Here is a 143818-nt window from a genome sequence, read left to right on the forward strand (position 1 = left end):
GGTGTGGTAGAATATTAGTTAAAGATGGGTTACAATTGTTTATGCTGTGGAACATTTGTTTAATGATGCAAAGATGTGTCACATTCTTTTATGTTGCATTTGTTTAACTCTGTGAAGCTGTGTTACTTTGCCTGTCTAAAACACCTGATTGGTTTAATAAAGAGCTGAAAGGATAGGCGGGGCTGGCAGGCAGAGAGAATAATAGAAGGAGAAAACGAGGGATGAGGAAGCACGAGATCAAGGAGCAAGCAAGAAAAGAAGGGGCAGCCACCCAGCCGTCATGGAGTAAGAGTGAAAGTAAGATTACAGAAGTAAGAAAAGGAAAAGGCCCAGAGGCAAAATGTAGATGAGTTAATTTTAGAAAACCTGGCTAGAAATAAGCCAAGATAAGGCCAGGCATTCATAAGAAAGAATAAGCCTCCATATATTTATTTGGGTGATGGATGTAGAGTCCCCAAAAGAGGTAAGAGCCAAGAGTAAATAATAGCAACTACAAAAGGGAAAGGCACTATTAGGAGGTGTGTGACTTTACGGAGTGGGTGTGGCCTTGTTGGAGGAAGTGTGTCACTATGGAGGTGGGCTTTGAGGTCTCATTTATGCTCAAGCCACACCAAGTGAGACAATCCACTTCCTGTTTCTCGAATATGTAGGACTCTCAGCTTCTTCTCCAGCACCATGTCTGCCTGTACGCTGCCAAGTCCCATCATGATGACAATGGACTGAACTTCTAAAGCAAGCCACCCCAATTAAATGTCTTCCTTTATTAGATTGCCATGGTCACAGTGTATCTTCAGAGCAATAGAAACCCTAAAACAGTATCTATCCCATCTGCTGCTTGGCAGGCAGGATGGATTCTGGGCCCAAATTTGAACCCCCTTCATTGTGAATTACATACAGTCTCTACTCATAATTGGTACTGTGAAGGACATTGTGTTCCTGAATGACTTTCCAAGTGAGCCCCAGTGTGAATTCTGTAAGGGATGATTGTACCAGGCAACCAGCCCAACACTCTTAAGTAAGAGCCCAACTACTCCAAGAACACGGTCTGCCTGGATGGCCCCTATGACACTTGTGTTCCTGAGAGAACCAGTGCAGCCCAGTGTCTGCCAGGTCTGAGGCTTGTTCAGCTGGAGCCTGGCTTCTCCTCAGCTGCACAGGGGAAATGAAAAGCACATCCTACAGCCTGCCAAATCCTCTGTCAGCCATGGGCCAACCGTAGAGGAGGTCCTGATGTTGTCTCCCAGGTAGCTTTGCTTCTAGTTGTTTCCATGTTCAGAGAAGGGCAGATGTGAGCTACCCCACCTACCCCACCATAGTCCCTGGAGAATGTGTTCCACAGCAAAGGGCTCTTGGGTTGCACAGAAGCAGCCCAGATAAGTGGGAACCAATTGTTTCTTTAACATTTCTGGCTCCCCAAGAGCAGGAAGCTAGGTGCAGGCTCCCATAACATAGGACAAGACCTGGCAGTCTGTTCCCTATAGATATCTTGCCTGCCTCAGGAATCCCAGAGAGGACCTGAATTGGTCTGTTCCAATCAGAATCTTTATCAGAAAGTTGGTTGAACTGAAGAGGTATAGCATGTAACCAGGGCATTTAATTTGGTCAGCACTGTCAGCTGCTTGAATTAATAGGGACACAGCCCATCATGGGCCTGGATGTACTGCATCATTATTGATGTTTTTGTGTATTGTTTTTTTAACACAGGGTTTCTCTAAAGCCCCGACTGTCCTGGAATTCACTTTGTAGGCCAGGCTGGCCTTGAATTCAGAGATCTGCCTGCTTCTGCCTCATGAGTGCTGGGATTAAAAGCTTGCGCCATCACCACCCAGCTCACTTCTTAATTATTAAAAGGCAGAGTGGAGTAGTGGATGAGACCATCATCTCAGCTCAAAAGTCATATAATCATCCCCTATGATAACTCCACCATCCACCCAGGGCCTCAATTCCAGGGCAAGGGGCCTTCCTCACATGTAGTACAACCTCTGAGGCTGTATGTATGGTAGCTACCACTCCCTCTGCCCTTTAGAAACTCTAATAAACTCTATTGGTTCCAGGATCTCTAGTCCCAGTAAAGGTACCTCCTGCCCAGAGGCAGTGGCAACCACAAAGCCTTGTACAAAAGGTGGCCCAGCAGTCTCCACAAGAGAGCTCTCTTAATTTTATATGTATGGGGGAAGGGAGTGTTTGAGTTTCGGGGAGGGGGTTGCACACATTTGTGTTCATGTGTGTACAGAGGCCAGAGGGTGATCCTACTCCAACACCTCCCTCTGAGATGGGGTTTCTCCCTGAACCTGGAATTAGGCTGGAAACCAATGAACCCCAGTGATTCCTGTCTCTGTCTACTGCCCCCCCCAGCACTGGGGTTGCAGGTGGTGCTTTTGACCACATTCAACTTTTTTTTTGAGATTATAATTTAGTTACAGCATCCCTCCCTTCCCAAGCCCTCCCATGCATGCACCCCTCCCCATTCTCCTTCAAACTCATGCCTTCCATGTATATCCCTAAATACGACCTGTGTGTCCATAGTGTCACTTCCATATAGTGTTCCTTGTACTATACTTTTAGGGCTGACCATTGGGCACTAGATGACCAATTGTTGTGCTCTTCCCTAGGGAGGACCACCTCTCTCCATCTCAGCTGTCCTCAGTGGCCTTTAGTTCTTTGTGTAGGGTTGAGTCTCATGGGCTTTTCCCCATCCAGCTTGGCACATCCATTGGTGTCACACTTGTTCAGCTCACCTTTGAGCAGTCAAGTTGGTGAGACTTTATGAGTACAGCTTCTGATGTCACTAGGAGATAATCTCACAGAAGACTCCCTGATCCTCTGGCTCTTTCACAACCCTTCTTCCACAGTGTTCCCTGAGTCTTAGCTGCAGGAGTGTTTGTAGATGTATCCACTGCTGACTGGGCACCTCAACTCTGCAGTTTGATTGGCTGTGGTTTTCTGTAGTGGTCTCTGTCTGCTGCAAAGAGAAGCCTCCTTGATGATGAGAAAGATGCTTATCTAAGGGTATAAAGGCAAGTATTTATGGACTGTTGTTAGGGCGTATGCTGGTTAGTAATCAGTTGTCAAAGATTCTCCTCCAATGTCCATGACTTCACTAGTGCTGAGTAGCTAGCTAGGTTTCCAGTACCAGGCACAGTTTCCCCTATGTTGAGTGCGTCCTAAGTCCAATTAGGGAGTTGCTGGTTATGACCAATGTTGCGACCCACTTTTTACATGGATGCTGAGGGTTCAAATTTAGTTCCTCATGCTTATGCAGCAAGTGCTCTTTCCAGCTGAACTGAGTCATCTGCCTAGCCCCAGGTTTTGTTATATGAGATAGACTTTTACTCTGTATCCTCACTATATGGATTAAAATGGTCTTGAACTTGCAGTACTCTCCTGCCTCACCCTCCTGATTGTGCCACCATGTCACTACTCTACAATGCTAGACAGGTTTGTTACCATGTTAGTTCTTATACTTGTAATGCCACACAGGAAACAACTATTGGGATCAGGAGGGCAAGCAGAAAGCTGAAGGGGCCTCAGTCTCAAGGACATCTTTGCCAGGCCTGGGTGGACCACATGCAGATCTCTTTCCTCCTACAGACTCCTTCCTGATGAGAAATAACTTGATCTTAAAGCGACCATCACCAGGTGTTTGTTACAACCAGTCCTAAGGGATGTATGCTGCTCTCACAATTGATGCCAATGTCCTTCTGACCCTTGGTTTTGCCTCTTTCTGAGCCTCACACTGCAACACCAGTCTCTTGATGACCATGTTCTCAATGAGCTGTAATTTCATCCCATCCTTCTAAATCATTGTGTGCTATGTAACCACAGTTCCATCAACAATAGAAGCACAAACATGGCAGAATATAACATTACAATAGAAATGAAAAATTCTTCTCATCTAGTGACATCAAAGCTGTTGTACTATAACACAACTCATTATGTGTCTGCAGCAATACTGGTGCCAGCAAAACCATTGCACTGTCAGCTGTATAAAAATATAGCACACCTAAGTATGTCCTGTACATAATATATGATGAGGACAATTAAGAACCATGCTGAAGTGTACAGCAAACAGGATGACGTCACACCAGCAGCCACCTCCTGTTCCTCACTTGCCATGGCATTTGACTATATCAAGAAGCCACAGTAAGCTAAGCATGGTGACACAAGCCTTTAATGCCAGACTTCGGGAGATAGAGGCAGGCAGATCACTGAATTAGAGGTCAACCTGGGCTACCTAGGGAGTTCCAGGACAGCCAGGACCACATAATGAGCCCTTGGTTGTCAACTATATCAAGAGGCCACTGCAGGTGGTTGACATGCACTAAGCTCTTTGGAGGGATGGCTGGCAGTTAAGATCACTTGCTGTTCTTCCAGGGGACCCAGGAAGAAAACCACCCAACAATAGAGTCATCTAACACCACACATGTCCAAACATGTCCCCTTGTCTGTGCCTGCACTTTGAGCCATTGCACTGGTTGTTTCTTAGATCTGGTTTGCTCTTGCCTTTCCCCTTCCTCTTTCCAACACCCTCCTGACCTAAGCTCAGTTGCCCTGGAGTCTGTCAATAAAAGTGAAGCTGCAGTCCTCCCGGCTACTATTACTCTTTTTGCCAATATATGTTCTTTGGTATTTTCCCCCTTTGAGACAGAGAATCATGAGCCCAGGCTAGTCTCAAATTTCTATGTAACCAAGGATGACTCAGAACTTCTGATCTTCCTTCCTCTACCTCCTGGGTTCTGAGATTATAGGCAGCACCATCATGTTGGCTTCCAGAGTTTGTTGTGAAGGTGAGCCAGGGTGAAGCACATTGAGACACCTGTTCAGACTTTAGGATGGGAAAGTCATTGGACATCTACTTTAAAAAAATATTTTTATTACATTGGGGGCTGGAAAGATGTCTCAGCAATTCAGAGTGCTCGCTACTCTTCCAGAGGAAGCAAACTCAGTTCCCAGTACCCCAGTGAGGTAGCTCACAAGAGCATGTAACTCCAGTTCCAAGGAAGTGTGATACCTTCTCCTAGCATCCAAGGTTACTACACACACACACACACACACACACACACACACACACACACACACACACACCGTACATGCATGCATGTACAAATACAAATAGTAAAATCTTTGACGATTTATATAACATTTATATTTATATTACATTTATTATGTGTGGAAGTGAAACAAGGGACCTTGCTGTGGTTATGTGGAAATCTCCTTGCAGCTTGTAGCCATTGCTTTTGCTTAAAAATAAACTCAGTGGTCAATTCTGTAAAATTGGAAACCCACCACTAGTTGAAACACAGCCACGCCCAGTCCCAGAAATCCCCACCTCGACCAGCAGTGTTCAGAGTACACTGAATACAAGCTGACAGAAGTGTTTCCTCCGTGCTCTGGCAGAAGACAGCCTCCCTTTGCTGATGCTACACTACTGCTCTGCCAACAATCTGAGTCCACCCTCTGCAGCTGTAGGTACAGAGGCAGCATCATATGAGGAAAAGAAGAAACTGTGCCCAGGAGAAACTGCACGGAATTGAGAAAACACTGTGCAAAGAATAAGCAGAAGCTTGTGAAACGTTGCTCAGCAAGATGAGCAGTGGAATCCTGTCTCGGGGCTTATTTACTGATGCACACTCACCAGAAGTTCTTCATTCCATACAGAACCTCCTAGAGCCTGACAGTTTTTCCCATTTGAGGGGCATGAGTAGCACGAATCTGGAACAAATGTTGGCCTGTGCTAGGTTATGTGAAAGACTGAAAGAGCTGCTATAGTTATGTGTGTCTATAGTCCCAGTGACTGGAGAGGCTGGGATGGAAGAACTGCTGAGAACAGGAGCTGGGTCCAAGCTGGGAAACACAGCAAGACCCACACACATGTTCTCAACAAAACAAAGACCAACACAAGAAAAGCAGGAATCCTAAGATTTCATGAGACAAAAATGTTTTATTGGGTCTCTAGCATGCATTCATTCCCACCTGGCTCTGCCTTCAGGCAGGACAAACAAGATGACTCCCCTGTCTATGAGAAATGGGTGAGGTTCTGCTGGCTTCCCCCGGAGTACTGGTTCCTCCTCACCTCAGCAGTGGAGAAACAGCCTTACCCGGTCTCAGAAATCACCACCTTGCCCAGCAGTGTTCAGAGTACAGTGAATACAAGCTGACAGGAATGTTTCCTTAGTGCTCTGGCAGGAGACTGCCTCCCTTTGCTGACGCTATACTACTAGTGGGTGACTAATGGACTTGGGTGTAGCAGCCAGCCTTGGAGCTGTGCTTTATCAATGGCTGATAAAGCATTCCCTAAGTATGCAAAAGGTCAGACAGTCCCTAAGTGTTACCTAGTGGTCATTGTGACTAAAGACTTCTGGTTGGACCAACAGGCCAGTCTCAAGATGCCACAGTGAAAGTCAAGATCTCCTACTTGACTTCTAGACTTGACCTTCAGAGGAAGTTAGGCAACCAAATACCTCTTTGAAGGAACCCCTTATGCTTACAGCCAGATACATACTGTGAAAGTTCCTTCCAACCTCCTTCACCTCCAACCTCCGTGTTACATCTGTTATCTGTAGGGCTAGGGGATCAAGTTTCCCTGGATGCCTTAATCCGGGATATAATACATGTGTGTGAGTGTGTGAGTGTGTGAGTGTGTGTGTGTGTGTGTGTGTGTGTGTGTGTGTGTGTGTGTGTGTGTCAGAGGTAAGTAATATAGGACTTGGAAATGCAAGCAGCACACACTTAATCCTTGAGAAGATTCTGGTGGTACATGGGTCTGTTGAGAGCAGAACACTTGTGTTTTTTTTAGTTCCGTTGTTCTATGGGTCAAACTCCTGGCTATTAAGGTCCACTTTTTGACTGATCAATCTAGAATGCTGACAGCTCTGGGCTGGGCCTAAAGCAAGCAAAAGCTCTCCAGCTGGGAAAGCTAATGATGTAGCTGGTTCTGCCACCAGGCTGCCGGATCCAACAGCACTTGAGGTGCCTATCTGTGGCACATGGGGAATTATATGGAGCTTGTGATGGAAGTACTAGAGAGCTCATGGCTAAGCCCTAACAGGAAAAATATGGTCCAGAATTTGAAACCAAATGATGTTCTAGTCAACAAGTATTACTATTCTGAGACCAGCTCTTTGGCTCCCTGCTAGGTCCTGAAGGGAGATACTCATCCTCAAAGACACAGTAACTCAACACTAAGCCAAGGCAGCCACTGGCCATTCAGGGTCCTTATACCCATGAGCACTCTGTGAAAAGAGGTTATGGATACAGCTAGCAGGAACTCTCTAGAAGAAAACTTGCTGCTACAAAACAAAGGGCAAGACCAGAGACAAGATTCCTGGAGTACTTCTGGCATGGCATGGCCAGCAGAAGGGCCTGTCACACAGGCAAGACTTCTATGGGATAAGACTTGAGAACTGAGCCTAAGAGGCTAAAATCCAGGAGGGTCTAAAATTTTGGTTCAATTTGGTTAATCTTGCTGGTTCACAGAATGCAGAATTTCAAAGTGGGATTATGATTAAACTGAAGAGCCGTAGCTAGTGGCACTTGACTTTGACAAATGGCAGACCCCTCATTAGACTTAGTAGTTGGGTATTGAGTATGTCCCTCTCTAAACAGAGAGCTGGGTTTTGGCTGAATGTGGGAGTGGTAATAGAACTCATGGGAAGAAGTCTCTGTATCTGGGCCAGGGTGTATCTCTCAGCATTGCCCACCAACTCCTTTCTGTCCTTCCATTCTCCATTCTTCTTAGCGTGGGTGCAGCACACCTGAAATTCCAGGGTTCGGGGCCAGCCTCTCACCTATTATATAGTGAGTTTGAAGCCAACCTGGGCTACCTGAGATGCTGTTTCAAAAATAATCCCCAACTTGGGGAACACTTTTTGAAATACTGCCTCTCTCCTACCCTGTACGTCCCTGAGCCCCAGGCCAGATTGTCTTGGCTAGAATTTGAATTTTGGTGGAGGAGCCTACTGGGGATAAAGGCAGCAGCTACTGGGAGCTGCCTGGGTTCCTGCCTTCCCCAAGTCTAACCATTCAACTATTCTTTTCGTTCTGTGGGTGAGCTAGTCCAATATCCTTCCCATAGCCATTTTCTCCATTGAGTTGGTCCAAGTTATTATTTCTGCTGCTTAAATTCACATTCTAAAAGATACACATCTCTCCAAAACTGATGCATGTTGCCTTTCAAAAGCTGCCAGACTGGGTCTGCTGAATGAATTAATGCATGATCAATGGCCCAGATCTCGCTGGATATGCAGGCTGGTAGAACTGGGGGCACACCGGGGCAGGAAGAAAAAGCGAGGAGTCACCTGAGCAGGGAAGAGGTAGAGAAAGAAGTTACAAGCATCCCTGTGCAAGGGGAGGGGATGTTAGTCAAGAGAAGGCCCTGGTCGGGGCAGAGCGTGAGCACTTGCTGAGAAGGATGAGAGGACCAGCAAGTGGGTGAAAGGCAGATGCTCTGCTGCTGGGCTCCTCTTGTTGGAAGTGGCAGAGATGAAGTTTCTGCTGGGCCCCTAGCTCTGCCCTTCTCGGATACCTTCCTTCTAGTTCCTCTCCCAGATGAAGGCTCAATACAGAAGGGATTACGTTCCCAGACCCCTGCTGCAGGGCAGGAGTCATCAGCTCCTGTGCACTGTTTGTAGCATGCACTGTCCAGCAGCCACAGGTGGCTCAGGCCAAACCAGGCCAGAAACCAAATCAGATCCATTCTGCCACAGGCCCAGGAACTACAGGGAGCCTGCTTGACCATTCTTAATCAATAGTCACACCAGATGAGGGTAACAAACAGGACACACAGTTGCTGCCTTTATTGCATAACAAGGGGAGCAAGCTAGCTCCAGACCTACCCCATCCTGGGTCTCGAGGAGGGGTGTCTAGCACAGAAATTCCCTGGGAAACCGTACATGAGCATCTGGAGTTGAGCCCCAGGATCAAGAGCAATGGTTGGAGGTAGGTACAGAGAAGTCCTTCTCAACCCCAGCATACAAATGATTGCAGCCCTCCCGGGACACCCCCTCTCTCGTGAGGAAGAGTCCCAGTCATCTATTCCTTTAGGACAGAGATGTGACATTGACTGCAACCTCACTGTTTTCAGAACAGAGCACAAGGTGCCCCAAAGTCAAGGCCCTCCCTCTGCCCCCAGCGGTCTGCATGCCCTCATGCTACCTTCCTCCTCCTGAGCAGAGAAGCAGGGGTAACCAGGGCAGAGTGCACTGGGGTGGAGTGAAGCCAGAGAGACTGTTCCTTACCCAGCCATTGGTGGGGAAGGTGCAAGGTCAGAATGGAAGGGGCCTGTGGACAAAGGGACAAGCAAAAGCTGGGGAGGGCAGGCAGCAGATGGCTCTCGGTTCAAAGCCTGGGATGGGAGTGTGTGCAAGGAAGTATGGGAAACAAGTGCCAGAGTGACAAGAACATGTATCATCAAAAACAAAACAAAACAAAACAAAGCTCTGCACAAAGACAGGATGGGCTCCAGAAGGGCCCTGGGTCTCATCTGGACTCGGGACAGGTTAGTTGCGGGATAAGCTGTGATGAATGAGGCAAAGAAGCTGAGAGGAGAGGAAACCCTGAGAGTCACAGGCTAGACCCCACAGGAAGTCTGGTGCCCTGAGGACAGCGAGAGGGCCAGGATAAGCATGGGTGAAAAGGTAAATGCCGGCCCGCCACCCCAGAGTGCAACATTTGCTCGTGTGGCAGCTGGGGCTAGGGGCAAGAGTGCAGAACTCATGCAGAGGACTCAAGGAGCCTCCAGCAGTGGCAAGTGTAAACTTAAATGAGGGCTGAGGCCACCAGGCACTTGGAGGTGGGCCCCACTTAGAGGCCTGGGAGCCTTGGGCAATAATGGCACTAGAAGAGGCCAACAGGTCATGTGCCATGCCCAAAGCCTTTCACTGAGGTGAAACTACTCAGAGAAGTCCCCAAGAGGTACCTGCTTTGGGTACCTTCTCTGCTTAGTCCTGAATTGAAAACATCTCCATATGGTTCAAGCTGCTTCCTGTTGGTCTGCTGTTTGGTAGAGGCCCCCAGCCTCCTGTTGGGGCTACCGCATGCCCTGGGCCTTAGAGCTCCCCTCTTGGGCAGGGGCCTGTCCCAGTAACTGAACAGTGACAGCCTCAGAGGCCTGGGGTGTGGCCTTGAAGCTTGGAGCATTCTTCCGGGAGCCCTGTGGACTGGGAACACCTTTCTTCTGAGGCTGGGGGCTCAGCTGGGAGCCTTTCCTGCCAGCAGATGGACTCTTGGAGCCTTTGGCCTTGGCTTGGGGGTGGGCAGCCTCAGAGACCTTGAGGGGTTTCAGCCTCAGCATCTCACAGTAGGTATTGCACTGGTGGGAAGAGGCAAACTGGTCCAGCAGGGCAGGGAAACAGCTCTCCTTGAGGCCTTGGTATCTGCAGCCAAACACAAGAGCTGAGTGTCTTGTCTCATGGGAGCTGGCTGACATAAGAGTGCTATGTTGTACCAGAGTGCTACCTCAGGTGCTTCCCTCCCAAACTCAAACTCAGATTTAAAATGGGTCCTCATACCCTGACACATAGAATTCATCATACGGGCCATTTTTTCAAATGTAGATTGCTATAGTCTGGTGGCCTGGCAGTCTAGTTGGTCTAGCTGTAGGACCTTTGCTCACCTGTATGCTGTAGCTTTCTCAAAGATGAAGAAAGTGGAAGAGGGCCCAGAATTGTAGGAAGCTTTTTGTGTGGGCATTGTGGGTTAGGGGTATGGGATGGGAGGATCAGTGTCCCCAGGGTGTTACCAGTTACTACATGGCCAAGGTTCACGTGACTGGGATTATGCAGCCCCAGGCTCAGCACGTCAAGGATGGAAAGTCATGATGAGTCAGGGTAACTGACACCCTGAGAAGACTCCAAGACATTCTGTCTTCAAGAAGCACTCACCCTCGAAGTTTGGTAGCGATCTGTACATCTGTCATCTTCCAGTCAACCCCTGTGGGAAGAAAGTAGAGGGTTGATGGCAACCTGGCCAGCTGTTGGGACCCTATGTCTCCAGCAAGGTGTCACCTTAGAAAGAATCTTCTAAGTTGACTGGAGCCGACTCTGCAAGCCGGTGAAGCTGATAGGTCAGGCCAATCCACACAGTGGATCATCCTTGGCCTCTGAACCAAAACCTTCTCCCTCCTCCTAACAGGGTAGCTGTCCAGTCAGAGAAGAGAAGGTAGGAGTGAGACCAGCAGAAACACAACACTGGCTAAGATAGGGTTTGCATTCTCACGAAGGCAGCAGGAGCTCTAAGAAACCAGGGAGTCAGCTAAGTAAAGGAGAACACAGCCAGGCACAATGGGGATGGGGAAAACATCCCTCACGAAGGTTAGTCCCTACGTGTCTCAGCATTCAGATTCGGGCCTATGTCCCCCTTTACAAGCAGCCCAGCATCTCTCTAGGAAGTCGCCTTTCCCTCACAGCCTGGAGTCATCATGTGACAGGGTGGTGGAACAAATGTGGCTGTGGAACCAGAAAGATCTAGATTTAGATCTCAATTACTTCTGAGCTGAATGAACTTAGTAAGTCGATTCATTTATAGCATTCCATTTTGTGTTATACTAATGACACTTGCATGGAATTGTAGCTTGCAAAAGGCCTTCCCAAAGGCAGGGTCTCAATGCTGATCACAAGTCTGAGGGGTATGAAGATACCATGCCAGAGGATGAAAGGCAACTACAGCCCAGAGAGATCAATGGCTTGACCTGCCTGAGCCTTGATTCCCTTCTCATTGCTTTGGTGTTTTTTATTTTATTTGTGACTTAATAAGAGTGTCTTGCTAATTTCCTGACTCAGTTTCCGTAGTGCTGAGATGATAGGTGTGCACTGTGAATTAATATATTGAATGATGATGACTTGGTATATCACCTAGCTACACCACACACACACACACACACACACACACACACACACACACACAATTACTTCTCTGGTAGCCCAGGCTATCTTTAAACTCACTATGTAGCCAAGGATGACCACAAACTCCTGATCTTTCTGTCTCTACTTCCGGAGTGCTGGGATGACAGTTTGTATGTGTTTGAGATGGAGTCTCATTTGTTGGTCAGGCTGGCTGCAAACTCAGAATTCTTCTGCTTTAGCTTTATATTTCCAGGATTACAGGTATGCAGCACCAGGGTTGGCAATGAAGTTTTTTGTGCTATGGTAGTAGAGTGTTTGGGAGGTTTGAGAAGTGAGAGAGTCAAGGGCAAGGCGTCAGGGAAAGGCAGTATCGGAAAGCTGATTGTGGGTTTTGAATTAGATCTCATGGAATGTTGTAGAAAATAAGCAAGTGGGCCTGAACTACACCCCTTTAAATGCAACTGGCAACAGGATGTCACTGGGTACATCTGCAACCCTGGTACTTGGGAGACAGGAGGCCAGTCTACTCTACACATCAAGTTCCAGGCCAGCCAGGGCTATATAGCAAGACCTGTCTCAAAAACAAAAACTAAAACAAAACCCCAACTATCGTACATAAGTTTGCATAATAAAAAATTGAAATCTAAAACAAATCTTTCACTTTTAGGTGGGTCTGGACTTCACTCCTCTAAATGTAACTACATTACAAACTGGCCACATGAGGCCCTGGTATAGCTAGGGATTGCATGCACAATGGTCTCTGCCCGATCTTAGTTATAAAGTCATTGTTACAGAAGGAGGCTAAGTGCTTTGTGAACTAGCAAGCCTGCGCTGTGCTCTGCCTTCTCCACATGCTTCCACCCGATGCCCCTGTGCATCCTCCACCCACATACCTGCCAAATCTGTGACAAGGAAGCTGCCGTTCGTCCACTGATACAGCCAGTGCTGGAAGGTCTGACACTTCTGCATGGCCTCCGAGCTGCTAGATGCTGCTGGGGTCCCAGCACAGCCCCATTGCCGGGAGCAGTAAGACTGCAGGGGCTTGCCCAGATCTTCCTCCAGGGTAGCGTATGGTATATTGTTTGCAGGCCGGTAGATCAAATAGAGTGGGATGATCCTAAAGATAGTTGCACCCTGCAGTAAGTTGGGAGATTGGCCACAGAGAGCACCTTCTCCTGTCCCGTTCATTCTTTTTTTAATGGTTTTTCAAGACAGGGTTTATCTGTGTAGCCTTGGCTGCCCTGGAACTCACTCTGTAGACCAGGCTGGCCTCAAATTCACAGAGATCCGCCTGCCTCTGCCTCCTGAGTGCTGGGATTAAAGGTGTGCACCACCGGGCTGGAGAGATGGCTCAGAGATTAAGAGCATTGACTGCTCTTCCAGAGGTCCTGAGTTCAATTCCCAGCAACCACATGGTGGCTCACAACCATGAGATCTGGTGCCCTCTTCTGGTGTGCAGATATACATGGAAGCAGAATGTTGTATACATAATAAATAAATAAATAAATAAATAAATAAATAAATAAATAAAAAAGGTATGCACCACCACCTCCCAGCCTATCCTGTTCATTCTTTACCTATAAGAAGGGACCAAGGAGTTCTCAGCCCTGGGTATAAAGGACAGAAGGAGGCATGGGAAATGACCACTGACTTCAGAGTTGGGCCCATTCTCTGTGGTCAGTAGGACTAAAATTAAACCCTGCTGTGGTCCCAGGCATCCTGTGTTTGGGTGAGGGCTGAGGAAAGTATGTGCAAATAGAAAGGACACCTGCAGGAAGGATTTAAGGGATGTCAGCACGACTTGATGGCTTGATGCCAGCAGGAGACCAGATGCAGAGAGAGAGGTTTTTACAGCTCATGCCAAGAGTCCACACTGACCCCACCCTGCCCACCTGCCACATTAGAATCCTACCCAGATGCCTAGCTTACTCACCCCTTCCCCTGTCTCTAGAGCCTCAGAGCCTGTGCAACAAGGAAAATCTTGGCTAAAGGAGAAGGGAAGGAATCCTGGGGCAGGGGGCGGGAGGGGGGGTTGTCAAAACTTTCCTAAAGTGGATAGTGAATCTCAATGCCATAACTTCCAATGTAGACTCCCTGAGCTGGGTGTGGGGTGACTGTAAGATCATCTGTACCTGGCTGGAACTCAGGAGGGCCCTGGGAGGTTATGAAATCACTGTCTTTACACAAGCCCAAGGCATGTGCTATGCAGCCCCTCTTTCGTCTACTTACTCCGGCACTTCCCCAAAGCCAGGTGCTGCCCGGGCTTCAGCTGCAAAGATTTTGCAGTACTCCCGACTCATGTTCTGGATCTTGCACCCCTATGGATTAGAAAAAAGCAAATCTCACCAGCAAGGAAGCTCCACAGCTGTCTGGTATGCCTGTCTGAGTGAATGGGCTGCCTGCCCGGGGAATGAAGGGAGAATTCCAGGCCAGGGGACCTCAAGGAGAATTCCCGACCTGTGGAAAGCAGGGCTCACTGCTTCAGGCTTTTTTTCTCTGTGCCCAATTTTCTTTTCTGAATAACAATGGTCTGTGGACTTTTTGTCAATTTTAGGTTTTCAAAGTGGTTTCTGACCTGGGTTTACTGGAGCCCTAATGCCAGGGAATGGTGCCCTGGGACCCCTCTGCAGAACTTGGGGCAGACTGTCCTCTCCGCCCACATTACTCCCCTTTATTTCACATAATAAGACTTTAATGAGATTGGATTTGAAGCAGGAGAAAGGCTTCTGAAAAAAAAAAAAAAAAAAAAAAAAAAAAAAAAAAAAAAAAAGCTGGAGAAAGATCTGTGTTCTTCCACAGGACCTAGGTTTGATTCCCAGACTCACTCGGCAACCTCTCCTCAGTGTCAAAAACACATAGGCAAAACACTCATACACACACACACACACACACACACACACACACACAATTTTTTTTTTCAAGACAGGGTTTCTCTGTGCAGTCCTGGCTGTCCTGGAACTTACTCTGTAGACCAGGCTGGTCTCGAACTCACAGAGATCCTCCTGCCTCTGCCTCCCTAGTGCTGGGATTAAAGGTGTGTACCACCAAGGTGTGGCACCCCAGAAATTTTTTAATTGAGTATGATAGCACACACCTTTAATCTCAGCATTCAGGAAGCAGAGGCAGATGGATCTCTGTGAGTTTCAAACCAGCCTGGTCTTCATAGTAAGTTCCGGCCAGAGTTACATAGAAAAACCCTGACTCAAAAGACAACTCTCTCTCTCTCTCTCTCTCTCTCTCTCTCTCTCTCTCTCTCTCTCTCTCTCTCTCTCTGTCTCTCTCTCTCTCTCTCCCTCTCTCTGTCTGACAATCATGAAGGCCTGTGTTCAAATCCCAAGGACCCATGTAAAAAGTCAGCCTTGGCTATGTGCAGTCCTGTGTCTGGGCTGCCAGGGCTTACTGGCTGCCAGCCTAGCTGCGGGTTCAGTAAGAGACCCTGTTTCAAGTGAATAAAGCAGAGAGTGATAGTGCAGGATGCACAACACTCTCCTTTGTCTTCTGCTGGGGCACATGTGTGTGGAAGCAACACACAGATAATTTGAAAAGTAGATTCTAAATTATCTGAGACTCTAATGTTCTCTGAGGCCAAGGGTCTGGATTCACAGCTGCAGCTCAGCCAGTCCTTGAAGGCCACACTAGAAACCTCGTGAGCTTGAAATGAAGGTGGCGTCTATCTCTATGGGGGGCTTCTAAAAGAACCCAGACTGGGGAAGGGGAAGAAGAAATAGAGTAGAGGGAGGGGGCGTGAGGTGGGAGGAGGGTAGGACAGACAATACCTGGATAGTGACGTCATAGTTTCTGCCCAGAAGAGAAGTCTCGCTCTCTGGTCCAAACACAAGCAGGCTGGATACCTTGATGACACACGTGCGGCCGGATTCGAAGATGGGTTCTAGCCCATAGATGACCTTGGCCTGGGAAGCCTTCTGAAGACCACATCCATGTCCACCCCCTCGGAGTTCCTCGCTCACCAGTCTCCCAAAGAGCTTGTCCCCCCAGCAGCCAGAGTCAGCCAGACCCTTAGCAAACACCATGGGGGTCATCTCAATCTCTTCTCCAACTGAAGGGGAACAGGAGAGACATGGGAACTCATATCTCCTGCCTGAGCGATGCAGGGTCCACAGGAAGGAAAGGGATTGGGATGCAAAACTGTCACACAGTAGGGCATTTGGTGCAGAAGCTATCTGACTGGACTCCCACCACTTAACATTGACGGCGCCCATCAGACAGTGAATGCCCCCCAAGAGCCTGCAGAGGGCCAGGTCTTCTACAGCATTTGCAGCCAACAGATCACCAGAATGGCCTCGTAAAGTGTTCTGAGCAAAGAAATCAATGACTTTACTTCAAACAATGTGTCTGACGAAAGTTTACTGGGTTGATCCAATAGCAGTGAGAGGAAGCAGAACTCCCTGAAGAAGCAATTGCCTCTAAGTCTCAACAGAAGTATATGGTATGGATCTAAACCACTGAACACCACCAGAAAACAAGGACATGACCATGAACTACTGGGAAGCCTGGCCTCAGGTTACAGGTCTTTCATCCTTGCTACTTTTGAGGCTGAGGCTGAAGGAACACAGGGTCAAGGCCTGCCTGGGCTGCTGTGGGTGAACTTCAGGTCAGCACAAGCGACTTACTGAGACTCTATCTCAAGATAAAAGGTAAGAAAGGCAGGTGGAGATAAGCTCGATAGGAGAGCATTTGCTTAGCATATGCCAGGCCCTGGGTTCAATCCCCACTACTGTAAAAACAAAACAACAATGAAAACTACTGGAGATTTATCAAAAGAGCATAAGAGCCAACCAAAGGTGCTCCATTTGGTCCAAAGTGAAGCAATTTTAGCAACAAAGAGAATAATTAGTGTAAAGCACTGTGCATATCAAATATGTCAAAAGCCCACTAGTTCATAACTGTAATTGATGAAACCTCCCAGTCCCCCTGGAAAAAGAAACAAGCCTCGCTGGTCACCTCAGAGCCTTCCCAGAGATATACTCATTATTCTGAAACTGGTAGGTACAGGGGGGAAGCAAGCACTCAGCCGTCACCCTCTCTTGGAAAGCTTGTATCAAGGTAGCCGTGGTCATTTCTTCTCAACTAATGAATGATGATGAAATGGTGGGATTGCATGCCTCCATGTTGTAACCCCCAAAGAGATAATGGACTTGGGCAATAATCAGTGACTACTAGGTCAGCCCATATGATGAAGTGGGGTGGAGAACGGTATTTTTTTAACTTTATAAGCAGTTGCTGAATCCAGTGAATATTACTATAAGGAAAGGATGTAACATTACCTGTTTCTGGGTAGGATGAAAAGGGAATAAACAGTACTCCTGTGAGTTACTGCTTCTGTGTTTTTTTACTTTTGGAACAATGACTCACTATACAGCCCAGGCAAACCTTGAACTCATAAGCCTCCTGCTTCAGCCTCCCAAGGGCTGGGGTTCTAGACGTGTAGTACTAAATCCAGTCTGTGGACTTTTGTTGCCAAGAAAACAAACAAAAACAACAAACATGCATGCTACACCTGAACTTGAATGTGACCCAACTTCCTAATTCGGAGATGGATTCTAACCCATAGATGACCTTAGCCTGGGAAGCCTTCTAAAGGTCACATTCATGGCCACCCTCTCAGAGTTCCTCACTCACCAATCACCCAAAGAGCTGTCCCCCCAGCAGCCAGAGTCAGCCAGACCCTTAGCTATCAGTTTAGAAGACACACATAGATGGATGGATTTGGTACACAAAGATATGGTGAACAAAATCTAGACTGTGAGAACTTCTACAGGGGTTGGACAGATGGCTCAGTTTGTTGAATGTTTGTGACTAGAGAATGAGGACCTGAGTTCAATCCCCAGTCAGGGATCACTATCATGAATCCTGACCTGGGAGAGACAGAGACGGGAAGATCCCCAGGGTTCAATGGCCAGCCAAATAGAAGAGACCCAGGTCTCAGTGAGACAGCTTGTCTCAAAAAGAGCAATTCTGAGGAGCAACACTCCAAGCAACACTCCAAATATCACTAGTGTCTATACACACATGTTCGAGTATCTACTTACACATAAACACACAAAAAAGAAATCCTATGCTTCAAGTGACTTCAACACATGAATGGCAACAGAGAAAACAGATGGGGGATGGGGGCATGGTAACATTAGACCAGCCTAATAAATTAGTGGTTCCTGCTCAAACCAACACATGGACACAACTGACAATATTAAAGTTCTTGATATGGTTGAGCTCTTGGTTTCTTTCATTTTGTTGTTCAGACAGGGTCTCATTCTGTAGTCCAGGGTAAGTTGGAGCTTACTATGCAGATCAGGCTGGCCTGAAATTTATGATAATTCACCAGGCTCTGGCTCAAAGTGCTGGGATTCCAGGCATGCACCACCATGCTTAGCCCAGATATTGGCCTATATGTTACAGAGATTAAATATTATTTGACAATAGAACAAAGGGACTTTTTAAAAAGTTATTTATTTTCACTTAATTTTAATTGGTTTTTGCCTGCATGCCTGTTTGAAGACCCAGAACTGGAGTTACAATCAGGTGTGAGCTGCCATGTGGGTGCTGGGAATTGAACCCAGGTCCTCTAGAAGAGCAGTCAGTGCTCCTAACCACTGAGCCATCTCTCCAGCCCCTGAACAAAGAGACTATCAAACCCTTAAAGTGCTTGTCAGCTGTCAGGAATAGCTATGCCTGATGGCATACACATTTAATTTCAGCACTCAAGAGACAGGCAGGTGGATCTCTGTGAGTTTGAGACTAACCTGGTCTACAGAGTAAGTTCCAGAACAGCTGAGATGCTATCTCAAAACAAACACAGTGAGATGCTATCTCAAAACAGACAAACTACTTAGGAGTACATCTCACTATCACCAAAGAGCTGCGAAAATGCACGTTTCCCAGGTCTTCCCTAGACATTCGGGATGCTTGAACAAGGAGGCAGAGAAGCTGTGTTCATAGCAGACTACAGGGACTCTGAAGCCAAAGTCCACAGAGCACCGTGAGAAACTCAGGGTGCCCTGGTGGCAGTCCTGCCCTTCAAGGACTCTGAAGGGGTCAGAGGACTGCATTAACTCCTGCCAAGTGCTCCCCCCACCCCCAGCCCATCTTCCTCCACAATCTGTAGAAGCATCAGTTCTCTATCACCCCCCCAAGCCATATCTTAAACTGGGGGGCAGAGGGGAGCAGCATGCAGACTTAGAAAAGATTGTAAACACTAAGGAAGGAAACCCTGCAAAGGGCGGAGCTGGGGATGAAGGCCCACCCTCCTACCCAGAGGGCCACATACCTTCACCTTCCTCTCTGGAGATGAAGCCGGACAGCACTATGTGGAGAAAAAGAGGATACCGCTGCCTTCAGGCTGTCTGTCCCGGTAGAGCACCACCCCTGCGAGGCACAGTGCTGCCACCCACAAGGCCAGGCCAGCAAAGATCCTAGAAGCAGGACACTCACCCTCAGGACTGAGGCAGAAGTCGGTGGAAGCTGAGCCATGCTCATTATGGATGGTACAGCGATACGTGCCACAGTCCACGGGAGATGCCTGCACGATGGCCAAGGCCGCCGGCCCCTCGTCCCCTGCACTGCAGAGAAGGGAGACCTCTCTTGTGAGGGTCATCACCATGACACAGGGCCTTCAGCCCAACTCTCACAGGCTGCTGGGGACCCAGCAGCCTGGGAAGGTGGAGAAGTTCCATGGTTGGGGACAGGTCCCCAGTCACACAGGTGACACTCGCTGTGTGATTTAAGACCTCTGGGCTTCAACTTTCTGATCTCCACATGAAACAACAGACTCACTCTCTGGGGCAACTGTGAGGATGAAATGAGGGCATGGACTGGAAACATTAGTACAATGTCCAACATGACGGTACCTGGGGAGCCTGGTCAGGAGGTGGTGGTACCCAGGTGGCTTACCTCCTGCTCACCTCGCCCACTGGGTGCTGATCCTTTGCCCAAGTCAAGACTGAGTCACTAACAATGTTGAAAAATTGGCACCAGAGCTTCAGACTGCCAGAAGAGTCTGGAAACTGCTCCACCCGGATTTTCCGGATCACCTGTGGGGCTGCGGACAGGAGCTCCGTTATATCCCCAGTACCCTGTGCCCTCTGGCCACGCCCTTGCATCCCTGGTTTCCCTGGGAAACAGACTGAGAGAAAGCAGCAAACATAAACTCAGCACTTGATAGCCCTGGCTGCCTCCCACCTACATCTTAGGCTTCTACCCTGACCCCACCTGCAGCACTCACCTCTTAATCAGGAAAATAAAAATCACCCCAACCCCAGGCCCGGGAGGGACTCATAGCAAAACACACCAACAGTGACAAGCAGTAAAGTAAGGTTCCCATCTCGACAGACCTTCGAGTCTTATCTTGACCATGGGGTAACCATGGAACATGTCTAGTAAGGGGGTGATGGTGATGGTGCATTTAGAATGCCACTGAAGCCACGCCCTGCACTAAGTGGTGCCTTTTTGTTTGCTTGCTTTGTCTTTGTTGTTTGGTTTGGTTTTTCAGACAGGGTCTCCCAACATAGCCCAGGCTGATCTTGAACTTTCTCAGTTCTTCTGCCTTAGTCTCTGGAGTGCTGGGATCATAGATGTCTACCACAGTACCTCACCTAGAATTTGATTTCTCCCACGCCTTTACCCCTCACTGCACCACGGCTACTGCCGCTGTCCCCTCATTTTGTGAGGAAGGCGAGCATGACAAGTGTCAGGCCTTTATGATCGCTCATTAAGTACTTTTCCCAAGGGAACCCATTAATCCCTAGCAGGGAGGTGCCCCTCCCCCACCACGGGGCGGTGCTGGACATAGGAGTACTATGCTCAACTAGGCTACAACTTCCTGGCAGCCCTCCCCTCCCCATACTCACCCTTTAGCAGGTCTTTGGCTTTCCTTGGCTTGGCTAGAGCTTCCTGCTTGCTTTCCTCCAGGGCTGGCTCTGAGTCCAGGCCACTGGCTTTGGGTCTGGAGGCTAGGTCTCCTGTTGCAGGCTCTTCTTCTGTCCCAGGTACCTCTAACATGCTGGTCTTTCGGGCCTGGGTAGGGGACCGTCTCTCCCGCCCTGGAGTCCCTAGGGATCCAGGTGTCAGGCCCTTCCTGAGTCCCCTAGGGGAAACTGTAGGGCTCTCCCTTTCTTCAGCCTTGTTTGCATCTCCATCTGAGGTGGCTCTGACCTTAGGGAGGAACCTCTTCCTCCGGGCCCCTAGAGCCAATTCCTCAGGTGTAGCTGCAGGGAGACCTGTCAAAGCCTCCCCTGGGGTCGCTTCTTCTTGGCAGGTTTCCTGGGTTCTGCTCTCTACTGTTGGCTCACTCACTTCCCCTAGTAGTCCATTCTTGTCACTTTCCTGGGAGGTCTCCTCCCTGGAATCCCCTCCCTCACCAGCAACAGATGCTTCGTCACCCACCACAATGGCAGGGATGGTGAGGGGGCTGGGACATGGGCCCCTGGAGCACTGGGCAGCAGCCAGGGCCTGCTGGCCAGCCTGTACCTCACGGTCCAGGAGGCCAGTAAGGCGGCGGGAGGTGCAGGGGCTCAGCAACAGGGTCTGTGCACTCTGCACCAAGTGATTGTTCTCCACGCGTTCCAGGATACGCCTCGATGTCCTGGGACTCAGCCCAGCCACTTCCACGGTGGGGACCAGAGTAGAGGAGGAATCTAGGCCGCCAGTGGCAGCCTCTCCCTGGGACTGTGCTCTGGCTTCACCTATCTCTGGACTGGAGAGCTTCAGCAGCAGAAGCAAGTAGTTCTTCAGGGAGTCTATAAGCCCAGGGTCACAGCTCCGGGTCCCCGAGGACCTCCCCTCCACATTTGGCTCCTTGGCACAGGCTCCTCCACTGCTGGTAGCCATGACTTCTGGTGGGTGATTCTGGGTGGGGGACCCTGGCCCCAGTTGCAGAGTGGAAGCAGAACTGAGCAGGTCCTGGTCTGTGGAGGGGAGGAAGTCGTCCCCGCTCATGCGCTGAGAAGCTGTGGGGCTAGGTAGCTCCTCCTGCAGTCTATTGGTCAGGCCAGGTCCAGAAGAAGAGGGTGTGGTGAGCACCTCCTGACTCGAGCTGGCTGAATGCCCACCAGGGAGATCCACATACAGTGTTTTCCCAGGCTGCTCCTCCTTGGGACACTGAAACAGGCTGTCTTCTTGCTTGGCCTTAACCAGACCTAACCACTCTGGCTTTTGATGGGTTTCTCCTCCCAACTGCTTTGAGTCCCCCTCAGGAGGTAGTTGTGCTGGGCACATACGATTTCCTGGCAGGGGACCTAGTAGAGAGTCCTCATCACTTCTGAAGGCTGTTACTGCTGCCTCTTCAGAACTAAGCATGAAACCAGATTTTTCTTGGACATGAGATACTTCCGGGCACGTCTCAAAACATTCCATAACCTGATCACCTCCAGGGCATTCTGATGGTGAGAGTTTGAGGGCTCTGGGTGGTGAGCTGAGGCCAGCCATAGATGGCTGCTCTGATTGGGTTTTGAAAGCTGTGGAGATGCTGGCCACTAACTGTGTCTCCTTTTCTTCCTGAATCCTTGTGTCTCTCGGGTCTCGCTGCAATGTCTCACGTGCCTGTGTCTGTCCTACCTGCGTATCCACCCTTCTCTGTGTCACGGAATCCTTCTGTGAGCTCCCGACTGACTGTAACCTCTCACTTCCTTGTGTTACAACGTCCTTCTCATCCAACTGTGTCCCCTGGGAGGCTTGTGCTCCATCTCCCTGAGTCCTTCCATACACGTGCAGCTTTCCATCTGTCTGTGTTTCCTTACTGCCTCTGTTTCTCCCATCAGCTTGTGTCCTCCTGTCCTTTTGAATGTCTGTATCCATGGACTCCATGACACCTTGATTTCCAGGGGTGCTATGATCAACAGAGATGGTATCGGGGCTGCCGCTGGAAGACATGGCAGGAACCATGGCTGCTTGGGACTCCAGAGCCTGAGAACACATGACCAAAAGCAAAGTCTTAGCTACACACATTGGGATCTCTGCAGTACTACACCCCAGCTTTCTCCGACCTCATTCAGAACTGCTCTGAAGGGAATCTTGCCACTTGGTTCCTCAGGTGTGCTGAAGGTCGGGCAGAGACACATGACAGAACCCCGAAGTCTCATGTTCTGATCCCAGAAACTAGGTTAAGGTTGAATAGAATCCAGGCCTATCTGGCCTTCTGACTTCTCCCTGAATAAATCCTGCCATCTTGAAAGACTCAGCCCATGGCTGACCCTGCCTTCACCTCTGTCATTTGGAGGATATTGTCCTTGTTCCAGGGCTCCCAGACGTCCATTTGCCTTTGTTTGTTTGTTTTTTCTCTCTCTCTCTCCTTCCCTTCTCCCATTCCTATCTCCCTCTCCCATGTCTGTCTGTCTATCTTTTGGAAGGTAGAGAGAAGAGGTCTCAAACAAGGTCATATGCAGCACAGTCTAGCCTCAAATTCATTCTGTAGCTGAGACAGGCCTTGAACTACTGATCCTCCTGCCTCGACTTCCTAAATGCTGGGATTACAGACACAAACTACCATCCTGGCCAGTCCTTCTCTTATGTAATAATTGACCTGTATAGAATGATAGGTAAACTGAGAGAATTTCAAAATATGTACTGACAATGGCCTCAATGCCAACATCTACCAGTAATCCTAGGCATGTTGGGATACCATGATGTCATCCAAACAGATTCAAAGAACTCTGAATGGCACCTATGCCAAGAAATCAATGCATTGTCAGTGTTCTCTTTTCAGCTGCTACCGGAAAGCTCTGTGCTGGGTTCCCACACACTAGGTAGACTGCCTCTGCCACTTCCTGCTACAATGTGGTCTTAAAAGACCACAGTGCTGGGGCAGGATAGCTGCGAGGGTAAGAGCACGTGTGGTGAAACTCTGATGGCCTGAGTCTGATCCCTGATGCTTCTGTAATCCCCCAGCAAGACAGGAGGCAGAGACAGGACAGCCTAAGCTCATGGGCCAGCAAGCCTGGAATATACAGTGGTGCTGAAAATGAGAACAATCCTGGCTTAACAAGGTAGATAACAAGAACCAACTACCAAGAGATGTCCTCTGACCTACACATATACACACACACACACACACCACATGAGGGGACAGGAACAATAATAATAAGGTAAAATAAAATGTAAAGCCAGGTATAATGGTGCACGCCTTTAATCCTAGCATTCAGGAGGCAGAGGCTGGTGAATCTCTGTGAGTTCGAGGCCAGCCTGGTCTACAGAGAGAGTTCCAGGACAGCTAGAGCTCCACAGAGAAATCCTGTCTAAAAAAAAAAAGAGAGAGAGAGAGAAGGAAAGAAATAGAGGGGGGAGAGGGAGAGAGGGAAAGTAGAAAGGAAGGAAACTAAGAAGGAAGGAAGGAAGAAAAAAGGAAGGAAGGAACGAACGAACGAACGAACGAATGAAAGGCTGTCAGGCTAAGAAACTTATTTTGAACACACGGGACATAAGTATCATTCCTCTGGTCGTGACTTGAGGAAGCACCTAAAGAACAAAATTCAGTCAACCAAAAGATGATTCAGAAAGCCACAAAGGTCAGGCTGTGATGGCGTCAGGCAGTGATGGCTTGCACCTTTAATCCCAGTACTCAGGAGGCAGCAGCAGGAAGATCTCTGTGAGTTCCAGGCCAGCCTGGTCTCCAGAGCAAGTGCCAGGATAGGCTCCAAAGCTACAGAGAGAAACCCTGTATCCAGGAGGGAAAAAAAAAAAAAAAACAGAAGCAGGAAGATGGCAGGTGGAGTCACTAATAAAAACAAACCAGGAGCCAGGATGGAGCCATAGCTAAAGTGGTGAAGTGCTCACCTAGCATGCCCAAGGCCCTGGGTCCCATCCCCAGCACTGTATAATTCCAGCCCACAGGAGTTGGAGGCAAAAGGATCAGAAGTTCAAGTTATCCTCAGTCACAAGCCTAGTTTAAGGCCAACCTGGGATACTTGAGACCCTGATTCAAAACCAAACAGCCAGGCATGGTGGCCCAACCTTTAGTCCTAGACAGAAGCAGAGGCAGACAGGTCTCTACATAGTAAGTTCCAGGTCACCTAGACACACTAGGAAAGTGTGTGGTGTGTGTGTGTGTGTGTGTGTGTGTGTGAGAGAGAGAGAGAGAGAGAGAGAGAGAGAGAGAGAGAGACTTAACTATACAAAGATTATCATTTAGAAATAAAGCTTGTGGATACTATAAGATAGTAGAGAGACAGAAAACAGGTAGAGAAGGAGAGTACTGTCATTGCTCACCATAAAGAAACAAAACACAAACAGTATTCTTCCCTTGCAGACCCTTCTACTCTTGGGAGTTCTGTCTCACTTTTTCTTAGTAATAAGTCTATGTTGCAGCCGGGTAGTGGTGGTGGCACAGGCCTTTGATCCCAGCACTCGGGAGGCAGAGGCAGGTGGATCTATATGAGCTCAAGGCCAGCCTGGTCTATGAAACTACACAGACAAACCTTGTCTCGAGAAAAAAAAGTCCATGTTGCTCTGTTTTAAAAGAAAAACATTAAGGACTGGAGATGTGATTCAGTGGTTAAGAGCATTTGTTGCTCTTGTAGAGGACCAAAGTTTGGCTCCCAGCACCTACGTCAGATGACTCACAACAGTTCCAGGGAATCCAATGCCTCTGGCCTCCTGGGACACCTGTGTTCAATACTCAAGTACGCACACACACACACACACACACACACACACACACACACACACACCTAAAAATAATTTTATAATATTTTTAAACAAACAAAACATGAAACCAGGTGTAGTGGCAAATGCCTTTATTCCTCAAACTCTTGAGACAGAGACAGTTGGATCTCTGCAGCTATGCTAGCCTTGTCTATAGAGAGTCCCATGCCAACTAGGGCTACATAATGAGACCCTGTCTCAAAATAATAATAAAAAGATTTAATTATATATCCAAAATATTGTAAAATTTAGTTTTTTCACTAAATGTAGGATTTTGAATGGTGTTATAAATGTGAGAAATATTCATATTTTGTGAATATAGGGAGTCTGACTGAAGGATTTTAACTAACATGTTTTTTAGCTTCTCTCTGACAATCAAGATGTATGTCTATGAATGATGTGCATGTGTGAGTGCAGCACCCAAGATGTCCAGAAGAGGGCATCAGAGTTACAGGTGGCTGTGAGATGCCCGATGTGTGTACTGGGATCTGAACTCCAGTCCTCTGTAAGAGTAGTACTGAGTCAGTCTCCCCTGAGCCATCTCTCCAGCCCTCTTAAGTAAGTTTTCATTTCATACCATGTGTATATGACACATATTCAACAAAAATTTAATTAAAATGAAAATAAAAAATAAAACCTTCAACTGGGCATGGTGCCACATATCTTTAATCCCAGCACTTGGGAGGGAGGCAGAGTCAGGAGGATCGCAGTCAGTTCAAGGCCAGACTGGTCTGCTGAGTGTGTTCCAGGCCAGCCAGGGCTACACACTGAGACCCTGTCTCAAAAATAAATAAATACATAAAAATAAACTCTTATGTGATAAATGAAGTCTTTCCTTCAGCAAGAGTCCCAATATCTCCAGGTTCATCTTTTTGGTCCCTCCACCTAATACTAACTTACCGTAATAACTGTAACTACTTTGTTTTTCCTCTGTCAAACATACTGACCCCGCTCTTTGCCTACCTGGAAAACTGCCCTCATCCTTGAAGATCTTAGTCAAGGTTCCTCTCACCTCTGAAGACTTCATAATTTCTCTCAACCCTCTAAAACATGAGTGGCTTCATCCCTATGCACACAGCAAACAGACTTAACTTCATCATCACACCATCATTCTTCATGGCAATTATTTATCCTGTGCATGTATCCATCTGCTAATCTGTGAACCCCTTCTCTCTGACAAGGGTCCAGTACAAGCCTAGGTTAGAGTTAGAGACCAGTAAATATATAGTAGATGTATGAATACTTCTCTACATGTCTACAAGGGCTGAGCCCTCCAAACAACAGAAGGTGTTTAGGTTTAGGTGTGTGCATAAACAGCATATTTTTGTGTATGGTGTGCATATGGTGTGTACATGTGTCGGGGGGGGGGGGCGGTGCACAGGCCAGAAGTCAGCTTTGGGTATGGTCCTTCAGGAGCTTTCACCTTGATTTTTGAGACAGGATCTTTTACTTGGACCTGGGACTCGCCATTTCATCTAGGTTGACTGACCAGTGTACCCCAGGGATCTGCCTGTCTCTGCTTCCCCAGTGTGCCGAGATTACAGTATATGTCACTATTTCCAGCTTTTAAAGATTGAACTCAGGTACTCATATTTGTGCATCAAGCAATTTAGCAACTGAGCTAGTTCCCTAGTCCCAACAACATATCTCTTTAGACAAATATGCAAGCTGGGGCTGGAGAGACGGTTCAGTGGTAAAGAGTACTTGTTCTTCTTGCAGAGGACCTGGATTCTGTTCCCAGGAGCCACATGGTGATCCACAGGTGTAACTCCAGTTACAGGGGCTCTCATGCCCTCTTCTGACTCTGTGGTTGCCAGGCACACAGGTGGTGCAATACGTACGTGTAAGCAAAACACATACATAAAATAAATTTATTTTTTATTATACAGAGGGAACCTAGGTGGTATCATATAAGTTTTTCTATTACAAATAGCACTAGCTGTTTTAACTTCCATCCTCTCTCACCCACTTCCTAAATCCTCAGAGGATACAGGCCCAGTGATCATCTCTTCAGGCCCCTCTGCTGCAATCTCATCTTCTTTGTGAGTCTTTGTCTTTTTCATTATTTCCCATGGTTTCTTCATCTTCAGCAAGTCCATCTCCCTGGTATTTGTCATGAGTCCACTTTGGAGTGCTATCTGGTTTGTTTGTTTGCTTGTTTGTTTTTAATTCAAGCACCTTCTACTGAGATGAACAATGCCATGACTTTATCGTCTCTGGCCTGATTACACACACCATCATCTTTGTCATCACACAAGAGGAATTCCTTGCTCCCTGGAGTGTATTTTAGATACTACTCCTTTCAGTCTTTTTTGGGGGTGGGGGAGAAAAACTGTTGGAATTGTTTGCACTAGTATTTTTCCCAGCAAAAAGTCCTCTTTCTCTAATTAAAAAAGAAAGAAAAAGAGAAGTCCCTGATAGCCGCCAACTTCTTGCAAAGCTGTGTATCCTTAGAGGTCATTGTGAGCCTTAAGCTATTTTCTTCTTACTTCTCTTTTCCCCTCAACAACTGGAAGATGGTGATGCTGAAGAGGGTGATGGTAGATGATCTTGCTCTCTATTTGCTTGCTTTTTCTTTTTAAATGGTAGTCTCATGTAACCCAAGATGTCCTTGAACTCACTGTGTAGACCAGGCTAGCCTCAAGCTCACAGGAATCTACCTGTCTCTACCTAGAGCTGAGATTAAAGCTAGTGCACCACCATGTCCAGCCAAGGTTTAGTTTATTTTTACTCGGTATGTATGTCTGTATGTGCATGTGGGTCTGTGCATATATGACTACAGATGCCTACGGAGTCTGGAAGAGGGTGTTGAATGCCCTGGAGCTGGGGTTACAGGAGACTGTGAGCTTGCCTGATATGGGTGCTGGGAACCAAACTCCAGTCCTCTGCAAAATCAGTGTGCACTCTTAATCACAGAGCCATCTTTGCAGTCCCTGTGAATTCCTTTCCAGAGGAACCTCTTCTTTGGGCTAATCACTTTTGGGGGGAGGGGAAGGTGTTTTTCTTGGAACTCCTCTTTTAGAGACAGATTCGCTGTATGGAAAGGAAGGAAGGAAGGGATGACCTTGGAGATCTGGAGGATCTATATGGCTGGTCTGATATGTCTTAGCATCCTGAAATGACTCTTGGTTTTGGACTCCTAGAATGTGAATGTCCTTGCCCAACCCCTAGAATACCTCTGTTCCATCCAGACAGGGCCATAACCACCTCAATGGGATCTAGTTCTTCCTTGGTTACCATCAATCCTTTCTCTGCATCTCATGTCATCTTGTGCCTCTGTCACCTTTGTAATCATGATGATAATCTCTATAATAGGTTCAGTATTTACTAGAAGATCTCCACCAGGTACTGGATGAAGCCTGGGAACTGTAGCTCTTCTCTCCAGGGCTTGAGTTTGATGGAGCGGACTGTGATCTTAAAGAGTGCATACAGAGTTGGGGCACAGTCTACTGAGATCACTACTTTACTATTCTCAGCAATGTGTAGTGATCTTAGCCCCGCATAGGTTCCTCTGTCTTCTCTCCTTTATGTTGCATCTCATATACTTAATGTACATTAGAAACTCCACCAGACAATAGCATTTTTTTTCGAGACAGGGGCATATTTTTTTGCTTTCTAGTTTCAAACATATTGTTTAAAGAATGTAAGATTGGGCATGGTAGCTTATGCTTATGAATCCAGGACTCTGAAATCTAAGGCAGGAGGATTGTCATGAGTTTGAAGCCCTCCTGGGTTACACAGTGAGTTCCAGGCCAGCCTGGGCTACAAAATGAGCCCCGTCTCAAAAATAAAAGTCAGAAATAAAAATAATTTTTAACTTTTGAAATTATTATTATATCAGTTTTAGAAAATTAAAAAGAACAAACCCCAAAACATTCACTCTGTCCTTTTCTGGTTTATTTTGGTTTTGTTTTTGAAACAAGGTCTCACTCCACAGCCCACCGTGGCCTGGAACTCAGTTATAACTGAGGAACCCTGAACTCCTGATCCTTGGCTCCTTGGGGTGCTGCATGACAGGTGCACATCACCTCAGGTAGGAAGTGCTGGGGATGAACCCGGGGGTTAGTGCATGCGAGGCGAGGCACTCTACCAGGTGAGCTACACCCCAGATCCACCACTCATCCTTGAAATTGCAAATTGCGTTGTAGCATTGGTCTCCTCTGAAGAATTTACTGAGCAATTCTTCTAGAACAGATACACTGGCCAAACATTTGTAGTTTGCCTTTAATACTCAAAAGTAATTTATTTAATGTATAATTTGATTCTGAAGTATCTTCTTTTGTCAGTTAAAAATAATTCCACTTTCTTTTAGCCTTCATTTTCTGGAATGAAAATATCTGTGGTCACTCAAACAAATGTTCCCCTATAAGCAATGGATTATTTTCCTCTATTTTAAAGATTTTTTCATTTTCCTTACTTTTCAACAATTGGATTATATTTTTACAGTGCATTTATCCTGTTTGTGGTTTGCGTGTAGTGAGTGCCCTTGCAGGCCAAAAGAGGACACCCTGTCCCCTGGAACTGGAGTTACAGGTTGTAAACTACCCTGTGGGTGCTGGGAATTGAACTCAGATCCTCTCTGAAAGAGCAAGCAATCAGTACTCTTAATCACTGAGTCATCTCTCCAGCCCCGCTATTTTTGACTTGTTGAACTGGAGTTTTTGTGTGTTTTGTATATTTATTACACTTAGTGTGTGTATGTATGTGTACATGTACCATAGCGTATGAGGAGGTCAGGGGATGTAGGGGTCAAAGGACATGGAAGTTACAGGACAACTTGCAAGACTCAGCTATCTTTCTCCAAAATGTGGGTATCAAATCAGGTTGCCAGGCTTAGCATCCAATGCCTTTACCTCCTGAACCATCTTGCCAGCCCTTTTGTTGTTAGGCTTATTTTCACACTAAACTATGTGTATATGTGGGGTGTGCGCGTATGTGCATGTGAGTTCAGGCATCTGAGGAGTCCAGAAGCGAGCACTGGATCCATGGAGCTGGGGTTACCAGCAGTTGAAAGCCATTCAATGTGGATATAGGAAACAAAACCTGGTCCTCTTCAAGAACAGCAAGTGCTATGTTAGGAAGTTATTTAGTCAAGTGTAGTGGTGAAAACTCTGGAGGCAGAGACAGGCAGATTTCTGTGAGTTTGAGCAGGCCAGCCTGGTCTACAAAGTGAATTCCAGGACATCCAGAGCTACATAATGAGAATTTGTCTCAAAAAACCAAAAATTAAAATTAAAAAATTTAAAAAAGAGCTAAGTATTGGATTCATCTGACTTAGAAGCAGTTAAATATGACAAAAAAAAAAAGTGTGAACACACATGGCTAGGAGCAGGGAACGTTTCCAGAAGCTGGAGATGTGATAGGTATGACCCTGGATACCCTGGAGCTGGAGTTACAGGCAGTTGTGAGCTGGGTGCTGCAAACCAACCTTGGGTCCACTGGAAGAGCAGTAAGAACTCTTAACTGCTGAGCCTCCCTCTGGCCCCAAAATGTTTACTTAGGAGGTAATCTTGATTGTGTTCAAGCTGTAAGTTCCATTCAAGCATCTGAGGTTGTGGTTTTCGTGTTGGCCCATTTTCAAATCCTTTCTTGTGGTATTTGGATCTGTCCTTTGTGTGTGCCACCCAGTGGCCAGCTTGATACTTGAATGACGGTCTCAGCTACAAGCACTCTCAAACTCAGGAACAAGTTTAGAAATGTGTAGCATTTATTTTATTGTATTTGGTTTTTCAAGTCAGGATTTACCTATGTAGCCCTGGCTGTCCTGGAACTAGCTCTGTAGACCAGGCTGGTCTCGAACTCACAGAGATCCACCTGTGTGTGCCTCCTGAGTGCTGGGAATAAAGGTGTGCACCACTATCATCAGGCTATGTGTAGCATTTATAAAGTCAGTTATTCTTCAGTCTCCGTGGTCATTTTCCCAAGCCTCTCCCTCTTCATGATATCCTCAGAATCTACATTCTAGATCCCAATGTCTCTGGAACTTCCCAGCCCTGCGGTATAACTTTCACCTGTGAGCCTTGCTTTGGACAAAGATGAGAATCCAGAGGAAAACAAACAAAAGTCCTCATCAGGGCTCCGTCCCATGGTCTTAGACCCACTGCCCTGTGAATGCAGAGAAAATCCTCCTCCCTCAAACTTCTAGACAACTGGCTTCTGCCACCATGTCTCCATGGACACAAGGAGACCTAGCCTCAAGCCTGACCTAGAGGGCTTCCTAAAACTCTCTGTCCATGTTAATGTCTGAGTCCTCGGCTGCCATCCACATCTAACCAGTAAGAGCCAAAGGAGTGGACGAAGGCAGATCAGAGGCTTGCACGCTTGACACAGGCACTCAGCCATGTGCTCACCCTCCCCCCCCCCAGCAGCATGACCCAGAGGTCCCAGAGCTAAGCTGATAGTCAGCGTGAACAGCCAGGGCCCATCCTGGGACCTGGATTCAGTCTGGTCATCACCTCTCCTCAACATCAGGCCCCACTGAGAGGATTCCGGGCTGGAGAGGGAGGCAGAGCTCAGGAGACAACTGGGTTTCAGACCTGCCTGACATTTTCCCTTTAGAGATGTCTTAGACCCCATCTCACAGCAGAGGAAAGTCCCCGTGGTGCCTTTTGCATTCATACTACTAAGTTCCATTCAGACCTCTGAGGTTGTAGTTTCCATTTTCACCCCATTTTCAAGGCCTTTCTTGGGGTATTTGGACTTTTCTCCCCTCTTTTTACAGATAGTATTTTAGCTGGCCTAAAATTTTCTATGAAGTCAAAGGTGGCCTTGAACTTCTGACCCCCCTGCCTCTACTTCCAGAGTGCTGGAATTGCAGACATTAATAATCACCTCACCCAGTTTATGCGGTGCTAAGGATCCAACTCCGGCCTTCCTGCATGCTAGGCAAGGCAAGGACTCTCTCTACCAATAAAGTCACACCCCAGTCACTTGTCATGGTAACTAGTTCTTTGTTGAGATTTTAACCTCACCTTTCCACCTTCTTGAACTCAGAAAGTAGAATTTTAGTTTTACAAATCATGGCTGGGGTTGTCAAGGAGGCTCAGTGGGAAAAACACTTGCCGCCGGGTCTGAAGACCTAAGTTTGATGTGTGGACCCACATGGTGAAGGAGAGAACCAACTCCTGCAAGTTGTCCCCTGACCTCTGTGCACGCGCACACATGAGCAAGTACACACTCACACTAAATAAATAAATATAATTTAAAAATTAGATCATGTCTATAACCCCCAAAGGCAGAGCTCTATGGTCAGCAGGCTTTTGTTGGTTAGTTTTTTTGTTGGTTTGGTTAGGGTTTTGTTGTTGTTGTTGTTGTTGTTTTGTTTTGTTTTGGCGGGGGGGGGGGGGGAGTCTCTAGGTAATCTTGGCTGGCCTGGTACTCGTTATATAGACCAAGCTGGCTTTTAACTCACTGAGATTCACCTGGCTCTGATTCTGGGATTAAAGGCCTTCCCCACCACACCACACCTGGCTCATGTGGCTTTGCTGATTCTTTAACATGTTTCTCCCTCCACCCCATCTCCAGTATTTATCTTAAGTTGCTAAATATTATATATGAAATAATTTATAGAAATAACTTTAAAAGAAAACCCAGGCATGGTAAGCACCCACATCCAATCCCACCAGCATTTGGGAGTCTGAGCCAAGAGGATTGCAGCAAGTTTGAGTCACCAAGTCTCTGGGAATCCCATCTCCACCTCCTGAATACTAGGATTAAAGGCATCCCAGTAAGCCTGCCCAGCATTACATGGGTTCTGGGAATCCAAACTCTGGTCCTCACTTGTACAGCTCTTTATCTGCTGAGCTGTCTCTCAAGCCCATGGGCTCACTAGTGTTTTACATTATATGTAACTTATTCATTTTATTTTATGTGTGTTGGTGTTTTGCCTGCATGTATGTCTGTATGAGGGTGTCAGATTCCCCTGGACCTGGAGTTGCAGAAAATTGTGAGCTGCCATGTGGGTGGTGGGAATTGAACCTGAGTCCTTTGGAAGAACAGCCAGTGTTCTTAACCACTGAGCCATCTCTCCAGTCCCCACTATTCTTGATTTCAAGATCCTCCCAGAACATAACACACTAGCTTTCCACTTTGTTAGCTCTGCAATATTTTCAAGAAGAAACTTCTCATATTTTGCTGATTTCCTAGCTTCCCTCAATAGTAGAGTTGGTCTGAGTTACCTAACTACTGCTAATGGAGGCTAGTATTCAATATTAGTTCTTTCTTCCTTTCTGCCTCATCCAAACCTTAGTGTTGCAGGGGGCAGGGCGGGAGGAACAGAAGACACAACATGGAAGGGAAGTAAGTGTGGAGAAGGTTCTGGAACTCTGAGGCGCTGTGAGTACTGTGAGTGGGACCAGGGGGCTTTGCAGCCCTTGTCCAGCCTACCACTTCACCTTGTCACCCTGACTTCACTCTGTTTGTTCTTCCTAGAACTGAATCCTTCCTTTCTTTCGTCTGATTTTTTTGTATCTGAAGAAATGGGCATTCTTTTACATTTCAATTTATTCCATTTAATATTTTCTTCTAATATTATATCAGGAGTTATAAATCCATGATGTCAAACTAGTCAGGCCTCTTCTGAGATGCCCCCCCCCCATTGAAACTTGAGACCCCACCCCTCCCCCTCTGCCTCAAAGCCAGAGTAGCTACCATTCATCACATCTTCTTTGTACTTATCACTGGTGTCAACCTAGATCCCTTGATTCAGTAGATAGTCTCCCCACCTCCACCACCCCTCAGAAAATGCTCTCACGCATACCCCAGAAGCCACAGCCCCTACTGTGAGATAGGAATTCTCACCCCTTGCAATGACCGTTTTTCAGAACCTACAGGGTTTATCAGAAGACGTGTTCAGGGGCTGGAGAGCTACTCAGCAGTTAAGAGCACCGGCTGCTCTTAGAGGAACAAGGTTCAGTTCCCAGCACACACATGGTGACTCATAACCACTGCAAACCCAGTTCCAGGGGACCCTTGGGCCAAACAGTCATACATATAATTTTTTTAAAAGAGAGGGTAGAGAGGCATGTCCAGGTCTCAAAACATGGGCTGAGGTCTCTCATTCCTGTGCTGTGTCCTGTGGAGGTCTAGGCACATAGAAGAAGTGGTTAAAATGTTCTTGCTATGGCACTAAAGATCTGATCATGTGGAATTTTTTAAAAGATTTATTTATTTATTTATTTATTTATTTATTTATTTATTTATTTCTTGTATGTGAGTGCTCTATCTGCATGTACTACTTTACGCCAGAAGAGGGCATCAGATCCAATTAGAGATGGTTGTGAGACACCATGTGGTTGCTGGGAATTGAACTCAGGACCTCTGGAAAAGCAGCCAGTGCTATTAACCACTGAACCATCTCTCCAGCCCTAATCATGTGGAATTTTTTAAAACCATAGACAAATTCTCAAGAAATAATGAGAAGCTTTAAAAAGGGGGGGGGCATTATAGAAAACTAAATTAGGGGCAGAGCCAATAAAAAGGCCTGTGGTGCAAGTTTGGTGACCTGAGTTCAATCCCTGGTTCCCACAGCAGAAGGAGAGAACTAGCGCCTGAAGTTGCTCCCTGTCCTCCCCACACACGGAGGTGTCTTCACAGTATCCTACACACAGATCCACACACACATTAATAATAATAATAATAATAATAATAATAACAAGCAGAAATAGAAATAAGGAACTGGCGAGATGGATCAGCAATTAAAAATATTGCTTGTGTTTTTTGAGACAGGGTTTATGGCTGGCCTCTCACTCACAGAGATCTACCTGCCTCTACCTCCCACATACTGGGATCAATGGTGTGAGACACCACACCTAGCAAACCTGCTGCCTGCTCTTGCAGAAGACGTGGGTTTGAGTCCCAGAATCCACATGGTGGCTCACAACTGTCCATAACTCTAGTTCCAGGGGATCCAATGCTCCATCTCTGGGACCTACACCGTGGAAGAATAGAACCAATCCCTGCAAGGTGCCCTCTCCCCTCCACATACACTCAGACCCATACACACACACACACACACACACACTCACACGGACACACGATTATACTCACACAAAATAAATAAAATGCATATATATCTACATGTTAAATGCATCTTTCACGTGAATGTTTAAAATTTTAAAATTTTACCAAAAATATATACATAAAATAAAAAACCAGACAGGTTCTGGCAGAAGTAGAACCAATATAGACAACCCCTGAGGTGCCTGCTCTGTCTGTACCATCCCTACCCAAGGGAGGGGTGAGCTGGCACTTCTTTCCCTCCTGCCAGGAGGATACAGCCACCTGGTTGTGGGGCTCCCACCCCTGTAGGCAGAAGCCAGGTTCACACACATACTTGGCAGCTAGCCTGACCACTTCCTAAACTAGCTCCCTCGGGGCCTCTAAGGGCTATTTCTCTGGAAGGCTGTTGTGCAGTCTGGGGCTGTCAGAGACACAGCCCTACCAAACTTGCCTGGAGCCACTGAGGGACTGACATCACCAGGAACTCTGAACAAGATAGACAAAAGTGATGGACAGATGCAGAACATGGTCTTTGAGATTTGTCCCACTCCAAAGCCCTCTCTCTGATCTACTCTTCCCACAGCCTAACCTTAGCACCCACTGAAATAAGACCACATCCCAGTCACAGCTCAGCCCCTCTGCCCTTATTCCCTTGTGAATGCTCTTTCCCCATGGGGAAGCCCACTCTCCTTGCCCTAAGTTGCTGAATCAATTGTCCTTCATGTGTTTCCCTTCACTGTTCCAAAAAAACCATCTGTCCTTCCCACACAAAGCCTCAGCTCATGGGAACCAGGACTCTGGTTTCCTCTACCCTGAGGAACAGTCTCAGCGTAGTTCCTGCCCAAATCAGAAGCCGTCTCCACTTACATTAAATCAAGAGAAATACGGAGCACAATAAAATTGGAATTTCTGATAAACAGTAATACATGGTTAATATAAACGTGTCCCATTTATTTTATCCCACACACACACACATAAAAATACTGTCCTCCCGTTTGTGCCCAGAGGGGAAACACTTTAGTCCTAGGGAAGGAACTCTTCCGTCCCTCTGCCTCCAGATCACGAAATCCTGGCCACCTCTCTTCCACTCCACCCTGCTCCTCCAGCTCCATATCGCCGAATCCCATCTGTCTACCTGTGGCCAGTGGATAGCCCTGCCCCTCCTCCACACAAAACTCCTCTCGGCTACTTGTTCCCTAGAAATGACTAACTCCTGTTGCCAGCTTTCCCCCATCTCCCACAATATATGTTGTGCCATCACACTTGGTTTACGTACACCATGCCTCCTAAGCACCCATTTCTTGCAATGGCTATGAATTATTATTTTGACTATTACTTGCCCAAGATCACACCTTGCCTAGGGTTGCCAGCCATATCCCAAAACTTAAGTAAAACCAGAATGAACCAACCAGTACTTCTTAGACACTCAGTTTGGGGGGAGCTGGGAATGACTCTGTTTTGTTTTGAAACAAGGTCTTGCTGTGCATCCCAGGCTAGCCTTGGCTCACAATCTTCCTGCCTAAGCCTCCCAAGTGCTTGGATCATAACATTCTTTTTAAGTCTTCTGGCGAGCATCACGGGTACTGCTCCACACCATGGAACACTCCCATCGTCCCCATATAGCATTGTAGCTTCATCATGGCTACAAAACATTCTCCACCGATCCCTCTTCCTCCCCCCAGAGAACAGTTATCTTTCTCCTCTTTCCTCATCCAGGAGCTTCCATTCTCTCTCAGACAAGGAGAGATATAGTCTGGTTATGCTGCCGGCATGCTCCTATCTGGAGTATGGTCAAGCAAGGGCCATGACTGTGCCCCCTTGCTCCTGGCTGGCACTCCAGCCCTTCCCCACCCCCTTCTATAAATAGCCCACCACCCACTGGCTGCCAAGCCATTACAGCAAGAGTTTCCATGAGGTCAGTTTCCAGAGCAACCTCCACACTCAGTAGCCACACTTACCTCTCCTGGAGTCTTGTAGCTTGTTCGTCCTTGCAAGGGGCTATCTCGGGTGCTGTGTCTCCGTCGGGCGGGGGGTGTTGGGACCTGGGCAGAGGCTGGAGGTAGGGTCTTCCCTAAGCTCTGGGCCACAGCTTCTGGAGCTTGACTTGAGGAAGAAGTGGTAGTGGACTCCACTTTGGGTTTAGGAGGAGCAAATCTCTTCCTATTCAAAGGCTTAATGGGTGGGGGGACCATGGAAGTCGTGGGCTGGCCAGAGGCCATAGGGACCTTCTCACTTCTAGCCTTGACAGGTACCTTACCCGAGGGATTTTCTCCAGGTACCCTGGTTCTTGGGGGTGGAAGCCTCTCCTCTCCTTGGGACTTGCCTGCCTGGGTGTTCTCCATGTACATGTCCTTCAGGGAGAAATATATCTGATCTGAGCTGAGGCTTGGGGTAGGGGCTGGGGCTGGGATGGAGGCTGGAGCCGGGGCCGGGGCTGGGGCTGGGACGGAGACTGGGACTGGTGCAGGAGCTGGGACAGAGGCCAGGGCTGGGGCAGAAGCATCCTGGACCTTGTCTTGAGCGCCCACAGAGGCTGACTTCCTGGTGCTTTCTATTCCAGAAGGCCCAGTTCCCCGTGCTACCCTGCCTCTGGGCTGGGACTGAGCTGGCTGTGTATCCGTGAGTTTCTCTCTTCTACTGGAATTGGGTTTGTCTGTACTGGGGATGCCATTTTCTGAAGAGCACTGGCTTCCATCAGCCTCTTCTAACTCTGGCTTCTGTGCTCCCGGTTTAGACTCATCTTTCCTTTTCTTCTTAGCCCCAGACTCCTTTGGAAGGGTGTTCTGAGGCCCCAGCTCCATGACCTCACAGATATAGGTCAGCAAACCATGCTCTCCATCTTCCCCATTCTCTGGGGCAGGTTCCCCATTGGTGGGTGCCTCTCCAGGAGCAAAACTGTTGATCAAACCCAAACCTGGGTGCTGTGTGGACTCAGTCTCTCCTTCCGGCCAAGCTGCCGAGGACCCTTCCTCCATTTCCCTGACAGGGGCTGAGGGGACTGCCACCTCGGCCCCACTCAGTCGGCGCTTTCTTTGGAAGCGGTCAGGGCTGATCTTGCGAAGGGTGTCGGTCTCCCCGGAAGCCTCCTTCCCATGCTTCCAGCTCTGCTCTATCTCCCGCATCTTGGCTGCAGCCTTGCGCTTTAACTTGGCGAACCAGCGCTGATGAATCTTGTACTCGGTCATAGTGCCCACCTCTAGGACCCCTGAGCAGGACACGATGCCCTTGGTGTTGCGGGCAGAGGCCTGGTAGATGGCAGCATCTTCTTCCCGGCACCTAGAGGCAGGAGCATGAGGCGCCATCTCTCCCTCCTGGGAGGCGAGAGCCCTCCTCCCCACAGCCAGAGCCTCTGGCATTGACCACGTGCTCCCTCCCAATCCAAGTCCTGCCCTACCTTAGGCATCATGAATTTCCTCAGTTACAATGGAGGAAACTGAGGCCACAAGAGGGTGGCAGCTGACCATGGTCATGCTGTCCCAGGAGGGATTAGACTTGGGGCCCAGAAGAGCTCCATTCAGAAGCAGGTGACCAACACAGCCCCCGAGAGCAGTAATGATGACACTGTTGCTTTTTCTGGCTGCTGACCTCATGGAAAAGGTTTCTGCGGGTCAGGACCTCCTCTGTATGCACTGACTCGTGGCTGTAAGAAGCACGCCTACCCTGGCCTTGAGAGATCCCAGACACTGGCAGACAGCGCAGTTCACCAGGTAGATCAACTCAGCCGCAGAACCCTGCCCTCTAACTGCAGAGAGTGCCTGGGCATTCCACCCGGCTGACTCCATGTCTGGTGGCAGGATCCGGCAGAGGGCCCTCAGGAGGGCAGAGAGCCATGCAGGCCCCTCTCCCTCACCTGTATAGCTGCAGGGTGTGACGGTTGCCTTGGTGAGTGATCTCGTATTTTGGCAAGCCACAGTAACGGTCCAGTTCTATGTCATCCTTGTACCAGGTCACCTCTGGCTCTGGGTATCCTGAACAAGGAAGGAAGAAAGAGATTGAATATTGCTATGATGAGATCCAAAATAGAGGGAGAATACATAGCGGTGAGGGCTTCCTGCACAGTACCAGTGCTCCAGACCCTCTGGAAGCACCACCCCAGTTGCTCAGCTCACTTTCAGAATGTAGGATGTGTCAAAGTGGAAAGCATCTCCCCTCCGGGTGGAAGGAAGAAGACCGGGGAACTTTCTAGTAGGAAGGGGTGAGGGGTTTCTAGGGACTGGTAACTGGGAATAAGATGCTTCTTTTCTATAATGGCCCATACAATATCCTCACGTACAGAAAGGACTCTACCTCATGGGCCTCCTTCCAAACCTCATCACTGCTGTGACCCCTCCTTTCACTCCAAGCTCCTAAGCTGCATCCTTTGACAACAAACTAAAACACTCACCCATCCATCCACTCACTTTTGATCCACCTATCTACACACACACACACAGAGAGAGAGAGAGAGAGAGAGAGAGAGAGAGAGAGAGAGAGAGAGAGAGAGAATCACTGTAATGAGGGTAACTAAAGAACCTACCAGTCGCCAGGCGGTGGTGGTGCACGCCTTTCCTTCCAGCACTCTGGAGGCAGAGGCAGGCGGATCTCTGTGAGATCCAGGCCATCCTGGTCTACAAAATGAGTTCTAGAGCAGCCAGAGTTGTTACACAGAGAAACCCTATCTCAAAAAACCCAGGGGAGGGGGGAAAACATACCAGTCCTTCCTAGGGACTCCCAGGATATCCATGTGGCAGATGCCTAACTACACAGTCACATGCCTCTTGCTTCCCTGGAGGCCACTAATTTAATCCAATCACTGTGTCTAGAAGTGTAATTTTTATTTTTAATTGTCGTGTCTGTGTGCATGCATGTGTGTGGGATGTGTGTGCACGCATGTGAAGGTCAGAGGTCAGCATTGTTTCTTCCTCTGTTGCTTTTCACTTGCACACAGACATCCAAACCGTCCCAGCTTATTTTTTAGGAGCTTCTCTGAGGTCCTGCTGTCTCTGCCTCCCTGCTGCTGAGGCCTTAGGTGTATGCCAGTACCTCCAGGCTTTCACATGGGTGCTGGGAAGCAGACTCAGGTCTTCATGCTGGAGGGCAAGCGTTTCCCTCCCTGGGCCGTTCCCCAGTCCCTGGACATATAACTGAGGGCATGTGAGATGGCTCTGTTCTGAAAAAGTGGATGATGCTTGGTTACAGTGAAAGATAGGGAACTACACTAATGGGAACTGGAGGGAAGTCAACATACTTCCAAATCCTGCTTCTAAACCTAGCATGGTGGTTCACACCCTATAATTTCAGGTTAGCCTTGGCTACAGAATGAGAGGCTACCCTGTCTCAAGAGAAAAAGAACAAAGAAGAGAGATCTTCTATTTATTCTCTTATTTATTTTTTTTTATTTTGTTGTTGTCGGCTTTGGGGGGTTTTTTGTTTGTTTTGTTTTGAGACTTTCTCTGTAGGGTCTTTCTCTGTAGCCCTTGCTGTCCTGGCTAGCCTTGAACTCATAGAGATCTGCCTGCCTCTGCCTCTGAGTGCTGGGATAAAGTGTGCACCACCACACACAAGCCTGTAGAAATCTTTTTTTTTTTTTTTTTTGGTTTTTCAAGACAGGGTTTCCCTGTGGCTTTGGAGGCTGTCCTGGAACTAGCTCTTGTAGACCGGGCTGGTCCCGAACTCACAGAGATTCGCCTGCCTCAGCCTCCCTAGTGCTGGGATTAAAGGTGTGCACCGCCACCACCCGGCTGTAGAAATCTTTTATACAGTTCTTTCTCCCCATCTTCCAGCCCTGCTCCTGTTCCCTTTACTACACCAGAACTATCCATCAAGGTCCCCTGTGACTTACACATTGTTCACTTCCTAGACTGCCTCCAGCTGGCCAAGGAGCAGCAAGGACCCCAGGGGCTCCTGTCTTCCACAGGCCCACACAGCCTACACTCTATTCTGCACTGCCCTTATCTCGTCTTCTCTCCCCTTTGCGTCCTGCTGGCTCATTCTCACAGCCCAGAACTGAGGCTGTACCTCAGTTCCTGTGGAGATCTGCCTCCCAGTTAACTCCTCACAGAGGCCTTCCCAACACCCCTGCAAGCCTGCACTCAGCACTTCCTTTTTATGATCGTTTCTTCCCAGAGCATGCTGCCACATGACACATCGAGCTTGTTAGCTGGTGTGTGCCCATCACGGAATGTCAGCTTCAGACAGTGGGGACTTATCAGTGAGCTTCGGTTCCTAGAATAGCGCCTGGCATGCAATCTGCAGTGAGTAAATATTTATAGATCATACATCAACAGTGTATGAAGAGCCTAGGGTCCAGAGAAGGAAACAAGCTCCTTGGCTGAGGATTTGGTAGAGAGTCTTGGAGTGAGTGACACTTGATCTAGACTCAAAGACTAAGCAGAATTTCAGAAGACTCCAATGCATACTTCCTCTTCCTCCCGCGCTAGTCATGGTGCTGTAAGAGCCTAGCTCCTTGGCCATCTCTCCCCCTAGACTCTAGACCCAAGTGGTCAGGAATGATGACCACTTGTTCACTGTGGCATCTCCTCCACCTGAGTCAGTGCCTGCATAGTAGTTACTTAGTAACCGTCTGTTAGATGAGCAAGTACAGGAGTAAGAGAACAGAAACAAAAGCTGGGTGGGCAGGGCATGCCTGACAGAGGAACTGCACCTGGCATGTGAGGAAAGGCAAAGGGCAAGCTAGGGAACAGCACACAGCATCAGGGAGCAAGGGAGGCAAGGCTACAGCTGGCTTGGCCAGAACAAACTAGGCCGCGCTGGCTGTAAACTGAGCCCTGTGTTTCCACTGTGCACTAAAGCCCCTGGTCACAACATCACTGCACATGTGGTCAGGGCCAGCGCAGGTGCTCTCACCATCCTGTGAGATGATCTCACCCACCAGGGCCTTAGAGTCTTCTGCCTCATGACCTGCCCAGGACATCCTCAGCCTCCAGTCCAGAGAGGCTGGAGGAGGGCAAAGGCATGGGGCAGAGAGGAGACCAGTGAATTGCCTTCACAGCTGCGGCCTCACCCCCACGTGAACTTCTTGTGATTCTACCCACAGTGAGAATCAAGCTGACAATTTAGGGCTTCCTAGCAGGAATGGCTTTGAAAACAAATTTATGTGGGGAACATACTGGTTATCCCCTGGATAATGTGCACTATATTATATAAATACACAAAAGCCAGAAGGGGCTAGGTCCTTCACTCAGCTGCACACATACTTCCTGGGCAGGTATGCATGTGTACTCACGGAGAGACAGACCTCTGGCCAGGAGAACGCAAAATAGAACCTGAACCAGCGGCCTTCCCCTGGCTCTTCACAGCCTGTGATCTGTTTCACAGCTAGCCTGCTTGCTAGGAACCCAACTTGGACACCTACAGCTTCATCCCAACCACTCCAGTTTGGAAAAACTCAGATTTGGAGAAATGGGAGTTTAGAGTTTTAAGAGAACTCAGATACGGAATTTCAGTTGGCTCCCCTGAGCAAAAGTTGTTCACATTTATTGAAGAAGACTTACTGTGTGCCAGAAGATGAACCGAAAGAAACACTTTTCATGTATATCTCATCTAACCCTTATATTGGTCCTAAGGAGAATGCAATTACCAATCCTCAACATTAAAAAAAAAAAAAAAAAAAATGAGGGCCCGAAGGATGACCCAATGGTTTAGAGCACTTGCTACTCTTACAGAGGACTGAAGTTCAGAACCCACAAAGCAGCTCACAACCACCTGTCACTCCAGTTCCAGGGGATCTGATGCATTGTCTTCTCTGCCAGAAGAACCCAGTTCAATTCCTAGTTCCAACATGGCAGCTCAAAACTCTCTGTAACTCCAGGTACAGGGCTTCTAACACCCTCACACAGACATACATGAAGGTAAAACACCAATGGCCATAAGATAAAAATAAATTATTTAAAAAGAAAGAAAGAAATGTGGTTCTTACTACAGATTAGGTCCCTTGGTCCAACCTTCCTACCTCTGAAGCTTCCTTCTTCCACGTCAACATGTGACAATGTGCATATGTGTACATATACACCCCAACACAGTGTGCCCAGAGCTGAAGACAGTAGGGGAGGGAGGCCAGCATGCTGGGCAGAAATGAGCAGTCTGAGACAACAGCATTCCAGCCTAAAGGGGCCTACAGGATCCAGGAAACAAATTGCCCAGCCATAGATCCACTGTCTCCTATTCTCCCACTGTGAGTGAAAAGAACCCTAGAAGTCTTGTGTTCCTTCTCAAGGTCTGCAGAGGTGCCCTCTTGGAACAGCCAGTTAGCTCTCTGCTCCCCTGGTACAGGCAAGTCTTCCTCAACAGGACAAGGGTCCAAACACAGGGAAGCATCATTTGTACCCGGTGAGGCCTTGGAGTCAGGCCCTGACCCATCTACCCTTGCTCAGGGATGATGCTTCTAGCAGGAGGAGGAGAAACTGATATGGACCTCCTGAATCCACTAAGAGTAGCCAGGGACAGCAGCAGCCTCACTCAGAGGCCAGTCTCAGCCACTGGTCAGCCAGGAACACCTCCAAACTGAGCAGGCCTGATGTCTAATCTGGTCTCCCTATTTCTTGGCACCCTCTCCTTTTCCCCCTCCCCCATTTCCTACAACCTACATGTTCTCCTTGTTTGTTTCTGGTATACAGTGATACCAAGGCAACCACTTTCTAATCTGCTACAGAAAACTGAGTGAGCTGAGATTCGGGGTGTGTGGAGGGATGAGGAGGGGAAAGTACAACAGTGAATGAAAATATGAATATTATAGTTGCCCAGGGCCCTGAAAACTGTACCAACTCAAGTGGTAGGTGCTCCTCAGCAAAGGCCGAGGCCTGGGCTGCTCATAGTGAGATACAGGGATTAAAAAAAAAAAAAAAAAAAAGCCCATGAGACAGATTTGTCAATAAAGGTGCTTCCTATCCTGTCTGACACCCAGAGTCCCATCCCTGGGACCCACAAGGCGGAAAGACAGAACCGACTCCCACAAGTTGTCCTCTGACTTCCACACACAAGCACTATTGTGTGCACACACATTAAAATAAGATGTTTTTTTTGGGGGGCTTGGGTTTGTTTTTTTTGTTTTTGTTTTTGTTTTCTCCGAGACAGGGTTTCTCTGTGGCTTTGGAGGCTGTCCTGGAATTAGCTCTTGTAGACCAGGCTGGTATCGAATTCACAGAGATCCTCCTGCCTCTGCCTCCTGAGTGCTGGGACTAAAGGCGTGCGCCACCACCTGCTGGCATGATGTATTTTTTAATTATTCCTTTGGGCTCAGTGTTTTTAAAACACTTGCTATGTTAGCCTGATGACCTGAGCTCAATCCCTGGAGTCCAGGGTGGAAGGAGAGAATTGACTCCCGAAAGCTGTCCTCTGACCTCCACACATGTGCTTTGATATGTATGCTCAAACACATACCCCCCCACACACAGAGAGAGAGAGAGAGAGAGAGAGAGAGAGAGAGAGAGAGAGAGAGAGACAGGCAAGAAGAGAAATGGAAGCCAAAATCTTTGTAAGCAGGATGAAGACAGGCAGGTAGAAAACGACAGCACACCCAACAAAGCCAAGCCCTGATTTTAGAAGTGGTAGAAAAGGAGAACTAGCCAGAAATCCCCCACAGAACACAGGAACTGTGACTAGAGACAGAGGGGAAAGAGCAAAGGTTAAAATGTCTTTAAAATCAGAATGCTGGGCCTTGTGGTGTGTGCACACCTATAACCCCAGCACTCAGGAGGCTGAGGCAAGATCTCAGTTTGAGTCCAGCCTGGACTACACAGTAAGACCCTGTCCTAAAACAAAGCCAAACAAACAAAAAACTGCTAGGTGTGGTGGCACATGCCTTTTATCCCAGCACTTGGGAGGCAGAGGCAGACATATCTCTGTGAGTTCGAGGTCAGGCTGGTCTATATAGAGAGTTCTGGGCCACCTGGAGAAACATCATGAGACCTTGTCTTAAAAAGCAGCATCACCACCACCAACAAACAGGCATAGTAGCTCACACCTACAACCCCAGGTTCTGGGAAGATAAACTGGTGGAAGGGATAAATGGCTATATTTTGATAAACATCTTTTAGTATAATTTGAAACCTTGAACTATGGACATGTATTAATTTAGTAAAATAAAATTTAATTTTCTTTAAGACAGTTTTGATGCATGCCAAACTGGCTCCGTAACAGAGGGTGACCTTGCACTCATGATCCTCCCGCCACCACCTGCAGAGTGCTGGGATCATAGGACAGCCCCGCCACAGGTTTATACAGCGCTGCATGACACCACCACAGCCCCAGCAACCAAGCAAGCCTTCTATCAACTGAACTGCATCCCCAGCTCCTGATTTTTTTTCAAAGAGAATTAAAAGCATTCTACATAAAGCAGCATATGAGAAAGTGTGGAGTGAGGTTATTTTCTAGTGCTGCAATGCCAGAGACTCAGCCAGGGGCAAAAGCAACCAGCTCCTCATGACTTGGGTGGTTCACCTAGCCTCTTCTAGCTGGGCTAACAATAGCACTTACTTCACAGGGTTTGGAAAAATTCAGTTGCAACACACCACGTCATACAAAGATAAAGGATACAGGGAGTCGGTGTCCCTCTAGCAGATGTACTGAACAGTCCTGGTAATTGGGACTACTACCACGGAAAAACCAATCCCAAAGAAGCTGGTTACCTGGCTGGGCTAAATAAGTCCACCCAGAATCGGGGAATGTGACAACTGGAAACTACCCATGCCCTTGACAAACTGAAGAAAAAAAAAAAGTGTGTGGGGTGGGGGTCTTGGAGGTATATGAGTCTGGGCCCTTTGAAATAGTGAGCACAGCTGACTGTAAATATCCTGTAGGCCTTGAGGCTGGTCAGGTTGCTGCAGAGAGAAGCCATACTGGAAGCTGTGGGAAAGAACAATGCCTGGGACCTGTGTCCCAGCACTCCTAATCACGGTTTCTAAGGTGCACCGCTGGGCGTCTTACTGAAAACCCAACAGGGGACTCAGTGGAAAGTGAAGAGAGTGAACACTTGTGTGTACCGTGTGCCAGGTGCTATTCCAATGACTAAGTAGGTATTAAGTCACTCAGGCTCATAATATATGATGCTCAAAGAAACCTGCTTAGCACTCTATACTGGGAAGGAGATTGACTCAGGATTCCAAGCCAGGCAGTTTGCCTCCAGGGTCTATGGTTGGAAGAACGATGATTTACTGTCTCTCAGGCTAGATGGCTCAACTATTAGGTAGGAGAATGTTCAATAGATAACTTCAAAGAGCACTCATCAATCCTGTAGTATACTTGAAGGGGAAGGAACTTTGCTGAGCACAGTTAGGGGGTTTTGTTGTTTGTTTTTTTTTTTTTTAAAAACTTTATGTGTACAACACATTTCTTTGTTTCCTTTTTTTTAAGATTTTATTTATTTTGTATACCATGTTCTTCCTGCATGTCTGCCTGCAGGTGGGAAGAGAGCACCAGATCTCACTATCGATGGTTGTGAGCCACCATGTGGTTGCTGGGAATTGAACTCAGGACCTCTGGAAGAGCAGTCAATGCTCTTAACCTCTGAGCTATCTGTCCAGCCCCCCAGTTAGGGGTTTATTGTCTTCATTTTCTATCTTTTGACACAGGGTCTCATGTAGCCTACCCTGGCCTGAAACTCATTATGTAGTTGAGAATGACCTAAACTTCTGATCTTCTTGTCCTCCCAAGTGTTGGTATTACAGAAATAAACTACTGTGCCAGATTCATGTGGTCCTGAGGATAAACCCCTGAGCCTCATGTGTGCTAGTGAATACTCTACTAACTGACCAACTGAGCCACATTCTCAGACACATCCGCAACCCACCTGCACGCACGTGTGCACGCAAACACACACACACACACACACACAGGGACAGGGACCAACCCACACTCAGAGTTTAAACTGAGGGCACAGGGGCGGGGCTGGGGGGGTCAGCTAAAGTCAACTCACTCAGTTTGGTACACATAACCTACCACCCCACCACACCCATTCCATCCTCCTGGGACCCTGCTCTGTGCAGAAACCCTGGTAGGGGCTGTATCAATAGCTTCATTACCTGTGACAATGCAGGTGAACCTGACGTCACTGTCTTCGGACACAGCCCGGGACTTGAGTGTGGTCTCAAACAGTGGCTGGGTCTCTTCTGTGAGCTGAGCAATGATGGAGCAGAAGGTGCTCCTAGAAAAAGCAAAAGGCCACTTAAAGGACCCCTTCCTACAAAATATACTCTGGCCTTGCCTTGCCCAAGTGTAAACCTCAGTCATCCTGTGGCCAGAGTTCCTAGACATAACTGAGCAAGTCTTTATTCAACAGTACCTGGGCTTCCTGGCCAGGTCGGGGGTGGGTACTAAGGGGTTGAAAGCAACCTTGACCCAGGGCCATTACAATAGGCAAGGGGCTCCTATTACAATAGGTCAAGCTCCTGAGCACACCACACTGCCATCCTACACATCCCATCAGATCTTCACTGAGGGATGGTGGGGAGCTGGCTTCACCCTCCATTTTCATCTCCAGGGAAGCTGGTATGCGGGAGAGACACACATGTAGACAGGTCAAGTATCACAGATGGAGCCCTAGCACAGCACAGCCATGCCAAAGAGGGGAAAACCAGGCAACCCTCAAGGATTCAGAGGTCCCGGAGGCATGGAACTGTATCCTAGAGCTCGGGTTCAGGAGAAACACACAGCATTTGTGTGAGCAGGTCACAGTAGATGAAGAATAAGCTGCCAATGCTGGGGACCTTGGCTCTTAAGGGGACTCTACTCTATGGACTATCAAATGAATTTTGATGTCACATAGAGCTATGGGAAGCACTAGCAAGCCAGCTATGGCTCCTCTGCTCCTTCTATGGACACCATGTGCTGAAGTGAAAACAAGGCTGGCAGCTGTATAGGACTGCCGAGCCCCAAACAGACTGACTCCTGAAAAACCAGAACTCTTGGTTCCCTTTTGATAGAGTCCCTCTTAGCCATATCTGTGGGCTTATTATGTCTACCCCAAACTCACCAATAATCCTCAGGACTTACAGTCCACTCCTTCCTGGGCGCAGGAAGCAAACCTCGGTGCCAAACCCTTTCATGGACCAGCAAAGACAGTGCGTTCCCAGGCGTGAAGCTCAACCATATAGCCAGGTTGTGTGGTGCACAAGCTGTGCCCAGCCCTCCTCCCCTCCCTGGGCACACACCCTTTGTGAGCAGCAGTGGGGGACCGTGAAAGGGAAAGTCAACAGAAGCAGAAGGAACCGTGGGGAAAGGCAGTCATTCCAAGTTGCCTTTCTCTGAACTTCAAGGAGTCAGCCCAAGAGCCATATCCACCTGCCGGTGACTCTCTAGCAGGTGCAGAGTATGCGGGAATGCAGACAGAGGGACACATTCTACAGGGAAAAGGCTCTATGCTCCATGTATCATCTCTTCTGTAAGCATTATTCTTCCCTACACACTGCAGGGAGAAAGCTCCATGTTCCACATATCTCTTCTGTAATCATTATTCTGCACTTGAGTTCCACGAGAAAGTTTGAATCCAGGAAGTGTTTTGAATCAAGTAAGACTTCTGGACTGAAGGTGCCTAGGAATGCTGGCATCCAGGTATTTGAGTCCTCCTTCTAAGCTCCACCCAAGATGGGGACCTCCCCTCTCATCTACCTGAACACTGAACCAGGCCTACATGGTGCTTTTGACAGCATCTGGCAGCATCCTCTCACAGAGAAATCAATTGTCAGATAGCATAAACACCTTTCTTTCCCCTTTTAGTCATTCAGAAACAGATAACCTTTGGGATCTAGGCTATCAACTCCCTGAACACTTAGAATATAACATCTGGAAATTTCTCTTTTCCTTTTTTTAGACAGCGTGTTGCTATGTCGTCTAGAACCCATGGACTACCTGTTTCAATCTTTCAAGTAGCTGTGATTTACAACTCTGAAAATGTTTCAAATGATTTTCTTTTTTTTTTTCTTTGCTCTTCTCCTCTTCTTTCTTCTTCCTCTTCCTCTTCTTCCTTTTTAAGACAGGATCTCTCCATGTGGTCCTAGCTGTCCTGGACTCCATCTGTAGACCAAGCTGGCCTCAAACTCACAGAGATCTACCTGCCTCTGCCTCCCAAATGTTGGAATTAAAGACGTGTTCCACTCCACCCTATTTAAAAATGTTTCTTGTTCCTATCACGTAATAGCAATTTCTGACTTGAACTTTTTAGAAAGTTCTAAGCCAAATATAGCCCAACTGCTGTTAATCCTTGTTACATTGCATAACTTGCTTTTTTTGTTTGTTTGTTTTTGCTTGTTTGAAGCAGACTTTGGGGTTTATTTTATTAAATTTGTGTGTTTCGTGTGTGAGAGTGTGGGGAGAGTATGAGGAGACGGGACAACACACCAGAGCAGACACATGGGCCACTTGCAGTTCTCTTCCTTCCCCTTTTACGTGGGTTCTAGAGATTGAACTCAAGTCACCGGACTTGAACGACAGGAAGTGCCCTGGCCTGCTAAGGCATCTTTCTACCTTGTCCTATTCTCTGGGGACTTTTTTTGGTTGTTGATACAATGTCTCATTGCAAAACTCTGGCTGGCCTGGAACTTTTTATGCAGACCAGGCTGGGACAGGGAAAGTCATTTTGTCATGTTCTATTGACCATCAAACAGCTTGAGGTTGCCACTGCTTTCTGCCCCTGTCCTCCACTCTGCTGTGGGCTAGACTCCAGGTACAGCCTATCCAGGCACCCAAGAAACCAGGAAATCCACACACATCTGGTAATGGTCTTCCTAACCTCGACAGTTCCAAGTACATTCAATTCCATGATTCTTTAATGGTATCATTGGCTAATATTTATTTTGAAAGAACCCCAGGATCATGGGTTTCCATGAAGTTCAAAGGAGCCTAGCCCTTGGGTGTGTTCATCCCTCCCTCTGAATCCCCCTGGTCTTTTCTCTTGGCACTTTCACGAATCACTCTGAATCAGCTGGGCTATTCATCATGTGTTCATCCCCATCAAGAACCAAGCACACCCTAAAAACTAACTAATCATACCCAAAGACATAATGAACTATTCAGAAACCAGTTGGCTAGTCAGAAATCTTCCTCTGTGTGAGAAGCAAAAACTGTGGATAACTCTCCCCAAACCTCCCAGACTGGGATGGGGCCCAAGAGGTGAGAAGTAGCCAGGAAACAGTCAGTTCAGCCAGGGTGAGAGCTGTTCCCAGCCTGGCAGGTGAAAGGGCAGCCTTTCAGCCACAAGCCTTGACCACAGACTTGCTCAGGCGCTGAGCTGGCTCCTCGGTCAGAGGAGACACGGGACAGTAAGATGGTCTTCTTTGTTCTCACAGAGTTCTGAGTCTCTGAGTATGGGGCGGAATCCATGACAAGGAAAACTCAGAGGAAGGTAAGGTAGCAGGTGAAATTACAGGACAGCAGGGAAAAAAGGTAAACGGCAGGGCCACTATTACAGGAAGACGGGTAAGGCATCAAAGCTAGACATGTGGCTCCTGTGGCTGGTGTCTGCCCACCGTGCCCCCCGTGGTGCCCGTTCCAAAGGCAGAGAGCTATCATGGCAGGCATCTCAGCAACTCTTCCCTACATCTTTGTCCCTGAGTCCCAGGCCCATGCAAGCGTCAACTCTGGTCACTCCTATGAGACCACGCCCATGTGAGTACCCTTCACACTCTCCCCATCACCCCATGCAGCCTGGTTAGTGTACAAGCAGTCACCCAGTGGCCTCTCAAGGCCTCTCAAAAGCAGTCGGAGAATGTAATGCAATGTGCGTTTACCTTCCAGAGCTGGGGTGAGACAACCGGTTGCTTGATAAGCTAAGCAAAAACAGTAAATGGAATCATTAGGCCCAAAAGCAAGGAGAGGAGGCAAAATCAACAACAGTCACAAAGTATTAATCGGCCACCATCTGAGGCCCAGAGGCCTGTCTATTAAAAGGAACCAGCTGTCTTAGTTGGCCGCTCCTGTTAGCAGCAAGAGGCCTCACCACTGGACGCCAATATATCTAAAACCGAGAGCTCATTAAACACAGCAGAATTCAGGAAATCGGTTAGGTGGGATGGAGGTCGCTGTATTTTGAGAGAAAGGTGTACATCAGGCATAAGTGTCTTTCCCCAGAGGGAGGCCTGTGCCTGCCTGTTCCCGCCCACAGCACACCAGCCTGTGGGTAGCTGCTGCTTCAATTCTTGCCTTTGATGGAGAGCAGCCTCTTTCCTGGAAATCCCCGCACAGGCTTGGAGAAGACAGGTGGCTTGGAGAACACCCACCATTAATATGTTAAAGTATGGTTAAAGAGCAAGACAAACCAGCTGAGAGAGTGAGGAGGAGGAAAACAAAGCAGTTAATTCAGCAGGAGCTAGAGACACCCAGCTCCCCCAGTCCAGCCTCACATCCTGCTTAGAGACTGGAGCAGAGAAGAGGGCTTCAACCTTTGGGGAGTGAGAGAGACCACACTTAAGTAGTGCACCAGTCATGGGTGTTGAGCCAGCTTTGACCCCTGCCTCCAGCAGACCTCAAGTCTTTGGGGGATGGCAAGGCCCACCCCACCCATACACAGGCCTTCACTTTGCCCTTCTTTATGGTGCCTTCAGCCTGCTCAGTGGCACTCTGGGAAGATGCATTTTGCCCCTTCTCTTCCCTTGCACCTGGGTTATTTGGATGCCACCAGTATCCTTCCAAAATTCTATGCTCAAAACTTTCCATCTTGAACTCTTCCTTCTCCTCTTTCCGACAAATCCAACGAACACTTCTTTCTCCTTCTCTAACACTCTATCCATGTCATGCTCCGATCTATATCCTGTTCCACACTTAACACCCCGCCCCCTTTTTATCCCGTGACCCTCTCACAGTTGTTTAGGTTTGGTTTTGTTACCCTGTTTGGTTGATTTTGGGGGGACAAGGTCTGATGTAACCTAGGCTTCAAACTTACTGTGTAGCCAAAAATGGTTTTGAATTCATAGTGATCCTCCTGCCTCAGCCTCCCAAGAGCTAGGATTACAGGCATATACCATCATACTTGACTTCACACAGTACTGTGTAGAAAATGCTGCAGGACACCTACCGCTTGTTTGTCCAGACTCAACTATTGTCAACAGTTAAGGCCCTGTCTGGTCTTCTTACAGTCCCTTCCAACACTCAGGTTGTACGGCAGCCAAGCCTATCCAAGCATGGCCACATCTGAGGCTATCACTTCTCTCCTTCCTTCTGCTCAGCTAAACCCCACCCACACAGCCTTTAAATCTACGTCTTTTTATAGCTTCTATGAGTCTTCTGGTAGTGCTAGGCATACAATGTGTAATCCTGACTGTTTAATGAAAAGGAGGTGGAGGAGAAGAAAAGAGTAAGGGTCGCGTTCCCCACCCCCACCCCACCCAGGCTGCTGCTCCAGAAGAGTCAGGAAAAAGGCACACACACTGCAGGGGCCTTTGTTTGGAGTTTTAAAAATCTCTGGAGGCTGTGTGGGCAGAACCTCCCTTAGTTTCAGGGTACTGGCAACACTATCCTTTCCTGACCAAGAACAGTCATTGTCTGTCTCCTTGGAATTGAGAGATTTCCCCTTGAGTCTGGACCTCCTCCCTGGGAGGGGAGGCATTGGGCCAGCTTTCTAATTTACAACGGAAAATGACAGGTTCCACCTCCACGTGGGCAAGAGACTGAGCTGAGACACTGTGTCCTCTCCATCTCTCTTGGGCTGTTTGTGAGGTTTTGTTTCCTGGCCCCATTGTCCTTCAACCTCACCTTCCATGTTTGTTGGTTAAGGTGTTTTGTTTTAAGATTTTATTTCTATTATTTTAAAATTATTTGCACATGTGTATGTATGTGAGCGTAAGGTGCCCCGTGATGACAGAGGCATCAGATCCCCTGGAGCTAGAGTTACAGGTGGCTGTGAGCCACCCAGTGTGGATGCTGGGAACCAACTCTGGCTGTCCTGGAACTTGCTTTGTAGACCAGGCTGGCCTCGAACTCACAGAGATCCACCTGCCTCTACCTTTCCAGTGCTGGAATTACAGGCATGCGCCAGCAGCTCCCGGCTCAGCACACACTCTTAACTGCTGAGCCATCTCTCCAGCCCCTTACTTTACAAGTTAATCAGGCCAGAAGCATCTGAGGCCTGCAAAGGCTCCTGGTCCTCCAAAAGCAGAAGATCTGTTGGGGCCTAGCTGACTGACTGACATCCTAGCAGAGGAGCTTCTGGGTGTGTGGAGTGGGGGTGGAGCGGGGAGGGTCAGAGACATCTAATGTTGGAGCTGAAGGGCTTTAGAGCTCTTATCACCATCCCATTGCAGAATAGGAACTTAGGGTCCAGAAAGCAAAGTTCTCCTCAGAAAGGAGCAAATAGACCTGGAAGAACCAGGGCAGGCATGGAAGTTGGGGTCCTCCCATCACTCTGCTTTTCATCCACCCTGGGACCTAAAAGGCCTCTAGAAAGTTCTGGTCCAATGCTTTAGTTTCCCGAACACCCTAGACAACCTGCCTGAGCCAAGGGGAGGTTGTTTCAAAGTGATCTGGAGCAATGTCACAGCCCTTCTGCTCCTAAGAGGCCACCAGAGTCAGCGCCTTCCTGAAACAAGGGTCACAAAAGCTAGTCAGTCATTGTTTGCTCTCAACTTCGACTCTCTAAAGCACTGTAGCCTATGCACATACTACCTTCCTCACAGCCCCTGGATGAGCAGAGAGACTGTCTGTCAGGACAGCCAAGTGGGGCTTTCTTCCTCTGAACTCAGTGAGTGGTGAACTGACACAAGACTAGAAATCCCTCCAAGGACCATGGGGTGGGCATAAAGTGTGGGACACATAGATGCTGGAGTCCCGGCCATGTGGCTAGCTTTGTCTATAGCTCCCTGGGAAAGTTCAGCCTCAGCGCCATTGGGAAGGATGCCTTAAGAGCCCCACAGCAAGTCAGGCAGTAGTGCTTGCCTCTACTCCCAGCATTCAGGAGGCAGAGGCAGGAGGATCTCTGTGAGTTTGAGGCCAACCTGGTCTACAGAGTGAGTTCCAGTACAGCCAGGACTGTTACACAGAGAAACCCTGTCTCAAAAAAACAAACACACACACAAACAAACAAAAGCTCTGAAACAGAAAGGCAGACCCAGAATATTTTGGACCCACATTGAGTGAGGGCAGAACTCGCCTCTCTGCTAGAACCCGAGGTTAGTCAGGGCTCAGTTGGGCTGGAGCTGAACACAGCTAGCAAAGTCCTCAATCGACCCCTCTTCTCTTTGTTTCTTGGTCTCCCTCCATGCCCACAGGCAGGCACTGGAGCAGCAGAGTGTGCAGTTCCTCCTCCAACACAAGTCAGACCTTCCCACAGTACTGGGAACTGTCCCTCCACCCACCCCAGATTCGTCCACTTCACACTCTTTTTTTTTTTTTTGCCATGGGCTCTTCCAGAAGCCAAACAAATCTGGCTGCTCTTGTGGGGAACCCATGGGGGAGGGGGGGCGGTCTGTAGCCAGTTGGCAGGAGGTGAAAAAGTACAGGGGCAAAACTGTCCCAAGTCCAAGACTAGAAAAAAATGCTCTCTCCCACTGTTCCTGTCCGGAGCCTTCAAATACCCAACAAGAACAGCCTTCTAACAGCGTCCCCATTAAGGTCCAAGGACTCAAGCCAGACAAGCTTTTCTTACTTCCAGCCCTCCGCCTGGCATATATAAAAATGTCTAAAACAAACTCAGCCGGGAAGCAGTCCCGTGCCCAAGTTCCAGCCCTGTTCCTAAGAGCCCGATCCTGAACCGGCTCCTCTCTTCCTGGCTTCCAAACCATTCTTTTTTTCCCCTTCCTCCACCGCTAGAAAAACCCTGCTTCCTCTTTTCCTTGTTTCACTAGTATTGACAACGCCAGATACAGAGAGAAGCAATGCCCAGATAAGCCACAGCAACAAGTGAGATAAATGACGGGCTCTCACTAGGGAGTCCGCTTCACTGAAGTCTACAATAAATGTCCACATTTCATTGCAGTGTTTCCCAGAGCCAATAACAGGAAAGGGTGCCCCAGCACAACCCCCAGCAGCCCAGGAGCCTGGTTGAGTCCGACTCAGTAGCTAACACCAGTCCTCAGCCCTGCCCCAAACATGTGACACCATTTGCGGAGTTTTATGCAGAAACAGGTTCCGGTTACATTTGAACTTTTCCAACTCCAAGGTCAATAGGACTCAGCGCATCCAGGAGGAAGTGCCCAGGGCTTTTCCTGAATGTCATTGGTGCCTCTTTTTTTTTTTTTTTTTTTTTTGTGTGTGTGTGTGTGTGTGTGTGTGTGTGTGTGTGTGTGTGCTCTTGAGAGCAGAAGTCTGCAGACCGTTTCTCAGAGAAGCAACTTCTGCACGATACACAAACCAAACTCTGTGCTAAGAAGTAACGCCTATCCCAAGAGCCACCACTGTAACATTCCCATTTGGAAAACCGACTGAAGAGTAGAGGGCTGGAAGTTTGCCTGCCCGGCAATGCACTTGTTCTTGAGTGTCTACGTCTTTGAGTGTCTTTCCAGAAACTTGCTTACTGTCGGTGTATCCTTTTATATAGGAATAACACAGCTCCTAAAACAAAGTCTTCAAACTTTTTTCACTCCAAGAAGGCCAATGAGGAGTTCATCACCTCTCCTGTGGCATCTCAGCCCCTACTGGTCTTGAAACTGGGCAGGGCAATTAACTCCCTCAAAGCTTCAAGCCATAGATCCTTCCCTAGTTTCCCAGACGGGGCCACCGTCATCTCCTGGCACCCCTTCCTCTCAGCTAGACACAACACAGTGCTGGAAGGCCCTGGGCCCAGAGGAGGAACTTGAGTTATCCCACTGATCTGTCTCTCACTCTAAGCTAAATAGCCTCCCTGGCTCCCCACACCCACCCACCAGCAGCTTGCTCCCCTTTGAAGCGTAGGAATTTCAGCCAGTCTGGATCTCCTTATCACTAACTGTGGAATCCAGCTCTGGGAGTAGCCCAGTGTAGGGTGAGGGAGATAAGAAAAACCTTCAGGCCCCTGTAAAAATCACCTCAAAAGTGCCTTTCTCCTCTCTTGGGATGCACATTTGAGGCACACGGGGTCCCAAGGGGTCAAAAGAGTACCATGGGGTACCAGGTACTTCTGGCCTGCTTCTGTCCCCAGACCTCAGGGCCTTAGGGTTGAAAAAGCCCGAGGTACGAGGCACGAGGCACGGGCCTCACCCCAGGTCTCCATAGCTTCAGGGAGCTTCCGAGAGCTAGGCCACACCCGCCCACCACCCAAGGGACAGAGCAGCCGGGACGACCCAGGGCCCAGGGCTACTCACCTAGTCTCCGGACGCACGCTGAGCAGATAGCTGCGACTAGTGGGGCCGGGCGTCCACACTGGCCCGTCGTCCTCGCCATCGCCACCCGCCCCTGCCCGTCCACCCAGGCCCCAGCCCCGGCCCACGACCCTCCGCGACCCCATGGCACCGCCACCCCTGCCTCCTGCCTCCAGCCCCGGCTCCTGCCCTACACTGACGCGCGCCCCTATTTATAGCCCTAGGCTGCTGTCACCTGCTGCTGTCCCTCCCCCGGACCAGCGAGCGCACTGGACCAGCTTGACTGGACAGCCAGGGAGGCCTGCAGAGAAACGCTGTGAATGCCGCCCTGAAACACAAAGAGAGGGTGACTAGAACCCTGGCCTCCCCACAACCTTCTTTTGGCTCCCTTCCAGTTTTCAGAGAAGCTTTTAGAAAGAAAAAGGGTAGCTAAGAGGCCCAAGGAAAGGGGAGCTTGGCATAGATCCTGAAAGGGGCCCCACTGAGCTCCAACTGGTCAGTGGTCTTTAAACCAACACTTAAACTCTGTCACCTCTATCAGTGACCCCATCTGTCCAAAGGAGCCCAAGATTCCTGGGCACACATTGTCTGTCTCCCCAGAACCCTTACCAGTATCTAATGTTGTATTAGCCGGCTCAACAAAGGCTTCTAGAACCTCTTCCACCCCTACAGGCTTCATTTCCTAAGGTCAGAAGAGGGAAATGGGCTAAGTCCTAATGCCCAGGAAAATGATATCTGCCAACACTTCCAGAGAAAGCTGCACTAAGCACTACCTAAACCTTTGGGGGTGAGCACAGTGGGTTTATCTGCCCCTTCCACATCCCTGCACCTAGAAAATGCCTGCAGCTGGAGCCCAAAGGAACAGAAAGCATGTGTGATAGAGTGCAGTCCCTCTGCTCTCCTATTGTACTCCTATCCCCACTGTGTGGCAACTGTCTTGTTCCTCTTCTGGCCTCAGCCCACTGGAGTCTGACTCGACATGGTCATGGTCATCTCCTGACCACAGACCCAACCTGTGCCAATTAAAAGTCTTCACCAAAATACTCTTTTATTCCCTCTTAGCCCTGGCTTCAAGGCAAGTGCTGGGACTATAGATGTGTGCCATCATTCCTGATTTGCCAAAACACTCTTTAAAAAAAAGTATTACAGGTTTTTTAATGTGTGAATGTGCGTGTATACACACTTGTTCACCAAGGTGTACAGAGGACACACAGATAAAATCACATAAAGGTCAGAAGTGGAGAGATGGCTCAGTGTTTAAGGGTACGTATTACTCTTGCAGAGGACCTGAGTTCAATTCCCAGTACCCACATCAGGTTACTCAGAGCTCCTGGATAACTCTGGCCTCCAGTGCACGCGCACGCGCGCGCGCGCGCACACACACACACACACACACAGAGAGAGAGAGAGAGGGAGAGAGAGAGAGAGAGAGAGAGAGAAGAGGAGGAGGAGCAGGAGGATGAAGAAAAGACCTATCCCTCCTAGGTCCCAATGACAAACCAAAATACATTTCTACCAAAGTACACTCTGGGGAGCCATGGTCAGGAGTGTGGGTGGCCTTGAAGACGCCACAGTTGGATCTGCACCCAGCATGGGTGAATGGGTGATGAAACCCCTGTGGCCGTGTAGATGGAGTCCCCTCCTTTAGTCCTTCCCTGCCCATATGTTCTAGCCCCTCCTTGCAGCCACATGCAATTAGAGCACAATGGTATTCAACTGGTTGGGGGGCGGGGGTGACTGAATACTTGAGTGGGGGGTCCCATGACCCTGCCCACCCCTTCTTCTCTGAAGGAACATCAATAATCAACAAGCCCGGCTCAGACAGTCTTTTGCAAGCAGATATGGCTGATCTGATAAAGATGATGGCAGTTTGTCTTGGAATATAGTCCTGTACAACAGGACAACTGATGGGAGTTTCTCCTGTCTTTCCACCATAAAGGACCTGGGGACCAACTCGGGTCATCTGACCTGCTTGGCAGCAGGAACATTCTTTTTTTTTTTAATTAACATAATCTCCATACATTTTCTTTTCTTTCCTTACTCCAAACTCTCCCTCATAATCTCTCTTGCTCTATTTCAAATTCCTGGCCTTGCCCACGGGTAGTGGAGGTGCAAGCCTTTAATCCCGGCACTTGGGAGGCAGAGATTTCTGTGAGTTCAAGGCCAGTCTGGTCTGGAGAGCTAGTTCTAGGACAGCCAAGGCTACACAAAGAAACCCTTCTTGGGGAAAAAAACCCAAAAAACAAAACTAAAACCAAAAGTAAAGTTCCTTTACTCAAGTTCTGATCTCTCTTTTCTTTAATTTTTTTCTTTTTTAATTGCTGCATATACAGGTGTATATATGCATTCCTAAAAATATAAATACAACCTGCTAAATCTGTATAATTTTATTTATATGTATATGTTTTCAGTGATGACCATCTCGTTGTAATTTAAAAAGTGGTGTGAAAGAGAAAGAGGCCAGGCAACAGAGGGTTTTTTTATTGGGGGAAGGGAACGGAAAAGGGGAGAGGGTAGGGAGGTGACCGACCTCTGAGGACAGGAGTGGCAGAAGAGTAAGACAGAGGAGAGAGAGAGAGAGACAGAGAGAGAGAGAGAGAGAGAGAGAGAGAGAGAGAATAGACAGCGGGAGAGAGAAAGAGATGGGAAGTGGGCAAGACCCACCTTTTAAAAGGGAACACAGTGAATGTGCACAGGTGGTGCTCTTAGTGGTGCTCTTCGCTGAGGATGTATCCTGTCAGGACACCACGAGCAGGCCTGTGCAGATGCCTGAATACTTACACATCTGGTATTGGATAATCAGTAGGTGTGCTCTTTTCTGGGGAAGACTGTGTCTCCTGCTCCCAGCGCTCCTGAGTTGCCTGTAGCTCTTTGTCTGTGGCTGAGGCCCTGTGAGCTTTCCCCTTCCATGTTTACTTGTATCATCCTTGTTCAGGTCATCTGTTAGGCAGCCATGTTGTTGAGACTTCATGCGTATAGCTTCTGACGTTTCCAAGAGACACAATCTTACAGCAAACTTCTTGTTCCTCTGGCCTTACAATCTTTCCATCCCTTCTTCAACAATGATCCCCAGCCTCAGGTACTGGGGTTATGTTGTGGTCACATGCTCCCACTCATCTTTGTTCTTGGGTCTCTAGAGATGTACCTGTTAAATTTCTTCCAGCTACAGTGCCAGCCTAAAAATATTTGCAATTTTGGTTCATGTGTTTGGATCTTGTGAACACTCATTTGTCAGGCTAGGACTGGGGTCTCATGACCTAATAAGAGAGCCTAACACACACAACAGTGCAAAGGGCAACACACAATTACGGAACTAGAGAGAGGGGCATGAAAGTGTAAAGAAGCAGAGTGATTAGCTCTGTCTGGGGCGTTGGTTAGGAAGGAAATAAAACTTGAACATAATTTTAAAAATAGCTGCTCATCAAGTAGACTGTGGGGAAAACCAGAATATTCCAGATAGAGGAAGCAGTATGCATAAACATGGAAGATATACATGTCACATAAGTGTAAAAGAGATGGGTAAGCAGAGAGGCAGTTGATAGACAGGGCCAGATCCTGAAGGTCTAATCCAGCACACTGAAACTAGATTTGCCTTCAAGACCACTTCTCTCATGACAATAGATGCTATAGCACCCTGGTGACCTGTAGCATGAATTCTGATTGGTCTTAATAATAAAAACTCAGAATCAGTTATCAGGGGGTGAAAGCTGAAGGATTAGAGAAGCAAAGTGGCCAGCCACTAGAGTTCTTACCTCTACCAATGCTCAGAATATGGGGTGATCCTGTCCTCAGACTGCTTCAGACTGGCTGCTGCTCAGACTGTAGATCCTCAGCCTGGTTTGAGCTCCTATCACCTCCCACCGTATATTCCTCTCTCCGCCCAGCCGTATCACTCCTGGTTCCACCTCCCAAGTGCTGGGATCACCTTTGTGTGAGCTCTGTTTCTCTTTTAGACTGGATCAATTTCATGAGCTCAGGGTGGCCTTGAACTCACAAAGATCTGCCTGTCTCTGTCTCCCAAGTGCTGGGATTAAAACTGTGTGCCACCACTGCCTGGCCTCTACGGCTAACTTAGCGAGGCTAGCTCTGCACTCTGATCCTCAGGCAAGTTTTATTTGTTAGATCATAAGCAAAATGTCACCACAGTGACCCTCCAACCTCGCCCCCACTTCCTAAAAAAAACCAAAAAAAACAAAAAACGATATTAGCATCTCTCAGGGGCTTCCACATTAACAACTTTCTTTACGCTCAGATTTTTCCCTTGATTTCTAAACCTTTTCACCATGAGCCACTGTTTTCCTACGTTTTCTGAACTTCTTATAAACTCTTTTCCATGAAAAAGGCAAAATCCTTAAAAAAACTTTTCTTTGAGATTTAGTTATTTTTCATTTTATGTGTATGAGTATATACACACAATACATCTATGTGTCTGTGCACCATGGAAATGCAGGGCCCACAGAGGCAGGAAGAGGGCTGGATACCCTGGAGATAAGAGATGTGTGAGCCACCATGTGGGTGCCGGGAATGGACCCAGGTCCTCCAGAAAAACAGTCAGTGCTTTTAACCACAGAGCCATCTCTCCAGCCCAGAAAGGCAAAAATTGTATCCATTTTGTTTTGGTTTATTTAAAACGCATCCTCCTCCCTTTCCTTATGCTCTAGAACTTTGCCAGCTTCTTATGATCTGAAGATTTCCTTTATTTTCTTTTTCAAGACAGGGTTTCTCTGTGTAGCCCTAGCTGTCCTGGAACTCACTCTGTAGACCAGACTGGCCTCAAACTCACAGAGATCCACCTGCCTCTGCCTCCCTAGTGCGACACATAAAAACATGAGCCATCACCACCCTGCATGTTAATTTTTTAAAAATGTGTATAGGTGTTTTGTCTGCATAAATTTCATGCCTGTGTACCATGTCCATGCAGTGACCATGGATGCCAGAAAAGGGCATTGGAGTTCCTGAAACTGGAGTTACAGATGGTTGTGAGATGCCATGTGGGTGCTGGGAATCAATCCAAGGTCCTCTGGAAGAGCAGCCAGTGCTCTTAACTGCCAAACCATCTCTCCAGCCCCTGTTAATTTGTTTTTTGAGACAGGAGGGGGAAGGGGAGAGATGGCTCAGTGGTTAAGAGCACTGGCTGGAGACGGGTCCCACTGTGTACCTCAGGTTGGCCTAGAATTCGTGGATCACCTATCTCAGCCTTCCAAATGCTTGGATTACAGTTGTACACCACCACACATGACTCTTTAGCACATTTTTATTAAATAACCACAATTACTGGATATCAGGCTTTATGCCAGATGCTGAGGGTACCAAAAAGAATGTGTTAGCCTTTGCCCTTCTAAGTCTCTCAGGCTTCAAGAAAAAACAGAAGAATTAAAACAGAATCTCCACAAATCCACTGCTAGAGCTTTGTAGGTGGTACTGAGATCTGAGAGGAGCAGCAGGAGACAATGCTGTGGGAGACAGCCAGGGTCTGCTATTAGATACACATGGCAATAAAATGCCGAGGGAATTTGTTGCAGTATCATGGTCCCTTCTAGTGTCTCTGTGTGTGAGTGCACATGTGAGGTAACCAACAGTTAATGTCAGATGTCTTCTTCAGTCACTCTCCACTGTATTTTTTTTTTAAGATTGATTTATTTTCATATGAGTGCTCTGTTTTACACCAGAAGAGGGCATCAGAGCCCATTATAGATGGTTATGAGCCACCATGTGGGTGCTGGGAATTGAACTCAGGACCTTTGGAAAAGCATCCAGTGCTCTTAACTGCTGAACCATCTTTGCAGTCCTGTAAATTTTTTTTTTGTTTATTTATTTTGTGTGTTAGTATGTGGATACAGATGTTCCACCACGCAGGTTCCAGGGATCAAACTTAGAATGTCAGGCTTGGCAACAAGGGCTTTTACCTGCCAGCTCTCACTTTATTTATTTGAGACAGTCTGACTTTGTTATCCTGGCTGGATTGGTGCTCTCTATAAAGAGCTGGGCCCGAATGCATAAAGATCCAACCCCCTCTGCCTCCTGAGTGCTGGGATTAAAGGAATTCAGCTCCATCCTTGGCCTCCTCACTTTATTTTTTGAGATCAGGTCTCTCACTGAACCCAGAGCTCTCTGATTCCGCTAAAGACAGTGGCCCAGGGACCCTTCTCTCCACCTCTGTAGCACGGGATTATGGGACATGCACAGCTGTAAGCCCAGCATGGGGAGGTAAGGACAAGAAAATCAGGAGTTCATGGTCATCCTAGGTCATACCAAGTGTCGGGCCAGCCTGGGTTACAGGAGGCCCTGTCTTAAAACAAAAAGAGAAGGGGGCTAGAGAGAAGGTTCAACAGTGACAACACTCACTGCTTTTAGAAAGGGCCAGGATATGGTTCCCAGCACCCACATGGTAGCTCACAACCAACATCTGTAACTCCAGTTCCAGGGAACCCGATGTTTTCTTCTGTTTTCTACCAGCACCAAGCACACACATGGTGGACATACATACATGCAGGCAAACATTCACACACAAAATAAAAATAAACAAATACTCGTAAAAAGAAACTTAGCCGGGCGTTAGTGGCGCATGCCTTTAATCCTAGCACTCGGGAGGCAGAGGCAGGCAGATCTCTGTGAGTTCGAGGCTAGCCTGGTCTAGTACAGCCTCCAAAACAATACAGAGAAACCCTGTCTCAAAAAACAAAAACAAAAGAAAGAAATTTAAAAATACCAAACCCCAAAAGAAAACGATGGTCATTGCACATTGAGTGCTACACAGGCCAGGCTCCAGTCCTACCATCATCCTGTCTGGTGACTCAGCCAACAGCCTGGCAGCAGGTACCTTGTCCTCTCAAAGACCTTCACCCTCCCTTCCCTCTAGCAACCCAGTTAAATGTGTGCCACTCCAACCTTGGCACCAGGAATTCCTCCACCTCTAAAGTGCCAGCCCATTACCCTTCTCCCTCCCAGGCCTACACTTGTCTTTGTGGCAACTCTGGGCCCCCCACCTCCCACCCCTGCCCCGTCCTTATGCTCTTTCATTTGTTCCTTATCCACTCTGCTGCCCAGTTCCACATACAAAGGGATATAATGTGCAGTGGACAGTAACTTCACTTGTGTGCTGGATTTTTTTTTTCCTGAGACAGGATTTCTCTGTGGCTTTGGAGGCTGTCCTGGAACTCGCTCTGGAGACCAGGCTGGTCTCAAACTCACAGAGATCGGCCTGCCTCTGCCTCCCAAGTGCTGGTATTAAAGGCGAGCGCCACCAACGTCCAGCAACACCCAGCTTTTTTATGAACTCAGGTCCTCATGCTTGCACAAGCACTTTAACCACCCAGCCATCTCTCCAGCCTGATGTCTCTTTGCTTCATGACACATCCACTCCCTCCAACGGTTCCTTGCTCAAAATGGCCGAGAGCCTCCTGTCACAAGCTCTTCCTCTCTGGACATGTGCACCGGGCTACTGTACCATGAACTACCACCCTCCACCTGAGCCTCTCAGCAAATTGGAGTAAAATCATCAGTAACTTCCCTCTAGTCTGGAGACTTCCTGGATCTTATTTTGTGGTTTGGCACCCATGTGGACTCATACTGAGGTGACCTTTTCCACAAGCTATGGCACACTTAGGTCAGGTGGGATTTCCTAGCTTCCCCTCCAAGCTCTGCAGACTGGTGGCCTGTGTCAACATAACACTTGAACTTCATCTGTGAGCCTCCACACTCCTCCTGTGCCCTCCCCTCTTCAATCTCCTCATTTTAAAGTCAAGGCCTAGCTCTGCATTCCACGGGACCCAGGTCTCTGCTGGTCTTTGTACCCATGAGATCCTGTTACCTCATACAGCAGGCTATCCTTCCTGCAAGATGATCTGGCTAGTGTGTGTGGCCACCCTATGTGGGCCAGGCAAGCACCCCAGTACTGCCTTACATCTCTAGCTCTTGCTTTTTTTTTTTTTTTTTTTTGAGACAGGGTCTCACTAAAGCTATAAAGGGTGCCGTTGAACTCATTCTTGGTCGGGCAGGCCTTGAACTTTCAATTTTCCTGCCTCAGCCTCTGTGTGGCTGGGATTACAGGCCTGTGCCGCTGGGCCATGTCACAATACTCTTGAATGCTTGTCTGATCTCCCTCCAAGAGCTTAGGTAGCACTCAGCTCAAGCAGCTGAGCCTCTGTTCCAAGAGGGTGGGGCCTCCAGGTCCTGCCCTTTGCTATGAGCTAGCCAGTCTGGCATGTCCCTATCCTGGGACTGGAGATGTGGCCACAGCTGTGCTGGACTGGGTGAGCATCAGCTAAAGGATTTACAGGCAACAAGAAGGCTCACTGATTCTAGATTGGAAGGGGAATTTGGGTCTCCAAAGTAGGGTTACCCAGCTAGGTATTCTATCCCACACACCGTGATCACATGCCAGACTGCTACATGTCCAGGCACCTTCCAGAGGTCACAGGGTGTCAGGCGCAGAAAACCAACCCTAAGCCTAGAAAGCTTCCCAGCGTTGGCCTGGGCTGTCCAGCCCTTTTTTCCTTTCCCCATCCCATCCTGAGGATTAAACCCTGGCCTTGAGAACACCAGGCAAGTGCTCTACCACTAGCTCTGCCCCAGCCCTTCCTTTGTTTTTCATTTTGAGATAGGGCCTTCTCACTCTTCTCTGCCACCCAGGCTGGCCTAGAGCTAGGTGATCCTTCCCTTGGTGCATCAAGTAGCCAGGGTTTCAGGCTTGTACTACCCAGGCTTCCCTTTCCTATACATCTGCAACTTCTCATTCTTTTAAAACTTCGAATGCCTCTCAGTAACAACTGCTACCATTCCTGCCCACAAAAGGAATGCCACAAACAAATCAAGCCACCGCCGACCCCGCCCACCTCCTGCTCCATCACTGCCCCCCACACCAGTGTTAGGGGTTGAACCTGGAACCTTGAGCACTCTAGGCAAATGTTCTGCCACTGAGCTCACACCCAGCACTACTACAACTTCTAGCTCAGGCGGGGCTTGGACTTGCAGTCCTCCTCCTCCTCATTATTGGTCAGGATCACTGAGCCTGGCCCTTCCACAGCTCTCTTTCACTACCATCACCTCCTCCCAGTTTCTGAGAGGCTTTCCTATATAGCTATAGCTATATCTATATAGGATATATAGGATATATATCTATATAGGATATATAGTGAGTCCAGAAACTCACTGTGGAGACCAGACTGGCCTCAACCTTTCAGAGATGCTCCCACCTCTGCCTCCCAAGTGCTGAGGTTACAGGCGTGGGACACCATACTTGACACTTTTCTTTTTGAGTCAAAGGTCATGGTAGACCAGCCTGGTCTCCAACTCATTGTGTAGGAAAGTATGGTCTCGAACTCCTGCTTTTCTTGCCTCTGCCTCCCTAATGTTGTGATGAAGGTGTGTGCCACAATTTTAAAATCACATGCAAAAGCCTCTACAGAATGGGCCTAGGAAGGATATGTGAAACCCCACAATCACAGCTGCTTAGAGGGAATCACACCTTTAATACCACCACTGAGGAGGCAAAGGTACATCTCCGTGAATTTGAGGCCAGCTAGGCCTATGGAATGAGTTCCAGGACAGTCAGGAACACACAGAGAAACTGTCTCCAAAACCAAACCAATAAGCCAAAGCCCTCTAGCCACGCCCATTTCCAGAGAATGGAGGCAAAGGTGACAGGCTTTGACTAGGTCTAGTTAATCAGGACCATGGCTCTCTGTGTAATACCATGTCTACCCTTGAAGTTAGTGATACTACAGTTCTGTGGTCACTTAATCACTCAAAATGATGGGTCTCTTCTCAGCTGGAATTGGCATAAATGACTTACCGTATTTTGTGATCAATTTTCCATATAATCAATAACATTTATCGATTTGTAGTTTTCTTGCATTAAACACAATTTAAATTTGAAAATTAAAAACAAAACAAAAAACCCAGCTGGGCGGTGGTGGCACAAGCCTTTAATCCCGGCACTTGGGAAGCAGAAGCAGGTGGATCTCACTGAGTTTGAGGTCTACAAGGCAAGTTCTGGGACAGCTATACTCAGAAAAGACTCTCAAAAACTCTGAGTAGGTGATGGCAGTGAAACCCTGTCTCAGAAAACAACAACAAAACACAAAACAAACAGACAAAAAACCCACTGGGTGTGGTGGCTTACTCCTGTCATTTTAGCACCCCAGAGCCAAGACAGATGGATCTTCTTTTTTTTTTTTTCTTTTTTTGCTTTTTGCTTTTTTTCAAGACAGAGTTTCTCTGTGTGGCTTTGGAGCCTATCCTGGCACTCACTCTGGAGACCAGGCTGACCTCGAACTCACAGAGATCCGCCTGCCTCTGCCTCCCGAGTGTTGGGATTAAAGACATTTGCCACCAACATCCAGCTAAATTTTTATTTTGAGACAGAATCCCATGTATTCAGGCTGGCCTCAAACTCCCTATGCAGCCCAGGCTGGCCTTGAACTCCTGATTCTCCCATATCCACCTCCTAAGTCCGAGATTGCAGGTGTGTACCATCACGCCCAACTTAATAAAAGCATGCTTGAAGTACTCCAACGCACTGTACAATGAACTAGATCAAGAATTCACCTGGATACAGGCCCCTACAGTGCCTAGATGACAAGATTTGACAGAATAGACAGAAAATCCAATCTGGAAAGGGCTAACAAAAGGCAAAGGTAATAGAAAAGAACTCAGTACATAAAAGCAAAAACCTGATACAAAATGAAATATAAATAAATGTACTGGGAATGTAGCTCAGTGGTACAATGCGTGTGTGCATGTGTTTATATACACAAGTAAAATGATAACTACTTGCAGGGAAGGCTCTTTTCCATTTTCTATAGATCTTAGCCAAAAAGTAAATGAGTAAATAAAAGAGAAACTGTAAGAATTCTTGCCTTTGAGACAGTCTCCTCTACTTGGCCATAAACATGTGTGGAATGAGAAGATAGAATCAAGCCAAGTTTAAGATACCCAAAGACATAAAGCAATCTCATTATCCAGCAGATGAGAGAACCTAAGACTGAATGACTGCAAACAGGGATCCGGAACTAACATCTCTGATTTCTAGTTACTGGCTTTCTCCATTGTCTCACACTCCACTTGAGGTCACACCCCAAAAATCAGAAAGCCTGTGTGGTGGTGCATGCCTGTAACGAAACAAAAGGCCTGGGAGGTGGCTCAGTGGTAGAGTGCTTGTCTAGGGTGCCCAACACTCTAGGACATTGTTACACCATAAATTCAATTATGAATATACCAAAAGTGATGACTGCACTTACTAAGAGGATGGGATTATAAATTCATGTTTTGGACTGGAGAGATAGCTCAGCAATTAAGAACACAGGCTGTTCTTCCAGTGGTCCTGTGTTCAATTCCCAGCAACCACACGGTGGCTCACAACCATCTACAGTTGGATCTGATGCCCTCTTCTGGCATAAAGGTATATATGCAGGTAGAGCACTCATACATAAAATATTTTTAAAGCAAACAAATAAATACGTGTTTTACATTTTCTCTATCAGTGGTCCATCATTTTCCAGTAAAAAAAGCATTTTAAGCAGGGACCTGGAAAAAACAAACATGTATTTGGGAGTCATGGCCCAAGGCATCCTGTGTTCACTGCCTAAGCTGCTGAGTGTGTTGATGACGATGGGTGACTGTCTGAACCTCTTGTAGAAGACAAAGGACATATTCTGGAGTCTAGAAGGTCCTATCTTATTTAGGTCAGCGTGAGAGCTCTATGGCTAGATTATTAGTTCAGATTTATTCATTCACGCACACATTCATTCACTCACCCACACACTTTTTACAGCACCATTGGATGCAAAAAACTATTTGAAGCTTTTAAAGAATTACACTGACCCAGTGTCTAAGTTCTGAACAACTTCTAACATATGTAAAAGAGGAAAAAAAAAAGCAAGCTTCAGAACATGGTATATAGAATGCTACTGTTTGTATTAAAAATAGATATATAAATATACATATTTATAACTCATAAATGCATAGAATTGCTCTGAAAGGATACACAAGATAAGAGATAACAATGAGGAACTCTGGTGAGGGCACTGGAGGCTCGCCTCCATCAGGAAGTTTACTTTTTATTGTATATTCATTTGTATTGTTAATGCTTTGTTTGTTGTCAAATGTGTATGTACCTATTTCTTCCAACCCCCCCAAAAAAATTTTAATTACCTGGTGCTGAATGTACAACGACAAACAGGACAGAAGTTCCTCAGTCTGGGGCAAGGCAAAATGTGGAATTCGGGGGAAGGGGGGACACAACACAACCATTAAGTTTTTAAAACCCAGACTGTTTACATAAGAGGCAAATTTTTTACAACAATTAGTCCATGGTAATCCAGCGTATCATTTTACAAAGACAGAGCGGTTAAAGTATAAATACTAGTCATTTGTCAAGCCTCAGTGTATTGAGATGGTAGTTTCTACAGAGTAGAGAATCTTATCTAAACTTGGTGAGGAGAGCATCCGCAGCAGCAGTGAAACACCTGTTACAGCAAGCATCCTCGGATGACAAACAATAGTGCATTGAAAAGACAACACAAGCAACCAGGAGATACTGACTCTGAAAGACTGTGTGTTCCCCAGGAGAATTAGGTAACCTCTTCTACAATGTTCCAGAGATGGGTCTTCAGATAGCAAAGTAAACCCCAGTGAGAAAAAAACATTGCAGGGACACCACACGTGCAAATGCAGGGCCCTCCTTGGGGTGACAAGGCACTGGTGGACTCCACGAAGGATCTGACACTATGGGGCACCCTGCCTTTTTTGGAAAGTAGAAGGGTGGGCTTTGGATGGCTCCATGCTGCTGACAGGGTGGCAGCAGTCAGAGCAGCCCAGTCACTAAGGTAGCACAGTGGTTGACAGGCTTGACTCAGCACCATCATCACAGGTGGCCCAACAATCTGTCATTCAACCTAAGGCTGTTTTCTTCTCTGTAAAATAGAAGGATAACTGAGATCCTTGTGAGGATTAAATGAACGTCTCTGTTAAGAGTTAACAAGATGCTGGCCATGAGCAGGGCTGGAAATGTTATCTTCATCATCATTGAATAATGGATAGGCATGCAGGCCAATTCTTAACTGATACCCCGCATCCAAACGTGAGCAGCGGATGAGCTACGCTCCAGGTCCAGCAGCACAGAATCCCCATATCCACATGGTATTATGGGAACTGGAAAGTGTTTGCACACTCATGACCTCATGAGAGCCTGCAAGGAGCCAGATGGGGGTTCCTAGTTCTACTCTGAGGGGGAGGAGTCTGTGAGGAGACCTGTTAGGAGCTGGTTAAGGGCAGGAAGAACTCAGGCCATGCATGGTTCAGGCTTTCCAGAGCAGTTTCTATGCTCCCACTACAAGAGGCTGGATCTGGCATGAGGACAGGTGCTCCACCCTTAGTTTCTCCATCTTCTGTCCCATGGTTTCTGAGTGGGAAGAAATGCAGCTACACAGCTCAAAGCCCTCTATTCACCTCCTTAAGAACCTGTTCTCATGAATGATCTGGGGTACAGACACTCCCTGCAATGGGGATTAGCATAAGGTGAAAGATTGATAGGATCTGAAGAGAAACGAGTTATGTGATTGGAACTGGGGAAGGGACAGTGGTTGGCTTGGGACTTGCTCAATAGGGCTGGCTTCCCCTCACTGCCAGCTGGGGAAGCAGAGAGGTAGGAGGCTCCCAGGAAGAATGTCCGTTCATTCAAATGATACAAACAGCAGAGCCTCTCTGGATCTGAGGCAAGCAAACTTTCCCACTGCCATTAGCCTTTCACTACAAATTTGGCATTTAATAGAGCAAGAAGAAAATGTTTTCAATTGTGAAAAAGCCATGCATATTTATCCAACTTGATTCCTGATACATATTCATGCCTCCCTTGAAAGATTAAGTCTAAGAACTCAGCCAGCACCTCTTCCTTCCCTGTGCTGCACAGGGATCCTGCTGCTCCTAGCCCCAGGCCATTTGGGCTGGAGGACACCTTCCCACAACCTGTCCCTTGTGCTTGGGCAGGCCCCATCTGTCATTTAACCCTAACTCTACCACATCTGGGTTTGCTGTGGCGATGGCAACGGTCTCCGAACAATGAACAAAGTCACAGAATCCCTTTCTACCCTCACGAAGGATCTCTGGACTGAAAGCCCTTTAATGAAAAGATGCCTCGAGAATATCAATAGGCCAGAGTCCTTGGAGGTGGCTCTTAACCAGTACTGACACCCTCCCTCTCCTCCTTTAGAAGTCTCAAGAGAACCAAGATGTACAGGCCTCCTGATTTCCCAAGCACAAGCTCCAGAACCTAGAGCTCCATGGGCAGCAGAGCCCTGCTTTCCTTCAGATAGGGCAGCCAGGGCACTCTGGGAAGAGCCTCGGGTGGAGCAGGGAAGGGCTGGCTCACCTGAGGATGAATACAAGAGCCTACCTGCATGGTAAGAAGATGATCTTTTTTATTGAAATATAGTCTGAGCAACAAGAATGTAGCTGAGAGTAGGAGAGGCTGGCCTGCCTGAGGCAGCAGCCTCTCTAATGGCACAGGAGCAAGAATACAAACATCCCAATGTCTGTGTAACCCACGCCCCACCTGTCAGGGACTGCAGGACAGCAGCAGCAGCAGGACCCTCCCACAGCTCCCAAGAGGGTCTGGCTCTCGGCACCTGCCTGCCTTGGCCATACTTCATGATTTCCTCAGTTCCAAACAGGAGTGTACTGACATTTCTCCCACCCACAGAGACATGATCAGCCAGTGTGACACGTGAAGTCCTCATGATGTTTCTGGGGCAAAGAATGAGAGAAGACAGAAGGAAAAGGTAAGCAAGGGACCTCACCAAGCCAGGCTGGGCAGAGTTCCAGTGGAACAGCCAGCATCCTTCATTCTCCTCCTCCTTGGGCTCTGAAGGCATGAAGGAGAGCTGGTATCTGCAGGGAAATAGAGCTCTGAGGAGTCCCCACTGTACACAGCAGGTAGAGAGCCCAGAACATAGCCTCTGAGGGGCTGCAAGCTGAGTGACAGCATTAGGGCTGCACTACCTAAGTAGCCTGGGGCTGGAAGGACATGGATGAGAATGGGGGTACCAAGAAGCAGCATAAAGCCATAAATAACAGAAGCAAATTCAGAGCTGTAAGGGATTCTGGGTGACCCACAATGTCTGGGGCTGGGAGATGCCCAGAATTTGCAGCTCAGGATAGATACTGCTCCAGAGCACAGTGGCCACACACACTGGGGCAGAGCTTTTTATTTCACAGTCTGCATAGCAGGTGGAGGGTGCCACAGCCTGACTGATGGCTACAAAGCCTCTGGTCACACCTGAGGAGATAGTGCATGGCTGTTCTGGTCCTGAGAGGCCTGTGGTGAATTCTGGGGGCCCTGGGCACTGTTTTCCTCCAGGGACAGGCCTAGTGATCTCCTTGGCTCTAGATCAGCCACCAAAGGCTCACTGGCACATTCTTCCAGTCCGTTCTCTCTAGTTTCCATGGCCACCTCCTCTCCAGAGCATGCCTCTGGGTCTGTGGCTTCCACCTTCACTTCCACAATCTCCTCCTCCTCTTCCTCCTCCTGGTCTCTCACTTTGTGGACTATGAACAGGTGGCGGTTGAGGGAACTGGCAGATGTGTAGCACAAGCCACAGAGGAGACACTGGGCTGTGGAGCTGTCCACCTGGTGCTGAGGTATGTGGCTCTGGAACTCGGGCTCTGAGTCTGTGGCAAAGCTGCATTTTGCACACTGAAATAGGGACTTGTGCCTTTTGGTAGAGGAAACAGTCGCACCATTGCTAGTGCCCGGAGCATCTGCCATTCTGCTGATTGGTCTTTTCAGATGGTTCACCTGAAAGAAAAGACAGTGTGAGCAGAGATGAGGCCTAGTGCTCAGGTGTACTATAGGGAGAGTGCATATGGAACTCATGCTGAGGTCAGAAGACAACTTTTCTCCCTCTACTCTGGGTTCTAGGGACAGCTCAAGGTTTTTTTTGGTTTTTTTTAAATTTTTATTAGACTTATTCATTCTCTTTCATGTGTGAGTGTTTTGCCTGCATGTATGTATGTGCATGCACCATGTGCCCATGTGCCTGAAAAGGTCAGAAAAGGGTATTGGGTTCCCGGGAACAGCGCTGTTAGCTAATTGTGAATTGTTGGGAATTAAACTTGGGTCCTCTGCTAGAATAACAAAAAGTAATCTTTTTTTGCTGTTGTTTTTTTGGTTTTTTTTTTTTTTTTTTTTTTTTTTTTGAGATAGGGTCTCTGTTTAACAGCCCTGGCTATCCTGAAACTCACTTTGTAGACCAGGCTGGCCTCAAACCCACAGAGATCTGCCTTCATCTGCCTCCCAAGAGCTGGGATTAAAGGTGTGAACCACCTCCACCTGACCCAAAAAAATATTCTTAACTGCTGCGCCATCTCTCCAGCCCAGGTTCTTTATTTTTAATGTTATGTATACATGTGACCTGTATAAAGATAAAGAGTCCTGCCCTCACCACTTCTTGGGCCTGTTCTCTATGGAACGTATTACCGGCTATGTTTAGTATTTGTCAGCTTGACACAAGCCAGGGGCATCTGGGAAGAGGGAACATCAGTAAGAAAATGCCACCAGGCGGTGGTGGCGCACACCTTTAATCCCAGCACTCGGGAGGCAGAGGCAGGCCGATCTCTGTGAGTTCGAGACCAGCCTGGTCTACAAGAGCTAGTTCCAGGACAGCCTCCAAAGCCACAGAGAAATCCTGTCTCGAAAAACCAAGAAAGGAAGGAAGGAAGGAAGGAAGGAAGGAAGGAAGGAAGGAAGGAAGGAAGGAAGGAAGGAAGGAAATGCTTCCTTCAAACTGGCCTACTAGCCATAAAGAGTAAGCCAGCAAGCAGTATTCCCCCATGGTCTCTGCTTCTGTTCCTGACTCTAGGTTCCTGTCTTGAGTTTTGGCCTTGACTTTCCTCCATGATGAACTATAAATTATAGGCTTCAATAAAGCCTTTCCTCTCCAAACTGTTTTTGGTCATGGTCTTTAATAGAGCAAACTAAGAATCCTGGGTTTTATAGCTCCCCTAAGAAACATTTCATGAATGTCTTTTCAAAAAAAAAGAAAAAAAAAGAAAAAAATTGCCAGGCGTTGGTGGCGCACACCTTTAATCCCAGCACTCGGGAGGCAGAGGCAGGTGGATCTCTGTGAGTTCGAGGCCAGCCTGGTCTCCAGAGAGAGTGACAGGATAGGCTCCAAAGCTACACAGAGAAACCCTGGTGGGGGGGGAGAAGAAAAAAAAGAAAGAGAAAGAAAATCAACAAACAGCTGAGCAATTATTACATGCTATGCTCACTTCTCTCATCATGCAACTTTGTACTTAATAACATCCTGTACTTAATAACATCCTGGAGCTTGCCTCCATGTGAGCAAACACAGAAGCTTCACTTTTCTAGAGGAGGCACACTAACAGGAGATGTCCTTCCTAGAAGCAGAACTGCTGTGTCAGAGGGGATGTGCATGCACTTAAGGTAAGGGAGGCTGTATGTTCTTATGGATTGTTACTGACCAAAAAAAACAATAGAAAGAAATTGGTATTCCACCTACTTTGTAAGCTAGCACCATTCCCTGAATAGACAAGAAAGTGTCAAGACAGCCCATGACCTCCAGGTAGCTCTCAGACTTACTGAGTCCTCTTCAGAGTGCCTGGCTCTATACCACGATATGGGAAGAATCTGCAGGAGAGGGGCCATCAGGCTACTCTAGAAGCTCACCAGAAATGGAAAAGGAGCATGCAACAGGTGTGAGAGAAGAAAGCAAGGGGCTGGCAAAGGGAGTTCTAGACCTGACTCTTCCTACAGCTAGAGCAACAGTGAAGGATCCTTCCCTGACAAGGTAGCTCTGCCTGCCTGCCTGCCTCACAGGATTTGAAGGAAGCAGAAGTAAGGTTATAGCAACAAATATCTGATGGGCAGGCTTTCCCATGGATCTTTGTTCCTATCTCCTAATTATGTCCAGTGCCCTAATGGAACACAAGGAAATAGAGTAACCACATTTAGATGTCACTCTGCTTGCTCCATGACCCCAACTACTAACGGGCCTCTGAAGCCCCTCTCTGAAGCCTTCCCAGTCCCAGGTCTCACTGAGCAGCCAGTTCAAGGCAGTGATCCCACACTCACCTGAGGGGAATGTCCACCTGGTTGTCTGACTTTGGACGTCTGGCTCAAATCAGGGTTTCTGATACCATGCATAAGGCTGATATGGCTCTCCAGGAGGGAGGGCCGAGGAAAGCTGGGGCTATCTTCGGTGCAGTACCTGCAAGAGCACAGATGAGGAGGTGGGGGAAACCTCAGGGTCCCGTGTTCCTCACAAATATATGAGGAAAGCTATGTGAGCAGGTAGACTTGTAATCAAACCAGCAAGATGGCTAAGGGAGCAGACAACAGCAGTTTTGAAGGCTTGCATGCTTGACACTAAGCCCTCATCCCAATACCATCCAGAGGGCCCTATACAAAACCAGTGGTCAGTAATAAAGGACAGAACATATCCGTCATACCACCGTATCTCAAATATTAGGCCCCACTGAGAAAATCCAGGGCTAAAGAGTGAAAGAGAAAAGGCTTTAGAGTTGCCAGGCCTTGGATGCTGGTTCCTGACTGTTACAGGATATTTTGATAGTACTGTGACACTCCAAGAATATTGATAAAGTTAATCTTGAATTAGGGGGCAGAGTCAATGACCAGATGACCAGAATTAGCCATAGAGATTTTGGAAGACCCAGGATATGACAGAGAGGCACAATACGGGACAGGGAGAGGATCAGAAAGACTTGCGGGCCTTTTCAATCTAGGAATCATGGAGAGAGGGTAGAGCTGGTCGTTCCTCTGCTGCTTTCTTGATCTAACAGGTTTTTACCCCAATATCTGACTCCTGAGTTTTTATTAATAACAAAACAATTTAAATAAATGCTCCACTCTACTTGCCTGGTTTCTGATTTAGCTGGTGTTTTCCTGCTAGAAACTCATTGGTCTCTTGCTTTAGGGCCCTGATCTCACAGCACAAAAGAGCCCCAGTGATGCCACAGGAAAAGCCTTTTGAATTTCAGGACTTTTCCCTCCCCCTCTCAAGACTCACCCACAAGTGTAGACCTTCTTTACTGTGTCATGGTTGTTGCGTATGTGTTTGCGCAAGCTGCTGGGGGTGTGGAAGGACTGTTCACACTGCCGGCATGGGTACCGCTTCAGTGTCTAAAGGAAGAGGAAACACATCCCAAAGCATCAGAATCCTAAGTTCTGGGTGAGTCCTCTTCCTTTCAGTGATATGGCCAGAAAGAGGATAGCCCCAAGACCTTAAGATCTATAGTACAAACCTTGCCCAAACTACCAGGAACCTGCTTCACAGGACAGACACCCAAGAATCCCAGTGCTGCACTGTGGCATATGGCTGCACTCACCCGACCATGGCTTTTTTTCATGTGGGACACATAGCTCTCTCGATCAGGAACCCATTCCTGGCACTCCTGGCAAGTCCAACCAGTGCTCCTCATGCGGGGCCTGGCTTCAGCCCTGCGGTGGGCTTCCGGCCGGCCCCAACGACCAGCAGTCAGGGAGCTGCCCCTAGCAGCTACACTTGTGACTGGGGGCTCAGTGGGAGCTCGAGAACCAGGGCGGCTAGAGGCCGTGTCTGCTGAAGAATGAAGGCTGGACAGCTCATCCACATTCCGGGGAACACCATGGGTATTCTGGGGATGGAAAGATGCAGAGTCACACCCCTGATCTGAGGTACATCCTTGCCTGAAGGTGCTCCCCCTTAGGCACCTCACCTTGACATGCTGCATTAATTCTGGCTTCTGCAGAAATAGGAGTGGGCACTCAGGGCACTTGAAGACACCTGCCTGTGTCTTGCTGACATTCTGGTAAAAATGCTGTTGAATGTGCCTCTTCTTATTGAAGACCATTTCACAGGAGCACTTATAAATTAGCCTGACAAAACAAGTCCCGGAGGTGTGAGGTAACCAGGGCTCCGCTGGCAGGATCAAACAGCCCCTCTCCCATCTCTGCTCTCTCTGAACCAGGGTGAAGTTTGAGGACACACTAGCCTGAGCCAGTGTACATCTTTTCCTGCCTTGGGATGTCCTCAGGAGACTCCACATATCTCTCCATAGCCTCGGCTCCCCAGCCCATCCTTATGCCACCCTTACAGCATCCAGGCCACCCTCTCTGCCCCACAGGACCTACTGGTCCTGCAGCTGCACTCACTGGGAGGGTTTGTGGGGCTGGGTGGGGTGCTGGGTGGTACTGTGGTCCATCGTACTACTGGCAGTCTTGAAGGCCATGGGGCAGAATGCACATTTGTGGAAAACCTGGCAGTGTCGCTCCTGGATGTGGCTTTTCAGCAAGGCCAAAGTCAGGTGGATGACACCACAGTGGATGCACCTGGACAACAAAGGTGGGGGAGTGTTAGACCCAGGGGTGATACTGGAAGAGGGATGGAAGGCAAGAAGAGAGCCACCTCAGGGTCCTTCTCCCTCATTCCAGCCCACAGGCTGCAGCCTCTGCATATACATCCTAAAACTGTACTTGATGCTATCTGCTCAAAGTAAATGCACAGGACTCCTTGAGCCTAAGATCATGTCTGGTAGAGAAAAAAGGACAATCCTAAGTCCTCTCCAAACTGGCCAATCCATAAACCAAAAATCTGGAGCCCTCCTGAGAGAAGCTGACAGGAACGAAGAGGGAGAAGAATGGTTCCGTATTGATTCAAATGCTATCAATGTAAGTGGGACAACTGCAGAAGTCCCAGGGAATGTCAAAGGGAAGATGTAGAAAGCCTTTGCCTTCCAGAGTATACCATTAAGAAGTTAGGGATGGCTCCCTGCAGCAGAATGTTGTATACATAATAAATAAATAAAATCTTTAAAAAAGAAAGAAAAGCAGAAAGAATATGAAATATAAACTAATATTATAAAACTCTGTTGTAACGTTCAGTTGAATGGAGCAGTTAGTAAATAGCTTTACACCAGAATGGGAAGAAATATCTGCATTTCATGTATTTAATGAGGAACTCAGTAACAAATGTTGGCAAAGACCAAGAAATAAAAATTTCATACCCTGCTGGTAGGAATTTAAAGAGATACAGCAGCTTTGGAAAACAGTCAGCCAGTGCCTCAAAAAGCTAACCATAAAGTCTGGATTTGATATTCCTGGTTATTCCTATGTGTTCACTCAAAAGAAAGGAAGCAGGAGGAGTGTGGCTCACTCCTGCAATCCCAGCACACAGGAGGCCAAGGTAGGCAGATTGCCATGAATTTAAAGCCAGCTTGGCTTACATTGTCCACATACATTTTCAACACAACTTCGGATCACCCTGGTAATCTCTTTTATGTTCGCAAGTCTCCCTATCATTACCTCATCATATATACTCTCCCTTACCCTTCTGCTTGAAAACCTCCTAAAATTCCTGTGGTGGTTTGTTTGAATGAGAATGGCCACCATAGGCTGTTTGAATGTTTGGTCCCCAGTTAGTAGAACTGTTTGGGAAGGATTAGGAGGTGTGGCCTTGTGGGAGTGGATATGGCCTTGTTAGATATGTGTCACTAGGGGTGAACTTTAAGTTTTTAAAAGCCCATGACAGGCCAGGTGGTGGTGGCACACACCTTTAATTCCAGTAATCCCAGCACTCAGGAGACAGAAGCAGGTGGATCTCTGTGAGCGTGGGCCAGCCTGGTCCACAAAGTGAGTTCCAGGACAGACAAGGCTACACAGAGAAACCCAATCTCAAAAAACAAACAAACAAAACAAAAAGCCCATGCCAGGTCCAATCTCTCTTTCTGCCTACAATTTGCAAATCAGATGTGAGCTCTCACTACCCATCCAGTTGCTAAGTCTCCCTGCCACCATACTCCTTGCCATAATGATTCACCCCTGATACTGTAAGCAAGTCCCCAATTAAATGCTTCTTCTATAAGTTGCCTTGGTCATGGTGCTTCATCACAGCAACAGAACAGTAACTAAGACAATCCCTTTTCAGAAAATTTCCTAGCCATTCATTGCATTCTGAGTTATAGTGTGTGTGTGTGTGTGTGTGTGTGTGTGTGTGTGTGTGTGAGAGAGAGAGAGAGAGAGAGAGAGAGAGAGAGAGAGAGAGAGAGAGAGAGAGAGAGAGAATTTTGAAACAGTCTCAACATAGCTCAGGATCTCTTTTAAGATCTCTCTCTTTTTCTTTTTGCTTTATGTGCATCTATGTGTATGCCTCATGTATGCATGCCCACAAAGCCAAAAGATGGCACTGAATCCCTGTAGATTAAGTTATCAGCAGTTGTGATGTGAATACAGGGAACAGAATTCAGTTCCTCTGTAAAAGCAGTAAGTACTCTTAACCACTGAGCCATCTTTCTAGCCCCAAGCCTTGAACTTCTTTTTCTTTTTTGGTTTTTAGAGACAAAGTTTTTCTGTTTTGTTTTGTAGCCTGTCCTGGAACTTGCTCTTTAGACAAGGCTGGGCTGGAACTCACAGAGATCCACCTGCCTCTGCCTCCCAAGTGCTGGGATTAAGGGTGTGCGCCACCAACACCCAGCTTTTGAACTTTTTTTTTTTTCCTGAGACATGGTTTCCCTATGTATTCCTGGCTGTCCTGTAACTCACTCAGGCTGTCCTTGAATTCACAGAGATATGCCTGGCTCTGCCTCCCAGTGTGCTAACACTGGCCAACTTTAAACTTTTTTTTAAAATAAGGTTTACTTATTTTTTATTTTATATGTATGGGGGGCATTGTTTGTGAATATGACTATGCACCATGTGTATCCAGTTCTCGTGGAAACCAAAAGAGGGCATCAGATCCCCTGGGAATAGAGGTACAGATGGCTGTTTGCTGCCATGTTGGTGTGATAACTGAATCCAGACCCTCTGGAAGACCTGCCAGAGTGTGTAACTGCTACTCCATTCTTCCAGCTCCTGGCTTTTAATTCCTCTTAACTTTCATGTCATTACTTCCTGAGATCATGATGGTAAGCACATGCCTCCATGCTCCATTAAATATATACACTTCTAAAAACTAAACTGGCAAGCTGGGTATGAGAGTGCCACTTTTAACCCCAGCATTTTGGAGGCTAAGGCAAGGTGGCTAGCTTGTGTAACATATAAAGGCCCAGGCCAACATGGACTACATACAAAAAACAAAGAAAATGCCAGCTGTAGTTGTTACACATGTACACAGTATACATGCATATGTATATATGTTTATACATGTGAATGTGTATGTGTACACATACTCAGGAAGCAAAGGAAAGAGGGATGTAATTGTAGGTCAACCAGAATAAGTCAGGCAAAAAAAAAAAAAAAGAAAAAGAAAAAAGAAAGAAAGAAAAGAAAAAGAAAGAAAGAAGAAAACAAAAATAAGGAGTTTGACAAACTGACAAAGAACTAAATATACTCTTCCCCTTCAAGGCCATTTATTCTAATATTTAATTTGATTTTTGTGTTTTGAGAGTTTTTTAAAACTTACATGTAGGTGGTATGTGTATATATACTTATCTGTGTAGGGACACACATATGTGCAGTTGTCTGTAGTAACGTGAGGCTGATATTGGATCTCTTCCTCATTTTTCACTTTATTTTTTGAGGCAGGGTGTTTCACTGAACCCAAAGTGTGACAATCCCACTACTGTCCTTGCTAGGATGCCTGCTCTGGGATTTGCTGTCCCTGCTTCCTGAATGCTGGGATTCCTGCCTGGTTTTTGTGCAGGTTCTAGGGATCCGGATTCCAGTCTTCATGCTTGCATGGGAAGTACTTTGATACTGGACCATCTCCCAGCCATGTTTTTTATTTCAAGACATGGTCTCCTGCACTGTTGACTAGCCTTAAATTTGCTAAGTATCCAAGGGTTACCATGAGCACTTGATCCCCCTACCTTTACCTCCCAAATTCCAGAATTACAAGAGCGTGCCACAGCACCTCTTTTTAGTAACTCATTTCTCTCTCTTGTCCTTCCTTTCCTCTATAAAACAAAACATCTATCCACCCACCACTCAACATTGCTTTTGTTTGTTTTTTGAGACAGGGTCTCAGGTAGCCCAGGCTAGCCTTGAACTCCTGATCTTCCTGTCTTCAACTCCTAAGTGCTGGGATAACAGGCCTGTGCTGTCATGCCCAGTTTTTTTATATGGTGCGAGGGATCAAATCCAGACCTTCCAAGCATGCTAGGCAAGCATTCTACCAACTCAGCCACAACTCATGCCCACTAGCCAACATGGTGTGTGTGTGTGTGTGTGTGTGTGTGTGTGTGTGTGTCTCGCGCGCGCGCGCGTGCGCACACACCATGGCATGGGTGTATAGGTCACAGGAGTTGTTTCTCTCCTTCTACTATGTCAGTAAAGTGTATCAAACTCAGGTCATTAGACTCATCAGTGTGTTAACACTGAGTCATCTCACCAGCACCCCCTCTCTCAATACACACATACACACGTTGGGTTCTTAAAACCAAATCTCAGTATAAAACAAATTTCAACCTGGAAAAGGAACTTGCCACTGGGCAGTATCAGGACACCGAGTCAGGGAGCACCCACCTGTAGCCCACTTTTCGAGCATAGTGCAGGCAATTCTCCTTTACATGTGTCTGGAAGTAGGCAGAGCGACAGAGGACACCACACTCCGGGCAGCAGTAGGGAGACTTGTGTGCATGAATCCGTTGGTGTGCACAGAAACTACATTGGTTTGGCAGCAACATCTGGCATACCTGGCAAGTCTAGGAAAAAACACCAAGAAAGCAAATGACACAGGTGGGGAGGAGTAGGAAAATGTACTGTCAACAGCCAGGCAGTTAATGCCTAGAATCCCAGGACTTGGGAGGTTGAGGTAGAAGGATTGCTACAAATTCCAGAACAGCTGTGGTCACATACTGAGTGATACCCTGTTTTAACAAAACCAAAACCAAAAATAACAAGAAAAAGAAAGAAAATAGACCAATGTAATATGTGATTTGTGTGTGGCCCAGGATAGGATACAGCTCAGACTCAGACCAGGAATATAGCTAAGAGGTAGAAAGCTAGCATTGCATGCTTGAATTTCTACACTAGAAGCCCTGCACTATAAACACAAACAAAATCAAACAAGCAAGCTAGGAAACAAATGGTGACACACATCTGTGACCTTAGTTAGCACTTGGCAGGAGAGTCATGACTTTGAGGCTAGCCTGGGTTACTTAGGGAAACCATGTGTTTGTTAAATAAAAATGAAAAGCCCATTGTAAGACTTTTAAATGTAATTAGGAAAGCTTGAATGTAGGTTTGTATTGGGCAATATTTAAAAATGTTATTAATTTTAGTAGGTGTGATGACAGCATAGTTATAGAGAAAGTTGTGACTCCCTCCTGCTAGCATCCCCTGAGCAGTACAGAGCCTGGCACAGTGACCTAGGCTGGACTGGAATGAAAAGAGCTCTCTGTTCTCCTCCTAGGTCTCTGCAGCCCTGTGTCTTGGCTGTTCTTCTGTCAACCTGACACAAGCAAGACTTATCTGGGAAGAGGAACCTCAATTGAGCAAATGTCTCCCATCATATGCCTAAAGGCAAGAATATAGGGCATTTTCTTAATTAGTGATCCACATAGCAAGTCCCAGCCTACGTAGATCAGGCTGGCCTCGAGTTCCAGAGATCCACCTGCCTCTGCCTCCCCAGTGCTGGGACCAAAGGTGTGTGTTACCACACCTGGCTTTTTTTTTTTTTAAAGATTTATTTTATTTTTTATATGTATGAATGTCCTGCCCACATGTACATATATGTATATGTACAATGTGCAAGCCTATGCCTCTGGAGGTTAAAGAAGTGTGTCAAATCCTCTGAAATTGGAGATATGGGTGTTTGTGAGACAACATGTAGGTGCCAGGTATCAAACTTGTGTCCTCTACAAGAGTAACAAATGGCTTTTAATCATTCATCCATTTCTCTACCAGTGATTATAATCTTTATTATGCAATAGAAAGCAAACTAATACACACACCCTGGCTAAGGAAAGCACAGTAAAGAGGTTTATCATGAAAGGAAGCCTAAAGATGGAAGAGATGGTTCAATGGGTAAGAGCACTTGCTGTGCAAGCATAAGAATCTGAGTTAGACAGACTCCCCAGTACCCATGTAAAAATGCTGTGGATGGCTGTGCAAGAATGTAACCCCAGTGTTGGGGGGTAGAAGCTTGCTGGCCTGCCAACCTAAGCAAAATGGTGAGCCTCTAATTCAAAAAGACCCTGTCTCAAGGAAATAAGAAGAAACATTATGTTCTTTGTAATCTGCATGCACGTGCATGCTTGCACATGGACACATAAGACACTCAGACACACAGCCTAATCTGGAGGCCTTTCAAAAAGATATAGTCTTACTACACAGCCCCCCTCATCCAGCTCCAACATGTTGGGATTATAACTATGTACAAACACAACTCGAGGCTACATTCTTGACAGAATCTGCTAGCAATATAAAGGGCACTAAAGATACAGCATCAAGTGCCTTTCAAAACAAACCACATACCACACCAACTCTAACCAGGAATCAGAACAAGCAGAAAACCTCAACTCCTTTTCTAGAGCTGGGAGAATATGGCTAAAAGACGGAGACCTACAAAGTCTCTGCATGGGGCCTGCATGCCAACCCACTCTTCTTCTTGTACCTCAGCCTTGCCTCTGGCCCTGTCTCTGCTCAACAGCTCTATTTACTGAGGGTAGAATGACTTAAAGACATGATTTTTAGGAAACAGACTGAGGGACAAGACAGTGATTCGCCCTTCCCTATCCTCAGGTTCTTTGGGCACATGCCAAAACCATGCTGCCATCTGCTAGAGGCCAGAGAGAGACCACCCAAGCCAAGCCCTAACAGGCCTGAATTAGGGCCAAACAACTGCCAATCTGATTGGGAGTGGAACATAGTACATGTCCATAGACACTGTTTTGTTTTTATTTGTTGAGACAGAGTCTTGCTGTAACCCAGACTGTCCTCAAACTCATGATCCTCCTGCCTTAGCCTTCTAAGTACTGGAATTATAAGCATATGTCACCACCCCTAGCTAAATAACTTGCAAGATCTTCAGGCTTTCCCCAAAGGTATGGGTAGGATATCTTTCCAAATAAAAAACAAGCACTATATATTCAGGTGAGACACTAACCACCAAACCAGATGTCCTCTTCTAAGAGTCTAAGATTTGTAGTGATATCTTGTTTGTACAAATAAAGCCTGTCTGAAAGTCAGAGAATGGAGCTTGCGTCTAACTAACCATAGAGGTCTGGAGGTCTGTGCAGACAGACAGGAAGTGAGATGGTTGGATGGAGAGAGGATATTAGCTGCCAGAAACAGGAACTCACTCTTGTCTGCTAAGGAGGTAAGGTGTGGCTGTGGCTTGCTCCTTCTCCCTAATCTCTCTATAGATCTATAGATCTATAGCATTTTCCTCTATATCTGACTCCAGGTTTTTATTATATAGCCCAAGTAAGAACTCCTTTTACAGTTTGGCACCTAATGTGGGACAGGAACCCATTACCCTGATATTATGAGTCTCATAATATCTGAGACAGCCAGGCTTTTATCTTATCACATCTTTATCCTCCCTTTTCACAAAGATTCTACCACTGCTCCCACATTAATGGACTTTCTCCAGTCCTCATCATGGGATCTGTATGAGCCTGAGGTCCAACACCCAACATAGTGATGGTCTACCTACCAGCCCCTCAGTTTCCTCTGTTGTCCTCTGGAAATGTGCAGCCAGGACCATATAGTCTCGCATCTGCTTGTGACATTCAGGACATTTGGTTCCATACCGGATGAGCCTCACTGGGTCTGGGTAAAGTGGCAAGGCTGGAATTACAGGGCTGGCATTGCCTGAAGTGGGGCTGGGTTTGGGGGAGGAAGAAGCGGCTGGGGTTGCTGGTGCCGTGGAGTTCACAGGAGCCGTTACAAACATCTGGTCCGCAGAGATCGGCTTCACAAGCAGCTGAGAGCACTGCATGACTAGGCCCTTGCTCTTGTGGTCACGGGCGTGGCGCAGCAGGCTGCACTTGTTGAAGAAGAGCAGCGTCTTGGAGCACAGAGTGCACAGCACCTCAATGTGGACGCTCCGCCGGCTGTAATGCTGGCTCAGGCTCTTCTCTAAGGCAAACGCGTCTCCACACTCCAGGCAGCAGTACCCACTGGCCGGCACATGGATTCTGCTGTCTGCAGGTGGGCTGAGATTTGGCGCATAGAGGGGCACAGGGTTAGAGCTGTGGAGGACCTTGTTGAAGACCTCCACAATTAGAGGGGCGGCCTTTTTCACCTGGTGGACCAGGGGCACTGTCATTTGCGTGACCTGAGGCTGGCTCCGTCTCTGTGCTGAGGACTTGGCAGTCACAGATGCGGCAACACTGTGGGGGACCAGGTTCAAGTTGGCCAAGTGCACAGCTTTGGGCAATAGACTGGCAGGGGCCAGGGTTGATGCCTGAAGTGCTGTACTCTGTTGCTTCTTGCTCGCCTGTGAGTTCAGGGCAGCTCCTTTTGAGGCCCGGGGCCCAGAGATGCGGCAGGGAGATGATGAGTCACTGGCCTTTACCAAGCTCTCATCCCCTTTTCTGTCCCCCTGGGGGCTCCCTGAATTTATGCCTGCCTCAGAAAAGTGCTCTTCCACAGGCAGGGCTGTACCCTCATCCCCTGGCACCTCACTTGGGGCCTCAGCAATGGTGCTCCCTAGCGGTGACTCAACAGGGGACTTACTTGGATCATCAGGGTCTGGCAGGATCCTTGTAACAGTCCGTTTGATTTCCCCTGATGATGTCTTAATTGTTTTGATTCTGACTTTGGGAATTGCTGGTGGGGAGCTAGCAGCCACAGAGGGGGACCCTTTGCTGCTACTGTCACTGCAGATGCTCCGAGGGCTGTCTGATGGCTTGATACTTTTTCTAGTGGCCTCCAGAGGGCTCCGGGGACTCTTTGGTGACTTGGGCATTTTGGGGCTGCTTTTAGAACCCTCTTTAGTGGGCCCTGAGGAATCCTTTGTGTGACCAGGCTGATCCTCCTTGGTGACACTGGCCACCCTTTTGGCCTGTAGGGCCACCAAGGCTGCAACACAAGAGGACAGTTTGGAATGGGCTGGCTTCAAACGCTGCCTAGGGGGGACAGAGGAGCAAGCACTAAGCTCTGGAGCAAGCTTCTTGGGTTCTCCAATACTGTTGTTAGAGTGACTATTGAATTCTAAAGCTTCCCCAAAGAACCGACTGGAATCCAGATCTTTGGGAGGCTCCACCACCTTTGGCCCACCCCGCTCATTCTCCTGCTGGCTCTCTAAAGGTAAGGGTTCTGGTTTGGGTTCTTTCTTACAAAAGTGATCAAACATGTGTAGCTCTGGGACTGGGAACTTACCCAGAGCTTCCAAGACTGGGCCCCCCACAGCCCCACACCCTGGAGGAGGTGGGAAGTAATTATCAGAGTGCTTGGGCTTTATCCCAAACCCATTATCTTTGACAGGATCCTCGGGTTCTGGGCTGGAGATTGGGCTGAACTGGTTGAAGGTGGGTAATGGCTCCGACTTGGAAGGCTCTAGCTTGCTTGTGAAACTCCTAGCACTGTCTCCATTTATGAAAGTAGAATCAAACTTCCCACAGTGGTGGGAGTCTGGAGGCAGGTCTGAACCCCGAAATCCATTGTGTAGGAGACTAGGAGCAATGTGGTCTTTCTCTGCTTCAAATGACTCTTGGCGGCTGGTGTTCTTGACAATGACACTCACAGCCGGCACATCTGGGGCTGATCCTGAGTGTGACAAAGACACACTCTCATCCATACACATGCTTGAAGACTTCAAGGGACTCTCATTCTCCTCACTGGGTGTCTGGATGGCCTCCTTAGCATCAAGACTTGTGGGATCTGGGATGTCAAAGGCAGCCAGAAGGTCATCAAAATCTGGGGTTTTCATATCCCCCATGGCTGGATGCTGACAAGAGCTGTAAGAGAAACAAAGAACAGAATCAGTGACCACCAGGGCCTCACTGTCCCACATCATCTGTACTGAATATTCACTAATACATACATGCAGCTGGCCAGCCTCTGCAGAAGCGCACCTTCTAAGGAGGAAGTCACACACCTGAGCTTCACCCTAAGAGGTTTCTAGCCTGTTGAAAGGTAGGGGAGGCTAAAAAGAGAAGCTTGTATGTAGTGACAAGCTTGCCTGGAAAGTCTTGTCCTCGATACTCAGACATTTCTGGCTGGTCCCATGGCCACGTGACCAAAATAGAGGGAAGACACCCTTCTATCCAGTTGAGCCACACCTCTCAGGCCTGCCTGTCACCTCTGCCATCATTACCTGTATCTCACTGGTATTATGTTCACCTTCTGGGTAGCTCACATATTTCACACACACAAATATCAGAAACAAATGGTGCCTAGAGTCTTCTGCAACCACCCCCAGAGTCTCTGGGGATCTTTGCAGCATGCATGTGTATATATATATATATATATATATTCTCTTCCCCCTTCTCTTCCTCTCTCCATGCTTCTCTGTCCTGGAACTCACTCTGTAGACCAGACTTTCCTCTATCTCACACAAATCCACCTGCTTCTGCCTCTCAAATGGTGAAACCAAAGGTATGTGCCACCATGTCCAGCTGCTGCTGCTGCTTATTCTTCTACTAAAATCATGTACACCTGTGTACCATGTGGGAGCCTAGTGCCTGTGTAAGAAGGGGACAGAGAATCCCATTATGGAGGGTTGTGAGCCACCAGCTGGGTGCTAGGAATCAACTGGGATCCTCTGCAAGAACAAGTGCCCTTAACTGCTGGACATAATCTAATCTAGACTTGCTTATAGGTCAAGTGACCCAAAAATCACACATGTTCTGAGTGAGTGAGTGGCTAATATTTCACTCCATGAGACACCTGTCGTTCAAACAATTAAAAACAAAACAAAAAAACAGTCCAAGGAGTCTCAGCCTTAGATAAGTAGATAAGAAACAGCTGTTCTTTGGCAGGCATAGGCTTTATACAGGAGGTAAGAACAGAAGAAGACCTCCAAAATTATTGTGTCTGGTAGCTTCCAAGTACCACTGTAGATTGCTGCTGGTCTGCCTGCAAACATAAAATTAACAGGGGCCAGCAAGACAGCTGAGCAGGTAAAGGCATCAATCACCAAACCCAAGGACTGGTCACATGGTGGAATGTTGCAGAATATTCCTTTACACTGTATGAAGATGTGTCATTGTGATTGGTTTAAGAAAGAGCCAAAGAGGCATTAGCTAGACAGGAAGAGGTTTGGTGGAACTTCTGGGGTCAGAGAGGACTAGGAGAGGAAAAAAAGGCAGTCACCAGCTGAGACTCAAAGGAAGCAGGACGGGCAGTACAGAGTAAAGGTAACAAGCCACATAAAAGAATGTAGATCAAAAAATATGGGTTAAGTTAAGTCACAAGAACTAGTTAGGGACAAGCCAAAGCTATAGGATGAGCTTTCATAATTAACAGTAAGTCTCTGTGCTGTTGTTTTGTGAACTGGAGGCCCAGACCCTACCCTGAGGCTTAGACCAGCCGCTGAAGGCACAGTGAGATTCCTATGGAAGTCACCCTAGCTCCTTTTGTTTTACTTACTCTCCCTCTATGGCATACCTCTCTACCATTACAGTTGTTTTCAGTAAAGTGTTTGCTTTCCTGCCTTCAGAAGCCTTCAGTAAGAACTCACTAAATTATTAATTGACACTACTAGACTTGGATATCTAACAGACACCTCACATCTAATACATCTATAGCAATTTGTGATTTCCTCTCACACTCATCCTTCCAGGTGCTGAGACCAAATTTTTTTTCCTTCATGCCTTCCACCTAACCCACAAACAAATACCATGCACTATACTTTCAAAATACATCCAAATCCAGCCGTTCTCACTACCAGCAACAGCATCAGCTCTCCTGGATTTTGGTGTGGCCTGTAATAGCCGTGGTCAACATAACAGCCAAATGCGGCTTTGAAAATGTAAGTCAGACAACGGCCCTCCTCTCATCCGGCTCCAACACCATCTCTTCCTGAATAAGCTCCAGTCTTTCTTACAGCCTGCATAGCCTGCTGCATCTGACTGGCATGTCTTCCCTGTAAGACTCTCTCATATCAAGTCTGTCATGGCACCCATAAATCTCCTTACCATTCCTCAAACATTATGGCAATGCTCCTGCCTCAGAAATTGTGCATTTTCTGCTCTCTCTGACTTACAAGTCCTGGCCCACTTGGGGCATAACAATAATCCCATAATTTTGGAGGCTGAGATGGAGACCAGCCTGGGATACACAGAGACAAGATAAAAAGAAAATGAAGACTGAGAAGAAAGGTTCTTGTTCTAGGCCCTATGGGCTCACTTCCTGGTGTCCTACAAATCTTTAATATATGTGGGTGCTCTCCATGATCATCCCTATCCAGCCAGCCCTTTATTCTGACTTACTTTTTTTTTTCCCACAGCACTTAGGATCACTAAATGTATATTATCATCCATTTCCTTATTTGTTTACAAACCCCATTGTGTTTACTGGAAGGTTATCCACCATTAGAATCTCACCATTGGAATCGGGGCTGGAGAGATGGCTTAGTGCTTGAGAGCATTAACTACTTTTCCCAAGGACCGGGGTTCAATCCCCAGAACCCACATGGCAGCTCACAACTGTCTGTAACTCTAAGATCTGACACCCTGACGCAGACATACATTCAGACAAAACACCAATACATATAAAATAAAAATAAAAAGAATCTCACAAAATCATTTGTTCAGAGCTGAAATTATTCAAGGACAGTCATAGATTCCCAAGTAAATATATTACCAGCCCGTATTTGGCAAATATGCAACTTGGAGTCAGGGGCTAGAAACTAAACACAAGTCACTATGCAAACTGGTATACCCTTTACCACTTGCCTATACTCCCCACCCCTGAAACTTTCATAAAGAAAGGCCCTAAGGGCTGGGTGTTGGTGGCACACACCTTTAATCCCAGCACTCAGGAGGCAGAGGCAGGCGGCTCTCTGTGAGTTCGAGGCCAGCCTGGTCTACAGATGGAGTTCCTGGACTGGCTCCAAAGCAATACAGAGAAACCCTGTTTGGTTTTTTTTGTAAACAAAAAAACAAAAAACAAAAACAAAAAAACACCTACTGGTCCAAGAATAAGGACATCTGTCTGAGCATGAGATCATTGAGAAGCCAGTGGAGATGAAAGGCTAGTTGTAAAAACTAGGAGCTAGGACCCGGGAGGAAGGAACAGGTTGATCCTGAATCATAAAGGGATACAAGTCTATGAACACACTAAATCCCACTAAATTATGTATTGCAAAGGTACTGCATAGTATGTGAGTTTTCCCACAATAAAACTGCTAAGTACAAGAAAATGGAATAGGGGCTGAAGAGATATGCTCAGTGGTTAAGAGCACTGGCCGCTCTTCCAGAGGAACCAGGTTTGACTCCCATTTGACCCAGGCTAGCTAACACCTGTCTGTAACTCTAGTTCTAAGAGATATAACGCTTTTTTCTGGCCTCTGAAGGCACCAGGCATACAGATGTACATACAAACAAAAACACCCATACATGTAAAAAAAAAAAAATCAAAAAGTAAACAGAATAGAAGCGGAGGGGGTAAGAATTATACAGACTAAGCAGCAGAAACTAGGACTAGGCAACAATGTCAAAGAGCTAGGGTTGTAGATAAAATCTGATACTTTGTAATCTGCAGTTATTTTACCTTGCCTTACTTGCAAACAGATCTCAGCACTACCTGGGCACTCCATTTGTGAGAATAGAAGGCAGATATTTGAGAGAAAAGGAGACAGTAATCCTTGCTCACACACCATCTTAGAGTCCTTCCCACTGAACCTTGTAAACACATCATATCTTGGTAGTAAGGACTCTTCAAAAGTAAGCAAGAATCCAATAATCTCAGACTTGCTGGCAACCAAACCTCTATTCCTGAGAAGAGATGGTAGCCACAATTTTGATTGTGGGTCCACTGGCCCCATCTCTGTTATCACTGTTTGGTGGTTCTGAAGCTGCCCCTTACTCATTTCATCTATCAAAGCAAACAAGAGCCACAAAGATTCACAAGCTGAAACGCTGCAGGAACAGGACATACCACTAGCCTCGGGAAGCTCTGTGGTTGCCACAGGAGTAGGCACTAGTGAAAGAAGGGGCTTTTCTCAGACATCCCAACACATGCACAGAAGTTCCTCAGCCTCCAATGGGATTATGCTACAAAGAACCCATTCATTTTAAATTGAAAATGTAAATAAAAAATGTATGCCTGGGGGTTGTTAAGACAGTGCCAGCCTGACAACCTGAGTTTGATCCTCCAGACCTATATGGTGAAAAGAACCCACTGTCCAAAATTGTCCTCTTCTACACACACACACACACCATGGCAAATGCACACGTACTAAATAATAATGTTTTGTTTTTTAACATAACCCTGATGTGGAAGTGCATGTCTATATCCCCATCACTTGGGGATGGAAGCAGTAAATAAATACTCAGAAATTTAAGCCCAGCTTGGGCTACGTGAGCTACTGTCCCAAAAATAAACAAAATATAAGATACCTAGCCTATTTTCCCAGTTTGAATGTTTCCTTCACAACTCATGGTGAAATTTTATGACCATAGTGACAGCATTAAGGGGTAGGACTTGAGTTTCTTCCTTTGGGGTTCAGAAGGTGACACAATGTCTCAGACAGCCAAAGATGACCTTCTCCCAATCCTCCTACTTCTTCCTCCTAAGGGCTGGGAATACATGTAGTCTGGGGTGGAGCTCTTGAGAGGAGACTAGGCCATAAAGATTCAGCTCTCACAAATGGATAAATAAAGGCAATAGTGGGTTTTGTCTTACCCACATACCTACCAGTTCATCTTATACAGCGCAAAGGCCCTCAACTGAAATGTGGCCTTCTGACCTCAGACTGCCCAGCCTCCAGAACTATAAGCCAAATAAATCACTGCTTATACATGACTCAGTCTGTGGTATTTCTTATAGCAATAGAAAACAGACGAAGTGACCCACTAAGCATCACAGATTGACCACACAATACACTATACCATATGGGTAGTTCATCCATGTGATCTCATGGCTAGCTGACCAGGAACTTTGGCTCACTGCCACTGCCCAACAACAGCCAGAAAACAATGAGAATCCAAATTAGATGTGTGTCTCTACCAAATGCTTGTCACTTCAAACCACTGTCCAATTAAACAAGAAGATTAGGAACTCGGGGTACCTTTCCTTTCCCTTCTTCCTCTAGCCCCTACTCCAAGTGCTGTCAGCCATGTATCTTTCCTCCTTCTTCCCTGCCTCCCTCAGTCATCTCTCTTCTCTCCAGAGATCTAAATGGCCTCTCATTATGACTGCTCAGACCTAAGGGAAGTCAGCCTCTACTCTTATCTGTAGGAAAGAGATCCCAGCTAAGGCAGTCTCTTACCAACAACCAACCCATCATGGCTCAAGAACCAACATCCACCCTGCTATATTTACCAGTGTGCCCACTGTAATGCTCCTGTTGAGCTAGGGACATGGTTCTCAACCTGTGGGTCCTGACCCCTTTCACAGGGGTCACATATCAGATATTTACATTACAATCCATAACAGTAGCAAAATTACAGTTAGAAAGTAGCAATGAAAATAATTTTATGGTTGGGGTCACCACAACATGAGGGTAAAGGGTCACAGCATTAGAAGGTTGAGAACTACTGATCTAAGGGAATAACAGAGAATATGTCCAATGGTACATCACTACATAACTTTCTATCATCTGGCAAATGGATCAAAGGTGTGCACCACACAGATCTGAGTAAAGTTTTTAATCAAATTATTTTCTACAACATTTATGTTTCAGGAAAATAGTCCCTTGCCTGATGGACTCTACAGGTAAAACTAGACAAGCCCAGAAGTTACACCCATCAGGATAGATTGTAATAATAATAACAAACAGAATATAACAACTCTTGGTAAAAATGTGTGTAAACTAGAAGCCTTGTGTATTGCTAGAAGGAATATAAAGTGGCATTACCACTGGGGATGGTGGTGGACACCTTTGATCAGCTGCAGAGGCAGGCAGATCTCTGAGTTTGAGGCCAGCCTATACGGAGGGAGTTCAAGGACAGCCAGGACCAGGCAGAGAAATCCTGTCCTGAAAAATCAAATAAATAAATAAATAAAATTATATTGCCACTATGGAAAATTCCTCAAAAAAATTTAAAAAGAACACCAAATGACCCAGGAGTCCATTTCTGGGTGTATGGGCCAGGAATGCAGACCTTTAATGTCAGTATTCAGGAGGCTGAAGCACGAAAGTCAAGTTCAAAGCTAGCTTGTGCTAGAGAGCAAAACCCTGCCTCAAAATAAACACATACACAACACACACACTGCAAGGCCTCAAAATACTTACATACTCATTCATAGCAGCCACATTTACAAAACCCAAAGGTAGGGCAATCCAAGTATTTACCAATGAATGAGCAGATCGACAAAATATGTTACTCAGCCTGAAAAAGGATGGGAGTTAGGGCCACAGCTCAGCGGTAGAATGCTTACCTAGCATTCTATTCATATGACTGAAGAAAGGAAAGGAGGGAAGGAGTAGTGGAGACAAGGAAATCTGAACACACTACAATATGAACAAATCTTAGAGACATTAGTGGCACAAGCCAGATACAGTAAGACAAATACTGAATGGTTCCACTTATATGACATCCCTAAAGCAGGCAAATCCATAGACAGAAAGTAGAATGAAGGTTGTCAAGACTTTAGGGGACACAGAACAGGGAGTTGTTCGATAGAACAGAACTGGGTGATGAACAGTGGTGATGGCTGCATAACTGCAAATATACTTAACGCCACTGTACACTGAAAATTAGGAGATTTGTGGTATTTAACCACCAAAATGAAACCCAATGAACAATAAAAGCTCTCTTGTAGCCAAACTCAGCTCTTCAAGGCCAGCTCAGGTCAACCTAGACATCATACCTTAGTGAGGTTCTCAAAACAAGGGTGTGGTGAGCGCTGCTGGGGGAGTAGAGCTTCGGAGGAAGGAAAAACTACCTAGACACATGGTCTAGAGTCCAATCACCACCTATGGAAAGAAGAAAAACAAAATGTCTTTTAGATGGGTTTAAAGAAATATGTTAAAGTAAGGAGAGAACTTAAGAAAACTAGAAACAACCACCCCAGTACAGGTATCTCCCCAAAGAAAACCTCTAAATTCAAAGCGGGCCCCACAAAGGTGAAACTTCCAGCCCTAGACCCACTCCCCTCTACCTAGATAAAATCCCACCAACAGCTAACTAGCGAGCATATGTACTGGTGTATCTGTTTCCCGTATGTAAATGGAGCTATCACATAGCAAATGTCGTATTTGTCATATTATGCCAACCATAGTGATAGGCAGGCTTCCCCCTCACACCTTCCAGATCACCAACAGGAAGTGAATACAGAAAGGACAGAAGCTTTGTCCACAGCTCCCTGTCCAGAGCTCAGGAAACCACCCACTGAGGCTGAGGACGCTCACCAGGACAGGAGTGGAACTGGAAGCTGGGGAAACCAGAGACAGGGAGAGGACTGATGAGGCAAGCACTGAACACTGATGAGAGTGAAAGAAGAAATGGGAACAGCTGGCAGGGCATTCTTTTTTTAATTAGGTGGGCTTCAGTTTTGTTTTTTATATGGTTTTTTCAAAACAGAGTTTCTCTGTGTAACAATCCAGACTGTCCTAGAACTCACTCTGTAGACCAGGCTAGCCTCAAACTCACAGAGACCCACCTGCCTCTGCTTCCTGAGTGCTGGGATTGAAGGGGTGAGACACCACCTCCAGGCTTACTGAAGTGGTTTTCAACTACAGCTGAACCTGAGGATTACCTTGGGTACTTTGGAAATTGTTAATGCTTGGCCAATATCCCAGGATTTAGATTTACTTGGCTAGTGTTCTGAAATAGTCAATGGTCTATTAGTACTCACAAACAACAGGATGTGATAGTGTACCTATAATCCCAGCATTCAGAAGGCAGAGGCAGGAAAGTTGAAGACCAGACTGGGCTACATAGACAGCTAAACTCTGTGTTTAAAAACAGAAAAGGGACTGGGCAGTGGTGGCTCACAACTTTAATCCCAGCACTTGGGAAGCAGAGGCAGGTGGATCTCTGTGAGTTCCAGGATAGCCAAAGCTAAACAGTGAAACCCTGTCTTGAAAAAACAAAAAACAAACAAAAACAGAAAAGGGGCTGGACAGTTGGCTCGGTGGTTAAGAGTACTGGCTGCTCTTCCAGAGGTCACAGGTTTGGTTCACAGCACCAGCATGGCTGTGAATGGCTCACAATTGCCTGTAACTCCTGTCTCAGACCTGACACCCTCTGAACTCCACAGGAACCAGGCACACATATGGCACACACACATATGTGTAGGTAAACACTCATACCCATAAACTGTAAAAGCCTAAATAGATAAATAGTAATAGCTGGGTGGTAGTGGCACACACCTTTATGCCAGCACTCAGGAGGCAGAAGCAGATAGATCTTGGATCTTTGTTTATGGCCAGTCTGGTCTACAGAGCAAGTTCTAGGATAGCCAGAGCTGCACACAGAGAAAAACCTGTCACTTGTCTCAAAAATGAGGGAGGGAGGAAGGGAGGGAGGGAGGAGGAGGGAGGGAGGGAGGGAGAGAGAGAGAGAGAGAGAGTTTTAAAAAGGGAAAAGGTTGTATATGATGAGGCACACTTGACATCTGAGCACTTGAAACAGACAAATGAGGATCAGGAGTTCAAGGCCAGCCTGAGCTATATGAAACTCTGGTTAAAAGAAAAGAATAAACAACTTTTTTAAAAAATAGAAAACAAAACAAAAATCTTGTTTTAGGGTGGAAAATGTCCTGTCATTGGCCTGATGATAGATACATGGAGACGGATGTTGAGCTTCACTAAAAAGCCTGCCTTTCTAGGCTTTCATTTCCCAAGTGCTATTCCAATATAAGTTGATGACTCCAAACCTTGGAGTTCAACTTTATTTATTTATTGTTGGCTTTTTGTTTGTTTGTTTGTTTGTTTGTTTGTTTTCCGAGACAGGGTTTCTCTGGAGCTTTGGAGCCTGTCCTGGCACTTGCTCTATAGACCAGGCTGGCCTTAAACTCTCAAAGATCCACTCTGCCTCCTGAGTGCTGGGATTAAAGGCAAGTGCCACCACAGACAAGATGAAGTTCAACTTTTCAAACCAAAGGAAACCTGTTACTAGAGAAAATTAAGGAAAAGGAAGAAATGGAAGCAATGCAGGAGGACAACACTCCTTTACTGTCTTTTATGAATACCAAGCCATAAGCAGGTTCTCCTCAAAGAGAGCTGATTGGCTGGGCTGGGAAAGTTACTGTCTCCCTGAGGCTGTGTCACAAGGGGAAGGTTAGGGGACTTGCTGTTGCCCTCCTTTGGTCTATTACCCTTCTGTGAGCTTGCCCCATTTTCGTTTTCTAGGATCAAAAAGCTTATTTTATACGTTATTTATATTCATGTTCAGCTTGTGGGGCACCCTTAAACTTCTTTACGTTTCAGATTGTTAGCCCGGCGTGGTGGTGCTCACCTTTAGTTCTAGCACTGGGGAGGTGGAGGCTGGTAGATCTTTGAGTTTGAAGCCAGACTGGTCTATAAAGCAAGTTCCAGGACAGCCAGGGCCACACAGAGAAACCCTGTCTTGGTGGGGCAAAGAGGTTTCAATTGTTTTTTTCCATGCACACACCTTGAGATCTATTTTTAAATTATTTTTATGTTACTTTATGTTTATGAGTATTTTGCCTGCATATGTCTGTGCACCACGTGCACACCTGGCACCCTTAGAGGACAAAAGAACAAATTGGATCCACTAGGACTGAGTTATAGAAAGTTACGAGTTGACACGTGAGTGCTAGGAATTGAACCCTGATCCTTCAACAAGAGCAGCCAGTACTTTTAACTGCTGAGCTAACCCTCCAAACTGAGACCTATTTTTGAAAAGCAATGTTTGGTTGTGATAATCATCAGGACAGCTTGTGTGAAACTTACTTGACACCAAAGAACTATCTGCAACTGGCTGTGTATCTTTCAGGTATCGCATTAGCTTTCATGAAATGTTTAAGAGCTTGAATTACTACCAATTTAATCATATTTTCTTATTAAAGGGTTTTGTTGCTCCTGTTGGTTTTTTGTTTTGTTTTGTTTTTAATAAAACACGTCTGTTTAGAGAGGAGAAAAGGGGGTTTCATTTCTTTCTTTTTTTCTTTTTCTATTTCCTTCCTGGCTAACCTGGAACTCGATATATAGCCAGGCTGGCCTGGAACTCACAGAGATCCTCCTGTCTCTGCCTCTCAAGAACCACTCTGCCTAGCTATTTCCTTAATATCTAATTAAGTTCCTCGGCCCTTTCTCACTCCAATCATGTATTTCCCAGTCTGACTTCATCTTTATTTTAATTCTGACAGGTCAGCACTTATTTTAGATTCTAAGTAGAGATACAGATAACATTAACAGAAACGTTCAAGGGCACCAGGTACCCCAATTCTGCAGAAAGGACTAAGGATTACCTTTTCTGAACTTTTTCTTTTTTGTGTTTGGATCCTAACATTTCAACACATAAACTCTGCCAGGTGTTGGTGGTCCATGCCTGGAATCCCAGCACTCCAGGAGTGGGAGCAAGAGGATCAAGAGTTCAAAGCTTGCTTGGGCTATATGAGATACTCTATCAAACAAACAAAACATAAACTAAAAAAAAAAAAAAAAATACTGTGACATCAAAATTACGACAAAAGTCAGAGGCTGAGAGCTGAAGAGGTATGGGCAGGTATTAGGCCTACTGTCCAGTGTGAGCAAGTTCTGAATGTACCCGGTTATTCACTCCAAGATAACCTTGGTGCCTCCAGCCATGGGACTCTGGCCTATTAACCAAAGTCAGTGGTGTTCAATAAACAGTCTGGCTGTAGAGGGGCTAACAGACCTGAGGCTTTACTGACCCAGGTTGGCTGTTTCTCCCAAGCCATTGAAATCACAGACTTTGGGTTTGATGTAACAACTTTACCATTTTTTTAAAGATTTATTTTATTTATTTATTTATTCATATGAGTGTTCTGTCTTCCTGTACATCTTCATGATAGAAGAGGGGATCAGATCCCATTATAGATGGTTGTGAGACACCATGTGGGTGCTGGGAATTGAACTCAGGACCAGCCAATGCTCTTAACCACTGAGCCATCTCTCCAGCCCAACTTTACCATTTATAACATATTACTCTCACTTCACGAGAAACTTGGCAGCAGGTGAGCCACGACTAACACTCAAAAGATACTCAGGCTTCTGCCTGCTTCCAAAGACCAAGATGCCCTTGTACTAAAAGCTCTGAAGCTTCTAGTCAGTTTCCCATTTCCCAGCATGCTCATCTTCCAGGACCCTACTGGACATGGCACAAATTTTCCTTCAATTTGATATTGAGACATTTACTGTATCTCTTGTCATAATTATGACACACTTAGTGTGTTGTAAGACCAGGATTAAAAGATATTGTTCAAGAATATTTTTCTAGATTAGAGGGTTCCTTTTTCAACATCAGAAACACAAAAGCCTGTCAGAGCCAAGGAGATTCCAGGAACCCATTAAATTTAAGCCACTCTACAAATAAAGAAACAGAGGCCCAGAGAGGCAAGGCAATCAGATCAGAAAAAGTATGCAAACTGAACAGATTTTTTGTTGCCTGCAATGTTCCCAGCATCCCTGGCAAGACCACAAGTCCCTGGCCTTCTCATCACAGGAGTTAACTCCTGGATCTCCATCCAGTGCTGGAGAAAGCTTATTTAACCCTTAATCAGTGATTCTCACCCTGGATTGAACACTGGAAACACCTGGGAAGGAAGCAGACCCCAGGTCAGCCCTTGTCTTGTGTCAGCCTCTGGGGGTCTCTGCACTCATACCTTCCCTGTCTCAACTCTGGACTGCAGGGATTTTCCATTTGTTTGTTTCTCCATGCTGATCACTCTTCCCTCAGACACTTGCACAGCCAGTTCTCACCATCAGATCTCTACGAAGATCTTTTTATCAACAAGATTTCTCTGATTTCCTTATATTTTACTTTGAGATAGTTTTTCTTTAATAGCCCAAGCTGGTCTCCATTTCTCCTGCCTCAGCCTCCTAAGTGTTATCCTTGACTTCTCATTCATTCATCACCTATCCATCCACCCATCTAATGTGTGTGTTTGTGTATGTGTGTGTAGAGGAGTTGGGGGAGAGACACACACAGTTTATAAGTGGAGGTCTGAGGAAAACTCCCAGGAACTCGCTCTCACCCTCTACCATGTGGATCCCAGGGATGGAATTCGGGTCATGAGGCTTCTCCATGAGCTCCTTTACCCACTGAGCCATCTCACCAACCCCAACTTCTCCATTTAAAATAAGAAGCGAGATGACTCAGTGATTAAGAGCACTGTCTGCTCTTCCAAAAGGATCGGGATTCAATTTCAAGAACCAACATGGCAGCTCACACCTGTCTGTAAACTCCAGTTCCAGGAGCTCCCCCAATTCCCTCCTCAGGCCACCTCTGCAGGTACCAGGCTTGTATATAATGCATGAATATATACACAGGCAAAATTTCTAAAAATTTTAGAAATAAAAAACCCCAGGGCTGGAAATGTAGCTCAGTAGTACGGACTTTGCTAGTATGTTAGAGACCAATACCCAGTATCAAAGAGAGAAAGAAATCTGTCTCCCTAAGCCACCTACCCACCACACCTACTTTGTTTTTCCTTATATACTTCTCACCATCTCTCATATTTAGTACTTTCCTGTTTACTGACTATAAGCCCCCATATTTCTAGATAATGAGCTCTATAAAGGGAAGATTTTATCATGCTCTCTACTATATTCCCAGTGCTTGATGCCTGATACATAGCCTACATCATATAACTTGCTGCACACACTGGCCAGCACCAAAGAGGCTGAGACAGGAGGATTCCAAATTTGAGGGCAGCCTGCAATACAGAGACCCTATCTTAAAAAAGAAAAAAAGAGAGAGAGAGAGAGAAAGAAAGAGAAAAGAAGACAAGAAAACTAAGTAGAAGCCTAATGAAACAGAAACCATACAGAAATAAGTATTTCTAATTAATTTAATCCCCTTAATGGGCTTGTGAGTCAGATAATCTGTCCTGAGAAACAAAATCATAGACAGAAAATGAAGCTGAAAGGAGGTGATGAAGCAAACGGACTTCAGGTAGCACCCTAGTGCGCCTGCAGAGCCATACGATAAAGGATTGCTCCACCCTGAAGCAAACTGCTCTTAGCAGACCAGAAAGAACAGACAGGCTCTCCTCTGGGGGAACAGTCAGAAATGTGAGCCACAAGAATGTGACCCCTACTCACCACCACCCATGCCCTGAGACAGCCTCTGCTTCCTACTTCCTCTTCACACTTCATCTGCTTCAGAAACTTGTTTGAAACCACCTACATGTTGAAGGTTGATACACTGAAAGCCTTTGTCAGTGACTACTCAACAGTGTCATCCTACCATCATCAAGGCTCATTGACACCATTTGTTCCCTTCCATGAAGTCTGTTGACCTCTGTCCCACTATCTCATTCCTGACCACCTCTGATGTTTCCCTATATGATCAGTTTGTGTGACTCCTTGAGACTAATTCCCCTCAAACACTATTTCATCACATGACTGACTAATGTTCAAATAAGCCAAACCTAAAAAATAGTTTCTTACTGCCTACCACCTCAGGTTTAACCAAGACCAGGCTCTCCAGAAGCTTTAAAATGCAGGTCTAGCCAGGTGTTGGTGGCGCACGCCTTTAATCCCAGCACTCGGGAGGCAGAGGCAGGCAGATCTCTGTGAGTTCCAGGCCAGCCTGCTCTCCAGGGCGAGTGCCAGGATAGGCTCCAAAGCTACACAGGGAAACCCTGTCTCAAAAAAAAAAAAAAAAAAAAAAAAAAAAAAAAAAAAAATACAGGCCTAGACCAAGTCTCCTGATGCGAGATTGCAGCAGCTCCTTAACCTCCTCAGAGCTCCTCATCACTGCCTTCCCCTCCACACATTAGTAAGAGACAAGACTGCAGGCTGTCATAGGCTAAGTCACGCCCTCCACTCCTACCAAAAGTGTTCCTTCTCCTCCAGAGAGTCTCTTCTTCCTTCTTTTTATCTTCTAGCTTCCAGCTCTATGCACTCCCACCCCATTTGCACAATATGGACACCACATACACGTGTGCACACACATTGATTCATTCAATATTAGTTGTCTGGTGTGATAGTTCATGATTGTAATTCCAGCACCCAGGAGACAGAGGCAAGAGGGCTGACATGAACTTGAGAAAAGATACTGGTTCATGACAGAGAACCAGAAAGCCTTTCTCAACTGGGGTTCCTACTCCCAAATCAGAGATCAGAGAGAATATAATCTCAGTTCTGAAACAAGCAAAAGAGAAGTCCACATGAATAAAGAAAAGAGATTTTAGGCAAATGAGAAAAAGAAGTCTGAAGCAGGATCAGTGGGATGGACGGACAGAAGGTAGATGATGAGGCCACTGCAATGACTTAGACTTTTAAGATTTATTTTGTTTTTAATTGTGTGTATGTACATATGTCTGTGTGTAGGTATGTGCACATGTATGTGTGCAGGTACCCAAGGAAGCCAGAAAAGGTGTCATATCCTCTGGAGCTGAAGTTATAGTGTTTGTGAGCCACCCACCATGGGTGCTGGTCCTCTGCAAGAACAAATTATACTCTTAACCATTGAGCCATCCCTCCAGCTCCCAGGACTTGGATTTTTAATATATAAGAGAACTTAGGGCAAGGGGTGATACATTCTATATTTTACGAGAGATCTGGCCATATGGTAGTGGTGCACCCCAGTGGTGCTAATCCCAGCACTCAAGAGGCAGACAGGCAAATCTGAGTTCGAGGCCAGCCTGGTCTAAAGAGTGAGTTCCAGGTCAGGGTTATACTGAGAAACCCTGTCTGGAAAAAAAAGAGAGAGAGAGAGAAAGGAAGAGAGAGAAGAGAGAGGGGGAGAGAAAGAGAAAGAGAGAGAGAGAGAGATCTATTTTCTCCTTAAATTGTTCTCAAACTTTTTCAACTGAACGCTTATTAAAGAAAAGGAAGAAAAAAAAGGATGAGGTTAATCTAATTCCACCTCTATTTGAAAGTCCTCATACCCAATGTCAGACATACTTTACCCTATGCCCCAACCAACAGAGGACCAGATGGGCCTGGTGTTGGAAAACAAGTAGCTCAAAAGCTAGGGACTGTAACATCTGATAGCCATCAAAGTTTCTAGCCAAGTATAGTAGCATTATTTCCTATATTAGGCACCTACTGTGTACCACACCTTGCTTCAAAACAGACTGTTCCTGTCCATGTGAGGGAACCTATAATCCCAGCACTTGAGAGGTAGAAGCAGAAGAAATCTGGAATTCCAGGCCAACCTCAGCTGCACAGCAAGTTCAAAGTTAACCTGTACTATATGAGACCCTATCTCAAACACCAAAATCAGTTTTTATAGGGACCAGAAGAAGGCTCAGCAGATAAGAGCACTGGCTGCTCTTCTAGAGGATCCAGGTTTGATTCCTAAAACCCACATGGCAGCTCACAACCATCAGTAACTCCAGTCCCAAGGGAGATGGGGTAGATCTAACCACCACAGGTACTTCTCAGAAACACATGCAGGCAAAACACCCATAAATAAAGTAGTTACGAAGGGGGATTTCTTTAAAAGGTTTCTTTTGCTACCCTCAATTCTCTCCTGCCGTGCAGGAGTGTGTGTGTCACTTCAGAGTCCTTGCCCCAAGTGCCTGCCTGAGTCCTAGGCATTCCCTCAGTTAAATTAATTCCTGATAATTAGTTTCCTGTTTGTTGATAAACTACAAAAAGTAAGCCTGGCGTTGGTGGCACACGCCTTTAATCCCAGCACTCGGAAGGCAGAGGCAGGCGGATCTCTGTGAGTTCGAGACTAGCCTGGTCTACAAGAGCTAGTTCCAGGACAGCCTCCAAAAGCCACAGAGAAACCCTGTCTCCAAAAACCAAAAATAAATAAATAAATAAATAAATAAACCTACAAAAAGTATAGCCTCTCCCAGGAGGTGTAAATAATTTTTAAAATCCTCTCTAGGTTAAGAATGAAAAAGTAATGGCATATAGGCATGCAACGAGTTGAGGCTCTTCTTTTGTGGATAGGGTTCTCTCTCCAAGAGGATAGGGTCAGTGGTGACAGTTGGCTGAGTATGCAGCTCAGTGACAGGGTAATGTCCTGGATTAAATCCCCAGCACAAAAAACAATTAAAATGGGATGTGGTATGGGAGCAAGTAATGAAAAATGAAATTATACAATTGCCACAATCTCCTTCCAAATGGTGTCACTCTATTTTGGATGTCAGAGATGTTCCCAAGAGGTAACCCCAGCCACCTCAAACAAGTAGCACATAACCACCACCCTTATGAAGAAAAGCCCCTTGGAAGCACATGGACCCCAGACTGCTGTCTGGGAAGCCAGCAAGGGACTGATCCAGACCCCTGAACATGGATGTCAATGAGGAGGCCTCGGCACTTTAGGGGGCCCCTGGTAGTGGATCAATATTTTTCCCTGGAGTAAGAAGGGACTTTGAGAGCCCATCCCACATGAAGGGATGCACTCTCAGCCTGGACACATGGGGGAGGGCCTAGGCCCCGCCCAGGATGATGTTGTGGATTTTGGGGAGCCCCCCCCCCTGGAGGAGCGGAGGGGGAATGAGTGGAAGTTGGTGGGGGGTTGGGGGGGGGGGAGGGAGAGGGAGAAGGGATTGACATGTGAAGCAAGCTTGTTCCTAATTTGAACGAATTAAAAAAAAAAAAGGAAAAAAGAAAAGTCCCTTGAAGATACTTCTAGTCAGCTGGATGTAGTAATCCAAGCCTTTAATCCCAGCATTCAGGAAGCAGAGGCAGGCAGATCCAGAGAGTTCCAGGACAGCTGGGGTCTCACAGAGAAACCCTGCCTTGAGGGAAAGAAAAGAAAGAAAGAAAGGGAGGGAGGGAGAGAGAGGGGAGAGGGAGGGAGGGAGGGAGGAGAGAGGGAGAGAGAGGAGAGAGATAGGGAGAGAAAGAAAGAAAGAAAAGAAAAAGGAAAAAAAAAGAAAAAAAAAGCTACTTCTGGTCTAGAATTGTTCTGTAATTGCTTGCAGTGGGAGAGCTCCAAAAGGCAAAGTTCATCTCACGTGATTCTTTTATGTCCTACAAAGCACAGTGCTCTGGGGCTGGGCTAATGGTAAGCCTTTCATACTTTACTGTACATTGCCTAGCAATGATGTACAGGTGCAAAAAAAAAAGCTATGTAGGATTTTAAATACAAGAAAAACATTCTTTGTCCTAGGTGTGATGGCTCACCCTGATATCAGGATCAGGGAGTCTGAGGCAGAAGGACTGCAAATTCAAGGACTGCCAAGGTATCACAGCAAATTTCAAGCCACCTGGACCTACATAGTGAGACTTTGTCTCAAAACAAATAAAGGAGTTGGCATGTGATGCATGCATATAATGCCAGCACATGGGAGGTAGAGGCAAGAGAATCAGATGTTCAGGATTAGCACACACTACATAGAGATTTGAGGCCAGCCCAAGCTGTCTTAAAAAACAAAAAACTAACTGGGCATGCTGATGCAGACCTTTAATCCCAGCACTTGAAGGCAGAGGCAGTCCAAACTGGATCTCTGTGAGTTCTAGGCCAGCCAGGGCTACATAGAGTAACTGTATCTCAGAAAAAAAAAATACACAAACACACATCAAAAGAGGTCAAGACAGAAAGCCCTTCCAGAACAATGTAAACAGCGGCTTGGCACACACTCTCCCCTCTGGAATGACAAAACGGGGACTTAGCTTTGCTTTCAGACCTTGAAACAGCATGGGTTGTAGTTACAACTGGCCCATACGTTCGAAATTCATTGCTACAGTCTCACTTTGCCCTTTGCCTTGCACAAGTGAGCACCTTTGACTTGATAAACTAAATTGGCAGAAAGGAGAATGTTGTAAACTGCAGCAAAGAGGGTATAAACAGGAAGCAACAGTCAACTCCACCAGCTCCCATTCAGGTAGTGTGGATAAAATATTCCTGCATCCAAAGACTGCAAGGAAGAAGGAACAAGTCCCCACCTCACCCCAAAAAGTGCCAAGCCTCCAGAAAAAGAGAAATCCTAGGGATGCACCTTAAACTTGCAATATGGGCCTAACAGGCGGTGGTATCTCACACCTTTAGTCTCAGCACTCGGAAGGCAGAGGCAAGCAGATCTCTGTGAGTTCGAGACCAGCCTGGTCTACAAGAGCTAGTTCCAGGACAGCCTCCAAAGCCATAGAGAAACCCTGTCTCGAACCACCACCACCCCTCAAAAAAAAGAGCAGCAAGTGCTCTTAACTGTTGAGCCTACATATGAGCTTAACTCCTTTTCTTTGCAGTCTCTTGGGCTCTAAATTGTACCCTCAAGACTTCTGTGATCTTCCATGTGGATGTGGGGGAGACTGCCCACTGGGACCATACTGAAACCAGACCACACCAGAAACAAACTGATTTCTTTAGAAGCCAGGCAGTGGTGGCATACACCTTTAATCCTAGCAATTGGGAGGCAGAGGCAGGTGGATCTCTTTGAGGCCAGCCTGGTTTACAGATCAAGTTCCAGGACAGCCAAAACTATACAGAGAATAGTTTTGTCTCCAAATCAAAACAAAACAAATGGAGGGAGGGAGGGAGGAAGGAAGGAGCAAGCACTCAAATTGGATAACTGGGTGAGGTTGGTGCCTGCCCATAATTCTAGCACTTGGGAGGAAGGGGTTTGAGATTTGAGAGTTCCAGGATGACCTGCAATCCCAGGACTCAGGCAGCTGAAGCAGAATGGTGTTTGAGCTGAAGCTATACTAGACTACAAGATCCTCCTCCCCACCCTACACCCCAAAAAGAGACCCAAGTCAGGCTCACACTCTCTTCAGTATGCCAGGCTCTCTGGATTCAAGGACTATTCCAATCAGAGGTACTAGCCTAATGACCCTGACAAGGAAAGCCAACTCAAAGCATCTAAATGCACCTGCCCTTCAGCATGGCCCAGCAGATGAAGTTAATTCCAACATCGTGCTTCTTTTATAAGGAAGAACAGTTTCAGTTTTTGCTAAACAGCCCTTAGTTTTTGTCTCCAAAATGAAAGTAGACCTTACTGAGTATTTATTTTTGTGAAGATGAGATATCAAAACCTTTATAAGATTCAAATGGCAGAAAGAAAATACAAAGAATAAAGTTTAAAAACTAGAGCTGGAGAGATGGCTCAGCAATTAGGAGTGCTGGCTGCTTTTACAGAGTTTCTGAGTTCAATTCTCAGCACTCACATGGTGGCTCACAACCATCTATAATGCCCTCCTGTAGAGCAGAAGAACATGCAGAGCATTCAGACATAAATAAATAAATCCTTCAAAAAAAACACTGACTTAAAAAAATACACTCCACTCAGAGGCAAGATCTCCTAGGACACTGTTATGCAGAGGGGAAGCCGTCATGCTGAGTTAGCCCTGGTGCAGAGGCTCTCTGGCTTCTAAAGATGAATCTGTATTCCTTGTGAAAGTTCCTTAGCGCCATCTCTGGACCACTCAAAAGTTTTTCAGTTTAGATGGGCGGTGGTGGCTCACACCTTCAATCCCAGCACTCGGGAGGCAGAGGCAGGTGGATCTCTGTGAGTTTGAGGTCAGCCTGAACTACATAATGAGCTCCTAGACAGCCAGGACTATGTAGAGCCCCTCTGTCTCAAATTTAAATAAAATTCAATAAAGTTTCAGAATCTTTCAGGGTCCCTAATAACTCTGGAACTTTTGAAACTAGATTTAGGCTAAAACCATGTAGACTTCACTCACATACTAACTTGAGACCAAAAGTCAGTCTGGCTCCTGGCCAGAAGCACACATGCTCTTCTTCACTCAACCTTGTCGGTCTTTTCACAACCACAAACAGACAGCACATCCTGTCTTGACTATTGGAGTTTGTTAACAAGAATGAAGGGCTTTGCACACTGCCCCACTCAGCTGAGATAATTTAAAAGGGCAACAGGGTTATTTTTGGCTCATGGTTTCAGAGGGTTCCAGTTTGGTTCTGCTGCTTTGGGCTGGGGTGCAGTGTTGTATTAAAAAAGAATAAAGGGCTACTGTACCTCTTGATTTAACACCTTCAGATTCTGAAATGCAGATGGTAGAGAACTTAACTAAAGTCACACAGTAAACATTGATTGGCAATACCAAACTTGAAATGAGGTCATTTACTTTTCTGGGAGGCATAAAATTATGCATTGGATAAATTATATCAAAATATGCTTCCCTGCTGTCAAAATAAAAACTGGGAAGAGAAAAAAAAATCTTCTTAAATGTAATGTAATTTTCTTTCTTTTTTTAAAAAAAAGATTTATTTATTTATTTATCATGTATACATTGCGTGCCAGAGAGGGCACCAGATCACATTACATATAGTTGTGAGCCACCATGTGGTTGCTGGGAATTGAACTCAGAACCTCTGGAAGAACAACAATCAGTGCTCTTAACCCCTGAGCCATCTCTCCAGCCCCATAATGTAATTTTCTAATGAGGATCATATTCTATACTCCTAGCGCAAGCAATAGACCAGATGCCACAAATAGAAAGATTTAGATTTTAGGTATATGCGATTATTCTACCTCATAGACACCAATTTTCACAATTCTTTACCATACAAAATGTTCCTGTTTTTATAAAAGAGAAAGTTAAACAAACATACATACAAAAATAGGCATGAGAATAAAGATCTAATTCAAATATCAAAAGGGCTTGGAGATGAAACTCAGTGGGGGAACACTGGCTTATCATGCACAAAGGACCTGGATTCAGCCCCCGGTATACTAAACAACAAAACAAATATCAAACATTAAACTGGCCATGGCCTAGCCTGTAATCTTAGCTCTCCTTGGGAGATAGGAAGATCAGTTCAAGGCTAGCCTTGGCTACAATGAAACCCTGTTTTAAGAAACAGCAACAAGATGCCGGGCGGTGGTTACACAGCCTTTGATCCCAGCACTCAGAAGGCAGAGGCATTCGGATCTCTGTGAGTTCAAGGCCAGCCTGGTCTACAGAATGAGTTCCAGGACAGTCAGAACTATACAGAGAAATCCTGTTTCAGAAAAGCAAAAAAAAAAAAAAAAAGAAAAGAAAAACAACAATTTTAATTAAATGTTAACAATAGTTCTAAATATAGGATTTATCGGCAAGCTTTATTTCCTTTGTATTCCTATCTGCATCTCCTAATTTTTCTTCACGAATTCATGTATCTTATATAATTATATATGTTAGAGGTTTTTATAAGAATTTCACTTTAATTACATGTGTATTTCATGTGTCTAAGTGTGGGTATGTGCACATGAGTTCAGGTGCCCACAAAGACCAGAAGACAGCATCAGTCAGATCTGCTGAAGCTGGAATTACAGGTGTGGTGAGCCTCCTGGTATGGATATGGAAACCCAACTCAGGTCCTCTACAAGAACAGTAAGTGCTCTTAACTACTGAGCCATCTCCACCAAAGCCCCAAGTTTTAGAGTTTTAAAGGAAAAAAATCATCTACAGTCTGTGTTACACCCTGAACAATTCCAGTGCATATAACCATACTACTCCTTAGCCTAAGACTACTGCTACAACACAGAATCTCCATGTACTTTCTCGGCTAGCTTAGTTCTAAAGAACCTCTCTCATCAAATTTCCTTTCTTTCTAAAATTTACTTAATTTTTCTTTTTTGAGTAAGAAAAGGTCTCATGTTGGCCAGACTAACCCTGAAGTTGTCCATATTTTTTAAAGTTATTCTTCCTCTTTTATCTAAATTTCACAAGCACAGGATCCTACCCGAATAACACAGCTCCATCAGCTCTATCAATAATCATCATCAACTATACAGAACAGTGATTGAATTAAGACTAAATAGAGCAGAGAAAATGTTCGTGTCCAAATGGGAACCGAGAGAGTTTGTAAGTTGCCTAGCGTTAGCCAGAAAGGGGAAGAGAGGTGGGGACAATGGTCAGAGGATAAAAACATCTGTCATTCTACTGTTCCATTCTTACAGTCAATTAATAGTTTAGGTTTACTCATCAGTCTCCTCCGAGTTTACTTAATGAGTCAGTCTCCCTGAATCAGCTGAAAACCTTACTAAACTCAAGTTTTGGTCTCCAAATCTAGGAATTGATACTGAAGCCCAGGGTCCCCACAGAGACAAAGCTGCTCAAGACTGACAGCGACCATTGCTCTCTAGCCACAGGGAATGCAAGAGTTGTATCTAATGCTCTCTGGCACTTCACCATGGCTTACAGCATAAAACACAAACTTCTTGACCTGTCTCTCAGATAGCCCTGTTTTCCAAACTCATCTACACACAATGAGGTCTCTAATAGTTGCATTTCATGTTCAGGGCACTCTATGTAGAATGTCCTTCACATTCTCACTAACCTGCAAAACTCCTCTTCCGTCCTTCAAAGTTCAGTTCAGCAGTCACCTCCTCCCTGAAGCCTTCCCTCCCCTCCCCCAGGCATTTTTAGGAACTCACACCTCACGGACTGGCTTCAAACACTACAAGCTGAGCCCCTTCCTTATCTTCTTCCTTCCTCTAGGATTACAGGACTGGGACACCACAACCTGCCCCCAGTAGCCCTTTAACCACCACTATATTAGAGAATTTAAATCGTGATTATAATCCATTTATTACAATAATTGACTTTTCCTATATAGTCTACTGAAAAGAAAATGATACCTAACTTCTCGCTTTTTTTAAATTCTAGCATAGTGTCAAAGCATGAAATATCAATGCTGAATGATTGATCACATGGAAACAACGTTGGCATTAAGTTATTAAGAGGAAAGAAGAGGGAAAGGAGACAGTTACACAAAATTAAAGAACTGAATTATCACCAGGTGGTGGTAGTGGGCACACACCTCTAACCCCAGCAGAGGTAGGTGGATCTCTGAGCTGGTCAGCCTGGTCAGCCTGGTCTACAGAGAGTTCCAAGACAGCCAGGGCTACAGAGAAACCCTGACTTGAAACAAATAAAAAACAAAAACAAACAAAAAACCCTACCTGAGTTATCTATTTAGTCTTAACTAAAATAGTCACAATATAGCTAAGAAGCAACAGGATTTTTTTTTTTTTAGTTATGGAAACTATTTTTTTTTTGTTTGTTTTTTTTGTTTTTGAAGACAGGGTTTCTCTGTGTAGATTTGAAGCCTATCCTGGCACTCGCTCTGGAGACCAGGCTGGCTTCGAATTTACAGAGATCCGCCTGCCTCTGCCTCCCAAGTGTTGGGATTAAAGGCGTGCACCACCAACGCCCGGCTGGAAACTAATATTATTGAATCAACTGAACAAACTGCTAAACTTTATGTGGCTCAATTTTTTTTTTTTTTTTTTTTTTTTTTTTTTTGTTTTTCAAGACAGGGTTTCTCTGTGGCTTTGGAGGTTGTCCTGGAACTAGCTCTTGTAGACCAGGATGGTCTCAAACTCACAGAGACCCTCCTGCCTCTGACTCCCAAGTGCTGGCATTAAAGGCATGCGCCACCACCACCCGGCTATGTGGCTCAATTTTATCTGCATAACTTTATGAAATAGATACTTGCATTGAAGATGAGGAAACTGAGGCATAAGCAGGGTTAAATAATTTAACATCTATGTGAACAAGTGTCAGGAGTAAAATTAAAGTCCTATAGTCTTACTCCAAAGCCAGTAAGTGCTGGAATAAGGCAGGCCAGGTTTCAATCCAGCTGTTACAATCATCACTGTAGACACATCACCTCACCCAGGGACATGAAAACCTTGTCTTCTAGTGTGTACAGAGTAGTAAGATAATGTACACAAAAATCATTCAGATGGGTCCTCCCACCTAGCAGACACTCAGAATTCTACTTCGTTTTCCCTTGATAAACCTGAGTAAAGAACTTACAGGAAAGGAGGTTCCACAAACTTAAGATCTTTTCAACAGAGAAATCCTAGCATTATCTCAAAGTCAGAACAGAACCCAGGCCAGAGGCCTTATAAAATGCAAATACTCCTAATTACCCTAAATTACAATCCAACCTAAAAGAGGGTAGGCGTCCCTACAACCCAGGCCAGGGCCACAGACTTTTATCTCCCCTCTCCCCTTTCTTTCTTCCTCTAGCCCCATGAACCTCTTTCACTTCCTCCAAGTTGCCAAGCTGAGTGCTGTTCCACAAATGGTTAACTCTTAAGCCTTCTTTATGAGTTAGCAGTGGTACTTCCTCCAGGAAGCCTTCCCTGAGCCCCCAACTTAAATCATTCTCTTTCCTCATCTTTTCCCCCCTTGAACTCACCAGAGCGTATAACTTTCATATAGCCATTTCCTTCAGAGTTTTGTTCCAAAGATTCATCTGGGCCAGGTAGAGCTCAAAGGCAGAGTGAGGACCTAGAGTTGATTCCCCCCACTGCAAAAACAAACCCAAACACACACACACACACACACACACACACACACACACACACACACAGAGAGAGAGAGAGAGAGAGAGAGACAGAGACAGAGAGACCTCCTAGATACCTTCTTATAAGTCCCCTGCCATTGTAATGTTAATTAAATACTCCCAAAGCCCAGGAGTGCTGGTGTCTAGGTGTCCCAGCATTCAAGAGGCTAAAGCAGAAAGACCTAGACAGGCCAGTCAGGGAGACATAGTTAAAATATATATACAAAGAATAAAACAAAAAACACCAACCCCTTACCTCCGATTCTCCTTCCCTCTCCTCTTTTTCCCTTTAGTATTTAGTGCTTTGTAACATACTGCACCTCTTCTATTAGACACTACTTACGGTCTTCCCACACACTAGACGGAAACTCTACAAGGGTAGTTATTTTTCATTGCTTTGTTCACCACATCGAAAGCATATATTTATTGACAAATATTTTCTTTAATTACTGGACTTTGTCTCGAGGCTAAGGTCTCCAACACTTATAGTAGTGTCTTTCTGGATGACACAGTATCTCCAAAACCTAGTTCGGTCATGGCCCATACTACAAGTGCTCAGAATTTTTTTTTTTAATTTATTTATTTATTTACAATCAGGCATGGTTGCCTGAAGCCCCAACTACTGGGGAGGTTAAGACCTGAGTTTGGTGGCCAACCTGTCTAAAAAAGGGGGGTGGGGGAGGAGTAATTGCTAAATGAACCAAGCAATCGTCAGTGGAATAGAAGAAAATGAAAAAAAAAGAAAAAAGAAAAAAAAAAAAGCATCAGCACCAGGATTCCCCTTCTCTTTCACGGTATGTACCTGTTAGTTTAGCAAACAGAAGTCTGAAATCCCACTGAGCACCCATCAGGCCGAGCACACTGTGTGCTCAGCCAGTGTACACCTGACACAAGCACCCTCTAGCCCCTACACGAACACAGACCTGGGGGTAAGCAGGCAAACCCTGGTCCAAAAACCATTTACCCACCCAATTCCCACTCTCCTCCTCATGAATGAACTATCTAGGCTAGTCCTGGATACAAAACCTGCTCCCTGGGTGGGCCTATGGGTTTATTCCAACCCTGGACTTTTAATGTCACCTCTGGCCTGCTCATAAAAATAGTTAAAAATCCCTAACCACCTTCAATAATCCCGCGGTTCTCAAGAGCGAGCATACCTAAGGTCATACGGACCCCTCCCCCTCACAAAAGCTGAGCCAGGGCCAGGAGGCCATCTGTCCAGCAGACGCTCCCCTGTCCTCCCCCCGGGTCACACGAAGCCTTTCCCCCCTAGACCCTAGGTTGGCAGGAAGAGTCCCCGCAGAGAGGGAAATTCAACCCTGATCAACAGGCCTGGTCACCCCCCTGAGGACCCCAACTCTGGAGGAGGAAGACTTGTCTGCCCCGGGAGAAACCTCCCCAGGGGTCAGAACTTGGGCGTAGCGGAGGGGTGACTGAGGGGCGCCGAGGAGGGCCGACGCTCCGAGTGTCTGCCCCGTGACGGTGCCTGGTCCTCGCGTGGCGGGGACCGTGGAGCTGACAGGGCGTCCCAGCCAGGCGAAGTGCACCGTTATCCCTGCCCGGGCCGGGGGCTCGGCGGGCGGCCGCCTGTCGCGCGCGGGACGACAGCGGCGTGCCCGGCCGCCCCTGAGCGGCGGGCGGCGGCGGCGGCGGAAGGGGCCGGCGACCCGGGCCGGGGGCGGGGGGGGCGGCCGGGCCCGCCTGGCGGCAGTCGGGGAAGTGGCTGCCGCCTCGGCGGGCGGGCAGGGTCCGCCAGGCTGCAGGCCGGGCCGCGGCCGGGCCTCCGAGCCCGCTCTCCTCAGACTCCCCTGCCCGAGCTGGAGCGGCTGGGGCGGTGGCCTCGCCCTGTCCGGCGGCGGGGGCGCTTACCTGGCGGCGGCGGCAGCAGCGGCAGCGGCAGGCCCCGGGCTCGGCCGCGCGCGTCCCAGCGCCGGCTGCGGAGCCACACATGGCGACGGCGGTGGCGGGCGGGGCTGCGGCTCCGGGGGGAGCGGGGCGGGAGCCGGGCTGGCGGCGGGACCTGGCTGAGGCCGCGGGTGGGGAGGGGCGGGCGGAAGGCGACTCGGGCCTGGGCACCGGCCAGGGCGGTGCGGCTGAGGAGCTGCCCCGGCCCGGCCCCGGCCCGGGCCCCGGCCTCGCGCCTCCCGCCTCAGGCGAGCGCGACCCTAGCTAGCGACGCCGCCGCGAGGAGGGATGGGGCGGGGACGGCGCTACACTAGGTTGGACCGGGAGTCCGACCTGGGCTGGCGCCCGTCGCCCTCCGCGCGGCCTCACACCCGGGGCGGAGCGGCCCGCGCCCGCGGCCTCTCCCGGCCGCCTGGGCCTTTGGAGCTCTGACGCGCCTCTGAGGCCTCGCTGCGGCCCAGGCCGCCCACTAGAGGGACGACTTGTGCCTTCGCGACTGCGGGCCGAACGGACTGCGAGCGCCCCAGGAGCCGGGCCTAGTCACGGCTGTTAAGGGAAAGGAAGCAGGAGTTGGCGTGGGCCTGGGCACTCAGGTGCGCCCTAAATGGCTCTGGTCATCGCAAGATATAAGGACTTGCTCGCAGGCTTGGAGACGTGGGGCGCAAGCGAGACATGTTGCCTCTGGGGGAACCAAGGGAGGTGCGGGGAGCGGAGTCGAGGGCTGGTAACCTCTCAGGGTGGACTGGCGGTTCGTGGGCTTACGGGGGAAGCTATGGCTGCAGGGCAAGAACTTGGAGAGGCGGGCAGAAGATTACGAGGGTGGCCCGCAGGACTTTCCAAGAACCTGAAGCACCTGGGTCTGCAGCATTAAGGCAACAGGGAGGTTGGAGTGCCCTGAAGGACTGCTAAGCATGGAGAAGTTCCTTCTGAAGAAACCAGGAAAGAGGCGACACTTTCCAAAAGGACTGGGACTGACATTCAGCTGTGTGCCAGGCCCTGACTGATCCGGACACTTGGATGAGGAGTATGTTTAGTGATAAGGCAATGAAAAGAGAAACGGTTCCAGCAGTTTGGCAGGGAGATGGAAAGGAAACTAGGCCTCTATCTTAAGGAGGAGTAAAAGAAAGGTTTGTTTTTTTCTTCTTCCAATTTGAAAAGGAGAGCTCAAGTAAAGAAGCCAAAGCAGGGTAGAATAATTTGTAGTGCGTATCCCAGAAAAGATGGGAAGTGGGGAGGAGGAAATCCAAGAAAAGGGTGTTTTATCCAACAAGACTTAAAGGGTGAATAAAGATGGAAATATTTGCCGGGCGTTGGTGGCGCACGCCTTTAATCCCAGCACTCGGGAGGCAGAGGCAGGAGGATCTCTGTGAGTTCAAGGCCAGCCTGGTCTACAGAGTGAGTGCCAGGATAGGCTCCAAAGCTACACAGAGAAACTCTGTCTCTAAAACCAACAACAACACAAAGATGGAAATATTTCTCCCGTGTGGTAGTGCATGTGTGCATTCCCAGCTCTTAGGGGGATGAGGCAAGAGGATCTTGAGTTCAAGGCAAGCTGGTATTACTCATTGAAAGACTGACCTAAAAGCCAAAAGAGAAAAGGGAAGGATTTTATTTACTTATTTGAGATAGGGTTTCTCTGTGTAGCCCGGGCTATCCTGGAACTCACCCTGTAGACCAGGCTGGCCCTAAAAGAACTCCAAGATCTGCCTGGCCCTGCCTTCCCGATGCTGGGATTAAATTCACCATGTACCTCGGGACTTTTTTTTTTCTTTTTTAAGTTGGGGAATCATGTATGCTTCCACATATCAACTACCAGGATGACCCTACAAGGCACCCATACAGGTAGATCCTCTGTCTTTTAAACTTTAGCTACAGTTGGTTCAAACTACCATACCGTAGTGACATGAATGCCTGTAGTGCCAGCATTCTACTCCTGAGACAGAAGGCAGGATAGTGAGGAATGTAAGGTTTGCCTTGGCCATGGATCCACTTTGAGACCAACTTGAGCTACATGAGACCTTGCCCTTGCCCCCCCCCAAAAAAAACCAATAAAACCTATACCACTTAATATAGGAAATAGCACAACCTGCATAGCTGACATTATCTCTAGAAGTTTGTGAGGCACTTGATTTTTTTTTTCTCCCTAAATATCTTTGGTCCCAACTTCTTTATTTTGTGTGCATTCCTGTGTCTGAGTATGTGTGTGGTCATGTGTGGAGGTCAGAGGACAACTTGGGAGAGTCCTCTGCTTTTCCCATGTGAGTCCCAGAGACTGGACTTGGGTCATAAGGCTTGGTAGCAAGAGTCCTTGCTCACTGAGCAATCTCTTACCAGCCCTATTCCTAAATTTGTTTAAAAGCTTACAAATCAACAAAAAACATTTCCCTCTCAGATTTGTTTCCATTCCCTGGTTATCATTTCATTTATTCACTTCACTCCAATAATGCACTATACCTGTGAACAAAATAGCCAGGATAATAAGATGTTAAATAAACATGAGGGTTGGTTCTGTTTTGTCTTTGTAGCCCCTCACCCATGTTGAGGGGCTGGAAAGATGACTCGGTGGTTAAAAGTATAGACTGCTCTTGGGGAGCACCTGCTTGAGTCCTGCACCCACATCAAGCAGCTCGCCTCTGGCCTCCTCGGGCACTGGTATTCATGTGCTTGCATGTGTGTGCAAACACACACACACAGTTAGAAATAAACCCGAGAGATAGCAGTAAAAATCACATTGAGGGGCCAATGAGATGGCTCAGTGGGTAAAAGTAATCACTGCACAGTGTGAGGCCCAAGTCTGACTCCCCAGCAGCCACACAATCCAGGCACATGGTATATTTGTAATCCTAGCACTCCTGTGGGTAGGTGAGAGCCAGAGAAAACATAATCCTTGGAAGATCAGGGGCCGACTAGCCTGGCCAATACAACAAGAGATCTCATCTAAAGTGAGGAAGGAAGATGAGAACCAACACTGGAGATTATCCTCTAACCGCCACAAGCATGCCATGGTTCCAACTTGCCCACACTGTCACAGAACACACACAGATGAATTTGTCACATTGCACATGCACACCAACTTCAAAGAATTAGGATTTAGGAAAGGCAATCAGAATTAGATCTTTTAGGTGTGTATAGGTCTCTAACAATCAAAACGGCCTAGGTGTTTACCTAGGGACAGAGGAGACTGTCCCAGGTAAAGGAGATGGTACAAAGTCCGAGAATACCCACCATGAGGACTTCTGGGCCATCGCCCAGGACTCCTCTAGAAGAGTAGGGCAGCTTATCTGGGAGGTCAGAGGAGGAATAAGGCACAAATGGGTCTGGCTAAACTCTAGACATCCCAGACCTAGATGAACCAATGGAGCTTGAACTGTGCTGGCGATACAGTGTGAAGTGGATTTCCCCATTATTTCTTACTCAGTGAGACTGTAGGCTTTAGCCCTTTGGTCCTAATGATGGGACATTTGGTTGACTCAGAACAATGAGGCAGGGAGAACAACCAGTGTATTTCAGTTGTTTATACAATGAAAATTGGCCATTGCTTCTCTGATTATTAATCACATTTTTCACTAGACAATAGAGTTTGTCTAGAGAGAAATTACCAGAGAGGAGGAAAAAAGGAAAAAGAAGCATGCACCTCAAACTAGGGGTTGTTGACTGTTCATTTTTTGTTAAATTTTAAGATTTTATTTTCTGTTTATGTGTTTGTATGACTATATATCATGTATGGGTAGGTGTCCTCAGAGGCCAGAAGAATGTGTAGACACGTGTGGGCTGCTAAATGACCCTGAACCTGGGAGTTGTAGGTAGTTGTGAGCTGCCTAATGTGGATCCTGGGAACCAAAGTGAAAACTGAATTTGGTTCTTCCGGAAGAACAGCAAGTGCTTTTAGCTACTGAGCCATCCCTCCACTTTGTCATCTTTCCACCCATGTTTGATTTTTGAGATAGGTTCTGTCTCTGCTCTGGCTGTTCTAGAACTTAACTCTGTAGCTTACCCTGGCTTTGAACTTCTCATCCTCTTTCCTTTACCTCCCAGGCATGTACACCAAACCTGATTCATGTAGTACTGGGAACCAAACTCAAGGCCTCATGGATGCTAGATAAGTGTTATACTAGCTGGACTATATCCCTAGACCCTAGATTTTTGTTTCTGAGACAAGGTCTAGATTACAATTCAAGCTGGCCTTAACCTTGCATCTTCTGCCTCAGCCTCCTGGTCTTTTCCTCTTCAGCTCCCTTCCTTCTTTCTGTAGTACTGGTGACTGAACCAAGATTCTCCAAGGCTTCATGCATTCTAGGCACCCCTAAGAACAGGTGCATTTCTGTTGGAGGCAGCCTGGTCTACAGAGCAAGTTCCAGGACAGCCAGGGCTACACAGAGAAACCCTGTCTCAAAAAGGAACAACAAAAAGCTGGATGAGATAATACAAGATCCCCAAGACTCCAAACTTACTTTAGGTAGTTTAAGATTTGTATGACCATCATAGATAACAAAGAAGCCAGGTTTCTACAGCCCTGTAATCCCAATACTTGGGAATTGGAAGCAGGAGAATCTCCACAAGTTTGAGAAAGTTTCAGGCCAGCCACAACTACACAGTGAGATCCTGTCACAAAAACAGATCCTAATCAGAACTTGGGAAGAAGAAACAGGCAAACGAATTCAAGATCAGCCTGATCTACAGAGCAAGTTACAGACAACCAAGGCTACACAGGGAAACCCTGTCTCCCAACAACAACAAAAATAAAACAAAAAACAGATCCTTATACATACTCACTTCAAATGATTCGATTACCTAGTACATTAGCAAAAATATACTATAAACATGTACTTTGCAGTATTCATTCATGATGCAATTGGTACATTCAGAGAAAGTGGTGGCAAGGTAAAGTAGCATAATCTTTTAAAAGCAACTCAAAGAGCCAAAATAGAAACATGAGACCATTTTGCCTCACCAGTAGCACTCCTAGAAACTTCTCCTTGAGAAAAAAATCCTCCCTCAAAAGATAACTACAAGCACAACAATGTTTACTATAATCTGAATTGTGATAAATTGTAAACAGTAAATACTTAAGTAACTGATGTGTGAAACATTGTATAACAACACTACTCAGACAAGAGTGTGACTTGGAAACATTTGGTAACATATTAAACAATAAAAGATACAATTCTCTAGTGCTTATTTAAGAACTATTGAACTACATATTATAAAAGTTGTTTTTCTTTAAAGGATAAAATGTACATTTTCTGCTTTTGCATCAGCCAAGAGCAGCAGGAAACAGATGGACCACTCAAAATGTGTAACTGAAGAGAAACAATGTACAAAGATAGGGAAACTGACAAGGAGTTGTGACCCACCCTAGGTCTGCTGGGAAGCCACTATCAATCACCAGCCTGAGGGCCAGAGATAGACAGTTCCCAGGGCTGTGTTAGCTCTAAAAGGAAGGACTGACAAGATCTTGGAGGCCTACTTGCTTTCTTTCAACTCTCCTACAGTACTTCACACTGGTTAAACCCAAAAGGAACCCTAAAGTGAAATGATCCCAGGTGAACTGTTTTTCAAGGTCAGCCTCCAGACATAAAGAACAGAGTAGAGGAGAGTGAGAACTGTGTCAAGGGGCAAAGGCAGACTATCTAACCTTGTGGAAACTGGGATTGCAAATGTAGCTCAGTGCTAGAACGCTAGTCGAGCAGGTACAAGGTCCTGGGATCAACCACATAGAAAAAAGAGAAGAAAAGAAAAAAGATTTAGAAGACAAACAAACCTAAGCATGCAGCCAAGGACCTCAAGGGAACTTGAGGAAGCAAGTGGTCTAGAGTTTGAAAGCACAGGTAGCTAGGAAGCAGACAGGATAGACAAAAGGGGCAGGAAAGACTAATCCATGCTGAGGCTAGGTGGATGGCCCCAAATGAGGTCATTCCATTGTTTTGTTAAGATATTGCACTGCATTCTAAGCCAGGGATGATATTAATCAGAGATGTATATGGAAGGATTGGAGAGATAGCTCACTTTGTGCCAAGTCCTTGCTACAAAGCATGAGGACCTAAGTTTATTCCCCAGCACTCATGTAAGAGGCTGGGGTATGGTGTGGTAATACCTGCCTTTTAATCCTACCATTCAGAAGGTAGAGGCAGGTGGATCTACAGAGTGAGTTCCAGGGCAGCCAGGGCTATACAGAGAAAGCCTGTCTTGAAAAGCAAAAACAAATGCTAAGTATGATGATATACCCTTGTAATGAAAGTCTAGTCTGAGCAGGTCTAGCTAGCTTCTGGCATGCAGCCTAGCCTAATCAGTGAGTACCAGGTTCCAATGACATGGTGGACAGCACCTAAGAACCATAGTAAAGGTTGACTTCTGTCCTCCATATGCACGTTCACATGCATGCAAACCCACAGCCACACATACATACACACAAATAGATTTTTAAAACATTTTTAAAATGTATATACATTTAAATGGAATTAGTCTACAGTCTACCACCATAGACTATTAGCATAGATTTCTCTTTCCTAGCAAAACTTCATGCTGTCAACAGATAATTATGTGATACCTATCCTGTACCAGGAACTGAGAGGCCCTGGGGATTGAAACGGAAACAAAATTAGCCTCCTTGCTCTGTGGCCTTTACATCCTGGTGGGGGTGGGCAGGCCATGCTTAAGTGGTGATAAGAGGACTAGAGGAAAGCAGAAGAGAATTCTGTCCACTCTCCTACCTGTGATAAAGCTCTTGATTTGAACCACATAATTCATTATGTGCCAAGCCCTCTGGGCAAACTAAGCCCTTGGTGTCTCTCACTTAGACTAAGATTGTAATGTCCTTAATTGATCTTCCTGTGTCCCGCATCCTCCAACTGTGCTGTGCTGTGAGGATCTCTAGAACAAATCATTTCAGTATCCTGCTTAAAACTCTCTAATGCTTCCTCATCTATAATGTTGAGTAACAGCTAACCTGTTGTTACTCACCACCCCATCTATTTATCTTTCTTTCCTTTTTTCTTTCTTTTTTCTTTCTTTCTTTTTCCTTTCTTTCTTTTTTCTTTCTTTCATTTTTTGTTTGGTTGCTTGCTTGTTTTTGAGACAGGGCTTCTTTGTGTAGCCTTGGCTGTCCTGGAACTCACTCTGTAGACCAGGCAGCCTCAGACTCTGAGGTTTTATCTCTTGGTTCCATCCTCTGTTTCTGCCTTCCTCATTTTCTTTTCTTTTCTTCCTTTTTTCTTTTTTCTTTCTTTCTTTCTTTTCTTTCTTTTTTTTTTTTTTTCTGGAGACAGAGTTTCTTTCTGTGTAACTTTGGAGGCTGTCCTGGCACTTGCTCTGGAGACTAGGCTGTCCTCGAACTCACAGAGATCCGCCTGCCTCTGACTTCCGAGTGCTGAGATTAAAGGTGTGTGCCACCAACGCCCGGCTCCTCATTTTCTTTTTGCACCCCACTATCACCTGTAGTTTATTAACATACCATGTAGCTCTAATTTCTGACGCATCCCACAGGCTGCGCTTCTACTCTTTTTCTTTTTGTATTATTTGGGCTTGAACCTGGGACTTTGCCTATTCTGGACAAAGGCTCTACCACTAGCCCTTTTGTTTTTATCACTTTTTTTTAAAAAAGATTAATTTCTTTTATTTTATAGGTATGGGTATTTTGCCTGCCTTCATGTATACTTTCATACCTGGTGCCCTGGATCCCCTGGAACTGGAGTTACAGACAGTTGTGAGCTGCCATGTGGGTGCTGGGAATTGAACCTGGGCCCTTTAGGGGAGCACCCAGGACTCCTAACTGCTGAGTCATTTCTCCCTCCCTGTTTTCATCTTGTATGTAAATATGTGTTTTTCATATGTGTTCACGTAGCATGTAAGAGACAAGGTTCTGTCCACCTTGTTTTTTGGAATGAGGTCCCTCATTGACCTGAAACTAACAGATAAGAGCCTGGCTGGCCAGTGAACCCCAGGGATGCTCTTGTCTCTGCCTCTCCAATGCTGGGATTACAAACATTTTTTGCATTTTTACATGGGTTCTGGGGGATCAAACTCAGACAGTTTATTGACAGTTATTGACCTAGTTCAATTTTTTATTGAAATAGGTATTATTATTATTATTATTTATATAACATTCCGCTTCCATGCAAATCTGCACACCAGAAGAGGGCACCAGATCTCATGATAGATGGTTGTGAGCCACCATGTGGTTGCTGGGAATTGAACTCAGGACCTCTGGAAGAACAGTCAGTGCTCTTAACCTATGAGCCATCTCTCCAGCCCGGTTTCTGTTTTTTTTTTGTTTTTTTTTTTTTTTTTTTTACGTTTTATTTTGTGTGCATGGCAGGAGTGGGGGGTGGGGGGAAGGTGCCACATATGGAGGTCAGAAGATAACTGGTGGAATTTAGTTCTCTCCTTCTACCATGTGAGTCTCAGATTGTCAGGCTTGGTGGAAGGCACCTTTACCAACTGAACCTTCTACAACCACAACCCTAAATCTTTTATTTTGAGTCAGGCTTCCCTTAGTTTCTTTCCCAGGCTGGCCTGGAACTTATTCTGTAGCACTTGAATTCATAATCTTCCTGCCTCAGACACCCAATAGCTGTGATTACAGACCTGTGCCACACGGACTGGCTTTCTTTCCAGTTATTTCTTCCCACACCCTCTGTTCTCACTAAGTTTGGCAATCCTGTATTCATTTGTCTACAACTGTCAGTGTGGCCACTGACCTTTCCAGAGATAAGAGTATCTTCTGGCTCCTTCCTGTACATTTTGTAGGTGCCAGTGAAGGTATTAATCTTATTTCTTAAACTTCAGGCAAGTTTATTAAATGTAATACATATCAAGACAGCATATTTACGTGTCCATGTGTTTCCTCTTTTCTTTGGCAGCAACATGTTTGGGAATGGAACCTGGGGCCTCATTCATGCTACACATATCCTTTAATACAAAGCTACATCCCTGGCTCTGAGTAGCCTCCTTTTGTTACTCATAGCCCAACCTGAAAACTAAATTGACAATTTACACATATCCTTTTACCAAGTACTCTTTATTGCTGGGATTGCAGCTCATCCGAAAAATGTTTTCTCACCACATTCAAGGCCCCAGAGTCAATCCCCAACACTGGAGGTATGGGCTTATGTTTAACATTTTTCTTGTTCTTTTTTATTGTTGTTTTGTTTTGTCTTTGTGAGACAGGTTTCTCTGTGTAGCCCGGGCTGTCCTGGAACTCACTTTGTAGACCAGGCTAGCCTTGAACTCACAGAGATCTACCTGCCTCTGCTTCCAGAGCGCTGGGACTAAAGGCATAAGCCACCACCACCACCACCCAGCTATTTTTCTTGTTCTTAAAAAAAAAAACTTTTTTTAAACCTGTGGTGGTGGCACATGCCTTTAATTCCAGCACTTGGGAGGCAGAGGCAGACAGATCTCTGTGAGTTTGAGACCAGCCTGATCTACAAAATAAGTTCGAGGACAGCCAAGGACTGTTATACAAAGAAACCCTGTCTCAGGAAAAAAAAATTGTTTTTTGTTTTTGTTTTAAGTATGCTAGGCTTTCTTGGCCTGTGAGCTCTAGCAATCCCCCTAGTCTCACTTCCCAGCACTGGGAATTACAAGTAGATTTCATTGTACCTGGCTTTTTTGCTTGAATTCTGGGGATTGAACTTAGGTCCTCATGTTTGGAAGGCTGGCTGAGCCATCTTCCCAGACCTCCCTTAAAAAAAATCGTATTTTTAGGAATTAAAAATAGTTTATGAAAAATAAAGCTGGACGTGGTAATACCCATTGTTTCATTACACAGGAGGCAGAGACAGGAGAATCACTGAAAGTTTGAGATCAGTCTTGTCAATACAGGGAGCTCCAGGTCAGCCTAGGACACAGAAACAGATCCTGTCTGGGAAGAAAAAAAAAAAAAAGAATAGTTAAAAAAACAAACAAACAAAAAAAACAGGGCTGGAGAGATGGCTCAGAGGTTAAGAACACTGACTGCTCTTCCAGAGGTCCTAAGTTCAATTCCCAGCAACCACATGGTGGCTCACAACCATCTGATACACATGGAAGCAGAATGTTGTATACATAATAAATAAATAAAATCTTTAAAAAACAAAACAAAACAAAAACAAAAACCCAGGTGTGACATTGCCTGCCTGAATCACACTCAGTAGGCTGAGGCAAAAGGATTATCACTAGTCTGGGCTACATGAGTTCTAGGACATCCAGGACCACAGAACAAGACCCTATATCAAATAAATTAACAGAATTGCAAGCTAGGTGTGGTAGTGCACACCTGTAATAATAGCATTCAGGAGGTAGAGGCAGGAGGATCTCTATAGGTTCAAAGCCAACCTGGTCTACATTCCATACTAACCAGAAGACCCTTATAAGAAACAAACAAACAAAAAATGAGTTGATGTTGAATACATTTTTTGTAAACTTATTAGCTATATAGATTTTTTTCTCTTTCTTGAAGCAAATATATATGCCTCTTTTGCCTCCCCCTTCTCTTTTTTTTATTTTTTATTTCTATTTTTTTTGTTTCCCCCTCTTTTCTGTACCAGGGGTCAAGGTGGGCTTTTTTTCAATCTAGTTAGTACTTTGCTACTAAGCTAATGAGTGTTATCCCTACTTTGTTTTGTATGGGTTTTGTTTGCTTGTTGTTATTGTTTTACTTTTTAAAATGTATTTACTTAGCCTTTCCTTACAGGGTCTCACTATGAAGCCCTGGCTAGCCTAGAACTCACATGTAAATCAAGCTTGCCTAGCATGTGTGAGTCCCTGGGTTTGAGCCTTAGCACTAAAAAATGAATACAAGCATAACTTTTAAAAAATCCTCAGCCAGGCAGTGGCACGTGCCTTTAATCCCAGCACTCAGGAGACAGAGGCAGGCAAATCTCTATGAGTTCTAGGCCAGCCTGGTCTACAGAGTGAACTCCAAGACAGCCAAGGCTACATTGAGAAACCTTGGCTCAAGAAACAAAAGCAAAACAAACAAACAAAATCCTCCTTTACTACCACCTCCTCCAGCCTACCTATAAGAACAACTCCCATGAAGTTTGTTGTTCCATATAGATACAGATATAAGTACAGATATAAGTACATATACATATATATGTCTGTCTATTCATGCTAGGCCCCACTCTCACTAGGCAATTGCTCTGCCACTGAGGTATATCCCAAGACATTAAAAAAATGATTTTTTGTTTACTCATTTTTCTTTTTTTTTATATTTCATTTTTTATTCATTTTGCATACCAACCACAGTTTTCCCTTCCTCTCCTCCTTTCCCTCCCCTTCACCTTCCCCTAACCCACCCCCATTCACTCCTAAGAAAGGGTAAGGCCTCCCACGGGGAGTCAACAAAGCCTGGCACATTCAATTGAGGCAGGACCAAGGGCCCCTGCCCCCCAGTCGAGGCTGAGCAAAGCATCCCACTAAAGACCAGTTCATTCTGTGTAACCAAGGCAGCCTCAAATCTCAAACTCATTATCTAGCCTCAAATTCTTAATTATTTGCCTCAGCTTTCCAAACACTATGCTTACAGACATACATCGCCATGCCCAGTTCTTTCCACATATTTTAAATGTTTTATTCCATATTTATTTACTTACTCGTTCATATTGTATATGTGAAGTGTGTCATGACACTTGTGTGGGGTCTGAAGACAACTCTCCAAAGTCAGTTCTGTCCTTACCATGCAGGTCCCAGGGACCAAACCCAGTTAGTTCTTGGGCTCTCAGGCTTGGCGACAAGCTCCCATATTCCCTGAGCCATCTCAGTGTCCATAGTTTGAACCATATTGTACTTACCTTTGCAGTTTAGCCTTATTCGTGGGGACCGTGGAGGCAGACCAGGACTATGGCTGTTGATCTGTCTGCTGGAAGGCACACCGAGCAGCAGAGCTCAACAGAAGACGGCAGTCTGAAGGTAGCCAGGATTCAAGGCAGGGAAAGACACACTGAAAGCCTTGGCTGTTGCTCTGAAGGTCTTTTTGTTTTGTTTTGGCTTTTGTCACGATAGCATTCAAACCCAGGACTTTGTGCTTTGCCACTGAACTATACCCAGAAATCTAAAGTATTTGACTCCTCTCTTGGAGGTGATGGAGAAGGCATTCAAGACTTTTGAGTGGAAGAAGTGACTTGTTTTTACATTTATTTCTCCTGGAGACAGAGCCATCGACAGCCTGGTCACCTAATGGCTTTGTGCAGGATGCTAAGGAGGAGAATCAGGACAATGAAACTGGAGACAGAATCAATAAGCCCCTGTGTTTTTCAAGAAGAGCTGGTTAGTGGGCTACTCCGGGTGTACGAATGAGCTTACAGCAGGCGTCCATTCACAGACACTTAGGGGCCTCCTCCATGCAAGGCCCAGGCTGCACACTGGGAACAGGCTGCATGCTCAGTCAGCATGAGGCTAAGGTCAGAGTGGTACTTTGGCCAAAGGCAGACTCAACTGAATCCTCTGGCTTCTAACTCCTGCCAGGTGGCTTTGGCTAAATTTCTCAAGCCATCTGACCACACAGGTGTTCTATGGTTGCTATTAACTCCACCCTCACAGGTTATAGAGAGGATCCCTGAAAAAACAGAGAACACTCAGGGCCTTCTAGGGAGCCCTGGTAGTGCCTTGGGGTACAAACCCCAGTAAAAACACAAAAGAAGCAAAGAAAGCCTGAGCTGGATTTCTACAACATGGCTAAAATGAGAGAAGAGAGAGGTAACCAGAAGGGGAAGTGAGGGCAAGGATTCTTTCTTTTAATTTTGGTTTGGGTAAAGTTTTTTTGGTTTATCTGTTTTGTTGTTTTTGTTGTTGTTTTGTTTTTGAACCCATTTTTGCATGGTTATTGTGAAGTATTGAGAGTTCTCTATGTATGTTGTTTGTTTTTGGCTTGGGTGTATGTTTTTGGGTTTTTTGTTTGGCTGTTTAGTTTTTATTGTTGGTTTTTTGTTTTGTTTTGCTTTGCTTTGGGGGATTTTGTTTGTTTGGTTGGTTGGTTTTGGTTTTTCGAGACAGAGTTTCTCTGTGTAGCTTTGTAGAACAGGCTGGCCTTGAACTCACAGAGATCTGCCTGTCCTTGCCTCCCAAGTGCTGAAATTAAAGGCATGCACCACTACCACCCAGCTCACCACACCTAGCTCTTTATATTTTTTAAATAATTAATTTATTTTATATCTGCATTGGTGTAAGAGTGTCAGATCTCCTGGAACTGTATTTACAGACAGTTGTGAGCTGCCATGTGGGTGCTGGGAATTGTGAAAATAGAACCTGGATCCTGTGGAAGAGTAGGCAGTGCTCTTAACCACTGAGCTATCTCTCAGCCCCAGCTCTTTTTTTTTGTTTGTTTGTTTGGTTGGTTGGTTGGTTTTGGTTTTTTTCAAGACAGGGTTTCTCTGTGACTTTGGAGCCTATCTTAGTACTCGTTCTGGAGACCAGGCTGGCCTGGAACTCACTGAGATCCACCTGCCTCTGCCTCCCAAGTGCTGGGATTAAAGGCATGTGCCACCACCACCCAGCAACAGGTCTATATTTTTTTTAAAATATTCATGTATTCACACTCTCAGGCCCAGACTGGAAAAACCATCATCATTTCCTTCCTCACCAATGATGTTCAGGGCACTCTAGCTAATATGACAGCTCTGGTGGAGCTGCAAGGACTCAATGTTTTCCAAGACCACCAACTTCCTCTATTGGAAGACACAGCTTTCCCTCCCCTGCCTACAGTTTATCCACAGCTTTCCCTCCCCTGCCTATAGTTTATCTGGCTCCTGGAGGAAATAGGAAGCCATTTCAAGGATGATGGTGATGATCTTGTCTGGGGCAGTGAGCAGATTCAAGACTCCTGAGTGGACAGGTGCGGTGAACTGGCTCGGAGAGGCCCCTGTTGCAAAGTTAGCCATGGTCCACACGGCTTCTTTCTGAATTCTGCATTTTTTAGTAGGACTAGCAACAGAGGCAGCAGGTTACACATAATCAGTTGCTGGATGTGCTGTTTGGGCCCAGTGAGCACGATACTCATCGCCCAGGCAGCCTCCTTCTGCCTCAGGAAGCTGGCCTAGTGCCTCAGCATGCCAGCCTTCGATGGCCTTCTGGGTCTTTTGGTCTGTCTCTGACAATGTTGCCCATAGTGCTGAGAAAAGGGGTCAAGACATTGAGTTTGAAGCTGGTCACAAGCTCTAAGAGTCTGAGCAGGACCCCAGTGGCCACCACATGATGGATGCATTCATTACAACCCTCTGTGAGGTAGGACAGGGCCCAGCAGGCGTCTGAGAGGATCTCATTATCATGAGCCGAGGAGGGTGGGCAGCATCTGCCTCACCACCACTTCCCAAGGGTACAGATTCATGTTTAGCTTAGGTTGGACAAAGCCCACATGATGTTCTGAAGAAACATGATTGGTATGTTTGTCAAAATAAGGTTGAGCAAGCACAGGATGGCATTGTTTGTAACGAGTCTTTCTCTGTACTGCTAGCTCCCAAATAAGGACACCGACACTTATTAATTCTGAAAGCTTAGCCTTAGCTTAGGCTTGTCCCACTAGATCTTATAACATAAATTAACCCTGTATTAATCTACAGTTTGCCCATGGATTTTTACCTTTCTTTCATTCTATATGTCCAACTCCCTCCATGTCTCCTTGGTGTCTCTCTGTGCCTTGATTATCTCCTCCTACTTTCTCTCTCTGTGCTTGGAAGTCTCACCTATACTTCCTGCCTAGCTATTGGCCTTTCAGCTTTTTATCACCTCAATACATTTCCACACAGTGTACAAATGTCCCACAATTGTTGGAAATGGTATTGTCTCTGAGTTCTGTCACCAGCTGTATCACGAAGGGCCCACCCTGCCTGCTCACACACCGTCAGATGTGAAAACTGGAGTTCAGTCAGAGGGCTGGATGGCACCCCCTTTTACAACTTCGGTCTGGCCGGGTGTTGGTGGTGCACGCCTTTAATCCCAGCACTCGGGAGGCAGAGGCAGGCAGAACTCTTGAGTTCGAGACCAGCCTGGTCTACAAGAGCTAGTTCCAGGACAGTCTCCAAAGCCACAGAGAAACCCTGTCTCAAAAACAAAACAAAACAAAACAAGAAAACCAACTTTGGTCTGCTCTGAAGTTCCTGGGCAATGTCAATGAAAGCCCATGCCTCCTGGGACTGTGAGGTGGGGAGAGCTGCTGCCTTCAGGAACTCTACCAGCTTGAGAATGAACCCCACCTCAATGATCAATTTTAGAGGAAGGTTCCTTTCCTGAGAGAGCACTTGCCTGGCAGCCTGGAGGCCACGGGATTGGATCTGAGCTATTCACACCTTTGGTTATGTCTTCCAGAGTGAGGCTGACGTGAGAAGTCTAGTCATTGGAGAACTGGCTGATATTTCTTCTCTTTAAGGCCACTTCATCTTTCGTAGCCTTTTGGAGTTCCAGGTTGGTAGCAATCCTCTATTGTTGCCTCATAGACACATCTTTGCCTTGGTACTTAACATTTTCTCAGCCTTTCTTTGAGAACTTCTAAGATAGGCATGTTGCCTGGAGGAAAGAACCCACCTACAGAGAGCTGCCCTGGCTGGTCTGTTTTAAGGCCTGGTCTCTCCTATGGCCTAGGCTGGCCTTTAGTTCTTGATCATCCTACCTCTACTTCCCAAAGGCTGGGAGTACAGGTATGAGACACTAGCCTGGATTTATTTATTTATTTTTGTTTTGTTTTACATTTATTTAGTGTAGATTGGGATTTTGCCTGCATGTATGTCTGTATGAAGGTGTCAGATTCCCTGGCACTAGAGTTATAGACAGTTGTGAGCTGCCATGTGGGTACTGGGAATTGAACCCGGGTCCTTTGGAAGAGCGTCAGTGTTCTTAACTACTGAGCCATCTCTCCAGCCCCTTGTTTGTTTTTTTAAAACAGTCCCACTCTGTAGTCCATGCTGGTCTGCAACTTGGGACAATTCTCCAGCCTCAGCCTCCCAAGTACAAAGAAGAGTCTTTTACAGGGTTTCTCTGTGTAACAGCCATGGCTGTCCTGGAACTGGATTGTATTGTAGACCAGGCTGGCCTTGAACTCACAGAGATCCATCTTCCTCTGTCTCCCCAGTGCTGGGATTAAAGACAGGTGCCACCACCACCCAGCTCAAGCAAGAGTCTTAAAGGCTGACAGGAAGATACAGCAGAGTAGAAGACACTAAGGATCCATTGCTGGGGATCTGCTCTTTCCCCTGACTGTGAGTTTGAGGCCAGCCTGGTCTACAATACGAATTGAGTTCCAGGACAACCAGGGCTGTTACATGAAGAAACCCTGACAAAAAAAAAAAAAAAAAAAAGAACGAGGAGAAGAAAGATAGGAAGGAAGAAAAAAAGAAAAAGAAAGAAAGACACTTTCCTTGTGAGACACTGGAGAAAGAAAGACACTTTCCTTGTGAGACACTGGAGGAGTAGATGTAAGTGCAGATGTATGTGCAGATCAGAAAAGCAAAGCAGCCAACCACTAGCTCTTACCTCTAGCTCAGGCTGAAAGGTGATCCTGACTCCACCAAATCTCAGACTGCAGTCCCAAACTGCTATGCTCTCCTCAATGTGGCTGGAGAATCCTGAGACTCAGTGTCTTCCCATTCTCAATGTGGCTGGAGAATGAATGCCAGCTCTGAGACCCTGCTCCAGTCTTATACCTCCCTAATGCTAGGATTAAAGGTGTGTGATCCCAAGTGCTGAGATGATCTTTGTGTGAGCTGTTTCTCTTTAGAACTGGATCAATTTTGTGTAGTCCTGTGTGGCCTTCAACTAATAGAGATCCATCTACCTCTTAATCCTGAGTCCTGGGATTAAAGGTGTGTGTCTGACTTCTATGACTTGTGGCTGACATTGCTTTCTGAATCCTCAGTCAAGCTTTAATAAATCATAAATAATATATCACCACAGATGTGGAGTCTAAAGTAATGTCACCAATGAGGGAAGGAAGGTGGTTAGACTGTGACAACATTTCAAAAGAAAAGAGAGAGAGAGAGAGGAGGATAAGAGTGTGGGACATTGTTCTGGGCCAGGGGGCTGAGGTGGACAGCATTGTGACAGGTTGGGTACCTTTTTCTGATGGCCCTAGGAGCTACAAAAGCAAAAAGCACACCCCAAAGGGGGTCAGATTTATAGACTGGACAGTGGCAAAGGCAGGAGGAAAGAAGGTGCTTGGGAGGTTCATTTGATTTGCAAGCTGAATAAGGTCACTGAGGGTCACTAGAGTGTCAGAGTGGGTGAAGTATGGCAGAGAAGAAAAAGAAAGGCTAGGCAGTAAACCTGAGGCGGTTAGACAACACTGACTGCCAAATGAAAGGGGAAAGTAAGACATTAACCAGGGAGAATTCCAAAGTCAAGTTAGGTGTATTTCTATTTCTAAAGGTCAAAACAACTCTCTCTCTCTCTCTCTCTCTCTCTCTCTCTCTCTCTCTCTCTCTCTCTGTGTGTGTGTGTGTGTGTGTGTGTGTGTGTGTGTGTGTGTGTGTGTGTGTGTGTAGAGGCAGGAATTATAGATGCTGGCCTGTAGAAAGGGTCCTAGAAAAGGTAGGTGGGGCATGATATGGTAGAGAAGTGCTCCTTTGGACCAGGATGTTCCATAAGGCTATGTTTCCTCAGAGGAAGTAACTAGGACACCGAGAAGTTAAATCGGTTAAGTTCAGGAGCACACTGCTAATCAATGGCAGGGTCAAGGGCTGAACCCAGGTTATGTGACTACAAAGCCCAGAGCCTACTCCTCCCCTGTTCCAGAGCAGTAGCACCAGTGAGAGAGGGACTTCTCTCAGCACTGTGGGAGGCAAGGGAGTTAGAAGACACTCCTGTACTTATGATTTGGCTTTATTGTTGAGACTTATTCTCCTTTTCACTCACATACGGACTTGTAAAGGTCGTGTGATTGAAAAAGCCTCACTAATAATGCAACTTGGACAATATATGAGGCCACTGGCAGTGGGTCCAAGACCTAACTCTAATGCACAAACTGACTTAGTGCAGCCCACTCTATATGGAGATACCTTGCTCAGCCTAGACACAGGGGTGTGGGAGGTGGTGGGGAGGTGCCTTGGTCCTGCCTCAATGAGATGATGGGACAGACTTAGTAGACTTCCTAGGGGAGGCCTTACCCTCTCCAAGAAGCAGATGGGAGGTGGGAGGGGGAAAGTGGGGGGAGTGAGAGGAGAGGAGGGAGGGAGGGAGGGAGGGGGAACTGGGATTGGAATGTAAAAAAAAAAATAAGAAGAAGAAGATTAATAGAAAAAAAGAAAAAAGCCTCACAGCCTCACTTTACACAGAAGTATCCTCAGGTGGAAGATCCAGTCTGACTCTTCTGAAGTCAGACAAGAACAGGACCTAGCCAAGAAAGTTCCACAGACAGATTCAAAACAACTGTGTGGGCCCATTGATTACAGTCCTCTGCCCAGGTGGTTACATCATGGGGCAATTATCCCCCTTAACTCAGGAGAATGCAAGGGAGAAGTTAATATGTATTGACAAGTTTATGATAACTATGCAAATATTAGAACTTTCTCTCTCTCTTCCTTCCTTTCTTATTTCTTTCTCAGGGTTTCTTTTTTATTTTAATTAGAAAGAAGATTATTTTACATGTTAATCCCAGGTTCCTCTCTCTCTCCTCCTCTCCTGCCCCCCCCCCGGGTTTCTTCAAGTCCAGGCTGGCCTCATACTTGCTCTTTAGCCAAGGATGACCTTGAACTCCTGATCCTACTGCCTCCACCTCCCAAGTACTGGGATTACAGCTGTGTGTTTACCACACAAGGCTTTTCTGTTGACTTTAAAACATCCACCTACAGACCTCATCTATCTTGCCACACTCTCATGTGCAGAGAAAACCCACACCAAACAACCATAGGACAAAGAAGTTAATGTCGTGGTCAGGTCACAGGCTAAGGCCAGAGAGACAGGAAAACTTGGAACTATGGTGAACAAATTGGGCAAATAGGACCCAAGGTTCAGAACACAGAAGCAGAGGGTGGGGATGGGGGTTGTTTCCATGCCTACGCTCAAGCTCTAGAGGTCCTAAGAGATAGTTGAGAGTGTCAGAGCACAAAGGCATCTAGTAGACCACAAAAGGCCTGAAAAAGCATAGCTAAGCAAAAAGGAAGTGACCACCTGCCGCAGCATGCCGATTAACCCCTATACACCCAACCCACCCACTTCTCAGGAAAGCCCAATTCATTACAACAGGTGTCATTTGCTGTGTAGATACACGATATGAGCCACAAATATCATTTGAAATCCCCCCCCCCTTTTGGGGAGTAGAGAGGTGAGTGGAACAAGGTCAACTATGCAGCCCTTGCTAAGCCTCAAATTTGTAGCAATCATCCTGGCTGTGAGCTACCACCACTCCTGGCTTAGGCTGCAATTTAAAATTTTCTAGTAGTTGCCAGTGAGACTGCTGAGCAGGTTAAAGCACTTGCCATGCCATCAAGCCTAAATTCCATCCCTAAGACACACGTGGTGGAAAGGGAGAATTGACTCCCATAAACTATCCTCTGGCCTTCACACATACAGTGTGGCATATATATGTGTGTGTGTGTGTGTGTGTGTGTGTGTGTGTGTGTGTGTGTGTGTGTGCATAGTGTGTGTGTGTGTTTGTGTGTGTGTGTGTTTGTGTGTGTGTGTGTACAAGCAAACAAACAAATGTAATAAAAATGTCAATGAAAAACAATCTCCTAGTAGCCCCATTTAAAAATACAATTAGATCTGGGTGTGGTGGCACACACCTTTGATCTCAGCACTTCGGAGGCAGAGGCCAGCAGACCTCTGTGTTTGAGGCCAGCCTGGTCTACAGATTGGAGTTCCAGGACAGCCAGGGCTATACAGAGAAACCCTATCTAGCAAAACAAAAGAATACAATTAGTAGCCCCATTTAAAATTACAGACAGGGCCTGGAAAGATGGCTCAACAGTTAAGAGTACTTATTGCCCTTCCAAAGGACCCAAGTTCAGTTCCCAGCACCCACATCAAATAGATCACAACCTCCTGTAACTCCGTTCCAAGCGATCTCACACCCTCTGACCTCTGTGAGCACCTACAAATATGTGGTGCACATAAACTCAAACAGGCACACATATATACATATACATTTAAAAAAAACAACATGGTAGGGGGAGTACAGACATAGTGATTGACGTGAGAAGCCTGTACTCCTTTTTTTTTATTTGAATTAGAAACAAGAATGTTTTACACGTCAATCCCAGTTCCCTCTCCCTCCCTTCCTCCCCGCCTGTATTCACTTCTAGAGTGTCCACTTTTGCCATGTAATGAATTTCTTCCATTTTTTTTTTTTTTTTTTTTTTTTTTTTTTTTTTTTTTTGGTTTTTCGAGGCAGGATTTCTCTGTGGCTTTGGAGGCTGCCCTGGAACTAGCTCTTGTAGACCAGGCTGATCTTGAACTCACAAAGATCTGCCTGCCTCTGACTCCCAAGTGCTGGGATTAAAGGCGTTCACCACCACTACCCAGCCTCCAAATTATTTTTTTAAAAGTAGATAAAAACAAATGAAATTAATTTTAATAATATACTAAAGCTCATACATCAAACAATATCATTTCTTCTTATAATTAATATAACAGATAGTTTCCATTGTGAGTGTATGTGTATGTGTGAGTACTCAAATGAGTATGCATATGTGTGTCAAGGCCAGAGGTCAACCTCAAATGTCATTCCTCAGGCACCATCTATCTTGTTTTTTGAGACAGGGACATCTGGTCTGGATTCATCTGTCTCTGACTTCCCGGTGCTGTGATTACAATTCTGTATGACCGTATTTGGCTTTTGGCATGGTTCTGAGGATTGAATTTAGATCCTCATGCTTGGAGTTCGAGTACTTCATAAACCAAATTCCCATCCTTTTTTTTTTTTTTCTCATTCTTTTTTTTTTTCTCCAGATAGGGTCCCTTGTAATCCAGGCCATGGGTAGTAAAGAATGACCTTGAAGCTGGGTGATGGTGGTGCACCCCTTTAATCCCAGCATTTGGGAGGCAGAGGCAGGAGAATCTCTGACAGTTTGAGGCCAGCCTGGTCTACGAAGTGAGTGCCAGGACTATGAAAAGAAACCTTGTCTGAAACAACAACAAAAATGGCCTTGAACTTCTGTCCCACCTTTTTCAGCCCCTAAGTACTGAAGTTAAAGAATGTGCCACCATATCCAGTTTACACATTGGTGGGGATTGAACCCAGGCTTTGTGGGCGCTAGACAAGGATACTACCAACTAAGATACATCCCCAGCCCCTAAAAAATAAATCTAGTTTTGGTTTTCTGAGACAGGGTTTCTCTGTGTATCCCTGGCTGTCCTGGAACTCACTCTGTAGAGATCTGCCTGCTTCTGCCTCCGGAATGCTGGGATTAAAGGAGAGCTCCCCCACTACTACCACCGCCATCGCCACCTTATAGGTATTTATGAAATCTTTATAAGTATTTCTTTGGAAATGCCTGACTCTCTTTTTAGGTTAGGTAAGGCCTAAAGCCTTCATTCATTTCCTTATTTATTTATTTATTGGTTGGTTGGTTGGTTAGTTGACCAAGTTTCAGATAGTCCAGGCTGCCTTGAACTCAATATGTAGTTGAGGATGACCTTGAACTTCTGATCCTCTGTTTCCACCTCTCCAGTGCTTGGGATTACAAATTTTTGTTACCATACCTGGTGTATGTGATGCTGGGGGATGACACTCATGGTCTCCTTCATGCTAGGCAAGTATTCTAAGTTACACCCTCAGCCCAGGACCTTATTTTGGACTCAGATAAATGAACAAATGAGATTAAAGTTCCATCTCATAAGGAATACATAATAACACAGAGGCACAAGTATGGCGTTGCTCACCTAGTTTCCCAGCAATTAGGAGGGTGGAGGCATAAGGATCAGGAATTCAAAGCAAGGCTCCAATTCACAATACCTCCAAAAGTAGCCTGGGTTATATGAGGTACTATCTGAAAACATACATTCAAAACAAAACACACACACACACACACACACACACACACACACACACACACACACACACACACACACAGAGCCAGGAGTGGTGGTATATACACGGAATTTCAGCACTAGGAGGCTGAGGCAAGAGGATTGCAAGTGTAAGGCCAGTCTCAAAAAACTAATTCATAAAAAAATACTAAAATACTGACATGGAACTAGTTGAAAGGGTGATTAACTCTGTTCAGGGGAGGACTTGGCAAGCTTTAAAAGGATGTGATGCTTGAATTGGATCCAGAGAATATGCAGGAGTTTGTTAGCCTTTTAAGTGGGTACCATTCTGATAACTATCATTTATGGAGTGCCAAGCATATTCTCGTGGATTTTGCTCATTACTACACTTAATTTTAACTTACAGAAAATGAAACTACTGGGGTGGGAGTGTAGCATAATGACAGAATACTTGTTTGGTAGGTGTTCAAGCTTCAGTACACTCTCCCCACACAAAGTTAGAGGGAATGCTAGAAACCATAACCTCTGCTTATAGATTAGGAAATGGAGCTATTGCACAAGGGTGACATGGAGATAAGGTAACTTGTCCAGAGTCACACATCTGTAAGGTAGAGCAGCTTGGCCTCAGAGCTGGATGCATTAACCCCTACACCATATCCTGGGACTGTCCATGGTTGGATATGTCTGGATTATAGGGATTATAGAGTAATGTATCTCCAGGGAATGTCAGAGGTCAAACCAATGAACAAGGCAGAACCAAAGACAGTTTTAGCATCTTTGAAGACAGGTGCTTGTTAGGCTTTTGGTGTGTGTGTGTGTGTGTGTGTGTGTGTATGTGTTTGATTGCTAAGACCATATCCTTGAATATGGTTGCATTAAAAGACTCAAAATTAGACTTACCAGGCACTTGTCCAGTGATGACTCAAAACAAACAAAAAATCAACAACAACAACAAAAAGCCAACAACTAATTCCCATATGTCCCAAGCCCTTACTAGGCTTTAATCCAGGAGGAATGACAAACAGACTCAGTGAGTTTGTTTTGAGTATATAAATTTTACTTCACACTTATATGAAAGTAACACACACAAGCATAAGCAAACAATCCTAAGAACCATAGACACTAGGCTCATAGCAGGGAGTACTTCTCCTGCAGTTCAGGCTCAGTACTTGTGTTCCTCTGTATTCAGGCAGTCTGAGTCTTCTGAGGGCCCTGAAGTCATGGTATCGGGCGGCTCTCAGCTTAATGGACTGGTTATTTAACGGAGGAGAGCTCCAGGAAATAGAGTCATGGTATACTCTAAAGTTCCCAGTTCTGAGCTGGTCCCTTAAATAACTTGCTAAATCTTGCTAATCACACATTGCCACACATCACACATTCTCACTCTTATCTCTAATGCTCCCATTCCTTTACTCTTTCTCCAGCCAGGCCTTTGCCTGCCTGGTTACAGGTTCCTTACACCATATTTTTTGTTTTTTTGTTTTGTTTTGTTTTGTTTTTTTGAGACAGGGTTTCTCTGAGTAGCTTTGGAGCCTATCCTGTCACTCGCTCTGTAGAGCGGGCTGGCCTTGAACTCAAAGAGATTCACCAGCTTCTACCTCCCAAGTACAGGGATTAAAGATGTGCACCACTGCCAGGCCTCCAGGCCTCCATAAGATCTCTAAAGCTACCTGCAGAAACATCAGGAGCGAGCCCTCTGCTGCTAGATCCAAGGGCTCAAGAGGAGGGTGCGGGTGTAGAAAAGAAAAAGGGGGCAGGGGAGAGATAGAGAGCTCATCAGAGAAGGAGGCCCAAGCCCCAGCTAAATGGAGCAGAAAAGCTGGAGTACTCCTTATTCTTGGCCTCTACTCTACCCATGGGGCTTCCTCACTCACAGGGAAGCTCTCTCTCTCTCTAAGAACTCAGGTTCCTTTCTTCATCAAGCAGTAGGGCCAAGCAGGAAATCTGTATGCCCCTGACCCTTCCACTACCACATATATGCACAGGTCAATCCAGAAGGCATTTGCCTCCTTCTCCCAGCTGCCTATGCAGCTGTCAGGGACTTTTTAGAGAAAGCTCTTCAAAAATCTTCCAGGGAGATTTGAGAGACCCCAGTAATCCCTTTGCATAGAAAGTGGCTTTGATTTGAGGGAATGGACTGTCTTGCTAACTCCCCATGCTACACAAAGTTGCTTTTCTATCATCTCTGGTTTCACAGCCTCTGAGTCAGTAAAGTAGAAAGTTCTGTCTCTGTGGTGATATCTTGTTTGTAAAGACTCTCCAGGCAGCAAGATGTCTCTGTCGATCCTAGAGTTCATATATTATCATTCTGGGATCTTTGATGGAGTTGAAGATAGCTATGGTTATGGTTTTCCTTAAGTTACATATAAAACTTTAGACCCACAAAGATAGGATAGATGATAGAATATTTTCTTTAAATTTTGGCAAATGTTAGTGGACTAAATATTGTTAACTAGAGTTATTGCTTGATAACTGTTTCGTTACATATAATTTTACAATGTTAAAGTTAAAACCTTCCCTTTTTATTTAGACAGAAAAGAGAAGACGATGGGGGATGTCCTTCGTGTATGCTGTAAATATATGTTTCTCTTGTTAGTTGATGAATAAAGCCGTTTCAGCCAATGGACAGGCAGGATTTAGGCAGGCAGGAAATCAAAGCAGGGATAGAGAAAGGTAGGAAGCTACTAGGAAGTTAGGACACCTGAGCATTTTCTGGTAAACCAATACCATGTGGAGATACACAGATTAACAGAAATGGTTTAATAGTTAAGAGAGAGCTAGCCTCCAGGTGGTGGTGGCACACACCTTTAACGCGAGCACTCCGGAGGCAGAGTCAGGCAGATCTATGTGAGTTCGAGGCCTGCCTGATCTACAAAGCTACACAGAGAAACCCTGTCTCAAAAAATCAAAAAGGAAAAGAGAGAAGGGGGAGCCAAGCAGTGGTGGCCCATGCCTTTAATCCCAGCACTTGGGAGGCAGAGGCAGGTGGATCTGTGAGTTCAAGAGCAGCCTGGTCTATAAGAGCCAGTTCCAGGACATCCTCCAAAGCTACAGAGAAACCCTGTCTTGAAAAACCAAAGAGAGAGAGACAGAGAGAGAGAGAGAGAGAGAGAGAGAGAGAGACAGAGACAGAGACAGAGACAGAGACAGAGACAGAGAGACAGAGAGAGCAAGCCAATAAGAAGCCTGAACCATTGGCCAAACAGTTTATACTTAATATAAGCCTCTGTGTGTTTATTTGGGACTAAATGGCTCAGGACTGGGTGGAAAAGAAACCTCCATTTACAGTCTCCGGAGACCCCTGGATTAGCCTCCAGGAGGTTAGTTCTCTTCAGAAAATCCAGGAGAGACTGTCAGTCCTGGAGCACAGTCATTTCTGGTCTGGTCTATGTATCAGCATGCTGTGAAATGCCATGGCTGCTTCCTTTCTCAAACTGTACAGGAACCTAGTCTTACTTCCTTCATTGAGAAGGTCAAGGAGACTCTGCAAGATTACAGTTATGTGCATATGTATATTTATATTTTGTTTGAGTGTGTGTATGTGTGTGTGTGTGTGTGTGTGTGTGAGAGAGAGAGAGAGAGAGAGAGAGAGAGAGAGAGAGAGCAAGAGAATGAGCATATGTGTGTGTGCACACTCCAGTGCACATGTAGATACCCAAGGAAGCCAGAGGAGAGGGTTGGGTTCATTGGAGCTGGAGTTACAAGCCTTTGTGAGTTGTCTGATGTGGGTGCTGGGATTAAACTCCAATCCTCATGATGGAGCAGCAAGTGTACTTAATTGCTGAACCATCTTTCCAGCCCCATGTTTATTTATAACTTACTTATTTATTATGTATTTATTCCTGGGATATAATCTGGGACCTCAAGCATGTCAAGCATGTATTCTATCACTGCACTGCTCACACAGGATAAACATTTTATAAGAAAATATTTGAGCCAGACAGTGGTGGCAGACACCTTTCATCCCAACATTCAGGAGGCAGAGGCAGGAGGATCTCTGAGTTTGAGGCCAACCTGGTCTACAGAGAAAGTTCCGGAACAGCTGGAACTACACCTGTCTCAAAAAAAATCCCAAAAGAACAAAAAACAAACAAAAAATTCAATACTGGCAAGGTGGGGCACACCTGTAATCCCAGGACTCCAGAGGCAAAAGCAGGAGGATTGTCACAAATTAAAAGTCAGCCAGAGCTATATAGTAAGACCCTGTCTCAAAGAAGATAAAAGCGGAGAGAGAACTATTGATATTGGATTGTAAATCTTATACTGGAGAAAGAGAAAGCCAGCAGAACTCACTGATGGTGAGGAGGGGATGATTCTGGGAAGTGGAAGGGGACAGCATTGGCTGGTGGAAAGATTAGTTGAAGCGTGAGGAGGGCTGTCTGTCTGTATGACATAGGAAAAATGGCTGTCTGTATGACATAGGAGGGATGGCTGTCTGTATGACTTGAGGAGAGATGGTTGTCTGTTTGACAGAGACCAATAGAGGAGGCAGAGGTAGGTTTGGAAGCAAATGAACTGCATAAGGCAGGGCACTGAAAGAGAGTCTAGTTAGTATTTTCTTTTTTAAGCTGGGCCTAGTAGTGCAGGCCTGTGATCCTAGCTACTCAGGAAGCTGAGGCAGGATGACCAAAGATTTAAGTAAGGCCAGCTTAGACTACAGAGGGAATTTAAGGCAAGCCTGGGCAACTTAGTGAGACCCTGTGTCAAAATTTTAAAAATTTAGAAGTGACCTGAATGGTAGTATTTGCCCAGCATTGGTAAAGCCCTAGGTCTCCCAACCTAGGATGATAAAATGAGAAAAAATAAAACTTTATTTTACCCATAAGGCTGGACTGTAGATATGATTACTGAAAATTTTGCACACAAACTCTCTGATACTATTTCCTTCAAAAGATAGAATTGAATTCTTCCCCCCTTTTGAATCAGTATTGAGCTAGCTTTTAGTGGCAAGAATATGGAAGAAATGAGGATGATGTTGTATGTGTCAGTGCTAACTTACCAGGCCAAGATTACCTGATATTGCTGGTGAGAAATGGATCTTGACCAGGCACAGGTTGGAGGGGTCACAGCAAGATGGAGGCTGTGACAAGTTTATTGCCAGTAATCAAACTTTTTAATACCCTTATCAGAAACAGATTATAGTATCGGTTGCCAGGATACTATGACATTTGCAAGATATACAGGATATACAAGCTTAATGTCTAAGACCAATTGTCCTGCCAAACTTCTCTATGTTTCATTGACATCTAAGGAACACAGAAACACAGAGCAGCCTGAATACATCACTGCCAAAGGGAATGCCTCAGTTTCTCAGGAACTGAAAGGTACATAGCACCCCAGGAGTCACAGACTCTAATGTGGAAAAGTTACAATGAACACCTCTTGAGGTAGCTAGACCAGGGCAACTCCATTATTCCCTGTGTCTTACTTCCATCATCTGGGTCTTATTTTGTCTTGTTTATTATTTCGTTTCAGATGGGTGTCTCAGGTTGGCCTTGAACTCTTATACTTAAGAAATACTCCTACCTTAGCCTCTCTAGTAGCTGGGGCTACAGGCATCTGTTCTCATTCTCAGGACAGAGTTAGGTTTTTCGAGGCTGTGAGTTTTGTCTCTATAGTCAGCTCTTCTGGCTAACTAGGCCTGATGAATCTCCTGAGATGTGTGGGGCTTGGAATGCAAGAACCAGGTGCATTCTGGGCAAATCAGGATGTGACAATTAGGAACTCCCAGTAGAGGACAGAAGGCAAACAGACTCAGCTCTTAGGCTTTTATTTGTTAAAAGCATGGCACATGCTTTCATCTGTCCCCATCCAAGAAGATCAATCTTCACTGTGAACTTGACTGGATTTGGAACCTCCTCTGAGCATGTCTCTCAGGATATTTCTAGAGAGTCTTAACTGAATGTGGGCAGCACCATCTTATGGATTGGGGTCCTACACAGAACAAAGGAGGGAACCCACCAGAGCAGGGTTCATCTCTCTCTGCTTTCTGGCTGTGGATGAACCCAGGGTAGACGCCTGAAGCTTCTGCTGTGACAGACTGTATCTCTCCCAGCCATGAACCAAAACAAACCTCTTTAAAAAAATTTTGCCAGGTGTGATGGCACATGGCTTTAAGTATGTGAGAGGTAGAAGCAGATGGATCGCTATGAGTTTGAGGCCAGCTTGGTCTACAGAGTGAATTCCAGGACAGTCAGAGCTACATACTGAGGCCCTGTCTTAAAAAATAAAAAAAAATTAAATTTATTTTATGTGTATGGTTGTTTTGTCTGCATATATATCTATGCACCACATGTGTGCCTGGTCTCCACAGAGGCCAAAAGAAGGTGTCTGGTCCCCTGGGACTGCAGTTACAGACAGTTGTGAGTAGTTGTGAGTTAACATGGGTGCTATGGCATGTACATGCCCCCCACAACAAACAAATAAATAAATAAATAAATGATATTTTAATGAGCACAGTGTTTGTGGAGCATGATAATACATACCTTTAATCCAGAGGCTCTGAACCTGTGTGTCATGGCCCCTTTGCAACCCCTTATCTTCAAAAATATTTACATTATGATTCATAACATTAGCAACATTACAGTTATGAAGTAGCAATGAAATAGTTTTATGGTTAGGGTCGCCATAATATGAGAAACTGTATATTAATGGGTCACAGCGTTAGGAAGGTTGACAACCACTGTTTAATCCCAACACTTTTTTTTTTCAAGACAGGGTTTCTCTGTGGCTATGGAGGCTGTCCTGGAACTAGCTCTTGTAGACCAGGCTGGTCTCGAAATCACAGAGATCCGCCTGCCTCTGCCTCCCGAGTTCTGGGACTAAAGGCATGCGTCATCACCACCTGGCATTAATCCCAACACTTAAGAGACACAGTATAACCCTCAGTGGTATTGCACACCTTTAATCCCAGCACTCAGGAGGCAGAGGCAGAGGCAGGCAGATCTCTGTGAGTTTAAGGCCAGCCTGGTCTACAGAGTGAGTTCTAGGATAGCCAGGGCTACACAGAAAAACTCTGTCTAGAAAACCCAGAGACAGAGAAGGAGGGAGAGAGCGAGAGCGAGAGAGAGAGAGAGAGAGAGAGAGAAAAAGAGAGAGTCTATGAGTTCAAAGTCAGCCTGATCTACTAGGAGTTCCTCCAAGCTAGCCAGATAGCCAGAGAAACAATGAGACAGTCTCAAACAAAAACAAACAAAACAATCAAAAATTAAAAATATAGCACTCAATATCCTGGTTTAATTAAGTTTCATACAACTTGTCTAAACTCCTGACCCATTTTTGTGAGTTGATAATACCATGTAACAATGAAATTTCAAGACTAACATTTAATGTATATGAGACTATATATCATATTAACTGCATTATTTAAAAATTACTGCATTTATTTTGTGTGAGTAGGTGGTGCATGTGTGGAGGTCAAAGGGCAGTTTTGAGGAGTCTGTTCTCATCTTCTACCATGTGGATTCTGGGTATTGAATTCAGATTGTGAGCCTTGGCAAAAGCCCCACACATCAAACTACATTCTTCTTATTGAATATTTACTGAGATATACTATAGCACCAATACAATCTGAAGAAAGAAAAAATACTTTGGTCAGTTGTGGGGGCCTGTGATCCTAGCACTCAGGAAGCTAAAGTTGGAGGCTTCCTATGAATTTGAGGGCAGCCTGGCCTACAGAGTACATTCCAAGTTAGCCAGGGCTGGAAAAACAAACAAAAAACAAAACAAAACAAAAAAGGCAGGCTTCAAATTTCCAAGTGCTGGAATCACAGGCAGGCACTGTCAGGCCTAGGCAACAACCTAAGTGATTCATGTGTAGATGCATGCTCTTGTGTGTACAGGCAGGTGTGCATGTATGCATGTATGCATGCATGCATGCCTGTGAAAGCCAGAGGACAACTTCAGGTGCTGTTCACATGTTTAAAAAATTAGAGTTAATTTTTACTATTTTAAAATCTGTCTCTCTGTCTCTCTGTCTCTCTGTCTCTCTGTCTCTCTCTCTGTCTCTCTCTCTCTGTGTGTGTGTGTGTGTGTGTGTGTGTGTGTGTGTGATCACAGACACCCACAGATTTCAGAAGAGGATGTCAGATCCCTTGGAGCTGGAGTTACAGATGACCATGAACTATTTGAGATGGGTGCCAGGAACTGAACTCAGGTCCTCTGGAAGAGCAGTCAGTGCTCTTAATCACTGGGCCATCTTTCTAGTCCCCCTTCCCCTTTTGAGATTAAAGTCTCTCTTACTGACCTGGAAGTTGTCAAGCAGTTTACTTGATTGGCCAGTGAGCTCCAGGCTTTTTTTTTTTTAAAAAAAAAAAAAAAAAAAAAAACCTTGGGCTGTCCTGGAACTCACTATGTAGACCAGGCTGACCTCAAACTCTCAGAGATCTACCTGCTCCCACCTCACTTGTCCAATACATTTTTAAAGCTTCCCAACTAAAAAGCTTATTCACCTTTTTGGACCCATAGGATATTGAGCCGATCTTGAGGCTCTTCAAGGTAAGTAAGAAATGGACAAAAGCTGATACCACTTAATTTGACCTTTAGGTTGAATTTAACATGGACAAGCTTATGTGTAGGGTTTTACTCGCCAAAATTTAGATTGAGACTCATAATCAACATATATTAATGGATAAGTCATTCTAGTACACATACAACATGTTATGGAAGCTGGAGTACCTGCTCTCCTGGGGTTTCTATGCATCTTCTTTCGTAAACCTTCCTAACTTGGAGATACCAAAAAGTTCATTTTTCATCTCAACAAATATGAGGTTTCTACTAGTAGTTGAGAATTCTCTCTCTGTCTCTGTCTGTCTCTCTCTCTCTCAGTACTGATTGTGTGCCGTACACATATGTGCCCAGGCCTGTGCAGCCACCGCTAGGAATTTAACATGAACAAGACACCAACGTTTTCTTTTTCATTCTCACACCAATGCGTGCAATTCAATGGCTTTAGTATAT

At 46.2% G+C, this 143818-nt stretch overlaps 2 protein-coding genes across 4 annotated transcripts; both read right to left on the reverse strand.

The window, feature by feature from the left end:
* Nucleotides 1–9390: 9390 nt before the first annotated feature.
* Nucleotides 9391–56832, reverse strand: Alpk3 (alpha kinase 3). 2 transcript variants are annotated; one of them, XM_035442422.1, is made up of 16 exons: nucleotides 56690–56832; nucleotides 51209–51247; nucleotides 47507–47628; nucleotides 39340–39457; nucleotides 37979–38765; nucleotides 37937–37941; nucleotides 37448–37868; nucleotides 20705–22757; nucleotides 19749–19896; nucleotides 19290–19417; nucleotides 19126–19161; nucleotides 15617–15897; nucleotides 14070–14158; nucleotides 12734–12957; nucleotides 10881–10929; nucleotides 9391–10373 (listed from the first exon to the last, which is right to left on the reverse strand). In XM_035442422.1, exons 1-16 carry the CDS (start codon nucleotides 56830–56832, stop codon nucleotides 10028–10030), a joined length of 4989 nt encoding a protein of 1662 aa, XP_035298313.1. In that variant the 3' UTR covers nucleotides 9391–10027. The 2 variants fall into 2 exon arrangements, with proteins under 2 accessions (XP_035298313.1, XP_027264078.1); XM_027408277.2 differs by having other exon boundaries at nucleotides 37448–38765.
* Nucleotides 56833–68583: 11751 nt separating this feature from the next.
* On the reverse strand, nucleotides 68584–113062 carry Znf592 (zinc finger protein 592). 2 transcript variants are annotated; one of them, XM_027408275.2, is made up of 10 exons: nucleotides 112931–113062; nucleotides 93567–93672; nucleotides 84298–86545; nucleotides 81162–81340; nucleotides 76857–77033; nucleotides 76421–76580; nucleotides 76052–76339; nucleotides 75733–75845; nucleotides 74778–74913; nucleotides 68584–72479 (listed from the first exon to the last, which is right to left on the reverse strand). In XM_027408275.2, the coding sequence occupies exons 3-10, from the start codon at nucleotides 86524–86526 to the stop codon at nucleotides 71955–71957; spliced, it is 3807 nt and encodes a 1268-aa protein (XP_027264076.1). In that variant the 5' UTR covers nucleotides 86527–86545; nucleotides 93567–93672; nucleotides 112931–113062; the 3' UTR covers nucleotides 68584–71954. The 2 variants fall into 2 exon arrangements, with proteins under 2 accessions (XP_027264076.1, XP_027264077.1); XM_027408276.2 differs by lacking the exon at nucleotides 112931–113062 and adding an exon at nucleotides 110915–111027.
* Nucleotides 113063–143818: the final 30756 nt, after the last annotated feature.

The sequence above is a fragment of the Cricetulus griseus genome, chromosome 3 (genome assembly GCF_003668045.3).
Source record: "Cricetulus griseus strain 17A/GY chromosome 3, alternate assembly CriGri-PICRH-1.0, whole genome shotgun sequence".
Lineage (NCBI taxonomy): Eukaryota > Metazoa > Chordata > Mammalia > Rodentia > Cricetidae > Cricetulus > Cricetulus griseus.

Excerpts from the sequence above, each read along its gene's own strand:
- Alpk3 (XM_027408277.2), bottom strand. The coding sequence starts at position 56,832 with ATGGGGTCGCGGAGGGTCGTGGGCCGGGGCTGGGGCCTGGGTGGACGG. Across the intron at positions 47,629-51,208 it reads TCTCACCCCAGCTCTGGAAG|GAGCACCTTCTGCTCCATCA; the intron begins GTAAACGCACAT and ends TGCTTTTTCTAG. Across the intron at positions 12,958-14,069 it reads GGCTTTGGGGAAGTGCCGGA|GATCATCCCACTCTATTTGA; the intron begins GTAAGTAGACGA and ends AACTATCTTTAG.
- Znf592 (XM_027408275.2), bottom strand. The coding sequence starts at position 86,526 with ATGGGGGATATGAAAACCCCAGATTTTGATGACCTTCTGGCTGCCTTT. Across the intron at positions 76,581-76,856 it reads CAGCCCCACAAACCCTCCCA|GCTAATTTATAAGTGCTCCT; the intron begins GTGAGTGCAGCT and ends TTGTTTTGTCAG. Across the intron at positions 72,480-74,777 it reads CAGGTGGACATTCCCCTCAG|GTGAACCATCTGAAAAGACC; the intron begins GTGAGTGTGGGA and ends CTTTTCTTTCAG.